Raw genomic sequence first — 144,179 nt, forward strand, 5'->3', positions numbered from 1 at the left:
GTACCAAATAGCAGCCTTTTCTCTAGCTGCAAATTTTTCCTCTCTGGAGAACGTTGCCCACAGTTCTGGATGCTGTTTTTCTATTATATGGGTTGTAACATGTTACCAGGAAACAAGAGTTGGTGCACAGGGGACAGCTCAGCTTGATCAAGCGTCTTTGCCCCTCCGTGGCTGATGATCTGTGTGTGCTAAAAGACTGCAGCCCTACACGGGTTATAGGGTAAGGTGTGCAGCACCTTTTTCCAAGCATGAACAGCATTCCTGGGTTATGTGTCACTGTGGTCCTCTGCACCTCTTAGACCAGGGTTGAGGTCATAAGAGGAACACAAAGCCACACACCGATATTCAAACTCAGGATTTGTTACTTTGGAGACCTTTACAAATGCCAAGCAGAAGCAAACACCAGTTATTTAATGCTAAAAGAGAGAATGAGGTGGGATGTTCTTTGGGAAAGAGAGAGCTGAGACCATTGAAGGAGTTTGCATTTAACACGCTTAGGAATGCCATCCCAGGGGGTTTGTGTTTCCAGAGCCATAGCTGGGAGTGTATCACCAACAATTCCCCCAAAACACTCAAAAGAGTCACAGAGAAGCTATGAAAGTCCACTGTTCAGGAAGCTTTTGCTAATCTTCCTCTCTCTGGTGCTAAAAGAGAAGATGTAACCTGTCTGTGTTATTACTTGCCCCTGAATTCCAGCCCTGAGGCTCAGTGTTGTGTAAGGGAAAGTCGCACCAGAACTGGCTGAAGATGTTTGCTTGTCAAAGTAGCCCCAGACTGTGACTCAGTTTCTCCCTCCACCCAGAGGGCCACAAGGAATCCCTTGTTATCTTTTCACATGACCATTTCTCATAATTTACATGCCCAGCACTCGAGTCATCAACATTGCCATCTCCAGCACTGGAATGGGACCCCGTGAAAGCCTTGACACTGAGCCCAAACTTTCAGAAGGGCCCTTCCTTTGTGAACCACCCAAAACACAGTTCTGAACAGCTGCTGCAATTGGTGGTGTCTGAAATCCATCTCTGGATCCGAGCATTGCAGCACGGCCTGGGAATCTGTGCGTTATTAACCTTCCAGATGGCGAGCTGAGGAGACATCCCTTGAAAGATGGATGTACAATGAAATTTTAATTAACGGTCAATGACCTTTAGGAGTGAGACATAGTGATCTGTGTGCTATGCAAGACATCATAGATATCTTAGGAAACTGCTGAAATGATGAAATCCTTTTTTTTTTTGAGGTGGGACATATTTCTAATTAGATTTCAGCAATCTACTTCAGATTGAAAATGTTATTTATTTGCTTTTCTCTCAAGGATCTTAACACCTTTTTGGACCTTCAGCAGACCACAACAGGATGATTGGATGGTTCCCCAATGTAGATTTATCAGTATCCAAATCCATCCTCTAGCTTTACTTGTCCCGGGACATCCATGAGGAGTTAATCAACTAAGTGTGTCTTCTTGAGTAGGTTCAGGGGGTGCTTTGTTTCATTCTATTCCCTCACTCTATTCAAACCTGCCTCGTACCCCATGTCTTCCAGATACCTCAACCACAGGGTCTGAAGTTTCTTGAGAAGTTTCAGTGATTCTTTTTCTTAGAGCTTTGCTTGTAGAAGTGTCCAGACCACCAGGAAAGCATTGGGAATATGTTGGTGTTACTCTCAGTGCTGGGCTGCATGCCAGGTCCGGGGATCATCATCGAAGGGAGAGGAGAGGATTCCTGCAAAGGAGCCTGATCCCACCTGCTGAACAGCCACAAGGAGGCACGAGCACTTCAAAGTGTTTGGTTTGCAGGGAACTGCTCTGCTGGCGTTATCTGCCCTGCCTGTTAGCCACACCTCCCCTGAAGAGCCAGCCACACTACATTGATAGTATTAAGTACATGATTCCTCTTGGCTGCAATTTTTGTGGATAAAGCAGGCATAATTTGCACAATGCCATCTAAAAAGGATACAGATTCATCTGTATCTTCAGATTACATCTGGCTGCTTTGAAATTGCAGGAGGCAATGTGAAAAACAGAGTTTGAGACTGTTACTTGATCCCTAGTGCAATAACTAGCTAGAAGGAGCTGAATGGATAAGATTTCCACTGTCATTTAGTCATACTCACCAACCTTTGCCCAGAGAGACTTGATCTGTGGTGAGGGTTGTGGGATAATTAGATTTCTGTCTGCTCAACTTCTGAATTGTTATGACTCAGCATGACCAGTTCAGCTGAACAGAGTTCCCCTGATGTTTAGGGATTCAACTAAAGAAAACTCAAGCTCATTTTATCAAGGCAAAGAAAAATACATTATCACTAGGTTTTTCCACAATGAAAAGGAATTAATAACATGCAAGCTCATCCACTTACCTTTCTATTGCAAAGGTTGCAGCAAACAATGCTCCTGTTATAAAAAGAAATCATACCACTGTGGCATTCCCTGTTTGCTCTATTTAAATATAAAAGATTTGGTTTGTGCCATATAACTCAGCCATACAGATTTTGAAAGTAAATAAATGGTCTGAGTATGGAGATATTCAAATTCCTACAAAACAGAAAACCATTTATGTACACAGTGAGTATCCTCATAGCAGTGGGAGCACCGATACACCCCCCATGAAACTGCGCACTTATCTCCCTGTCCAGCAGATCTGCAGGGTATTATCTAGAAGACCAAGATCTTGGCACTAGGGAGTATGAGAACTTCACCATCTACTGCAAACAAAACACTAAAGAGGGAAAATATTAAAATTTTTGATAATGCCTAACGACCCTCTCTGGATTTAAATTTTGAGTATCCTGTCCAAGATACTTAGAAAACACCTAATTCTCTTCAAGCCCAACTAGATGAGACTGTTGAAATGCATATGAAGTAACTTTTTTACTCTTTGTTCTGGGATTTGCAGTAGCATGTGGGGCAGTGTTTTCAGAAGTTATTTGAACAAGGCTCAGTGAACTGCACAGGGAGAGCATCATCCTTTTGTACCTGGATGTGAGTTATGATTGCTTTTTTATGTGTTTTCTGCTTTAGGCTTTTTAGTGTTGCTGGATATGAAGACTTGCAAGGTTTCAAACAAATGCTTATTTAAATAAAATGTAGAAATACATCCGTGTTTTGTTTAGTTCAGGGGCTTGGGTTGGGGTTTTTTGCTATTATGTGTTTTAGCCAGTGAAGAAATAGTAAAGTGAGAGAAGGAGCAGCTCGCTGGCTTCTCTCTCAAAATGAATGCATATCTGACTGCTTTGTAGAGGGTGATATATCCACTTTGCTCTCATAGATCAGCTTCCTCAGCAACTGCACCCTAAACAAAACATAAACCCAAATATTGCCGCAAAAGGAAGTTTTTTCCATAGCTTTTGAGTTTTCAGTATCAAACTTATAATTTCACAATTGAGTATGTTCATTTTTGTCTAAAAGACTAAAGAACTTTCAGATTTATCTCAAGACTTTGGTGTTTGTAGAAGTGTCATGGATTAGCATAGTTTGTTTTTTCGGTAAAAAGGGCTCCATCAGCCACGGAAGCGATTCTCTTGCAAAGAGGTGCTTACAGCTTCCTCTATGACTTTACAGAACCTATCAGCTGGCCAGTTTGAATATTGGCCACTTTTTAAGCCACTTAAGAAGCTTGACACGGCTCTGTGACCCACGTTTAAGAAGGAACAGAGCCCGGGAAAGCTCAGTCGCTTCCGGCCTTCGGGCAGGTCCCCGGGGCCCGCGCGGCGCAGCGGGGCCGGGCCGGGAGGCGGCCGCGCTGGAGCCGGGGGGCGCTGTTCCACCCGCGGCCCCTCAGCGCGGGCAGCCCGAGCCCCGCTCCGCGCGGCAGCGCGGCCCGGCCCGGCCCCGCAGCGGCCAAGGACTCATCTGAGGCCGCTGCCCGGCAAAGATGGGACCGACAGCGAGAGGCGAATGCCGGCTGCGGGGCCGGCTGAGATGAACCCTTCCAGTGCTGTGAGTTTCCTCCAGGACAGATGGAGCCTGCAGACATCAATCCTCTCCCGAGTCAGAGGAAGAGGAAAGGTGGAAGCAAGTGAAGAAAACACCACAGAGACACCAAAGTCAGTGAAGAAGGAAGAGCTGAAACCCTGAGGGAGGAGAAAGAGGAGGTGCTTCAAGCCTAGAAGCTGAAATTCTGTTGTAAAGCTATGGTGGTGATGGACTATGATACATCAGAGTGCCCACTGTAATTTCATGAGAGCATGGGGGGTGGAGCGTTCAAACTGCAATTGTGAGCAAAAGTATCTGTGCTGAAATAAGCAAATGACTGTAGCTGTAATTTGATGAGGACCCTTGCTCCCAAGGAAGGAGAAGACCTCTGTTCCTAGAGATGAAAGCGATGAGGACCCTTGTTCCCAGGGAAGGAGAAGGGCCTCTATTCCTAGAGATGAAGATGCCGGGTGCCTGTCTGGTTGTGATACTGAAGCCATGAGAGAACTGTTTCTTGTGGAGATGTCTCCATAGCATGAGCAAGAGAGACTCCTCTCCCTAAATGGACTGAACAAGGTTATTATAGAGGTGGTAAACTGACTGAACATCTCAAGGGCTGTCTTTTTACATTGTCAGTGGGAGAAGGGAGAAAGGTGGGGGGAGGAGAAGTGTTCTGAAGGTTTAGTCTGATTTTTTTTCTTTCTTTTAGGTCTGTTAATAAACTTCTTTATATTCTTTTAAGTTTTGTGCCTGCTTTGCTTTCTCCTAATTCTTATCTCACAGAAGGAAAATAAGTAAGTAATGGATATTTTGAACCTAACCACTACACTAAATTGGTGTTTCCGCCTGGTTATGAACTGAACCTGCTACAAGAAGAAAATGAGTGTAGCAACGTGATGTCAGAGCTGGTATCTTTCATGCAGGTTTTTCTGTTGTTTTCTTCAGAAATTGGTGGATCATTTCTATGAAAATAAGCACATAATCATTCCTAACACAGCTTTCCTTCTCATCAGAGTCAAACTTTATAGAGAGCAAGAAATTTATGCAAGACATAAGCATAAACATTATAATGTGATTGGTTTTAACAGATTTCCTCCTTTTGCAGTTAGAATGGTATTGCAGATTATTTCTCCTACAAATACTGCAGAGTGGTCAGGTATTTCTTCCATTGTGCATAAAAAACTTTTATTGTATTGGTGTCAATGCACAGCCTTTAACTTTCCAATCTGTAATTCTAGGCAATTGAGCATGGTGTGAAGCACTTTACATGGAAATGCTTGCTTGGGGATTCTCTGAGCAGGCAGCAGACTCTCAGACTTCCTTGGCGCCTGCAATGGCAATGCCCACTGTGGTTGTGCTTTTCACAGCTGGAGTCTTCCCTCAGATCCTTGAAAAGGTTAATCCATCATCACAGGAAAGTAATAGGAAATTAATTATTGCAGCCCCTGATAAGCAAAGCTGGCAGCAAACTTTTCAGTGGGGAGCTGGCAGGGCCAGTCTAAACACCAAGAGAATTCAGCCAGGGGAGACTCAGTCTCAGGGCACTAAGTAGTGTACCTTCTCAGAGTGCAGGAACTCTTCTATTTTAGAATTACTGACAACAATTGCACCTGAACACCAAGAAATAAGAGCTTAAAATGACTCCAGAATGATTATCATAGATGGATATGTAATGTAACAGCCAGAGGTGATGAAGACATTGCAGAGGCCAAAAAGAAAGTGGCTCAGATCAGAGGACCTAGGAAGCTGACTTGCTTTGCTACTAGAAAGAACAGAAGCCACTTTGCATTTCTCCTTTTCCAAAGCCATTCAAGATGTTGCTTCATCAGAGTTGAAGGAAGGCAGTGCCGGTACAAGTTAGAAGCACTTTGGATGATGATTAGGAAAAATGTTAGGGCTATGAATATCTTCTTTTCCTAAAAGAACTGAAGTAGAAGCCCAAGTCAGCAGCAGCTAAAACCTGGTGGTTGTACAGTTGGAGTTACAGATCTGTGGGCAATGTTAAATGAAGGTATCATTCCTCAATAGTTTTAACAGTATAGTGCAACCATGACAATGATGAGATAAGAGGCAGATATGAGTTACAGTCTAGGAACTAAATCTGCTCTAATCTACTTGAGTTTAAATCCACTTACTTCAGCTGCGTAGCTCCTGGGATTGATTCCAGGGTGAGAAAACAGAATTTCACCCCACTGTACTCTTTTGCTGTCGTGTCTTTTTCTTTACTATTTGTTACCTTATAGTCACAGCAGATAAGGTGAAGCTGTAAATTGTATATTCTCAGAATTGTATATTCCCAAGGACTTTCCTGCTTGTAATGCTGGAATGTGTATTTACCTGTGATCAAGCATAGGAAGTACAGTGAAGATAACCCGTGCTAGTGCAAACAGGAGCAAACAGAGTGCTGAAAGATTTCAATAACGATCCTCTAACTACTGGGGCCAAAGGCAAATCTCCGTGATTTACAAAGGACTTGTGACCTCGGTTTCCAGCAGGTGCCTAAAGCTGTTGTGGCAATCCTGCCTTTGCTTGGATAGCAATGAGAATAAACAGAATTGTGAAGGTACCAGGAAAGGAAAGTCTCTTTCTACCAGGATTATTAAACAGTTGTTCCTGCTTTTGTGCATGCTGGTTTTAGGTGTAGAATCAACCCACTGCAGGTTTTGTCTGGCCCCAGCAGCAATGGCTGGGATGTTTGCAGCTCTGCCCCAGCCACAGCCAGTGGCTGCTGAAGGAAGCAGAGTTGGGATGCCTGGAATGGGAAGAAGCTTGAAGGACATGGATGCAACATCAGGCCCCCTCCTCACAGAACAGTTCGTCAGATAATTGTAATCATGCTTTAGGATATATTCTGAATAGCCCATAAATTCCTATGAATCAAATTGCCTTAGTCAGCACTGCAGCTTGTTAGCATTAAATTACCATGGTATATAATCCAGAAGGTAAAACCTCTAAATCTTTTGAAAGGTTTGTTCTTCTGACTAGTAATTTAACAATCTTGTAAGAAGTTGAGATATAAGAGCTTTCTGGCAGAGAAAGCCAAGAGGCAATGAAAAAAGTGTCATGTACTCATCTGAATCAAATGTAGTGTCTAACTTACATTTCTAATGAATTATGGAAGGTGAGATGATTTCTCTCATTTTCCTTTAAGCTAAGCTGGGATCAGACATTTTGATTAAATCTGTATTGAGCCTTGTTCCCTTACATGCAATTCTTGTGTGTGTGTGAGATATCCATTTTCTTTTGGCAGGATAAAAAAATATATATATAAAATCAGGATTTTTATGTACTGCAGCTGCATGTCCTGTCCATGCTTATGGAGATGACTGAATGATTATCAGTATTTGATGAATGTCTTCATTTCAGCGCTCCCTTACATACCTCTTGGGCTTTGCTCTGTTTGGGTTTCCCACTGTTTTTGGAAATCATAACCTAAAAGCTTGACACAAAGCCCAAAGAGATAAATAAGTGTATTTGTCTAGCCTTGAATGAGTGAAGAAGTAGACAACATGCCAACTCAGTACAGGGGCTGGGTCAGGCAGCTTTTAGTTTTGCTTTTCCTATGCTGATATTTTTCCTCGGGGAATTCTCTAAATGTTGCCTAGAAACACCTGTGCCTCAGAAACATCTGAAGCACAGCAAAATAGCCACAAAATCAGGTACGTGAAAAAGCCCATCTGTTCCCACCAAACTAAATTTGAGGAGACAATTCCCACATATTTGTACTAATCAAAATGCTGTTTGACCATTTTTCTCCTCAAAGGTGTTTAACTATGTCTTGCATCACCCCTAAACCTACCAGTCAACCTTAAAAATTTAATAAGTGCAGTACACTAATATAATATTCTGCTCATTCCTGAATAGGTATAAGTAAAGGTTTTAATTACTAAAATTATGCAGTTACAAAAATGATTTAATGAAATTATTCTTCCCATTTGAATTCAGGGACTGTCTGTATGACGAGGCGTGGTAAATGGCCCTGAACTGTGGTGCAATAATTCCCAGTGCTGTAACTCTGCCAGAGGACTGAGCACCTCAGTGGCTTCAGCTCCCAGCAAAATCAAACCACGGGGAAGTGCTCTGAGTATATTGTAAGGAGAGCTAAACATAATGTATGGCTTTTGAAATCACTCTCCTTTCAGTTTTACTGATGGACTTCTGATCTTGGCATGGATAGAATGACTTCACAGTCATAGTCCAAAGGGAAATGTCTCTGCTTTCAGTGAAGTCCTGTCTGTAACGTCTTTAGCCATGGTTGGGGCAGAACGTGTGCCTTGCAGGAAAAGGGTTCTGGATGATGCCTTAATTAATGTGCATCCTCTCTAATCTGCAATGATGTCTGTTTATTTCAAAGCTAATTACTTCATTATGCTTTCCTCTGCTAAAAAATCTTCAGTGCCTGAATGAGACTGCAAACTCTTTGGGGCAAAGACCACATATAATGAGATAATGTTATGTTTGCTAAATAATGTAAAAGGAAGGAAGCTTGTGAATAAAATATATGCTGAAGCTTTGTAACTCTGGTTACAGGTAAAATTTTACAATTTATCCTGCATTTGCAGTCATAAATAATCCTTTTCCTCAGATTTATAAATAAATCATCAGCTGAAATACAACCTGCTACCCAAACAGTCTCCAATGTTAGAAAAATGATTCTTGACTTGACCGTGATGGACTGAACAAGAACTCCTGGATTCAAATCAGTTACAACTAAAATTTCACAGTCCCCCATTTCTTCATACTCTTTGTGTAAGGAAAGAGCTGCAATATCCTTCAAGACTACTCCAAAGGCACTATTTTTCTAGAAGTTACAAGGGTAACTTCCTAACCTCAAAGACCCACTCCAACTCTAGTCTGGGCCCTTCTGTTACAGGTAAATCTAAGTGGTCAACCATGGAATGGTAATCACTGCTTGCCAGTATTTACAGTGGGCAAAAAGAAAACAGACTTTTACACATTTTTAGTGTTTCAGAAGGACTAGTTTCCCAAAGATGAAGAGAGTGACAGTGAGGAAAAAAAAAACTCAGAAGGAGAAAATGTGATGGAGAACTGTGAGCTCTTTCAAGAAGAGCTCATTAAACAGCCAAAACGCCGTGATTCCAGTGCCAAGAAAGATGACAGCATTTCCTGAAAGCCAGATTCTGAAAAAAAAAAAAAAAAAAAATGAAAGCAGCAATTAGGAATAAGCAGTGATATACAATCAATAAGCAAGGACAACATATAACGATCAATTATAGATGAGAATTTATGAAGTGTGGGGAATGGAGGAGGGACAAAAAGACATGACAGCAAACATTTTCAGTTCCTTTCAGGCTGGGTACAAGGCAGTTTGGGCTTTTCTTTAGGGACTTTTTAGGGAGGAACCACTGGGCAGGACAGCTCAGCGTTGGGGCTGGTGGCTGCCATCACTCAGCATGGAGAAATCCCTTTGAAAAAGGGGCTGCTAGGAATATTCTCAATAGTGAAACCAAGCCTGAAGTTTATAGCTCCAAAGAAGAGAAGGAACCACCTCTTTAGAGAGAAATGTCCATTTTTTCCTGCCCTTTCCCATCAGGATGGAGCAAAGCCTTTTCCACCCTGGTACAGACTTCTGCCTCCCTGCACAGGAGTTCAGCAGAGCCAAGCTGGTGCCAGTGGCTAGCAAAGGTGGGGACTCAAAACCCCCCTCTTCTTGCTTCCCACGATGCAGGAGCAAGCTCAGCCAAGGCATTCTCTGCCCAGCAGTACTTTTCCTTTAGTGCCACAGTAGTGGTGAGCACAGAGGTGGCTGGAACAGGTCCAGATCACATGGGCCACCAGCTCAGGCTTGCCCCTGTCACAGAATCGAATCATAGAATCATAGAATGATCATCTAGACCATCTAGAGGTCCTGCCCCTGCTCAGCCTCCCCTGTGCCAGGTGGCCCTGGAGCTGCTCAAAAAAGCTCCCTCTTAACACTCTCAGTGTGAGAAATTTGAAGACCTCGCTCTTACCTTTAAGAATCTTGTGAAGTGCTTCAAATGTGCTACTGAAGTATTTTCGTGAGAAAAAGTACAGTTATGAAGGGACTCCAAATGAGGGCAAGGGGAAATCTAAGTGAAAAAAACTCTGAGAAATCATTGTTTGGGAGCTGAAGTTGACAAACTCATTTTGGATAGTTGAAGATCTTATTCTCACATGGAAAGTAACCGAGTATTTGAACAAACCAACACATGAAAACTGGATGTCCTGGAAACTTTGGTTTAACCAGACACTAATGTGCTCCAGCATACAGAATATACTGGGGCAACTGAGAAAAATAGAGAGGTCAGGGACACATGGAAGGTCTGAGCAGATGAAGATCTAATTAGCATTAGATTTTGAAAGCTTGTCATGTGAAGTTCTTACCGTCTCACCACCACACATAGTCCCACCCATGTATTTAATACCTGGTGTTTTATACACCAAAAATATGTTGGCATTGCCAGAAAAGTTAGTTTATGTTTCAGTTTGTGTTCTACACTTTAAACAAAACAATCACATATAAATAATATAACCTTAACACCTAAGTACAAAGAAGGGCAAAGCTTTAAATGGCACTAAACTTAATAAAAAGGAATAATTAATATTATGATAATTAGTCTGTTGAGGAAGACTAGACCTGGCTGGATTTGCTTTTCATTAGCAAGCATGAAGAATTAGATGACTCCCATGGGGAGCTAACTATCTGAAAGTCATCTTATGCATGACAAAAAAAGGCAGAATTCCTTTTTCTGTGCAGCTAGGCTGGGTTTCAGCCCTTGCTCTGGGGAGCTGTTGTCGCTCCCCAGAGGGTGCAGTAGACCTTGTGCAGAAAAGGCAGGGACATGAAGAAAAGAGGAAGGCAGCACCCTTTCCAATCCATGCTGTTGCCTCATGCAAAGTGTCCCTGGCAGGCTGCTGCCCTCTCCTTCTCCAGACCGTGGAGGGTTTACTCTCACTCCCATGTTTTCTGTTCCCAAACAGATTATCACAGGGTAACTCACCCCAATTCCAACAATTCCCTTTTTCCTCGCCCTCTTCTCCTGCCTTCAGTTGCTCTCCACCCACAGCTTTGCCTCTATGGATCAGAGAGGGCAGGGACAGCCACCAAATTCACAACCCTGATGCATAACCTTCAGGGCTGGCTGGACTTCTCCTGACCTACTTGCACCCCTCCTTTTAGGAACTGCTGATGTTATTTGTTATTTTTGGTTTTTTGGAGGGATTTTTGTTTTGTTTAGAGTTTCTTTTGCTAAAGGAGAATAGCTGATCGAACCTAATCTAGTTTAGTCTTCAATTCAAGCTAATCCTCTTGTTGCTATGAATTTCAGGGTGGCAACAGCAAGCAGTAATGGTGATCATGTATTTTCCAGACAGCTTTAGATTTGTTATTATTTCACCTGATAAGAGCGGACAGATATTTAACTACAAAAATGCATCAGCAGAAAGGAAGAAAAGGATCACATGCAGGGAGGAACCTGAACAAACCTGAACTGTTGCCTGTACTGAGAGCCAGATGAACAGCTGATACACTTGGCACAATTCAGTGGTAATGTGGCTACAGCAGGAAAGAGTTATTTTTGTGTCTGTGTGCAAAAGGTAGAAAATAATAATGGAAATTAAAGATGAGAACAGCTCAAATCCAAATCTCTGCTTCTTCAAGGTCTGCTCATATCGAGTTCTGTCTAGGATCTTTCTTTCTGCTCCCTTTCTTCTGTCTGCACTAGTCCACACTATATGGATGTTACTTCACATTGTGGAATTTTGGAAAAGTTTTGGAGCCTGATACTGTGGTTTTTAGTATATGCATCAGAACAGATGCCAAAGGAAGTTACAAAAATTCTACTGTAACACTGGTAGAACCACCCTCTTGCAGCTTTTCCATGGTTTTGCTATGAAATGAAGTTAATGCAAATTGCTGTATGCCTATCAAGAAACATAAAAATGTGTAGACATGGAATACATAAGATGCATGTAAATTAATTCTTAATTCTCTGAATTCGTATTTGACCATATGTTATGAAGCTAAGGTTTTGCATGGCATTTAGTTAGGACTCAATATGAAAAATCTCAACATCTTAGGAAGTCATTATGCAGTGCTATAAAATTGTGACATTTTAATTTTTTCTCTTATTCTACCTTTAGGATTGTAAAGGTACAGATATTTGCACTGGAAGGGTTCTCAACCAGCTGCTCTATTTTTGTCACAGCCTTTCAAAGAATATGTTTGAACACATCTGCTTCAGCTCTCTCATTCTCCTCTCTCATGGGGACTCTACTGCAATTCCTTTTTCTTCTTTCCTTGTGTCCTCAAGGAATACATAAAGCTGCTCTCCATGCAAGGAAAAAGGTAGTGCACAAATTTTTACATTTCTACATGGTTTAGTTAAATGCTTCTTGGCAAACACACTCTGTCTACACCAACTCTGCAGAGACATGAGATGCAAGGGCCAGAATCCAAGGGCCATGGAAGCCGATTTCTCCTGCACCTGAGTGGATTGCTCAGCTGCTCTGTTTGGACAAAGGAAGGCGCAACCCCTCTGGTTTGAAAGACATTTTTCTTATCAGAAGCATTGTGAAAGCTTCTGTGAAAGCCAGCACACAGAGGTACAACCCTACCTAGACAAGCCACAAGATCCCTGCAGCCAGGGCTGAGCCCACAGCCACGACTGCAAACTCCTGGGAATTTTTGCTAAGGAAGAGTGAAGTGCCTTTGACTTAAACTGCAGCTGAGTTCGGGTCTGGAGGTTGCAATTTTGAATGTGGATTTCTTTGGGGGGTATATATACCTTTGGGGCAAGTCGGGAGGACTTGCTTGTAGCTGTAAGTTCAGACAGTGGTGGGAAGGAATTTATGTCTTGCAGTCCCTGTGCAGTTCCCTGTGCCAGGGGCCGTGCTGCCCACCCCAAAGGCACTGTGGCAGTCAGGTGTGTGTCTCCTCAGTCTGCCTCTTCCAGACTGATGAAAAGATCAGAAAGTAGGATTTGGGGACTTTTCCAGGATGTAAATGGATGGGGCTGAGCGCTTTAATTTAAACAGACCAGCGAGTAATGAACTTGTGAGCTGGAGGTGAAAGACACTGGGGTCCCCTTATGCAGAACTTCAGGTATCATAATGCACAGGAAATCAACTGTGCCAAGTGTACTGTGGGCATAGGGAAATTCATCATGGGTTTGTACTTAGGGGTGATGAATACCATTCAGGGCTTAGAATGGTGTTTCAAATCAAACACTACATATTGCATTTTGTGTTTTCGAGCCTCTTCTGGTCTGAGGGGATGAAATGAAAAGCACTCATAACCGATTTAAATTGTTTCAGCTCCTGGCATTGTTTCATTTTATATTCTTCTGCTGGAAATTACTGTTTACTGGAAAGCAAGGGCCAAATGTAGTCACAGGACTAGTGGCAAGTTCAATTTGGCTGTAATCAGAAGAGTACAAAAACCCCCATGTGTTCAGCTGAAGAATTGGCCTCCCAGTAAATGTGATTTGGTCCAGTTCTCCAATTAGCCAGGTATCATTTATTTCTGTGATGTCCTCTAAACCGTGTTGATGGAAATAAAAATAAAGCATGGTTTTCTGTTAAATAAAACTTTTCATTAGTTATGTAGGTCAGTAGGAAACAAAAAAGTAGTTCAAACTCCACCCTCCCTATGCTGCCAGTTTTTCTAATGAAATGTAATTAGCACTAATTGGTAAAACTACACTGATGGCTGGTTATTAATGTTTGTGTATTGGTCCCAGATGTGAGTTTATGGCTGTCAGTACTAAAGGCTCAGTGAAGGAAAAAGAATTCTCCTTTCATATTCCTGTCATTTTCTTCAGGGTGCCCCCATCTCCCTTCAAACAAGAGTGATTATGTTTAGGGAAGAGAAAGGTTTTTCTTAAATCCTGACTTTGTGAGAAAATGAATGCCTTCAGCTCTCCTTTGAATTTGGCAGCAGTCGAAAGGAGCCAGCACTATTTAGCATCTGCAGAATCAGGACTCTACAATTTTAGGGCTGCTTTTCTTGAGCCATCATAACTGTTAGTGGTTGAGAATTCATCAAAATAATTATCCTCCTAATTGCTTACCTGTTTTTGAAAGCACACTTGTGAGGGGAAGCCTCTCTTATAAGCAATCACCTTAAAGTATCCTGTTCAGAATAATTGCTTTCCTGCGATCCCTGCAATTACTGCGTGTCCAGCAACCACCCTCTTCAGGCTGAGGTAGGTGAGAGAGCTGGCCTTTTTAGACATGGATGGAGGGAAATTATGAAATCAAGGTTTCCAGTGCAAATCTACCCAGAGACGTGTAGAGGGTCAGTCTCCTGCAGAATCAAGCAAAGGCAATGCCATGGTGAAGAAGAAGGTCTGCAGGAGTACCCTTCTGGGAACCAGAGCACACTTGGCAATAGATTGGAAAGCACTCAGGAACTCATTAATTCCTGAATATTAACAGTAAGACAACACCACTAACACCTAAGAAGACAAAACCTTTCTTTGCAAAGCATCTATTTATTGCCTACATGGTTTAATAATGTGTATCTGCCCAGGTCACCCATGCACACCCTATTTTTGTGAAATATCAGTTCATTAATATTTCTGAGTTCGAAGGGAAATACAGTGTACTCTGGGTGTGAAGGAAGTGACTGAATGCCTTATCTGATATATAAGGGAGTTCAACAAACAAGTTTTTACTTGAAAATGCTTGAAAGCTTGAGCCTGTTAAGAATACAAGTAATACAGCATATCTCAGGCTATTATCTTTCATAAGGACACAACAAGGTCATAATGAAATCTTAGCCCTGAATAGTTTTGTGCCTTCCGAGGCATTCAGAACTCCCTTTAGCAACTCCTGGCATTTTGTTAGATGATGCTTGAGTTCTTCTTTTTAATTTTGCATGCAGAATTTTGTTTACAGCATGATACCTGTGAGCTCGAGGCAACAGCTCTTCCTTGTGGCCGATGAAATGGGAAGCTGGTCTGTGGCCAGGAGGTCTGGAGGATGTTTTGCAACAATATGTACTTTCAGCCTGGAATGATGCTCTGCAGCCAACTCTCAATGCCAGTCATTGCCATTTTATATTTTAAAATTGTTACTTGCAGTCTTCTGTGTTAAGCTGTTCTTTTCCCCAAGGACTGACCACCCCTTTACTCATTTGACTGTCACTAACATGCCTTGGGGTCTTTTTTTTTTACAGTCTCACACTGCCACAGAAAAATTCTCTCATGACCCTCAGCTACAATCCTCACCACTTCATTTTCACCCTTTCTGGAGTCCAGTTTAAGGATGAAACTTGCCTACCCAGCAGCCACATCATCAGGACAATCCCTTCTGGCCTTGTTTTCGAGCAGATAAATCATGGAGAATGATTATCTTAATGTGATAATTAAAACCCCCAACCGATTAATCCAATACCCAATATTTTGGGTTACATTTTGCTAGAAAATTAAAGATGCCCATGACCACTCATGCACTGAGGCGGACCAGAATGTTAGGTAGCCCAAGAATTTGGACCTCAAAGCTTCCTTTCCAGCTGACTCTTACCACAGTGTCCTTGTTTTGGCTGGGATAGAGCTGATTTTCTTCTTAGTGGCTGGTAAGTGCAGTGTTCTGGGTTCAGTATGAGAACAGTGTTGACAACACACTGATGTTTTAGTTGTTGCTGAGTAGTGCTTACTCTAAATCAAGACTTTTCTGTCTCCCATACTTTGCCAGCGAGGAGCTGCACAAGAAGCCATGAGGGAGCACAGGCAGGACAGCTGACTTGAGCTGGCCAAAGGGATATTGCACACCACAGAGACTCATGCTCAGGACATAAACTGGGGGGAATTGGCCAGGAGGGACCAATTCTTACTGGGCATCAGTCAGAGTGTGGTGAGCAACTGTGTTGTGCATCACTTGTTTCTCTTGGGGCTTTTTCCTCTCTCTCTGTGTCCATCCTTTTAATTCTAATTACTATTATCATTAGTATTCTTGCTATATTTTACTTTGTTTCAATTATTAAACTGTTCTTATCTCAATTATTAAACTGTTCTGATCTCAACCCATGAACATCTTCTCTTTTCTCCCCAATTCTCCTCCCTTTCCTGTCAGGATGGTGGAGGACTGAGTGAGCTCATTCATTCCCTAGCTCTTTTTTGGAGTGAATGAATTTGTTCCCTTTTGAAACAATACCTGTTGGCAGTTCTGGAAATAATTTAGTCCACACACCTTCCCAGTGAGCAGTGTCAACGAGACTACAGCAGATTTGGCTGCTCCTGTCGTCCCACTTTTGTCCTGGTTTCTGAGCATTCTCAAGCACTTTCATGTGCCATGGCAGTAGCTGTGCAACACAGGTTCATGTTGCAAGGGCACCACTTGGACTGGTGATGCCATGGACTCTCACATTGCCTTGGATGTTTCAAAAGACACTTCCTCACCTTCACACTGAGAGAAAATTATTATTTTGTATTAAGGATTCAGGGTAAATGCTGTGTAGGGTGGGCATGGCCTTCATATTCCTAGTCCTGAGCAGAGTCAATGTTACTGCTCTTGGAGTGAGGGGCCACTTTTTGGGTTGGATGCATTTAACCGAATTTTTCAATCTAGCTTTTTACCCAGTACAGGCCTTGGAATAAGATTATCAAATAAAAGAGTGCACATGAGAAGATAAAAATAAGAGAATGAAGCAGATGAATGTGTATGGCAAGACTAAACTAAAATCCTGCAACTACAGGAGTTATACACACAATTGTTTATTCATGAAGGTGATTACAAAACCCCAGGAGAAGATAAGCTGTAAGCCCACAGCCAGCCAGAATCTGGCTGGGATGCCCACCCTGCACTTGCTACAAGCAGCCAGGAGCCGACTGTGTGCACCAGCTGGAGCAGAGCTGAAGCCTCTCCCTCCAAGGAGAGCGAAGCTGGCCAGGAACACCTCTCACCACATGGCAGCACCCACAACCTGCCATGAGGAAGACATGATCTCTCCCCGCTCCCAGCACCACCTCGATGTTCCTGGGCCCAAACAACAGGAACCTGAGTCTGGAGGGTGCAGATGAGCACTGGCACTTTTCATCCTCATTCTGAGGGGTGGCATTTTTAGCTGCAGAAGCAGTGCAGGGAGATGGAAGCAACTTTGTGAGTACATATGAAGCAAAACAATGTCACATAATCTCTCTGACTTGTTTCCAGCCCGCCTGCACCAGCACCAGGGAGGGTTTATCCCCACCAGATGCAATTCAGGGTTAGTCCCCACAGGTCTGAGGCTCATCTGGAACTTGCCTAAAAAAAGTAGTGGAGGGGCAGCCAAGTGTAGGAAGGCACAGAAATCATGACATCTGTGGCCTTGAAACACTGGTGGGATAACCAGGGGACAAATCCTCCCATATTTTGCAGCCTGTGCTATGTAGCAGCAGCTCAGAGCTTCAGGTCCAGCCCACTGATCACTGCTCTGGCCCCACTTCAGCTCAGGAGGATGCACTAAAATTGATTACAGATGTCAGATTTGGTCACAGAGCGGTTGTAGCCCTTCAGGCAATCCATCCATCCATCTCTTCCAGAAACAAAGCCCAAGCCAAAGCGAAGCAGCTCCTTCCCCTCTGCCACTCTGTGGTCGGGGTTGCCTCAGGCTTCATCCTTCTCCAGCTTTTGCTGCTCCTCACTCAGTTTAGCCCAGCTTTCCTGGGCTGCAGGAGCCCTTCCCTGCTCTTGGCTAATAGGAATCCCCGCTAAATTAATTCCTTCATCAAATGGGGGGGGGGGGGGGGCATCCCCCCAGCCCCTTCAGCCACTGCCACCTCCTTGCATCCTACATACATGCCCTGCTCAGTAAGAGGTGAATTGTTACAGTTCATTAAGATTTTGAAGAAGAGCTGCTGCACAAGCAAACCTTGATTTCCTGGTGCTGTTTGAAGTGGTGGTGCTCCTACTCACGTGAGGTGGCTGACAGGTGCCTGGAGTACTCACTTGTCCTTCCTCAGGCTGGATGGTGTCCGAGGTGCAGCTGCACACGTGGGGATAGGAGTAAATGGCAGAAACAAGGGATAAGTAGTTCCTATCAACACTGACAGACGTTAGTTCATTTGCCTCTTCCTCCTCAGAAGGGTGTATCTGGGTGCTCCATCCACACTGAAAGTAGACATTGCATCCAGCACTTTGCATTTTAATTGATGGAGAACAGGAATAATGTCAGATTGCTCAGGACATTATCTTTTGCTATTTTGATTTCAAAAATCAAAGCTACCAAACCAGTAACATAAACATCCTCTTACTACAGACAACAGGAATCGCTGCATTATTGCTCTGTCCTGCCACTTGTTAATAGTCAATGGCTTACTGCCTCTGAAGAACATCTCTATAATGTAACTGTGCCTGTGCTGTATTTGCACAGCTTAAGAGGGCTGTTACTGACCTGAACTCCCTCTTTGGGCTGGCTGGGGACGTGAAAACTTACCTGATCAGGAAATGATGCTCGGCGAAAAAGTTCTATAGTTTCCAAATTTCCCTGTTTAAAAGGAGCAGCAAAGGTATTTCAGAAATAATACATTCTCTTCGCTGAAAATTGGCCACATACTTCCCCATTCTTAGCAAAATACCTGCATTTCGCTGTGAGATGCCCATTTTCTCCAGGGTAGATAAAGAGCTATGCTTCTTACACTGGCCTTTGAACTGGTACATGATTTGAACTAAAATCCCTCCTGAAGAGCCTTAAGTTTTAACTTGGAGGAGACAGCATCAGGTAGCTGAGACACTTGAAAAGAACTCCAACTTTACCAGTGTTTACTATTAACTTCAAAGCATCGGAATGTGCTATTTCCACGTGATGTTAATAGGATCCCACGTACCTTTGGGTCTGTGTTTGCATTGAGCCTAGGTATGTTTCATTACAAATGTGTCATCCCTTGTCCCTGGTTTTGTTCCCCTTGCTGCGTCCCAGGAGTGCGCCAAATACCTTAATCTGCTTAACAGAGTCCTCTTCAGCTCGAGGGCACCCTCTGCTACCTCTGAGCAAGGGAAGAGCTGCAGTGCCTAGTTGTGGGCAAAGGGGCAATACCCCTAACAGCACACTGGAAATGGCACCAGGAAACACAGAGCTACCACAGCTGCGGGAGCCAGGAGACAGTGTCTCTGATTCAGTGATTCGTGGTAGTGAATTTCACAGATTCACTAAATAGAGCTGGATGCTGATTCCTAACAGCAAATTGCTCCAGTCGGCAGGCCCAGGCGTCCTGCCTTTCCCCAATGGCAGCTGACGGGAGCGAGTGCTCAGGAATACACCTTCCCACTCCCAAAAACTGTGAAAGATGTGGCACTGCCACCAGCGCTGCTGAACTGTGTCTCATGTCTAACGTTCTGCCTACGTGACGAAGCACAGGACATTCCAAAGATGCTCCGTCAGAGCTGCGCACCACGAAACCCCGTTTGAGGTGAAAACGAGCAGAAACTACCGGGAGCGAAGCCTTAACTTCGCCTTCCCCTGCCCTTGGCAGTGTTGGGGCGCCCCCCGGCGCGGGGCATCGGGTGCCCCTCCGGGCCGGGCTGCCGCGGGGTGCCCGGGCGGGACAGCGCGGAGCGGCGGCGCAGCCGTGCCCGCGGCTGCCATGCGTGCTCGGCGCGCCGGGGCTGCCCGCGCTCCCGCCGCGCACGGCTCCCCGCGCCTCCGCTCCGCGCCGGCCGGGCGGGCGGGCCGGGCAGGTGCGCGCTGCGGCTGCCGCTGCCCCGCTCCCAGGTAGGGCCGGCCGGCTGCGGTGTGCGCGTCCCTGTGTGCGCGTGTGGTGTGCGAGTGTGTGCGAGTGTGTGCGTGTGCGCTCCGCCCGGCCCCGGCAGGCTGCCGAGCCGCAGCGGCGGAGGCGGCGGCAGCAGCCGCGGAGGTACCGCCGGCTCTGGCGGGGGGGCCCCCGCAGGTAGCGGCGGCGGGGGGCACGGCCGGGGGAGCCGCGGGGTCGGGAGGGCGGCGGGGCGGGCGGGAGCGCGTCCCGGGGCTGGCGGGGGGCGGCGCGGGGGCAGCCGCGCCGCGGGTGGCGGGGGCGGCGGGGGCGACCCGCGGAGCCGGCGCGGAGCCCCGGGCAGCGGCGAGGCGGAGCGGCTCTCTCGTTGCAGGTGGCGGCGAACCGGATGCCTCTGGCGGGCAGAAGATGTGTCATGGGAAGCAGGCGAGCGGCGGCGGTGCCCTCCCGGCGGCGCGGCGGCGGGCGCTGGCCGCGGCGCTGTGGCTGCAGTTGGCGCTGAGCCTCGGCCCGGGGCTGGCGGCGGGCGGTGAGTGAGTGAGGGGCCCCGGCCCCGTCCCCGGTCCCCTCCTCCGCCCGGCCCGCGGCACCCCCTCCCCAGCCGCCCCCGCAGCCCCGACCCGGGGGGAGCGGGGAAAGTTCCCCCCCTGCGCTCCCCACCGCACCCCTGCGCGGGGGCGCGCAGCCTTTGGCACCCTGCGCGGGGACCCCCGGCAGGAGGGAGCCTCACCCCGGCCCCGGCTAGGGAGCACTGGCTCTCTCTAAGTACAGCTTCATTTTGAAACAGCGTGATTTTTAAAATTAGAAAACAAAAAAGCCTTGCCCCGCCGCGGTCCGCTCAGACATCTCTTGGATGACTCTTAGTGCGAAATCCCCATGCAGCTGGGAAAAGCAGGAATTTGGGGAGGAAGCTGGCGATTCGGGTCTGCAAATGCAACGTCCTTCAGCACTCTCCTAGTGGAGGAGCGACCCAGCCTCATTTGGCCTTTTTAATTTTAATTACATTTTTAACACTATCATTTAAATTACTGAGCCTGTGAGATATTTTCAGCAGGTACTTTTAATTACAAAATTGTTTTAAATTGATTCCGTAATTAGACTTGGATTACTGGAAAAGTCTTAAAGTAAACTGCTTTGCTGTAAAATGAACTTAGCTGTGATAATGAGAGCAGCTTCATGTTCCTACTCTGGCATGGTATTACATGTTTGTGTTGGGGGAATAAGCCATTTTATGATTGAATCGCATCACTAATGGCAGACAGAGCCCAATATAAAAATTGCTTGGGCTTCTTCTCATGCCAAAGACTTATGCCAAAATTTTCTGATTTGAATGCCTAAGCCCCAGCAGCTCCAATCCAGATGTGTTTTCTGTCACTGAATATGGATTTACAGGACTACGGCTGAAGAAGACTTCAAAAGGTCATCTTGTCCATCCTCCTCCTGATGTGATTCAGTCCTAGTTTTCCCTCTGGAGACAATAATGCCATTTTCCAATAGAAATCCTGTGACTGCAAATGTGATTCCAGCTAAACAAGCTTTTAAACTATTGCAGTCAGTACATATCCCTCTTTAGAAATTAATGGCTTTAAAAAAAAAAATTATTTTATTCCAACTGTGTAACCCTTGATTTCCTGGCCAGTTCATGTTTCAGTGTGGTGGTGCTATTCAGCCTGTCCTGTGCCTTTCTTGGGATTGGAGTTGTGTGTGCTCCTGTCCTTCTCTAACCTCCTTCTTATGGCTCCATTCATAAAAATGAAGCTGTTCCAAGGCCCCCTCCTCCCCGAGGCTCCGCATATCCCACGGTTTGATTGTCAGCATTTATTTAGCTGATTAGTGCAAGAGGTTTTTCAAAATATGGCTTATATCTCCCTCAAATGGAATAGTTTTCATCATAGCCTGCAATAAATTGTTGTGCGATGTTGATCATTATTAATGCTGCTGCCTTTCACCTTGGTAGTGTAACTAATTCTGTATCAAATTTCATTTGTAAGGCATTTTAATATCTTTCAATAATTTGGGGTTTTTTTTGGTCCAGTGTCTAGGAAAAGGCAATGCACTGAACGATTGTGCATGGGCATAATCAGCGGTGAAAAGCATTCATTGCTGTTCTGACTATTGCTATTATTTTCCAGTGTGGCTGTGCTCAGAAGGTAGGCACTGTGTAAATCCCAGCAAATGTACAGTCCTTTCATGTGGTAGAATATTGTGGTTATTGGGTTCCCTTCACCCTGAGTCATTCGAGTGGTAAAAATAATGAGCTTTGTAATTAGAACAGAGGACTGTGAATTAGCATCCCTATTTTAGGCTCTGTTGTATATGTGAGCAAGCTCACTGTGCTTACACAGCTTGCTGTGTTTGCTGTGAGGGCTCAGCTTTTGGCTCCCCAGCCTGTGACCCAGAGTCTGGGAACTTGTAAGCAGCTGTTGACCAAAGTTGTGATTTCTTAGGACTTTGAAAATATTGTTTCTGTAGGACTCTCATTTTATGGATTTGTGTATTTAGACACAAGGCACGCGGCATTACTGACTAGTTTGGAAAATGTAGCCCCAGCCTCTTTCTATCTTCTCATTATCTGTTAAATAAGGATAATCATACTTCTCTCAGAGATTTGAAAAGAGCTTTGATGACATTTAATGAAAATACTATGGAGGTGGAAAGAATTTGTTTCAAAAGCTTTAGAAAAACAACACTGACAATATGCAGAAATAAAAACTACCTCCCATATTAAAACATTAAAATAAATAGTTTAGGGTTATTTTTCTATAAAGTAATCCACAGTTTACATTTTGGATCCCATTTACAGCTTCTTCCCTTCCTTGGCTGATACCAGGATTTGTCTCCTGTAATAATCCTGTCATGACTTGTGTGACTCCTTCTATTTTATATCTGACTAAGCTCTATTGATTGTCACGTTCTACCATTTCACCCCAAATCAATACTACTTATAACTCTTTTTTTTCCTGTCAATAACTCTACAGAGAGTAACTTTGTTTATTACACTTTGACTTTCGCAAAAGTGGATCTAGCGAAAAAATGTGCTGTAGAAGTCAACTCAAATGAGCAGACCTTTCAGCTATCAATATCCCTCAGTCCTCCCTGATGTATTTAAAACTGTGCTGATAGGGAGGATAAAGTGTATCTCTCATACTTCAGCTTGTGGCTTTCATCTAAACATTTTTGTTTTCAGAATCACAGAATCATTTAGGTTGGAAAAGACCTTTAAGATCATCAAGCTGAAGTGTTAACCCAGCACTGCCAAGCCCACCACTGAACCGTGGGCCCAAGTGCCACATCTACATGTCTTTTAAATACCCCAAGGGTGGTTGACTCATCCACCTCCCTGGGCAGCCTGTTCCAGTGCTTGACCTCCCTTCTGGTGAAGAAATTTTTTCTGCTATCCAATCGAAACCTCCTCTGGTGCAACTTGAGGCCATTTCCTCCTGTCCTATTGGTTGTTACCAGGGGAAGGAGACCATCCCCTACCTGGCTACATCCTCCTTTCAGGTGGTTGTAATGAATGATAAGGTCCTTCCTCAGCCTCCTTTTCTCCAGGCTGAGCCTCCCCAGCTCCCTCAGCTGGTCCTCATAAGAGGGGACAGAAAAAAGAGATGAAGTAGGAGCATGCTGGGAAGGCTGGTGTGAGGAGAAATGAAATGCATAGTGGATGGAGCTGATGACAACTTCCTTTGGAGTTTTAAGGTGTTCTACAGCATTCACTGTGAAATCAGTAGTATGGAGATAATAGCTGTAACAATAAATTTTTAAATCTATTTCAAATACTTGAAACTATATTAAAATAGTGGAGGATGATGAAATCTAGAAGGAGAGGCAGAAAAAGAGTTCAGTAAGCTTCTGATTTTGAGGTTTGTTATGTGGTCTTCTATTCAGACATGACTTGGGTGTGTGTCTGCTTTGTTGTCATGGGTCAGTTGGGTGAACTGTGTTCTTCTGCTGGGCCCATTGGGGAATCTCAGGGCTGCAGCACACATCACCACAGGCTTGGAGGGGGCCATGACGTTGTCTTGCCTCCTGGCCTCGAGCAGGGTCAGCTTTCTGGCTGGTTTTCTTGTTCTGTTCCATCTCTTTGATCTTCCTCTGCAGAAATGCACACTCCAGTTCCTCCAAAGCCTGGATGGCTCCAGTTTCTCTGAACTTTTCCCAAGATTTTGTCGTGCTTTCTGGATTGCTGGTTATTCAGACCATGAGCTTGCTCTCATGGAACCACTTTCCTGTGGAATGCACCTCACTGGCACTGAAACAGAGCTGAGGAATATTTGCCTGTGCCTTAGAGCTCTGCTCCTGCTCAGACATCCAGGGTATCTGTGTTGTCATGTGGGATGCTGCTGGGTTATATTCAGCTTCTGGTTCCCTGTAGCTCCCAGGCGTGGTCCTGCAGGGTTGTTACCTGGCCAGATCTTCCTATTCCGTGTTGCTGCTTTTTTTGGCATTGCAGTCAATTTGTGGTGTTTCCCTGGCTGCGTGTTCTGCAGGCAACATCCCTGCACATTGCTGGTGCTTTTAAACTGGGAAGTACATCGTGTATGATGGTAAGGAAATCTGGCATGTTGTGAAACCTTCAAATATATTGAATTTTAGTGATTCCATGGAGATTAGTGGTGGGCTTCTTTTTCTGTACCAAGGCTGAATTGTTACTGCTCTGTGATTGTATTGCATTTGATTGAAATTTTGGTTATGCCTTGGTTATGGTAACCACTGACTTTGGATGCAGTGACCATTAAAAACACATTCCTCAGGGTTCTGAGGATGGTGGACTTGTTTCCCTGGAGTAATACAAGTTTTTGTGTGTGCTGATGATGCAGGCCTACGATAGGGCTGACTTTTTGGTAACCTGCAGTTGTTTCTGGCAAGAAAAGCCAGCCAAAGATTTGCCATAACTGCCTTACATGTGATTTTGGGATTATAAAGAAGGCTTTCTGAAAACTCAGAATGTTTTCTGATACCCTCTCACTAAGTCTGTAGTTAATGTATGTTACTGTCTCCATCTCAGTGCGTCTGCTTCGCTTGTCAAGCAAAATAGACATTTCAGCCTCGAGTTCCCTGTACATTTGATGAAACCATCAGTTATTTTGCAGGATTGTTTCTAACCTCCAGTTTATTGGAGAAGCTCAGTGTTTTGGAAGGAAGAGATTCTTCCCACTGTGACAGGATCTCAGTGCCAGATGTACCTCGTGCAACCTCTGTTCTCAGGAGTTAAGTACCGTTCCGGTGCTGTTCTGATTGCAAAGTGGCAAGGCCGGTGACATCAGAGGATGGCAGTTCATAATTTGTCTTAGTGGCACATCCACTTGAGAGAGGTGGGCATATTTGATAGATTAATATTAAACCAGTTTCTTAGCACTCTGCAAGAAGGAGCTTTATCACTGATGTGCTGTGCCATTTGGAGACTGAGGTTAACTTTGCGTCTCTGCTTTGCTCCCTTACTCCCAGGATTGCAATAGAGTATCTTTGATCTCTATATTAGGGATGATTACAACTTTAGGAGAATTAATTAATTAATTATGCTTTGCTTGATTTTCTCATCTGTAAAGTAGATGAGCGATGTATTTTGTGGGCGTGTTATGAGGGAGTTTGAGAACCTCCCAAAGAAAATGTTACCGGAATGAGAAATAGGAGTTTTAGCAAAGTATAAACTGAGCTTTACCAAAGTAGAAGGTTCTTTAATATTCATGATTTTTGTTGTTGGTATTTGTGGGGTTTAATAATTAAATATTCTTACCAGAACAAGAAGGATGCTATCTTTTTTAACTTTTACAGATTCTTATAGATTTTTTTCTACAGCATTGATCATGTACTCAATTTTTTTCCCAAATATTGTCTACCTATGATTGCAGTTCATTTATTTTTATAACAAAATACACATTATTAGAAGTAGGAAACCTTGCACTTGTGCTGTGCATTTTCATGAGGTTTTAGGCAGGAGAAGGACAACAAAGTGTGGCCTGAATTCGTATTTGCTGTGTGCCGGTGCAAATGTGAATGAAGCCTGGGCTACACTTACTGGTGAGCATTGCTTAGAATGAGAAAATGAGCTCGAGGGATAAAGCGGTGTAGTGTGTACAATTTGATTCACTAAGTGGAAAATTTTGCTTTGCTAACATATGAAGAGGACTGAAGGTACAAGTATCTTACCAAATTCAGCAATTTAACTGTGAAACGGGCATCTCCTCACTTGGTTTTTGTATCTCCACAGCCACTTCCTTCGAGGTGGCACGAGCAGAGCATTATGAAGCCAATTATGGGCGTTACATCTATTAATTCTCACAGTGGTGTGGTTTATAACACCAGTTTTTGGTGTCCACATTCACCTTCTATCTGACTGTGTTACCCCATTGCTTCTGTTGACACCAAGTTTGGCCTCCTGCTTCTGAGAAGGGGTTCCCAATGGCTTTTCCTGAACAGCTGGGCTGCTGATAGGATTTATCCGAGTCGGGATGTTTCTTTCTCCATGTACTGTAAACAGTGGAAGGGTTTGGTGGTGCCATCTGTGCTCCCTGAGATCCTGTGGGGGAAATGTGTTTCCACATTTGTTACCCTAGAATCTTTTATGAGTAGTGTCCATCCTGGGCTGCTCTTGTGCTTGTTCTTAAGAGATTGTACCAACCTTTTTTTAGCTAGGGTGGTTCCAGAATTTATCAGGAACATTTCTGTATTAATTTATTTTGTCAGTTTGACCAACTTTAGAAAGGAGTATAGGAGCTTTTCTGCCAGCGTCCCTACTTACTTTTGATAAACATATCTCATTAAACTCACAATTTTGACAAATATTCTTGCTTGTGGTAGCTTAATAGTAATAAAAATGTCACTTTTTTTTCATTTAGCTCTTCTCATCCATGGTGTTTAAAGCACTTTATAAAGGAACATAAGTTTTATTATGTCCCTTTGTAGATGGAGAAATGACTTTAGAAAGATTAAATGTCTTGAAGACACATTTCACGTAAGAAACAAATGTTGCCATAGACAGGGAAGAGATCCTTTGGATCTTCATCCGGCACTTTCTTCTGTAAATAGAATTTAGGGAAATTCCTAACCCACATTTTTATAATAATGGCCTCTATAATAGGATTTTTTGGCTGTGACTGTCATCTAATTGAGATGAGCAGCTGATTTCCTATTCACTTAAATTGCTACTTAAGCAAATCACAGAGAGAGTTTTTCCAGTGTAGTTTATTTGCCTGACTCCTTTATGTCTGAGATAGCACATGGCATTTTTCCAGACACCAAAAACATCTTCAGAATAACAACAAAAAAAAGTGTTATGAGTTAGGGTAGAGCCCCCAAAAATGGTATTATGCAGGTTTCTCATGGTGTAAAGCCCATATTAACAGGAAGGGTATTTCTGCCTTGCTCAGTCGTTTGGTTCATCATCACAGTTTGCACGAAAGGGCAACATTAGAGAAATATTGTGTGTGATTTTAAATTAATTCTAGCATACTTGAACAGTTAGAGAGGAGAAGATCATTGCATGATCAGGCAGCTCCGTGCAGGCTGTGGCACGAGTGCCGTTGCCTTATACTCCCATCCCACTTTAGGAATCAGTGGATGTGTAATGTGCTCCCATAAAAATATGGGTTCATCTTGCAAATGTTTGCTCATGAAAACCTAAGATGTAATGCAGAGGACACAGAAGGATGAAACAGGTCTGGTCGCTTGATCCTTTCTGCGCATGGTGAAGCAGGGCTAAGGATGCAGCAGAGTTTCTGTGTAAAGCCAAATTCTGCAACTAGTAGAAATTTACAAAATCTGGAAACTGAAAAGAGGAAACAGAGCTTACAACAGCCTGAGGAAGAATACAGGTTATGTTACTAAGGGTTAGATTATGTAGAAGTTGGGTTATTGAGGATATAATGAGATAATAGCCTAAAAATAAACTGTCTTGTACATTGTTAAAGAAAAAATGGGATATGGCATGCACATGAACCAGAGGAATCGTTATATCACTGGACTCCCATTCTGGAGACCAAGAGAACATGCTAAAAAGAGGAGGTTGTCTTGAAAATGCAAAGCCTTCAGATCTTTTTTGGTACTGCAGAAAGGCAGCAGAACTCATAGCTGTTTAGCTGTCAAGAGGCTGGAGAACACCATACAGATTCAAGGGAAAAGCTGCCATACCTGCTGGGAGGGAGAAGATGCTCAGAAAAAGAAGCCTGTAAGCACAGGGTCCTGCTCTCACTTCTGTCATTAGCACCAGTGAGTGTGTACAGTAAAAAAAACTATGGAACAGAAATTTCATTTCCATCTTTCAAAGCACGGGACAGCACACTTGAGAGCAGGGTCACAGAAATAGGAGTGAAAAAGCTCAGAAGCACCTCTAGTTTATCCTCCTGCCCAGAACACAGGAGTCACACATTTACCTCAGGCATGTTACCATCTGAGACTTTAGGTTGGAAACTCTACAGTCTATCCCAGTGCTTCGTTGTCTTAACCATTAAAAATGTTTTTGTCAAGTCCAACTCAAATCATCATTTCTGTAACACAGGACTCAGAGCATTTCTGTCTCTGGTGTCGGATTCCCAAGCATTACTTCCTCCACTGTGCTGCCTGTCAGTGCAAATCAACCAGTGCTGTGTCTTGGGCCATCCTGGCTGCTCCTGTCACTTTCCTAGGTCAGGCTGGAAGAATCCAGACTGCCCCAGTCCGGCAAAGTGTCTTTGAAAAGTTTTGGATGAATTAACAGGCAGGGAGCTGAGGTTTAGCTGTAATGGCCTGATGTTCATGTGTCGCTGCCAGCGCAGAAGGAGCTGTTGTGATTCTTGATGGTGGAACTTCCATTTTTCTGGTTTAGTGTAGCTAAGTTTGTATTTAACACGAGATCTGATATCTTACCAGCAGCTATCAGAAAGGTCAGGTTTGCTTTGCTAGTTCAGGAGGGCTTGCAAGGATTTTCCAAAGTCACAATTGGAGAGCATCAGGAATAAATCTGAGAGCCCTCCCATAAAAGATGCTTATTTACACAGTCTGTTCTCCTTGGGGATATTAGACCAACTCTTTGTACTTGATCATGATGTAAACAGTATGGTTATTGCCGCAGTAAATTGCACCCAAGTGAATTTGTATTTTACTTCTGTAGACTGAGTGAAGTTGTATATACTGAGCAGCCCCGTGGTAATAGATTAGATCCACACAAAAGCCAGTCAATAGCTTAAGACTTCCATGTGTGTTTGCAAACAAACAATTTTAACTGGAATTTTTATAAGCAGCTGCTTAACAGCTGTCACCCCCAGTGCCTGAATTCCCATTTCCAGTGAAATGGTTGCTAATTGTGGGTATCCAGAAAGATTGTGTCATTCAGGAATGGCAGGGGGAGAGGTGGGGGATATTAGAGAGAGTGTGGGGCAGAGTTGCTTGGTTAAACTAGAATGGAAGTTAGATTTGGAGCAGCACTAAGAGCTGAATTAGTAAGAGGAGGTCTGTGATGGTGTGGGAACTGAAGTCAACAGCACTACTTGGCTTGGGTAAATCTTTTAGCTGTAAGAACTTAATGGCATGCAGTGTGGTTTTTTTATGTATTTCTAATACTCTGTGGAAGCCTACCATGCTATTGCTGTGTTTGTGTAAGAATGATTTGTATTCTGAAAGCCATGGGTACTTATGAGACAGAGAGGCATTTTTTCTGTATCTCTCCACTTAGTTGACATTTTTAGGGATATTTTGTACACATCATCTTACTCAGAGAAAACACAAATGATCCACTTAGAACTGCAAATAAATAATAAATAATTTGGTCTCCTATAAATTGGACTTATAAAATAGCTTGATTGCAATTACCAGCTTTGCAGTAATCTTGAAGGAATTAAGATAAAATGGTGTTATCATGAGCAATAGTAAAAATGAAAATACACAGACATTTGTCTTGATCTTGTAAAGTGCAGAACACTCTTCTCCCCTCTGAAGGGGCAACATACGCCCAAAAAGTACAGTCGCAGCCGTTCTGAGGGAGCACCACACTGCTGCATCCACAATCCTGCCCTACCTCTCCTTGGGTTCACAAATGATCATCCTGGGCAGTTCTTCCCATTGCTGACTCATACAATCACATGCTCTCTTCTCTGCACTCCTTTCTGTTCTCCAAGGCCTGAGGTTCTTCTCTGGGGACAGTGAAGAAGTATGGGGGCTGCAGCCTCTCTTTTCATTAGACATAATTCCAAATTAATACCATCTGGAGTTGCACGGGTGAGCTGGAGGGGTGACATGGTTGTGACAGCACAGTACTCACATTTTAAACCTCCCCCTCTCTCTGTGCTATGGGATTCATGTCCCTGAAAGCAAGGCTGTTGTTTCAGGCCTTGCCCCCTTCTCTTTTGACGCTCAGAAATGTTTGCCCAGATGGAAGAATCCAGCTTTCAAGTCTAGCAGAGTCCTTCCCTGCTGGTAGCTTGTGCATCATCTGTCACTGCTGCCCTTCTCCACTGTGTCTGTCTTGGAGACCAGCACAAGAAAGGTACAGTCTAGACTGATTTTTTTGAAGACTAGGCTGGTCGTTTTAGTACAAAGGGAAAATCCCAGTGAAAATATTCACCAGATAAAATATATGAATGATTGCACAATGTGCATTTATGAAGCCCAACTCCATTATACCCATGATCTCTTGGAAATTAGGTCATGATGGGACACACCTCTGCACAGTGACCATAAGAGGTGCCAGTGGAAGAAATTGTAGGAAGGGGCATCTGGTTATAAAGGAGGGATGAAGGAAGGGGTACGTAGCTGTCTTTGCATGCAGCCATGCACTGATGCACTTAGCATGCCCCTTATTAATCTTAAGGATAGCTGCATGGGTAGGGAGGAAGATAAGTAGATGTATGCATATATGCTGAATAAGAGTAAGAAACTAAAAAAACCCAACCACCCAGCAGTGAAACGGCGAAAAATATGCTCCTCTCATTGACAGACATTCCAAGGTTCTTACGCTTGCTCTTAACATTTACAAGGTTGCCTTTTACACTGAGAAATGGATGAGTGCTGCCTCTAATGCTTTGTTTAGGCACAAGAGTGATACTGGAGTCATGTGAGGGATGGAGAGCGGGATAGAGTTGGGTATATTTAGATTCTATTTCATTTTTATTTCATATTCAGTAACGTTACAGAGACGGACTTCATTCCTCATTTCAAAGAAGTCCGTCAGATAAATTGCGTTCGCTGTGGAGAGAGGAATTTTGTCAAAACCAAGATGAAAGATGCCTTTCTGCAGTAGCCTTGATGTACTAGGAGGCGTGTTCTTGGATGCTGCTAATAGGTGTGCTTTTTAACCCTGGGTTCTGCATGTGGAAGAGTTTTCTTGGTTCTTCCAATAGGCTGTCTGAGAAACCTCTGAGCAGGTAGATCTGTGCAGCTCAAGAAGTCAGTATGTGAGCAGGCCAAGGTTACAGGGCTGAAAAAAAGAGTACTTTAAACTTTTTTTTAGAATGCCAGTGTTATTAGAATATTAATAAATGTAAGGGGGCTCTCATTTAGAATAGCTCAGAAGTATGTCAACTGGAGGTTTTGCTGCAGTGCATTAGTATCACAGGTAAATGATTCATGACATTTGCCATCCTGGCCTGTTTAAAGCTGTGATTTAAAAATGCAGACTTTCAGGGAAAACAGTTATAAATCTGAGTTTTTATATATTTTATAAATCTGATCTGAAAATTATTTTTTTTCCAGAGGAACAATGTGGCAGCTCCCAGTTGTGACTCTGTAGTCATCTTAGCATTTGCTGTTTAGGACCCCTTTTTGCCATACTTAATCTCAGTTTAATTCTTTGGTTTTATTGGAGAGGAAAAAGTCCTTTGGTAGTGCGTATATAGATACATTGTTAGAAAAAATATTTTCCATATGCTGATATTTTCTGTCCTTGCTTTCAAGTGGTTCTGTTATCGTAAAATCTCCTCTGAAGTACAAACCCAAGGCAGTGCAGGGAGCTGCAGCAGGGTTTCAGGAGCCAATGGGACTGGCAGCTTACTGTGAATGTTAACATGAGACTGCTGTTTGTTAGCTTGGAAATCCATTTGCTGGTTTTTCCCTGATCTGAACGTGTTTGGAAATAGGATGATGTAGGGATTTTCCTATTCATCAGCTTTCCATTTCTCCTCTGAATTTCCTATCTTGCTCAAGGCAGTCATTCAGGCCGTGGGGACTCTGGTCACCAGGAGCACTGCCAAATTTCCTACAAGAGCAAATCTGGATCCTCTGTATTACCTCCTACACTTGACCTTGGGAATGGAGGACATAGGGGTGAGAAGAGTTTTTATGTGATGAAGAGATTTGGCCTCATGAAACAGTTCTAAAACAATGCCCCCCTCAATTTACATGCAGGGATGAGGAAAATCTGCTTTTTCTGGAACACAAGATGATGCTGATCCTTCTGGTTTGATGTGCAGCCTCTCCTCTCAGCGTCTGAAGACCACTCATTCTTTCTCCTTTACATCCTTGCCAGTCCATACTTATCTCTTCCTCTGACCTATTTTTAAAAGTACTTACCTGAAAATAAAATGAACAGGTGGACTAGTGCCTTTTCTGGGAGATTCTCTGGGAAGTTACAAGGCAATTTAAAAATGTTTAATATGTCTCTTTTTATAATTTGGCTCCCATTCAGCCTTCTCCAGATCATCTGGTCTCTCTGCTGTCTAGATCAGCTAGCTTTTAAAAAATGTCTTCACGCACACTTTTTAACCATTTGCCTTGATCAGAAATACAAAAAAATAAGAGACAGAAAAATGAGACAGGGATGTGCTGGATGGGGAAAAAGGTAGTCGAGGGATGTATTATTCAGAGCTTTATTTAAAGCTTCCCTTTTCTTCCTAGTTGTAATGGTAGTTTCAGTCTTGACTCTCTTATTGAACTGGACTGTATTCATTTGGTTTGTTCTATGCTATTTTTGTGGGTTTTGAAAGCAAGGGCTGGTCAGTGCTCAGTCCTGAGTGTTCCTTACTATCAGTTCATATGATCTGTGGTTGGAAGGGAGTGATTCTGTACATCCAAGCCTAATGACCTGAATTTGTAAAGCTAAATAGCAACACTGCTACTGGCATGACTCACTATTATTTTTAGCTCTGAAGGGGAGACAGTGGAGCAAAGGTTCATCTTTCCATACCAGCTGTGCCTTTTGTTGAACAATCTGATATTGCTGAGAGGTTTAGTGTTCATCTTTCTGTTTTTAACCAGACTTCTCCAAGATGCCATGCATCTGTTTGGTTTCTATTCATGATAGGTTCATTCCTTGAGAGAATGGCTCTCTGCTCTTCTGGTTCTGTACAAGCCCTGGCATAGGACAGAGACTTTGCAACTTGAATTTTTGCTGGAAATAGCCAAAGTAGAAAATGTGACTGATTTAACTGAAACAGCAACACAGAAGTCTGTGAATTTGGTTTGTGCTATTCAAAGTATAAATATTTCCTCCATTTTCCTTTAGAGTGCTAATTATTGTATGTTAATAATTTTTGGAGGTGAGACATTTGGTAGTACTGGTATAATAAAGGAAAAATCACATTTTCCCATGGAATAACTGATCCAGATTCAGTTTGCAAAAGTGCTCTGATTTCTGAAAGCTTTTGTTCCTAATCTCATGGAGTGCTGCAAAGCCTACCAGGCTGCATGGCCTCTGTGCTCCTGCCAGGGTTACCTGGGGAATACCTGGTCATTAAAATCCTCTGTTGCACCCAAGCAGTTCCAGTTTCTAGCATTGAATTTCTAACTAAAGCTGAGTGGTGATACTGTCAGATTTGAGGGAAAAAATGTTTACACCTTAAAAAAGCAGTGAAGTGACTTTGGAGTTTAAGAACTGCTTTAGAAATAGCTTAAGCATTGAAATAATCTTAAAGTCCATAAACTTTTGGTGAAACAAAGGGCCTGACCTACTGTTAAGGTACAGGGTAAACAGAGAGGTGCTACTGCCTTTGGGACACTTGCTAAGACTGTGACCAAAGCAAAATCCTGCATTCAGGTTACTGAATAGTGGGGTTTGGGTCCTAATCTGTTGCTCATAATGATGATGGAGCATACTTGACAAGGAGATTACTGGTTTTCTGGTAAGTTTAAGAAAAAAGAATGTACTTTGGGAAACTGCACATACAGCAACCTTTTAATGGAAATAAACCACGTTATCAGGATTTAAATCTAATTTGAATTATGTCTTAAGGAGGACATATGGTGAATATCAACTGAGTGACGTTTGTACGTTCTCTGTAGTGAAGTCTCGGTCTGCTACGTGCGGAAGACTTATCTGAGCCAAAAAGGGAAGTTAGGGCAGAGAATAAGGAGTACAGGGGAAGAATGTGCCTTGCATTATCAGGGGATTGCAAATTCAGATAAAGTAAGACACAGACATTTTGTCAAAGAAGTTGGGTATGTAAGTTTAAAGCTTGCTCTAGGCAGTTTAACTTAGCCAGCACTTCCAACAGCTGATAACCTAAAGTGACACTGACCTTGGCAGACTTACAAGGGTAAGATTTGCACAGGGATGAATTATTTCTTGATCAGTTGCTCAAGTATATGAGGCACAGTCCAGCATTCCTTCAGTATTGATTGTGGATGTTTGTTTTATCCCAGAACAAACATACTGATTGCAGATAGTGGAAGTAGAACAGTCTCTGTATATTTGAGCTCTTCTCTATCCATTTTATTGTGTCCTGGGGCACAGTGATGCTACTGAGTTTGTGCTGTCCTGCTCTCTCCACTTGCCTTCTTGACTCATTTGTTTTTAAAGCTGTAATGCATAGAGTAGGAAGTAGTGGTTTTGTTCAGTAACTATCTGTACAATCAGGTTTTTTGGCCAGATTTTTCTTTTTTCTGGCCTCATTGCCTCCCCTGTCCAGGAGATGCTTCATGACCTTGGTGTGTGGACACACAATTCCAATAGCACAGGTCGTTTTCAAGTGTCAAAAGTGGCTGCTTTGGGGCTGTCAGTGTTTAGAGACACAGTGGAGGCAACTTAGCCACAACGTCACTATTTTTAATCCACCCTCTGTGTACTGAATCACTGTATCTCTTGCTAAATCTGTCAGGGTCTGTGGGTGGTAAATGCTGCTGGGATGTAAATCCTTTTTCTTGTGAGGAGCTACCCAGACTCAGGAAGTAAAATGCCATGGTGGGAACAGAACTCAGCTGTACCCTCCCCGTGCTCATTGTAGTGATTTCTGTGTAGCAGAATTGGGCAGCTCTGGAGTCCTAGCCCTTTCCTGGAAGGTCTTAATTTGCAGCCCAGTGGATAGAGCCTTTTGGTTGCTTAGACTAACTGAATGCTGTCAGTACCAAAAGTCCCACAGATATTCTCATTTTCAGCTTAATATATTAAAATGCCTGTGATTAAAAAAAAAACAAAAACAAAAAAAACAAAACAAAAGCCCAGCCTCAAAAATGTTGTGTGATACCTCTGGGAAAGTGACAGCTGAAGGGTCCCTTCTAGATCTTCTGTTGAGTGACTTGCTGGGTTCAGAGATGATTTTGCACGTGGTACTTTGCCCATCTGTTCTCCCTGCTTCCTCAGATCCCCTGAGCAGAGAAGCACAACTCAGAAGACTTCTGTTCTCTCTGCTCTTCAGAGAGAAGAAATTGTGTCAACTGCAATACACTGTTTGGATGCAAAAAACCCTGAGCTCGCAGGTAAAAAAAACCCAGATAGTATCCCTGACGTGTGTAAGGCGAGTTGCCCAAAGAATCCCAGTCCCCTTGGTTTTAGCAGTGGTCACTGAATTACAGACCTGACATTTTTGGACAGCTGTGTTTTTTGTTTGCTTGTTCCTCTGTTAGACATTTAAATAAAGGATGTAATACTGTGGTGAGAAACGGCTTAATTTATACCATTTTCTTTATCAGCATGGCCTTTAAGTCAATAACATGTTGTAAGACTCAAGCTTTTGTGAGCTAAATCTCTGCTGACAGCACATGATTGACTCAATTTTGCAGATGGGACAGATTTCCGTGTTGTGTCTCAACCTGTCTTATGATTACTTGCACACAGACCTATCCACTGACAACCCAAAAGTGTTAATGTGGGTGAATGCTCACACATATGCCCTACACATATGTGAACACCCACTCCTTTATGCGTTGCTGGAGGAAAAAATATACTTGTACACAAGAATCCTGTTCTTTATACATGGGGAACACAGGATGCAAAGTTATGCAGCCAGAAATAGGAGCAGGGGGTTGAAATGTCAGCTTGTAAAAAAAGGGCAAATTAATATTGAATGGTTGTATATTCAAGGAGGCTGAGTACGACAGAGATTTGTACTTGATCATCGATCCTTCTTCCTTCAGTAGGTCAGCACTTGTTAGCTCCAAATCTGAGGCTCCTTTCACCTGGAGGTTCTCTTAACCATGCTCTTGTGGGATACCTGTCTGTCTCACAGCCCTAGGCCACTTGACACTAATTCCCAGTAATTGCTGTCAGTATTGAAGGAAAAGCTGGTGCTGAATCAGCAAGGAGAGGGAATTGTTCTGCTGTCCCTGGAAGTTTTACATTTAGCACCGGTTGTCACACAAGGCTGCTGTGGCCTCCCTGTGTATTTTATGAATGTTACCTGGTTCAGTGAGGACCACAGGAGTTCTGCATCAGAAGTAAAATGTCACAATTAAGTAGAGAAATTCAGTTTCTAAACTTTCAGGGAACAATTTCTTATTGTAGAATATCCTGAGTTGGAAGGGGCCCACAAGGATTGTGGAAGTCCAACTCCAAGCTCTGCACAGACTGTCCCATGGATGAACCATTTAGGATCATACTTCTAGAGATATATTGAAAGCATTTGAAAATACAAAATCTAGCTGACTTTCCAATTTTCTTTACCTTAATGCCAGTTTAGAAATTGTTACTTCTGTTCAAGAGACTTCAGCTGTAGCAGGCTGATGCCTCCACAAAAAAAAATTTCTGCCCTACTTGATGCTGTAACTTATAAAACTGAACAGGGGAGACCCTAGGTCTCTCTGAAGGCTTGATTATGACTCCAGTTGATTTGCACAGCTGATGGCTTGAATTTCTTTTAGGTTCCAGAGTTTGTCCTCTAAGCATTTATTTTCCCATTTAATGAGAAATCTTTGCTTGGGGCTGAGCCCTGACACATGAGGTGGCATTTCAAGATCAAATGTTATTAATGTAAAAATAAAAGGCACTGGAGACCACTGATTTAATTGAAGGACTTCATTTTCAGAGGTGATTTATCCCAAATTTCTAGTAAGAGTCCATGGAAGTTGTGATTTTGTACCATTTTTTGAAACTGGACCCTGGCCTAAGACACCTCAGTCACATGGCACCATTAGTGGGGACTTCTGGCCGCTGTACTGAAATCTCTTTAAAACATGACCATCTGCCCAGTGTTCTGCAAAGGCAGGAAATACTAATTATAGAATATTCTGACAGCTCTGGACGTAGGACACAGCTGAATCTGACCCAGTATATTCAAAAATTGAAGTTGATGTATATTGAAAACTGCACAGCTCAATAATACTTTGTTTTCTGAACTCTTTTACCTTTGTGTAAGTATATTAGACAAAAGGAGTATTTTTAAAAGGCATTCAGTACAAATTTGTATGAAAATGGTAGTGTTGCTACAGGATTTATTATGAACTGTTACATAAATAATCTGCTTTTAAACAGCCTCTAAATACCTATTTATGCAATGGAGCAGTTGAAGAGTTAGTATGTATTTTAAGACTGACAGTAGCTTACTGTGTGCAGCATCTTTGGCTTGTACAGCAGAACATTTTTCTCTTAACAACATTTTTAAAAAACCAAAGCAAATACCAAGAGACATACTGTACACACACACACTGGATTTAAATATAAAGTTCAAGTCACATAGTGAATCAGCTGCAAGCAGGAAAAATATTAAATCTGATGGGTTTTTAGTAGATGTTCTCCTGTGCTTAGATGTTGTAAAGGTTATTTGTCAGTAGATAATGCTGTATACGCTACGAGTTGAATGACCTAAGCTGAAGAGGTTTCTAACTGGATATATGTTAAGAACTGGAACTACAGAGCCTGATGCCCTTAGCTGAGCCCATGAGAGGACTCCTCTTCAGCCACACTGTTCAGTTCTGCTTTACTCTGTCTGCAGCCCTGCTCACAGACCTGGGGCCTGCTCAACAAGGGCAGCGCCTGCATCCTCTTGCCCTTTGAACAGCAGTGGCCCTTAGTGTTGTCTCCCTGCTTTTGAATCTGGCTTCTGACTCTGAATTGAGAACCTCTCCCACGGCCTCTGGGTAAGGTCATGTGTCCCTTGCTACCAAAACCAACTGTGTTCTGTGAGTGGTTTCACCTCTTGTTAGACCATTAATGAATCTTGCTCCAGACATCAAGCTTAACAGCAAAATTGCAGGTTTTTAGTAGGCAGTGAAATAATCTTGACATTGCTCCAGGCTTGTATTTGTGGGATTTTTATGCAACGTGCTTCTGGAATTGAGTGAAATATTGTATTCTGCCTACTCATTCTTCTGTTCTTCAAGTAAATATATACTTAAGTGTTTGCTGGAGGCAGTGGTTTTTTAAATCAAACAGGTTATATTTATTTAAGCATGGATCTTCTATCCACTCCACCCAAGCAGGTGACAGTTCCTACGACTGATTATCCAGGATGAGCACCTCTCCCTTATTCATGAATATGTCTTCTGTATGTGCAGGAGGGCACTCGTCCCATTCTGAAGTGGTCACCACTTCTGCTCACAGATGCGTCCCTGCTCTGGCCTTGCCATGGTTCTCCAGGGGAATCAGTTGCCATGGGGTTGGATTTGTCTTGTTCTCAGGTTTGTATGGCCACACCAAACAGCTGCTGTGTGGAATGAAGGCAGTGCCTGTCCCTGGTCTGCCTCAAATGGGCTGATCCACTGAGATTCCACCGCCTGTGGGACTTGTCGTGCAAGACCAGCGGAGATGTCCTTGTGCACCTTGGTTCACTGGGACACAGTGGTGAGAATCCCACCCATATCCTGCCTGCAGGGTGAGTTTGTTTCAGGGGTGCAGAGCTGTGGCTTTATGTTTGAAATCTGGAGGAGTAAGTAGTTGAAGTAATTGCTAGCAAATTGTGTTTCTATTCAATTTTGAAAGGAATATATGATTTTTTCAGGGTTGTTTTAGCCATGTGGGAAGACTCCTTAGGCAAACGATCTGACTGTTTAGAAATTAAAAAAAAAAAACAAAAAAAAAACCAGAATACATACAATATCTAGAAGATGATAGTTTTATCCTTTGGGCATATGTCTGTGTAGGCTGAAGAAATTAGTGGAGCTGGTCTCCCACCTCAGTTTCCTTAGTGCCCTGTATGTGTTTTATACAACATTTTGGTTTTATAAGCAATCATGCACACATGCTTTCTGATTGCTCTGTTTCAGACTCTGGAAAGTTCTGCCTTATATAATGGGTCTGGAGTCATAAAGATTTAAATTGTGAAGTATGTTAAATAAATCACATATTTCTTTAGCATCAACCTCAAAACAGAAGACTCAAGATATTCTTTGTTTTGAATGCCTCTTGAAGACTAACAGTTACTAAATCACTGTCTTCTCAATCTCCTGGAAGGAGGATATGATCACTTGTGGCTTACAGTCTGTCCTTGTATTAGGTACAGTCCTTTGAGATGCAGGGACCATAGGTGATCAACCCTGCATTCATTTTTCAACAAAAGAATTAATCTGACTGATAACTCAGTAGAATTTTGCATTGAGAGAGAACTGCAGAAATACTGTGAACCATGCACTTACACTTTAAATTTTTTAACCTGTTAGCCTTTGTGCATCTGTCTAATCTGTAAAGATGTCTAAGACTAGAGCTGTCTGGGAAAAAAAGAGGTCAGAAAAGGAACCACTGACCATATATATTCCCCCTTTCCTCTGCAGTGCAGTAAGCAAGAGTGCAACGTAGCTAAATTTTTATTGATGCTTTTTCCATTTATTCTCATTGAGAAAATTCCCATAGGATCGTGAGCTATTGTGACATGAGCCTTTTGTTACATTCTGGTAATAGGAAGTTTTGAGATCACAGTCATATTCCGTATGTGAGATCTCAGCAGAAGAGGTGGAATTCTGACAGCCTTTGTCACCTGCATCTGTTGTATCGCTGGTCTTGTCTTTGGAATCTTGGTCCTAAGAACACTGCTAGGGCCACGAAGGGGCAGTTGCAGGACAGGATGCAACCTTCTCACTACTTGATTTGGAAGATCAGATTTTGGCTCCTGGCATACTGGGTCATTGGGAATGTGTTCTTTTTTCCTTTAGTTGTGAACTCTGTGGCTTCCCTGTTCGCCTTTGTGTACAGTGTGGTAGGGTAGTCGATCCAGAAGATCCAGAGTTGATCCAGAGAAAGATGTGGTGGGCTTTGGCTTCAAGTCATGGAAGAAGCCTTTAACAGTGGAAGGAGTCTTTATAGTTACAGAAGCCATGTGGCTATTGGATTAAGAATCTAGAGGACACTTCAGACTGCAACAGGCTACTGACCACTTGCCTTTGATTGGAAGCAATCTTCACGATGTAGCAAATTCTGTAGACTATTTTCCTTTTCAAGGATTCTCTTTTTCCTTGGATAGACCTGGGAATTGACATAGCCCAGTGAAAGTTTCATCTCTTGTGTTTGAAGTGACGGATATATAAAGTTGCAGATGAGTTGTGTTTCATAGGAGGCATTAAACTGGTATTCATGCGTATTTATGTTCTTTTGTTGTATGGGGAGAGTTGAATCTTATCAAACTACACCAGGGAGATGTTTTCAAAGCAGAAGACTGTAGCTGTTCTGGTCCTATGTGAATGTCTGAGAGGAATATTTTAAGTCAGGGTAGCTGCAAGCTGAGCACTCCACTTTAAGCCTCATGTTTGACTCATCAACACTTCACAGTTGGCTGTAACAAATTGCACTGCCTGGTCTAGTCTAAAGGATGTCTTTTTTCTTTGCCATTTATGCATCAACATCCAAGTCTGGTGTTATGCAGGCACTCATTTTAAAGGGGATTTCATTTTCAGACACTTACAAATCATATTAGTCAGTCTGGGGCTGAGCAGATAGAAAGCAGCTCGGGAGAGAGGGAGCTTGGGGTCCTGGTCGACAAGAAGGTGACCATGAGCCAGCAGTGTGCCCTTGCAGCAAAGGCAGCCAACAGCATCCTGGGCGGCACTGGGAAGAGAGAGGCACTGGGGCTTGTTTCCGGTGAGAAGAGGTCAAGAGAGCTGGGACTGCTCAGCCTGGAAGAGAGAAAGCTCAGGGAAGCTCTTACTGATGTGTAAAAATAACCTGAATTCGGGAGGACAAAGAGGACAGAGCCAGGTTTTCGTGGTGTCCAGTGGCGGCACAGGAGGTAACAGGCACAAACTGAAACACAGGAGGTTTCCTCTGAGCATCAGGAAACAGTGTTCCCATTGTGAGGGTGACCAAGCACTGGTTAAGGATCTGTAGTGCAATGTAAGTGAAGGGAATGACAGAAAATTAAAACTATTAAGACATTAGGCACAGCAGTGCTATTGTGGTTTGCTGTTGCTGTTACCATCCTTGTTATTGCTGTTATGAGTGGCATAGTTGTTTTTAGCTTAGCCTGGCTACCATCCTCAGCTGAAATTAGGAAGTTTGTTGCATTGGTGTCTTGATGAACACGCAACATGACCGTATGGTGCCTTGGCTCAAGTAGGACCAAACTGCTAAGGCACAGCTCATCTTCCTCAGTGTCCTTGTGTTGCTGCTTCCGTGATAGGAACAGATGGCATAGCAGGAGTGTTCTCGGCTGGGTTAAAACAAGATGCAGAAGGTCAAATGAGCTGGCTTTCATTGGAATATACTGGCTGTTACAGCTAGGTGTTGTCTGGCAGTCAGTCCTAGATGTAATTCTCCATTGCACAGATAAAATCAAACATCTCTCAAATATGGCAAGAACATACCACACAGAAATGAAGATTTCCTGAAGTTGCAAGGTGACTGATTTCATAGACATACGTTCATTTTGAGACATTCTTCCCATATCTGGTTCTGAACGTGTGGATACATTTTCGCTGTGTAGCAGTGAAATGGTTGCTCTGTTGGCAGCATCTCGTAGTGGGTTGCATAAAAGCTATGATGGCCTTGAAACCTTGAATCTGGACAGAGGGTTGAAGAATACTATATTTTAAGCTCATGATTCAGTGACCTTAGTTCAACAGTGACAAGAGATTCCTGCCATCTGAGTAGATAATTAAATGAACTCACACGTGTAAAATGCATTTTCTGGTTGCTCAGATGTCTTTATCCCACATGGTCTCCTCATGACCTCCATGGTCTCATCGGAGGTGCCAGTTTTGTCTGAGATTGTGGAAGTTGAACTGTGCTTGGTTGTAGAATTTTAACTCCTTGGGATTGGAGAGTGCTGCTGGGGTGATGGGAGAAATTTTCAATCACCTTCTACTAAGTGTTCTGTTATTTTACTTCATAGCAGTTTACACCCATGCCAAAAGGAAAACATTTTTTATGCTTTTTAGACTATATTCAGTGATGTTTGCTCACTGTATTTTGGTTTTCTGTGTATGCTGTTAGAGGTAGGCTAATTTATGATGGCATGTGATTGCTTGTTGTACTTGTTCTTCCTGAAACTGGGGATGGAAAATGCTAGGAACAGAGCTGCAAAGTGATTTTACCTCATTTTCTCCTTGATTGCTTTAGCATTAGGTTGATCTACATTCTCTTCTTTGTCTGGCTTGCATTTCTTGGCCTCTTAATTTTCAGCATAAAATGTAAATAGTTACTCACTGATCCGCATGTATATGAAAAGGTGGAAGAGGTCAGTGAAGAGTCTAATGATGAGAGGCAGAGGAAAAGTGCTTTTGAAAATATGTTTCTAGTTTGATTAGATTTTGCCCCGGTTCTAAATATAAAATCTTTGCAAACTTACAACTCCTGTAACGAGGTTAGGTTATATTCCCAGTCAATTCTGGCCAGCACACCATTAAGCAGGCATTTTCTAGTTCATAACTGCAGGAGAGACAATACAGCAGACTTTGTGAGGAAGGCTTTGTGTGACTGCGAGATGGTCTGGTTTTTGTAATTATCTTAATTGATCTAGTAAAATATATTTCTTTTCCTGACAAGTGTTGCCTTGGTGTATCCTGGAGGCAATCACAGCTACATCAGTATTACTGCTGCTCTGAAAGTCACAGCTGAATATGTCAGTGGGAGTCAAAGTAAAAGGTGCAATAGAAATGTTATGAATTATTATTAAGATACATGAGAAAGCTCTGCAGGGAAGAACTGGAACATCTTGGGAAATGGTCTGCAGTCAGCCAGCTGGGAAGGCTGAAGACAGAATGTTAATAGAAATGTTGTTTTTAAAAATCACCATGACATCAACATTTATATCAAGTGCCGTGTGCTGGAGCTGCTTATATAACTGGGATTATATTAGGTGTGATGAGCAGATGTGTAGGTGAGAGGGGTTGTGCTGTGTTGGGGAAGGTGGAGTTGGCAGTGAGGTTTGTAGCTAAAGCTGCTTCAGTAGGAATCCTTGTTTTCAGTGCCCTGTAACTTTGTACTGAAGCATTTAACTGAAATTTTCCATTCTTGTTTTATCTCTGGCTTAATAGCTACAGATTTCAAGAGATATTAGGACAAGATGTTTTAAATACCTAATTGTGCTCAATGTGTTACTTCTTGGGTTGCCTGTGCAGAGTTATTTTGGATATGAGAAAGAAAGATAGCATCAACTGACCAGTGTAACTGGTGTGGGTTCCAGTAGCATGTTTGTGTCAGTTATGGGAAAGAAAAATCCAGAACTGAGTCGCCTAGCGTGCATGAGAAGCATCTTGAGGGAGTGTGGTAAGTACCATACATCATAGAAATCAGTCTGGTATTTCCCTGGCAGTATTTTCCTCCAATTGTAGGAAGAAAAAGGGGAAGTGTCACAGTTCAGACCAAGGAAACTGAAACATAAGTTTTTGTAATTGTGAAGTAAAGCCCCTCTGGCAAAATTTCTTGGTTAGAAGGATGATAGTTAAGAAATATCAACATAAAAAGTCTTTTTGTGGTGAGTATCTTCTAAAAAATGACATAAGCAATTCAGAAGTAGTTCAGGGACTAGAACAAGTGATGAATATTTCACTAAATGTACTGTTGGAGATACTAGTTGCAAACATACTGTATCCTTTTTTTATCCTCTAAGCAAAATATGCTTTAAGGCAGATTTCTTCTGAAGAGCCACGGCAGGAATAGGATATAACGTGCAGATGCTACTCTGTAGAAGTGTACTTTTAATACTGCCTATTTTTATGGCATTTTGAAGGTCAGCTGTCTAGGGAACATGATAGGGTTATGCAAGATTTTGAGAGGTCTGAGAAAGCTCTGCTGTCTTTTTTGGAGAACTCTGGTTTCATCCCCCTTCTTGCTAAGGCTGCCGTGACATATGTAAAACCTGTGTTCACACAGACTTCCCACACAGGAAAGAAGCTGCATGTTTTCTTTTGCAAAATCCCCAAAAAAGTTTATGTCTAGATAAGGAAAATTTGGTACTATTCTACTACCCTCCCGCATTTATGTATTAATATCTACTTGCAAAGGGCTGGCTCTCTTGTAGTAACTTGAATTGCTTTTGCTGCTCACCGGGGCTGAAGAGTTGCTGCATTTTTAGATTAAGTTAATCGAAGTTGTTCTCATCCTAGTCAGATTTTTGTCCTTCCTCTGAATACTTTCCATACTGAAAGGAGGCAGTTATGCCATAAATTACATCTTTTCACAAAACCTGACACTGAAATAGAGTTTGGTCTTCAGGCAAAGACACTACTTCTTGGAATTCAATTTCTCAACTATAATTATTTTCATTAATTTCTCTGTCACTGTCAATAGCTTTTTCTTCTCTACAAAGACATCAGTGGCTCCCTCTCGTGGCTGCATTAATTTCATTTGGATTTGTTGGTATTTTTTTTTTTTTAAAGCAGAAAAAAGCAGAGCACCCTCTAAGATTGAAAGCCCAAACCAAAAGAAAAAGTAGTAGTAGTAATAATAAGAATAATAGCTGTTGTTGTACAGAAGCAGCAATGTAAATTCATAGTGAAGAGGGAAAAGGGAATTTCTTGCAGGCAGAGCTGAAGAATTTGCAACACAACATGAGCTTTACTTTAACACATTTGTACACCATTGCTAATGAACAGGGTGCTTAGATAGGAAAAGGATTCAGGATTTCTACTGAGTGAAAAATAGACCTGTTACCTCACTTAGAGTGGGAAACTACTTTGGTTTTTGACCTTTTTTTTTAGTAGAATTGTAACACACAAGAGGTTTTTTGAAATAATGATGGGGTCTGTTGTGCTCAAAAATGCATCACTCAATTCCTGTTAGTTATTTATTTTGTGTTTATTTTCCTCCGAGGCTTTCCAAGCATATGTAAAATAATTCAGCAGTTGGGTTCTGCTGTTTGTAAAGAATCCATCTGGCAAATGGTGTGGCTGCAGGAAGTTGAAGCTAATGCATTTCATCTCACGGGCAAAGAGTGTACACAGGCTGTTGCTGCAGCTCAGCTGTCACACGCTACCTGTGCAAGGGGGATGGGACAGACACCAGCTCCAGGCAGCGTCTGCCAGCCCTGGAAGTGGCACTGACTCCCCCATTTCCCAAAGCAAGGACTGGTTTTAAGTACTGCCGTCGCCGTTTGCACACTGGGAGCTTGTGCTGTCCAGTTCATTCATTTTCTGAAGGTCATGCACAAGCTGCGCTCCCCCATCATCGTGTTCTGCCTCTCTCCTTCCACTCTGAAAGCTGCCCACAAACATAGCAGCCATAATTTACAGCAAAAGCCCTTTAAATGGCCCAGTGGGTTATAAAACTGGCAAATTTTCCATGGAAGTTTGATGGAGCCTAGAATCTACAACAAAAAACCACAACCAAAATGCTGAGAAACTTGTGGGTTATTACTGGATTTTTATACAGTCGTGGTTCTCGTGAGGATTTCACAGTTTCGCTGGAGTCTGTAGCAGTAGATGAGACAGATTAAAACACTTCAGAAGCTTTCTCCCCAAAGAGAAAATGTATCACACAATGTCATTACCAAAAAGAATATAATTCTTCATCGCCGTTATAAATCACTCTAAAGCAATTTCCTCCCTCATTTGGGTATGCTGGATTTCAAAAGTAAGTGTAACCATGTGGGTTTTTTGGCATCAGATTAAGTTTACCTGATTGCTTATTAAATGAACTGTAAAAAAAAATGCTGAACTCATCCCAATTTGGAGTATCTGTTCTGGTATTTTCTCCATACCATGTAGAACAGCTGATAACGCTGAGAGAGCATCCCTTGCCTCCTGAGGGAAAGCTGAGATGTTTCAGCCAGAATTGCATACAGGGACTTTGAGAAGTAGCAGTTTCCTCAGTTTTTCCATGGGATACAGTTATTTTACCTCAGTCTTCACTCAATTTCCTGTTGGACTTGTGCATGTGGTGTGCTGTGTACATAATTGTATCTATGACACAGGAAATGTGCTGAGCTTTAAGATGCACAAGGACATATAGCTATACAGTTTTTTCACTGAGATAGTGGAAAATTGAAAACAATACAGAGTTATCATTCCCATATCCATGCCTAGTTTCAGCAGGTTGCTGATAAGGCACAAGACGTTGCATTTTACAAGAGCAGTAGGTCTAAATGCTTGGAGGACAGGCCTGCTTTGTGAGTGGGAAAGATCTTTAGGGCAAGCCATGTGTGATATCTCAGTGAGGGAACTTGTAACTACCTGTGGAGATCACTCCTGCCTGATGTGTGATGATTGATATGTCTTTGGTGAGCAGCATGTGGGCTACCAAGTGGCTTGAGTCAGAACTCAGGAGCAGAGAGACTTCTTTTCATCCCAGGAAAGAGTATTTCTTAACAGTAAGCCAGGTCAGATCAATGGGAGTCTCTCTGTTTATAGGTACAGCAACATATTCACAGAAAATTAATCAAGTGTTAAGAAAGGTGGCTTTTTCCCAGGAATGAATCGTTAAAAGATGAACATTTTCAGTCCAACGTTAGGGCAGACTATGTCAGAGACCACCAAGTGAGGCAAGATGCTTTCTTGTCTGTGGATTTTATTGCCTAAACTCAAAGACCTGATGGAGAACAATCCTCAAAGGGGAAAGCAGCTTGGTCTGGCAAAGGATAGATGAATTAGGTGTGGTTTTGAGATGGGGTTTAAAAGACAGCTAGACTTGAAGGGGGGAAAATGGGGATATAGGAAGGTGTCGTAAAAAGATAAATTCAAGCTTGAGAAAAAACAAAGCTGCCAAAATGATATCCTGGGGAGAATGTGGAAGAAGATTAGGACACAGAAAAAATGGAGAATGTGTTGAGGAAGAACAGGCTAATGGGCTTGAACTTCACAAAGAAAAGAAAGGAAAGCAGAGCCACAGAAAAAAGCTGGGTGAGGATAGAGGAGATATGGAAACAAAGGGGCATATTGCTCTCAGGAGGACAGTAAGACAGGTAATGATGAAGAGAAAAGGGTCAACATAATGTGGTGGTCAGGGAACTGGTTCAGGGACCATATCAATATTTTTCGTTCACTGGCATTATCAACAACCAAGCTCAGAGTTTTATGTGAAACTGGTTTTGAGTTATTGGAGGCAAAAAAATACCCATGTATTTCATGTGTAGCAAAGATAAGTAGTCTTGCCTAATCCAGCAAGACCTCCAAGAATTTTGCAAGAATTGGGTGGTGAGACACTGACACAGTTGCCCAGAGAAGCTGTGGATGCCCCATCCCTGGAAGTGTTCAAGGCCAGGAGCAACCTGGGCTAGTGGAACAGTGTCCCTGCCCGTGGTTCCATGGGGCTGGAACTAGATTGTCTTTAAAATTCCTTCCAACCCAAACCATTGTATGATTCGATAATTTCTGACCTTCCTAAAACTCTGGTCTCAAACAAGGTGTCAGATGATGGAAAAAAAAAAATCTCTAAGGTGGTCAGAAACTGGAAGTGGGAGTATATTTAGGCATGTTCAGCTTGCTTTTAGCCATTCTGTCGTGTGACACATTGGACTAGGCACTGACTTACTGGGGTTTGGCTTTCTGCTCACCACTGTCCCATTAGCCCCTGCCACTTACGACCTCTGTTTGTCTCAGTGCCCCTCATGGAAACTGGTAGTCTATAAGCCTGTCTTCAAGGTAATCTGCAGCCTGGTTATAGGAATTAAAAAATTGGTATGTAACCATTAGATGAGGGCTAGCATGCTGTAGTCACAATAGCTGCTGAAAGGCCATGCCTACTTACTAAGCTGCTCAACTATCTCAGTTATTCAGGATAAATTTGTAGAAAGAGGTTGTAAATGTAAAGTGTAGATATAATAATTAAGAAGAACGAGATTGTCTAAATAACCCAACTGCTCTTGCAAGTCAGGAATCTTGATGTGCTGCTCCTATCAGGGAGACTGCAATTCACCAAACGCTGGAAGGCGGGCTCGGAAAGCTGTGCATGGAAAGAAACGGCTGAGACAAATACTTTGTAAAAACAAAGTAAGATTTGAAGAGAGAGACCCTGAATTAAATCAGGCAACCTATTATGTGTGTGGCTGGAGTTTGATGTAAGGAAGGAGCCAGACTCCTGCATTTATTTAAGCCTGCTTACTATATAATTCAGGGTAGTGAGGTGAACTAAGGATGAAGCATTAGCTTCAGCATAGAATTTTTATTCTGATCACTGGAGCCTAAAGTTATTAAAAGAACAAACACAATTACAATATCCTAGGGGACTGGCACACATATAAATCTGGACATGCTGCCTGTTTCTCGCAAAGCATATGTATGGATCTGTGTGCTGCCTGCTCTTTATTTTAACTAGGTTTGCTGCAGCTGTTCCTCTGAAAAGAGCCATCTAACACTCTGGGGGAAGAGAGGCTGCAGAAATCCTCAAATGAATATCTATTAAGAAAAATAAGTTTTAAATAAATTGCTTATGTATGTGGTTAAAACTCCTGTCCCTTGAATAAGAACAAAGAACTATCACTTTACTATCTCTAGACCTTTCCTAGTTCCCAGTTAATCAACTTACAGTACCATAAAGATTTAATAACAGCTTGTTCTTCCTCTATAGCCTCAAAATGGTGAGAACCTATTTTCGTGAAAGGTATGGATGTGAATGCTTTCTGAAGAACAAAAGCCCATAATCTTTAAATTTAACTAGCATATGTGATTTTCAGATTGGCTCTGATGAAAATATTTTGAGCATCAGGTAGCTCAGCAATACCTATTATCTGTGCAGGAGAATACTCTTAACTCTCACTCTTTCAGCTGACTAATAGTGATGTGTGTATGTTACATAAATTGTATTAGACTTGATCTGACAGTCTTGACTTTAGTGTTGTCAATGCCGAGTACATTATGGAGTCTGTAGTTTTTAGAGGTGTCATCAAAAAAAAAATCAGGTTTTTCTGGTTCTCTCACTTCAGTAATTTGAGATTTTGGAGCTTTAAGGTAGTGAGGTTAAAAATCTTGGAGGCATGATATAAAATAAAACATAGTTGTATTAAAAGAAAGGTTGTTTGAGACTAATCTGTTAATCTCCTGAGAAAACAGCTCATTTCCAAGGATAGAAAATATAGCAGATATTGTCCACCTTGACTTTTGTAAACTGTCACCAGGGAATGTATTTGTGAAGATTTGGATTTGTAGAAGAATTGGAGAATTGATAGAAAACTGACTAGAAAACTAGAAATCACATTGCACTGAAATAGGAAATATTGGACCAGAGGGGACTTTGTGCACTAAGGACTTTTGGCTGATGCCACAGAAATGAAGTGTGCCAGTGGTATTTGTCATTGACATTTTTCTGGATTTTTTTTTTTAGGGGGTTAAGCATGATGGCTGTGTAGTTGCACAGTGTTTTAATTATAAATGTTTCCATCTTGCTCACTGGCTCTTCTGGGACTTTGCTCTGAGTTGCTTGTTCCGATGCTGTGAGCAGCCTCCCATCGCTTTCTATCCATTGGGAATTCCTTGGAAGGACTTTACGAAGAAAATGGTAACATGAGGATTAAGTTGAATGCAATTATGAATCAAAAAGAAAGGGGAAAAAAAGCCTCTGCATCATCTTAGCCTCCCACTAATTTTTCCAGTCTTCTCAGTATGGGCAGAATAACTCACAGGACAGAGCACTTTAAATGAGTAATTTAAGTTAAAAGTGTTTGGATATGATAGCAATACGTCATTATTGTGCCCGACTGGACTCCTGCTGCCTTTCTATACAATTTTGGGGTTTATCACATACTTGGAAAATAGCAACATGATTATGTGTCATTTTTCTTCAGAAAATGCGTTCTCATGAAGGGAGACAACAAACTAAAATCTGTGCTTGATGCTGACAGTACAAGCAGAGCACAGAAACATACAGGCACTTTTCAATATAGAAGGTCCAATCCTTAGGTCCAGATTATGACCAAAGTCAATAAGGGTATTGTTTTTTCCCAGTGGATATTACCTGCTTGCTTTCTAAAAGCTTTACTTGAGTAGAAATGCTTTGCAGGGTGATCTGAAGCAAATGTGGAAGGTGCAATGTCAGTCCTCATGTCGGAAATACCCGGTGAACCCACAAAGCCACCTCGTCTTCCTTTACACCTTCTACACCTGTAGGTAAGTAATGTCCCAGCTGTGCAAGGCTAAGCAAATAAGTACCTGCAAGTAAAACACACAGAGAGGAAAAGGTGAATAAGAAATGGCTGGCTGTGACGAGGTCCCCATTTAAGAGGAAAGGCCGTGGGTAGGTGCATATAGGGAAAAATCACTGTAGGGCATAAGAGCTATCAGAGTATCCAGAAGCATGAGAGGATCTGTGATAAGGAATCAGTGCAAAAGCTGGAAACAGAGTCTGTCTGCTCTCCTGTTTTAGTATGTACCAGCTTTTTAAATCCCTTGTCTCTCAGTCTTCTCTAGTGTGCACTCCATTTAAAAGTTTAATATTACAATATTCTTGCATTAATCGTGATTGTCCCCATATCCAGTTCTGCCTGGTCTTGGGAAAGTATAAAATCAATTTATACAGCACAGCTGAAAAGCAAAAAATTGTTGGATTACCATACTGTGGCATACAATAAAAATATAGTGTTATCTAGGGAAGTCTGTAGCTGATGAGAGCATAAATATCAACCCCCCAACTCTTACCCCTGAGTATTTGATTCCTGCATCTTACAGAAACAAGGATCTCTGCTGAACAGTGTGACATTTCATCACTTTGGATTTGCTGTGGTGAATAATATTATATGCTATTGGCCTAGAAGAAGTATTACTATAGTAACTAGCTCATGATTCATTTTTTACGGGTTTTTTTTTTGCTATATTTCCGAAGGGTTGCCTGTCTAGACTAAGATTGTTTAAACTAACTCATGGTAATGAATTTTTTCCAGAGTGCTAAAAATATGGGACAGATAAACAACAGTACTTAGATACTGCTTTTTGAAAAACACAGCAGGCCCATAACATTCTTGAAATTATGGGAATATTGTTTTATTTTATTTGTCACATTTTTATTAGTAGCTTTCTATGTTGTTATTAATCCAGTTTAGTGACCTAAGGCTGGATTCCCACACTGACAGTATTGCAACTCTAATGAAATCCTTAGACACCTAATATATAAAATGTTACGTCTGAGGATGAAAACAGAAATGGGGTTGGTTGATTTAAATCCAAGTAATGAGCTCACTTATTCATTTAAATCAGTAAAAAGGAACTCTTGGCATAAGTGATGTATTAATATTTTATATTCTGGATTTTTACAGATTTAATTCCTTATGATGATGCTTAATGGGTGACCAGTCCACAAGCACACATTGGCAAATATCATCTTTATTACAGTGCCTTATCAGCAAAATGAATAGGAGGACGTGTTAGGTATTTGCCCATTTTCTGAAGCATATAGGGAACTTAGTGTGCATTTACTGCATTCTTGTTTTTATTATAGTAAAAGGTGGTGTTTGGTTATTTTTTAAAACTGGATTGTTTCAAAAATTAGTCATCCTTGTCAAACCATGTTTAGAATTTATAGATATAAATTAGAATAAGTAAATTAAATAGAAATTAGAATAAACAAAATAGAAATTAGAATTCGTAGATGTTCAAGGCTCAAGTAAGAAATGTGGACCTACCATTTCCAAGAAGAATCATTTTGAAGTATAAATTACCTTAAGGACAATAAATATGCACACAGATAAGCTTATTTAAGCACATTTTTTATTTTAAATTAGCTTAGAAACATGAAATATTATTGGAAATTGAAGAAGTAATTTATTCTCACATACTTCTTTTTCACAGAATGGGAAAAAGCCTCTCTGGTTTTATACTTTTTAAAATTTCTGGTGGAGTTTGCAGCTTGAATAGAACTAATCATTAAACTGAACCAGCTGAATAAATGGAGATTCAGAAAATATTCACCTTATATTTGCAGAAAGCTGACCAAACTTTGTCTTCAGGTTTTTAATTATTTCTGCCTACTACTTGATTTGAACTCACCCCAGTCTAGGCCTCAGAGTACCAGTTTTATCATTTTCAATGGCTGTGTTAGAAAAATAAATATCCAGTTTAAAAGTTTAGGAGCTGGGAGGAGGTTGAGGGATTTATTGTGTGGTAAATTGGCTTTTATTCACCCTGAATCATATCCCAAGATGGCCATGGTAACTTTCTGTAACAACAACACGGAAGAAGTGAGCTCTGTCAGCAAATTTGCTTTCTGCCTTTTGTTTTTCATTTAAGTGATGGCAAGTTCAGAGGATCACAGAGCAGCATATGACATTTCATAAGGGTTCATAAATTATGCAGTCAGACTTGCTGGATTACAAAAGCCTGGGAGTAACAAATGCTTCTTGCATTATAAATGAAATGGCTTATTTACAAAGATGACATAGCTGTATTAATTGTGAGAAGTTACGATTAACGGGATAGGCCTGTACTGTTTAAGATGTTAATTAGAAGAAACTTCTTTTCCAGAAGAAACAAATGCATCTTTTTAGTTTGCTGTGGGTTTACTGAAGTGCTTTGTGATTGTATTCTGAACTGCCTTCCTTTTCCACCAATTTCAAGTGGTTTTTCCTCATGCATTAGCCTAATGTCAAGGCAATAAAAGAATCCTGGATCAAGGTTCACGTTCAAAATTAAAACTGGTGATGGTTTCTGTGGGTAGGAAATTCAGCTTGTTCCCTGCTGCATGACGCTGGTCAGGCACTAGCTGGGGTGTGCTGTCAGCCGTGAGTGTTGAGTGGTAATTGGAGTAACTAATTGGAGGCGTGACCCCTGAAATAGACATGCTGTTATTACATCTGCAGTCATCTATGCAGGGCCCAGGAACCTGCCCTGCTGATGCTGCAGCTTGTGCCCCTTTCTCCCTGGTGGTATTCCCAGGCAAAAGCAGTCCCTGGGTGGTTCCTAGAAGACCCATTTTGTTCTCTGAGGACCCTTTGTGCTGCTTACGGCTTCTCACATTGCTTCCCCTGCGCCTGCTCTGGAGAGAGCAGTGATTCTCAGGCTTTCTAGGGGAGATGTTGGTTTGTTTTAGCACAAAAATGCCCAGGGACTTGTCATACCTGAGTAGGGATTTTAAGGTTGAGCTGATTGTCACCCTTAGGAGCATCTGAGTGACTGCCCCTTTCTGAGTGCCCATTGAGAAGAGGAGAAAGGGAGGTGGTGAGCATGGCGGTGGGCAAGATTTAGGAGCATGGCAGTCTTAGAGGAGAGTGCAAGGGCAGGTGGTGGGTTGGCTTAGGGTGGGTTGTGGTGAAGGATGATAGAGAACACAGGTGGGAGGCCAGGGTTGTGGGAGAAGATGAAAGATCAGAAAAATTAGGAGTTGCAAGTGAGTCAACCTTTCAACCTTTTGAATGACCGATTTCCTCTCTTGGAGTCTGTTGCCCTTCATGCAGGGCTTGCATGTTCATTTTTTCCTGCGGATGGGTCAGTTTGGTGCTCATAAGCTGCATTACACACTGATTTTCTTTTTTCTGCTATGATGCTCTTGTGTTATTTGAAGGATAAAGAAGCTTAATGGTATTCTTGATTTGATAGATCAGCTTGTGACTTAAGGAAAATACCTGTCCCTGGAGGTCTTTTTTGCTGTTCCATTTCTCCTACAAAGTAATTTGAACTTCTCTGTTTCTTCCAAAGGCTTGTTGGGCTGCCCTGGGTAAGGCTTAGCCAAATGAGGAGGGATATCCAGCCGTGCTGGGAGTTGGGAGCATGTTCTGGAAGGATAGCAAGGGTGATTCACATCTTAAACAGGGCAGGGTTTTACAAAGCTGCTGAAGTCTCAGGGAAGCTTAAGCGTTAGTGACCCTTCAGGGATTAAGGAGAGTTTAGATTTTAGCGGGCATTTCACTAATGAAATCATAGCCTTATAATTGAATTACACTTCCAAGTCTAGATACTAATCGAAGCACATCCTTCCTTTTCTTGTTCCTGGGGTACATGGATAGTTCAATTAACAGCAGCAGCAGCAAGGAAGCATAAACAGCCAGAGGCACACAGCGCTGTGCCTGCCTGGCTTCCACAGAAATGGGGCAGAAACTCCTAAAGGGACAAAAACGACTTTTCGTTTGTACAAGCAAGCCCTTGGCATGTTTGCACTTGTGGCCCTTCTGTTTTAGTCCCAGAATGGTTTTTTACTGAGAGCTGGCCTAAGATAACCTGCTCCTGCAGTGCTTACAGACTCTTTATAAGGTGTGCGTGCAGGCAGTCTGGTCCTGCCACAGTCTGTGAAGCCTCTGCCTCCCTCTGCTTCTGACTGAGACAGATTTAGTGAACTCAAATGCAGGGGTTGATGTACAAGAAGCCCATTCTCCATCCTACTGAAGACAAACACTGAAAATACTCTGTATCTTGAATATTATTGCACATTGTATGTCACTTCTCATTCACTGGCTGTATGTAACAAACTGAAATGAGAGTGATGCTTCTATTCAAGAATGAGTGCAGCCAGTTCTGAGCTCACATGCATCATCAGCGTGTCAGTGAAATGTTTTACAGCAGCTTTAGAGGCAAAGAAGTCCATCAAATCTAGATTAGAAATCATCTTGCCAGCACCATGAATTTGTAAGGAGTGGTAAGATACGGAGGCAAGGGAAGAGGGAAACAAGGAAAACAAAACATGAAATTGAGAAAAAGAAGCAGAGAAAAACAGGTTTATAGGATGAACTGAGGGATTCTTCCTCCTGCCTTTTTAGGCATATCTGAAGCTCAGTTGTGGCTATCATGATTTCTTGTCATCATACATACGTAATTTTTCCCTTGGCTTTCAGCATTTCAGACTTTTCATTGGGGAGGAGGTGAATCATTTTATGTTTGAGAATGTGAAATGCAGAATTCTAGGAACAATCTGATCAAGATATTTGCAGTGGTTCATTTTACACCCCAAGGAGGGCATTGCTTATTTTCAATCTTCTCATTAATTTTACATTATGTTACCTGACTGACAGTACTGAGTAATTTAGGTAAAACAGGCACCCATATAATCTGCTTGAGGGTTATCCAAATTAAGAGCATTGCTATCTTCTGGTTGGTTCAACAGTAGAAATATGGGAAATTGGTAAATACCAAACCCAAAATATATTCTGTATCAACTGCATGCTTTGCTGGTGATGACCTTATGTGCTCATTACCCTTGCCAAGAAGGCATTAGTGTCCATGATATTTTACACAATATCCCTTAAAGGTGCCATGATACAGAAAGTCTGCAACTTGGACCAAATATTAACCTGTTTTGATTACTGAAATAGTCAGTTCCAGCAGTAATTGTGTTGTCTTCACTTTAGGGATTTAAAGCCATGCAATAGCATCCCATAAAGTTGCTGCTAATGATGTAGTATTGATTATGATGGCTGTATAGGTAACATAGTAAACATGAAAGTTTACTACTTTATTTAACAAGTGTGTTGTATAGTTTTTACTGGTAGGTGGTGATGATGATTTCCCCTTCCTTCCTTTTAACCAAGAGAAAAAGTCCAGTAATCTTCTTTTCCCCAAAGACTTGCTGAAGGGTTTGTAAAGAAACAGAATCCATTGTATTTCTAAGTTACTTTTTATCTTATTTGATATACTTTTCCTGAAGGATAGCACCTTTTTATTAGAACCAAAAGATTGGCTTTCCCTTCCAAAGACTTATATTGTGGCTGTGGCTGAGAAGTTTTTTGGCTGTTTTCATCAGGTTCTGAAGGGATTAAAGCATAAGATGTCTGTCTGTGGCATCTCATCTGTAATGTAGGATTACTCCTACCATTAGAAAGTTACTGTATCACAACTTGGAGTAGCTGCTCTTAAATGCATAGCTTTGAAAAGTAAAATAAACCAAGGATTGTGAGAAAAAAATAAATTACCAAGCTGTTTCTCATTGAAGATGTATAGTTACAGATTTTTGACAGAGTGGGGCTTAATTAGATGAGATTATATGGAAAGGATTATTGTGTAAAGGGTCCAAGTCTGCTATCATTAAGAACAACTGGAAGATGGCAATTCTCAGGAATGTCTCAGCACTATTGTTCTTGAATATTGTAGCAGAAATTTCATCCTTAAACTGGAAAACACTGATGCACTTAGCTGTCAGCTAAATAAGCTGTTGAAACTTCAGCACAGCTCTCGTGCAAGAGAGGAGCAGCCCTGCTGAAAATCAGAGCAGCTCCTGGCTTCTGTGGATGGTGGCAATTGCCCCTTTGGAACACCTGCAGTGCCTGTTGTGCCTGGAGATCCTCAGCACAGGGGCAGCCTCTCCACACCTCCCTCATACATGTCCTTCCTCCTTCCCAGCCAGAGCACAGCCCTGGCTTCACTGCTTTGTGCCCGGGTCATCTACCCCTTCATGAAGAAGCTTGACTTACGTGTGTCTTCCACTGATTCCAGTAGGACTTGGGTTTGGGCCAAGTCTACTGTTGGTATCTATGGAGCAAAGATGGGGTTAGGGTTTTGTTTGCTTTGCCTTCTTGGCTTTACTATGAGATGTTACCATATTGCATGTGTAATCTGCCTGACTGGCTCTTCCCTAAGGCTTTTTCCTTCTTCCTTGCTTCAGGAACAAGCAAGGAAGCAGTGATCCTGTGCCGAGTCCGTGTTTCATCTCTTATGCAGTAGCTAAATAACAGCTGGCTACTGGCTCTATAGAAACTACAGGGTGCATAATTCAATTTTCCCATTCGTGTTCCAGTTTCTACTTGGAAATTCCCCTTGGGGATAGATTTGTCTGCTCACTAACTGCACTCGAGAAGAAGAGAGACCAACACACTGCAAAAGTATCCCTAGGAGGAATGGAAATCTTTGCTTGTGAAAGGTCACCAGAAAAGTGGCAGTAGGGTCACAGAATTAGCCTGCACCAGGGAGGAAAACATTCTTGCCTCCCATGTCGGGTTTTGTGCTGACAGGCACAAAATCTCTAACTTTGCATATTTGACTTAATAAAAACTGAGAAATGAGCTTGGCTCATTTTTTTTTTTTTTACCAGGCAAATTGTGTGTGACCTCAGCACCTTTCCTTTTTTTATGTTGTTGCAGAGGCAAAGTAGTAGGCAGTAGTATACTTTTTCCCTGATGCAGCTAGTGAGAAAGGACACATATCTCAAGGTGGGTTACAATATTCCTCGCCTGACTGCAAATTCCGAGATTACTGAAGTAACAAAATTGATCTAAATGTCATGTTATCCCTTGGTTTAATGGGAAATAATTAAGATCTTCACTGACATTATTAAAGAACACGGGTTTGCTGTCTGAAGCATAAGAAACTTCTTTTTAATCTCCAGTAAAAATGGACAGCCCTTCTCTGTTAATAAGTATTGCCTACTGCATGTGATCCCATGATCATAATGACTGTGCTTCTCCTTGTTCATCCCACTGGCAAATGACAGAGAGTCCGGGGTGATTTGCACTGGAGGACTTGAGCTGTGTGGCAGATGAGCGGGCGTGGAGGTCAGGGATGTGTTTGACTTGGGCACTGCACTGACCCTTCAGTTCCCAGGATAAACTGCACTGGATGGAGGAGTGAAGCTGCCCAGGAGCAGATGCTCTGCTGCTCTTGTGCTGTTTCAGCCAAGAGAGGGGATGCTGGTGGAGAGGGAGGTCCATGGATATTGGAGCACTGCAGAGGGGCAGAGACTGGCTGTTGGTCATGGAATTCGGGTTGGGTTCTGTCCATCATGTCACCTGCTGGGAATTGTAGCCTGGTTGGGGAGTTCAGTGCAGGATCTGGAAATCAGAAATGTGTAATCCACCCTGATGACCCCACAGTGTGTCCTGCCCCTGCTCGCAGGAGCAGGTAATGGGACATAGGACACAGTGGCTTGGTGTGGGCCTCCTGTATTCCTCACTAGCAGCTGTCAGCCAGGGGACTGAGCAGAGACATTCAGTGCTCAAATGCAAGAGCCCTTCATCACCTTCAGAGCTCTCCATTTGGCTGCCACAGCATCACAACGAGCCCTTGGCGGAGGGAATGATTTAGCCTCGGGAAATGGAGATTTATTTCAAAAAGTCCTTTACTGTAATATCTTCCTTCTCTCTGACTGCACCATGGAGGCATCTCATTCTTATCATGCAGGAAGTAGCTGAGGCTCCCTGATACTATTCTTTTTAAATCAAAACATTAAAACTACCATGCAATGATTTTCACATTTTCCAGGCATCCCTCCTGCTGGCATTAATTGCCCCCCTGCTGTTCCTGTTCCAAGGCTATTTGCTCTTTCTGTATGCAGCGCTTGTTCAGTGCTGCACGAAACCTTTGCTGCTTTGCAGTAAAAAAAAAGCTTCCGCTTATGCAAATGGCATTGAAATGAGTTTGATAAAGTGATAAACAGTCACATTTAATGATTGAAACTGTTGGGGTTTAGTTTGTTATTTTACAGTTAATTTTGTGAAGGTAAAGGGCTTTTCAAACTCTCTTCTGGTGTCAGTGCAGTAATACAGCATTCCTAGAACAGTGTTTGCAAAGTGTGGTAGGGCCACCAAGCCAAAGTGATAAGGGGGCCACATTCATCCAACGTCACAGTGTCCCTTTCCCCTGTGGCAGATCTCCCTTCCATCTTGAAATCTCCCTATACTTAGCAGTTCTCCTATTTCAATTACTGTGTCTTTGGATGGCAGTTAAGTTTCATGCCCCTTTATTTCCTCTTTCCCTCTGCTTCTGACACATTATTATTCTTACTAGTGACTGCACGAGACCTCCAAAATCCCACAGTCCCCAAAAGTAATTACAGATACATTACTGAACAATCCCCACTGGTAGGCTGGGTCAAGTGCTTTATTTTTATCCAGGGCAGCTGCCAAGGAGTGTGGTCGACTTTTGCTTCCCCAGTAGCTGCATGAAAGGACAGGAGTATTTCTGTCTCCTGAGCATTTCAGCTGTAGCTGGGGGTGGGTCCTCTCCCAAGTCTGGAGTACCTGGTACACAAGCAAGGTTGCTCGTGGTCAATATGGAAGATATAGGTCCCCATGAAGATAATGGATAAAGATAGAAAAAACATGAGGAGTAAATGAGCACAGTTTGATTGTGTCCTTGTCTGATGCAGGGTTTGATGACCTGCAAGCGTGTGCTGATCCTGGAGCTCCTGAACATGGCTACAAGACACCCAGCGCAGGTGTTTTCTTTGAAAGCGTGGTAGTCCGGTTCCATTGCCAAGAAGGATACAGGCTCAATGGTACTTCCAAAAAACTTTGTGTGAGACACTTTAATGGCTCCCTGAGCTGGAAACCCAGTGATAAACCTGTGTGCCTACAAGAAGGTAAGTCAGTTTTCTTCAAGCTGTTCGCCATGTCAGTTCTTCTCACTTGTCCACGTACCATGTCTGTGTATCTCTGGACAAAACACAAAAGGCTGGAGTTCATTTCATTGTGTCTTATTGGATACATACTTTAATTTTCCATCCATAATCCTTGTTTGTCAGTTAAATTTGTACCGTGAGAGGCTGTGTGTGTTGAAAGGGACATAAAGAAATGTGAAAACAGAAGATAACGTCCCCTTTTAACTAGTCACAAATTGATGCAGAGAGGAAAACAACCTCTACTGTAAGTTAACTGTTTATTAAAGCTGCCCACTTAATATTCCTTTCTGCAATATTATACTAGGAAAATCAAATTCCAGTGCTACTGCTCCTGCTAATCAGGAATTTTAAACAATTGTATTTTATGACATGTGCATGAGTCAGTAGGAAAATCAAATACACATAGACTGCAGGAGTTTAAAGCCAGGGTAGAAGTTTACTCTGAGATAATTCAGACTATTATGGCATAAACCAATTTATTTTCATTGTATATTTGACATTGTATTTGGTTTTAAATAATTAGGATGTTACATTGCTTTCTTCTTCTAGGTCTTAGAGGCAGGATTAATTTGAATTTCATAACTGTAAATTTTGGCCAAAGTACACCCAAGCAGCACAAGTTATTTATTTCACCAGGTATATTAAAGATATAACCTGTCCTTGTTGTTGATTTATTTTTGGTCAACAGAGCTATTAAAGTCAACAGACATGAAAAGTGTTAGTTAAATAAAGTGTTTACATTTTAGTGTTGTAACTTCTCCACTGAAGACATTAGCCATTGGCCTCATTGTCTTCATGGTGGAGCAAGATAAATTCTATTTTGGGTTGCCTTTCAGCATTTAAAATTTGATAAATACATGCACTTTATTCAGAGGTAGTTGGAGACTTACGTGGCTCACAAACACACTGCATAGGATCATGCATCACTCAGTGTGTACGAAAACTGCAGGAACTTGTTTGTGCTCCTGGGGGCTGGGTGTGAGAACCCTGTGAGAAGCCAGGACAGGGATGAGCCACAATAGGGACAAGCACGGCCTGGGACGACCGTGCTCAGGAGGTGCATCTGAAGGGAACCACCCTAAACAGTGGCCAGTGTGAATGTGGTGGGTGAGGTATTGGAGAGGGTAGCCAGAGGCAGCTGCTAAGGAGTCCATGGCTTTCAGGCAGCTGGCTTGTTGGCAGGAGAAATTTAGGTAAAATATGTTCTCCTGGACATGTATGAGGCCACGGGCTACAGAGCTGTGAGGGGCACAGTTGTGAGCTGTCCCATGAGGTGATAGCTGATGTCTAGAAATAAAGGCAAGGGGGTGCCAGTACCACCTCATCATATGGGCCATGTGGGTCAGGTTCAAGGGAACAACCTGATGCCTTTAAAAATAACTGTGTATGAACGTCGTGCCCTCTCCTGTGGCAGCCACTTTTCATAAATTACTTTGTCTCTCATCTCATGGTTATTTAAGAAAAAATACATGTAGAGTGACAGCGGCCTGTGTCTAAACTGGCTATTGGAAGTACCAGAAAAAGCTTTAATGCTTGGAAATTCTGTTTCCTTAAGCACAGCAGGGAGCTGCTAGGAATCTTGATGTGCATCTTTGAAATGTTGCCTGTATCATCCACTGCAGTTGTTAAAATAAACGTTAGTATGTTTTTTTAAATATTCAAACCTCTTCCCAGGCCCTCCAGCCCAGTGGAAATCTGTGGAGGAAGTTTCTGATCACAATGCCATCAGCAACAAAACTGCCACCAATGTCAGTGTGATCAACACTTGAGCCAGGTGGTTTCAAAAAAGAAAGAAATTGGAAGATGAGGATGTGATGGATGATGTGACAACAGTTGCTTTAGAGATAATAATTACTTTCCAGCACAGAATGCTTAAAAAGGATTGCTAGCCAATGCTCTGATCAAGCAAAGCACTTAAGCTGGAGCACAACTGTAATTATGTGATTAGTCTTGTTAAAGTTCTGTGCTCAAAATTAGGCAGATGCAAAAATGCTTCTTATTATTTGGACCAAAGAGTAGGACCCTGGTTTAGGATTTAGTGAAGCAAGTGCTTAAGTACTTTCCTGATTAACATTATAATAATACCTCAGGTATTAGATTACAGCATTAATTCTTAGTTCCAATTCACAATAACACCACTGATTCAGAAGAAATACTAAGCGAAGGCTCAGTGGCAGTCCATGAGGCTTAAGCATTGGCTTAAGTGATTTTTAGACTGATCCTTTTGCATACTGGGAGCAGAGTTGTGAGAGAGGGCCATGGTAGGGAGGTGGACAGTATAGGAGCATGGCACATCTGGAGACCAGTTAAGGGAGAATTACAACAGGGTTTGTGATTCTCAGCTGCCTAATGACATACGTAAAACTCTTCATTGCAGAAGTTCTGTAATGATATAAAGAAAGAAATTTGAAATTTCTACCAACTGCTGGAGAAGGGAGAATTTAATGTTTCCCATTCATCATTACCTATCACAAGGTGGAATAAACTTTATGCTGCATTTACCATTTACGGCGGGGGCTGGCTGCTCTGTGGGCTATGGTATGCTCTACACGCCTCTCATCCCAGCATATATAAATGTCAGGCAGTGCCAGCTGAGCTTGAACAGTAAAAACACTCCATAGTTTGGAGTTCATTTATTCTCAGGAGTTTGGATTTGGCGAAGGATAATTTTATGTCTATATGTTATGTACGTTTAATTGTTGTTATGTGTTTACTAGCACAATCTCTAATCACAAATGGATGCTATTTACCAAAGGAAGCAGAGCAACCTGTTTCAGAATGTAATTGATTTTAGAACTAATACATTTGCCTGGAGCTCTTCACCCAATCAATTTGATTTTATAGGTCTGTCATTTCTCATTAAGGGGTAGGAGATTTTAAGTGTCAGGACGAGAATGAAGTTGCATGACTCAGTGTCCAATAAATGCCCTGTCAAAAATCTGTGTGCTTAGAGTTATGTTCTTATGTTGATGTACAGCATGTTGTGACTGTACCTTTCATCAGCTCTAATACGGTTATGCACATAAATACCAAACCTCTGAGGTAGGAATTTTGTATTTACTGTTTAAGAGCAGTATGTCATGTTGTTCACACTTTAATCTAATCTTCTCCCACTGTGATAATGTGGCTGCTGAGGCTGTTGCCCTACTTGGAACAAATGCTAGCTCTTTCCTATGAGATTGAATCTAAATTTACAGTCTGCATGGAGATGGCAATGAAGCGAAGAGCTGTGCCCACCTCTCCCTGTGCTTCTGCAGGCAGACACCTTGGAGATGTTCTCAGTGCCTCATTCTCCCACTGATAGGGATGATAAACCTGCAGTGAAAGTAGTGGACTAGTACATGGTTTGGCTACAGCTCTCCTGTAGGACATTTAGCCCTCCATTTGCTTTGCCTTTGTCCCTGAGTCTGTGAGATGACAGAATTATTTTTATTTCCCCATCTCTTATCTGTCTTGCCCAGTGTTTTCTGATTCTTAAGCCTGGTTACAAGCACTCTATGATACTTGTAACCCGGCCACAGGTCAATGGCCGCAGGTCTTAGGTTAAGTCTCTCTGCACTGTTTTAATACAAGCAAAGACAGTAAAGAGAAAGTGTTATTCAATATGCACTAAAATACTGTGTTTTCCATCCATGGAACAATCCTAATAACACAGTACTGTGGATTTAGCACTAGTAAAAAAAAAACCAAGAGACAATATTGCTCTTAAATGTTTAATTTCAGGAGCACAGGGTGTAGATGAGCTGTCCCTGCATTAACCCAATTCTTCATTATATTCCTTTCATCCTTCCTCCCTGTTTCTCTCTGTTCCAGCCTGTCAGTGGTGTGATTCGATGTAGTCAAGACTAATTCAAAGACCTGTCCACAGTGAGATACACAGGAGCACCAGGCCTCTGCATTTGAATTTACATACAGATCGTAAACAAAACAGTGCCAGAGCAGAGATTGGGACACTGTTCTTCAATTGTACACACTCTTACAGTGTTGGAAAGGTCCTTGACGTGGTTTTGGGCAACATCCAGTAGTACTCCCAAGTAAATCCTACAAGCACTTTCTTGCGTTAGTGTGGAACCAGGAACAATTTTTGGATGGTAAGGGCTCACCTGCAATAGACACAAGCTATCCCAAGCCAGCTGGTACCCGTGGATAGTGTGGCTGTCTCCATGGTGTCTAGGTCATGCCTTCTTTCTGAGTAGCCATTGTGGTCCAAGTGCTCTTGGGAGGAGGTAGGGTGGTCCTCCTTCCCCATGGGCTGCAAGAAACCATTCTGAGAGGTTCTGCACTTGAGCAAAACACTCTAACTGTACTGTTTAATGAATTTTGTTCTTCAGACCAATCTTCCTGTGATGGGGCACACACTTGGTTTGCTAAAGCCAAGAGCTTCTAATGTACAAATCTTCATGAAAGTTAGGTCAAGGTGAGCCCTCGTGCCTGTCAGGCTGTTGAGCCTGCTGGCTGTACCCCACCTCTTTATGCTGCTGCAAGATGAGAAATATGTCCTTTTGCCTGGCCGATGTTAATACTCACGCAGTAGATATAAGCAGATCATGTAAAACTGCCAGAAAGGAGTGTAAGTCATAGCTTTTGCTGTTCGATGCTGGTTAAAGACCGTGTATTCCCTTAAATGGTTTAGCAGCTTCCACTGATTTGCTGAGAAGGACTTAGAATAAAGTAGTTTATTTTCTAGGACAGGACATTTTAAAATTCAGTCACCTCCTTCCAGCTTTTCCAAGCAGAATTGGTGCCAGCTAATCCAGTTGTTTGTGGAGAAGCGGCTACTGCAGTTTATGCCCGACTGAGTGATAAACAATATGAATTCAGCCAGTGGGAAAGCATTTACTTGCAAGGCATCAGGCAAAAGAGCTGTAATATTGTGGCCCATTGGTCTGGCATTTAGCTGGGGGTTGTAATAAGCCTGTTATCAAAGTCAGCCAGGATGCGGCAGGTGGAGGACGGTGCAGTGAGCAACTTATCGCTGCTCTCTGCCAGCATCTACCCGATTAAAATGATCCCATCTACAGCTGCTCCTTGGAATAATGGGGATGGAGTCGCTGTGATAGATCATTGTTACAGAATCAATTTCCCCCACTTTGAAAGTGAGATCTCATGTTTTACTGTGCTGTGTGTATACACACCTCCTCTATTTGTATAGCAACAGAAAGATGTTGTATCAAGAGAGGGAGCTGTTTGTTCATTGACGTTATCTTCTGGCATCCATCTCCAGCCTCCTGCTGCATGGCTGCCAAGCAGGTTCTCCATCTATCTCATCCCATCCTCATGGGGAGCCCAGGACAGCCTCTTCATGACAGCATTTATGGCTTGGTGTAAGGCATTACTTAGGGGCATCCTCTGCTGTCTTCTCTGCTGATTAACTTGCTAGAGAGGAAACTGTTCCATCTTTGGAAGTGATGTCTGCACCCTCGCCAGTGTATTTTACAACCTCCTGTTAGGGTATGGATCCTCCCAGACTTGTGCATTTATAAATGAATAAGAAAACTTGCAAATTCTAAGAAAACTTCTTGCTGCAGTTTCTCAGCCCACCTGGCAGGCTGCCAGACCTTCCCACTACCAGCAGCAGAAGGCACCTGCAGCAGCTGCCAAGAAGCTAAAAAGTAACAAGAGAAATAGGAGAATTTTTAACTAATGCAATGCTGAGGCCCCATACCAAAAAGTTAGCTAAGTACAAAGTATTTTAGAAAATATCTCTAGGTACAAAGTATGTTTTAACTGGGGGAGCAACACTGTCCCCGTTTACGTTAGTAAAATTTATTGATGAAGTCTCAGAGTAATAGATCCCCCCTAGTTTGCCTAACTAAATAAAAACATAATGAAATACATTAGCTCTTAGTAGTTTGTGAGTGCTGTGCTAAATGACAGTTTATCTTCCTTCTACTTGTGCTTCTAAACAAACAAGCTGTCACTACCACTTTACTTAGTGCATACTAGCAATTAATTGCTAAATACAAATTTAGCTTTGCCTCTTCCTCTTTAGCAAGAATTACTCATGGAAATGGCAGAAACTTTCTCTTCTATGCAAGTCTCAAGGGATCTCTTTTTTTTTTTCCTTAATAAATACAGTATTCCTAAATGAAGATAATTGTTTCTCATGGTAGAAGTGTTGGGAGAATAAAACAGCATAACACAGGGTTGTAATACTTTTTCTGTCTTTCTTTTGTTTGAAATGTCTTGGGTTTTGATGCCTGGAAACTTTTATTACCATCTCTGTCATGGATTGACTGCTGGCAGACAAACAAAATTTTTCCCCCAGTATTTAATCTTTCCCTCTCTTCTGTTTCATCTCACGTTGCCTTTATGATGAGAATGAACTTGGAGTCACCCGGCCTATTCCCTCATACCCTCATGGCTTGTTCCTCAATTGTTCGGTATTACTAGGGGATTTTTCCCCTGCTTCACCCTTCCACTTTGCACATCTTTCAGTGTTCTGAGTAGTATTCTGTATTTTGGTGTCTTTAAAGGGCAGTGGTACATAGAGTGAGATACGTGACTGACTGATGCATGTGTCGCAGACAGGTACTAGAGCCCATTCCTGTATATCACTACAGGTTTGCAGTCCCTTCTTCAGAGTCTTCTACAATCACTTGGGATACTGCTCAGGACCCTAAAAATCATGTCCACTAAAGGCATATGAATGCAGGCACATAAAACTATCTGGTTTATGACATAATCAAGGAGTTTAAAGTGAAGGCATTCTTGTAATGAACTCTGTGGAATGGAGCTGGATAAACCCTTATAAATGTACCAGATTTTCATCTGTCTCTCTGCTAAAACTGCAGTTTTTCTGTGTTCCTTGTGCCATATCTGTATTTTATCTTTTCTTTTGTCCTGTCCTTAGTGCTGTCAGAGTCTGCCTTCACATGGAACCTTGGGATAGTCAGACTTTGTGGTCTGATTTGCAAAGATGATGCATGGATGGCCAAAATTAACCACAGTCTTCCTAACAGCTCCTAATTTTGTTGGTTTAAAAAAGGCTGGGGGAGCAATCCATTATTGTAGCACCTCAGCTTCTCCTGCAGTGCTATAGACTTTGTAAATGGTGGTTTACTAGGGAAAGGGCACCTTTACTGAAATGCATGTATTTTCCAAACAGTTTAAGCAGAGCACTTACATTAAATGCTAACTTTTGTTTAAGAGCTTGATTACTGAATAGCCAGCCATGCTTTTTTAATTAAGTTACTATTTCTTTTTCTCGTGAAGTCACAGATTGCCTTGTTCCACATGTTGAAGATGCAGAGGTTCATAACAAGACATACAGGACTGGCGATAAGTTAATAATCAGCTGTCATGAAGGATTCCAGATCCGTTACCCTGACTTAGACAACATGGTTTCCATATGTCAAGACGATGGAACATGGGATAATCTACCCATATGTCAAGGTTTAGTACTCCAGCACGTCCTGTTTTATAGCTCATGCATCTTATGATAGTTTGCCAATATTTTTTCCTACAGTTGTAAGAATGTCAGTGATCTGATAAGCTCCACAATGCAGTGTTTGAATAGTGCTGCTGCTAAGATTCTTTTGATTTCTCTCCCCCTTTGCTCACTGCAGGAAACGTGTCGCTTCCTAAACATTCCCATGCTTATACTACTACTGTAAATACTGCTTTTTTGTTTGCAGAGCTAAAATCTGACACAGATACACTGCATTAAAAAGTAAAAAACAACCAAGGTAATCAGTCAGAAGTTCTGATGGGCATCTCACATTTTTTCACCAATTAATTTTTGAAAAGATTAACTGCACTTTATCTTTCTTTGCCTTGTGCACAAGGCAGGGGTAGAGGAGAGAAGCTGGAACCTGTTATTCTGTCAGAGTTTTCAGCAAGAGCTGTTGATTAGATTCACAGTCCATTAAACCTTTACGTATTGACTGAAAATTCAAGGTGTGCACAGGAATGATTTTGGCCAGAAAAGCCATTAGCTGTAGAACTAGAAATATCAACAGCGTGGGATCCCAGCTCAGCTTGGACTGGGGGTAAGCCAGCTTTAGTGAATGGAAATTCAATAACCCTGGGCTCCTTTTCCACATTTCTAATAAGCACATCTGAGTACCACTGACTCTGTTTTAACCAAGTCACATCTTGGTAACAAGCTTGGCCAACTGAACAGCAGCGAGAGATTTTAACTGAGGAGCAGACAGGATTAGTCCCAACTTTCCTCAAACCCATCTGTCGCCTCCTAGAGCTAACACTGCTCTGTAGGCACTTAATTACACCGTCACACCAATTTGCAGAGTCGGGGCAGGCAGACAGAGGAGCTGGGACACTTCTCAGGAGCAATAGCACGTCAGACTGTCCCCCAAGATCTTGCCTTAGACTATGGCAGAAACTTAGCCATGTTACCAGGCTAGCTCAGCATTTTAGATGCACTCATTGTCTCTGAACAGGCCTAACAGCAAAGGGGAGGTTTTGCAAAACCATAGCAAAGTGGATGGCAGTTTTGGAGTGTCTTATGAGCGATGGCATCACGTGTGGCAGTATGAAGTGTACAGCCCCTTTCTGTGGGGGTGCACCTCACATCAAATTAAGGTGGATTAAGACTGTTGCAGTAGGGGGAGATTAATGCTCAAAAGATGGATTTGCAGATGCTGTATTTGCCAAAGATCCAGGTGAATACATTAGGACCAACAATATTTACTGGGTAAGCAGAAGTAACCCAAGTACCCCTTGGCTTGTTACTTCTGTTGCTGTGTTTATACTGTAAAACACAATCAATTGCTCCTACTCAATAGTCAGTATTAACTGCTTTTCAAAATAAAAGCAGTGCTAATAAAAGTTAAGAAATCAATTGCACAAGACCCACGTGCTGTGATTACCAGACAGGCAGAGAATAGGCAATTCAGATTCAAGACTGCCATATTTTGCCAAATTCTTTAAAGTTACTACAGAATTGTCTCCAGAATTTTCTTTTTGCCTTGTCAAGCACTTGTAAGACCAAAGCCACTTGTCTACTTGCTCTAGGTAGGCTGTCAGTTACATTTCTACAGCCCTTTCATTACAACAGGCAGGGGAGTCTTATGACACTAAGATGCCTTTTTTTCCCTGCCAGAGCAGTGGGAAATGATTGTAGAGTGTATAAGAATCTAACCTCAATTTTTGCCATGAGCTAATAATATTAATTACTGATCTGGAATGATGTGAGTTACTTAGCAAAAAAATGTCAAAATGAAGTTTTTCAAGCAGCTTGAGTTGTTTGGAGACCTAGGAATTTTCACGAACACTTGGCTGTCATACAGATTCAAATAAATCTCTCTCCTGCATGACCAGGAACATAATGAGCATTAAAATTCTGAGGCAGCAGGACCAAATTTTCCCTGATACAGTTCAGAGACGAGTAAGCTTGGTCTCGCTTGGGCAGTCTGTGCTCTTTCTGTCCCACTGGGGGCTGCTTATGTTGTCTTGCTTGATGGGCTGCTCAGTTTGCAGGAGTTAGTGTGTTGTGTGTGGGGCATTCTTGATCAGGGTACAAGCAGCAGCCAGCAGATAGGATGCTTGAAGCTTTATTTGAGCAGGGACATAACCAGCTGCTTAAACAGCTATCAGAATCATTGCTCTGGTGGTACAGCATGTTGCAAAAATCATTCAGGCTTTTTCTCATGTTTTCTTTTGGTTTTGTTCCTCTCCCTCAAAAGACCTTTGCAAGGAAATGGCCACTTGAAATGCTGCTGAGGCTTTTATTTTAAATGCCAGTACCTTACAAGAAGTTCTCAGACTGATTTTTGTTTCCTCCTCAGGTTTAAAATTATGGGAGTCCTATGAACATCCTTTACAAATTCCTAGTAGTGGCAAGAAACCTATTTATGGACTGCCATAATTCAGCTTCCATTAGTCACATAATTCTAAAATATTATTTTTCGTTCCCTGATTACTAGTCATCTTTTCTCCACATTATTGCAAATTAAAAAATTAAACAGTATCAAGTATTACCCAGAGGGTCATTTATAGGGCCATGAGGAATGACATGTTACAAAGACATGCCATCTTTTAAATTCACTGCTCTCTGTTGCCCCAAATTTGGTTGGCAACCATTTAGCTGTCACTGCTCAGTACCATCCATGATACAAATCCCTCAGGAGTAATTCCAGAAGTAGAACTGGAACATAGTTTCTGATTCTGACTACATTTACAATTTCTGGTGATAAGAGGTACCTTAACTTTTTGATAACCTAGTCTGAGACCTCGCTTAATGTTTATCATGGGGCTCTCCTAGGAAGTCATGTCCCTTTAGACTTTCTCAAACTGGAATTTCAAAGTCATTAATTCTGCCTGCAAAGCTTTTACAATTGCATGCACTTTGTCACAGGAATGGTTTTAATATTTTAGAGGGTTTACATGCTTGTCATTTTTAAGAGGAGAAATAAAACTCACCGTTTCTATAAATGACAGTCTTTCTTTATTAAAGATTCTACCTCAAAAAGAAATTGCCATCTGCTGAACCGGTGAATGTTTGTTAAACAAAATACTGTCAGTTTCAGAAAACCTTTCTTGTATTTGTTGGGAGTGAAGCCCATGCTAGCAAAGCGTGTGGGCTAAACCACAAAAGGGTTTGAAACAGAATAATGAGGCAGATATATCTGAGGGAGATCATGCAGACATGCCATTCATAGTGGAGAGGATGAAAAATATCACACTCTTCAGTTTAGAAACTGTAACTGCGATGTGTGAAGATGACTGAGATAAGCACTTGATAATAAAAGAAACCTCCCTCTTCTTAATTTGCAGGTTGCCTGAGGCCATTGGTTCTTCCTCATAGTTACATTAACATATCTGAGTTCGGGGCCTCCTTCCCCGTAGGAACAGTGGTGTATTATCAGTGCTTTCCTGGATATAAACTAGAAGGGGCAGAGATCCTTGAGTGCATGTATAACCTTATCTGGTCAGATAGCCCACCTAGGTGCCTTGATGTGGAAGGTAAATGTCTTACTGTTTGTTTATCTTTCCATTTTGCAAGATCTGCATGCTCTCTGTGATTTTAACTCAGGGCAGTGGCTATGGTTCCACTCTGTGATGTTTCCAGTGGCTGTGCAGAGCCTGTCAGGGCTCTGCTGTGTGCAGCCTGCTGTGCTTCACTGAACCCTCAGCTCTTGGTGTTCCCTGAGTAATGTTTGCTCTCGCAGTGTCCCGAGTGCAAGAGGCAAAGCTCCTAATGATTGCTTTGCCCTTAAAATGCAAACTCTCTGCTGCCTTTTCGATCCGAACACTGAAGTTACATAACTCAGCTCCCTGTGCACCTGGTCAGAGCTCCTACACATATGTACAGATTTCTGTGATAAGCTAAAAAATACTCCACAGAAGATCTTAGTTAGGGCTGTGCCAGCTGCAGTCATTATTTAGCACCACATGGTGCTGCACACCTGAGTATTTGCTCTCTCATGGTAGTTAACCTTAAAGAAGGATTGACAGCTAAAACGACTGAGCTAATTTATTGATGAGGAACATAAAAACAATTCAGTGTGAAACAGAGGTAAATCCTACTGAGCCAAAAGGCTCAGTGACTAGAGCCTGTGACTAGAGCTGGGATGGAGGGTGTTGTAGTGCATTTATATTTGCATCCCAGATATTTAAAACAGAGATACTGGATAGATTGCTCCATACTTTGCCAGAACTGCATAAACTACCCTCCTCCATCTTGACATCTTGAATGAAACATCCTAGGGAGTCAATGAGAATCCAGGTAACATCCTCTGCATTTCATTCCCCTAAAAGAACTACATTTTTGTTCTATTTCAAGCCTGTAAGGAAGCTATCTCTGTGTAGAATTTAGCTAAAAGCAGTTATAGGAATTCATATGTGATGCTTATGTCACTGAACTAAGTGCTAAGCATTCTGGAAGTGCAAAAATTTGCCAAAAGCATCAACAAAGTGATAAACTACACAAAAATAATTAAATGAGCCTTATTTTTAGCTGGCAATTCAAGTTCCAAAATTCAAAAATGCCTTTTCAATTTTGGAATGACAAAACAAGATGATTTTTTTGTTTGTTTATTTAGCTCACCATGAAAGATTAATCCTCATTCAGCTAAGCCATTTTTGGAAGGCTTATTTGTTGTTGTTTATAGCTTGGAAAACACATTAAAAAATCAGAAGGGCCCTGTTAGGCTTAATCCAAACAATATAACTGATTTCACAAAAATGACAATTCTTCATTTAGAAAGATAAGAGCATGAAACTCAAGCGTGTGAAGCAGAAAAAGTTGTCTTACTGTCACTTAACACAGGTGAGCATTCCAGCTGCTATCAAAATACCTGGGAAAGCTCATGTGCTCGTTTCTTGCTTGTATTATAAAGTCATAGAGAGGCTCTTTTTCTTGATAGTTTAAAACATGAGCCAAGAACTTCTGCCCTGACAGTTCTACACTTTAAATAACATGTCAAAAGTTATCATCCCCACTCAGCTATGATGATCTGTGATGGGGGCATCAGTGTGTGCCAGACGCTGGGCCAAGGCCATCGGGGAGGCCTCCTGAGTTTGGATTTTGCTTCGGCCTCCCTTTGAATCACTTTCTTACTGCTCTCTTTAAATGCCAGACCTCTCCATGGTGATTTCACGTGGGCATCCCATCAATGCATGCGTTGAGTGAACCACAGGAGACCGAAGTCTGGAGCACAACACTAGCAAGAGCTGGTTTGGCTCAGTTTTGGGGCAGAAGAGAGAGCTTCCAGCAGCACTGAAAGGTCACCCCTGACAGCTCCCCTTGTGAACTCGGCCACAGGGCTGCTTCAGCAGGTGTGCAGTGATGTTCAAAATGAATCCAGATAGGGTAAATCAACTCAAGATGCCCTTGTTTGAAGGTGCTTGTTCAAGTGATTTATGCAAGGAGTGCCAGTCTCCAGGAATCTTGTTACAATTCACTACTCTTAATTAGTGGACGAAACTCTTTCCCCTGTGTATTTTTTTATTCTCCACCTTGCATTCCAATGTCAAGCTCATTTTTCAGCGTTCCTTTTATGTGTGCGGTGTAATCTCGCCAAGCAGTATTTTTCACAGAGGAAGTCGGCAAATAACAAATTAATTCCATTTATTTCTTTCCATGTTCAATTAAAAATGTATTGTAATGACATTTCCTGCTCAGTATTTTAATATGGTAATGATTAAAAGCAAATGACTGCTAGGAAGCTATAGCAAACCATTTGAGAGCTTTTATTCTCCTATAAACAATGCTGCTTACAGCATCCTCATTTAGATGTATGTTCTTGTTGAAGCCTCCACAGAAGGGATTTCCTAAATTTGTTTGTAGTCACAGAAATACTACATGTCAATCTGGTGAATTTTCCCCTCTTTGTTAGGGCAAAATAAATTCTGAATGAAGGGTTTGTAGCTCTATTTAAATAGAAGGTCACACCAGGGACCACTCAGCTCCTATTGCACATCAGGCTTTTTAGTGCTTCCCAGCCTTACCCTCAATATTGCTGAGCGCAGAGCTTCCACCAGCTCGGGTGAGAGACTCATTTTTGCTGTTAGGGAAGGAGTTTTTTTTCTGATAAGTGAAATCAGTGCTGCTTTAGTCAGAGCAGTGCATAGAAACTGTGTCACCTGGCACTGAAGGGCAGCCAGCAGTGCAGAGCTGAGCAGTGACTGCTCAGAAACAGCTGTTTGCATCTGGCCAGGGCAGTGGTTATGGCTCCGGCAAAAAAGGACGCCTCTAGCTCCGATTGCCAAGTGTTAGCTGGTGCGGGACCCTCTTCTTAAATGGTTGTACTTTGCCAGATTTAAAACATTTGGATTAATTTTTGAGTGCCTGCCTCAAGCTGAATCATTTGGGAGGCTTCAGTTGAAATGGTTGAGCAATATCAGAGAAGGACAGTAAAAGAAACAGTGGTGTTTTACCAGTGCTGGAAGATTTTACAGTCATTTAGAGGATAAGATGAAGCATCTTCACACTGAATTTTCTTCTTTAACTTTCTTAATTTCCTTTTTTTCTAGTGGACTTCTACAATTATGCAGAAACTTTTTAAACCTTCTTTTGTACTGAAACTCAATAGACACTTCCAAGAAAATTGAAGGAAAATGGGCTTTGGGTTTTTTTATATGATTTTTAAATTACCTATTTGGGGTTAATTATCCATCTGTAGAAACTGATGTTAGTGATTGCCTTCTGTAAAATCTGGTATGTAAAACATGGGTGCAGAATTAATGAGAGTGAAGAATATCACATGGGTTATAAACATCAATTGTAAAATAAATCAAATGGCTTCCAAAAACATTGGAGGAGAGCAAACACTTGAAAACATACCTGTATGGAGCTCTGTGAAATGAAACACTTAAAACCAGGATATGTTCATAATATGGTACTTTAAGGTCAATAAAGATATTACACAGGATTTGGAGAAACAAGAAAAAAACAACAAAAAACCCCAAACCAAACTGAAAAAAACCCCTTGGCCATGAGTACTTTGGGATTGTGACCTGTGTATGATTACACTCCTTGCCATCTGGACTCTGTATTTTAATTTTTCATGCCCTCTGGAAGTCTTCCAGGAAGATGTAAGGAATAGTTCTTATGAAGAACTGGGTGGAGAGTGGCAAGGGAGGCAGATGAGGAGAGGACAGGCTGGGAGAATTTGATTATAATGCTAAAAAATAAGGCACTTTTAGGGATAGGGTCATTGGGAATTCCCAGCTTTGTATTTAAGAGTAAAAGGGAAAACAGGTTGATTCAATTTGCAAACAATAGACATGATCCTGTTACTTAGAATTTCTTGTTTCAGCATCATCCCAGCTGAACAGAAAAGCTGGTCTTGCAAGGAATCAAATATATTGCAATATCAAAAACTTCATTCTGCTTTCTGGGACCAGCAGATCCTCTAGCTGAGGTTAAGCTTGCAAGAATGTAAAACAAAAAATATTTCAAATTTGTGTCAGTAGATTCGAAATTAAAATGAAATAAACATGAGAAATAGACTTCAAAGGGGAGATTCAATAAGCAGAAGAGACTAAAAACACAGAAAAAAAAAAAAGGTATTTCCGAACTCTGGACTATAAAGCCACCTGATTGTGAGGGTAGATGAAAAGATACAAAGCTAAGCAACCATAAAGGTGCCGAAAGGATTCTGAAAATCATAGAAACTATGGAAGAAAGGTAGGAGAAGGAAGGAGTTAAGAAATTTGTACAACAAAGGCAGAAGTGCAAGGGAACCCAAACCCCCCTTACCTGGGCACCAGGAGATTTCTGGAGAATAAAAAGGGGTTAGTCAGATGAGAATCAAAGCCAACAAAGTATGCTGCAGAGAAAAAAATACTGCAGAAAGACAGGTAAGAATACAGAACAGAGCTTTAAAATTTTTCTGCTCATAAGCCTGGGGACAGACACATAGGGGCTGATAATTCTGATTTAGAACCTAGAAAGTAAAGAGTATGAAAGAGGAGGGTGATATTACAGATGAAACTCTGTACAGTTCAAATAGTTCAAAACAAAATAGCTGAAACTTTGTAATCAGTTATGTGCGAAATACTTTGAAGGAAAACTTCGCAAATCTGCATTCTTCTATAACAGTTCCTAATGCCACGAACAGTGATTGACACCGAGCTATCTATTTGATAAACTAGGCACTTAAAGTCTTTTAAGTTCTTGAAGGAACATAGAGCAGCACTCTGAGAAAAAAGGATAGAAGTCAGCCTGTAATCAGTTATGCTCAGGAGATGGGATGAAGTAAGCAATCCTAAGCCTGAGGTGTTGTACATCGGTACAAACGCATTTTTCTCTGTGTTTCTTTGCTGACGTTGAGAAGGCTTTAGATAAATTCCAACATGACAGACTGATGTGTATCCTCAGGGAAGATAATGTTGATGCAGCACATCTGCAACAGATAGAAGTCCTGTAGAGGGAGCAGAGGGCAGCAATACAAGCAAGTCATGAAACACTGTGGTATTGAGAAATTAAGTGAGGTAGATATCAGGATTCTGTTTTAGGTTTGCACCTACTCAGCTTGCAGGCAGGAGGGAGAATAAATTAAATACTGCTCAGCTGCTGAAGAGGTCATCCAGGTTAACTGAGTTAATGTTAACATGGGACGTATTGATAGCCTGGTTTCTAATAGCTGTGACTACAGTGGTATTTCACTGCCTACAGCAATACTTGTGACTCAGAAACTACAACCATAGCACCAGACAACCATATATCTAAGGACCTTTATTAGGGCAACACCCTTCTGTCAGTGACACCTTTAGTCTGATACCCAAAGCATTAAATAGGCAGACAGTGTCTCACCCTGGGGGTGCTTGTAGCAGAAAGCAAGTCTGATGAAGAAGTTTAAGAGGATAGTTTTCTTTAGAAAAAGTCATTCAGTAATTCTCCTTGCTTCTGCCCTGTCAACAGTTCATTCATTCATCACCCAGGAGTGCAGAAATTATATGCATCCATGTATGAATGTGGAAGGTGAGCACTTTAACTTGGAGTATCTGGATTTTTGTGCTGTTGGAAAATGCTGAACTTGATCTGTCCACTTTTACCCACAGCTGAACAGGTGTAGAAAAGAATTGAATTCAAAAGGAGCACGGAGAGACATGAAATGCTAGACAGATAAGTCATGTTCTTCTGTGGACATGCTGCTAAATAGTCATCCAATCTCTTAACTCCAGCAGCTGTGTTGCAAAGTGAAACACAAACAGACCAAATTCAAGGCAGAACGGATACGCACCAAAGTGGGCTTTTTGCAGCTCTTGTTGTAAGGGATGGAGGGTTTAGAGAACACGCTTCAAGTTGAAGACATTGTCCAAAGAACATAAATAGCATTATATTTCTACGTGACTGCGCCTTTTTTGCATTGCAGAAATCTTCCTTCATCTTGGCTGGGATTGAAACAGATGCCTTCTGTACTGTTCATACTTCTTCAAGAAAGCAACAGAATAACATCTTGTAATCTGTTTCTTTCATGTCTTTGGTATTGGTTGTTGCACAGGACTGCCGCAGTAAATCACTGTTTTACACCTGCTCTATCACCTCTGTACCTTTCAGAAATTCCTTAGCATTTCCAGAATCAGCCAGACATCCCAACGTTTTCATGGAGCCATAATTTCTGCCCTGAAGTTGCACATGAGCAGCTAGATGCATGTAGTGTTTTATCCACACTGCTTTAAATATACTGTAGATTAGGTGGGGGACAGCAGGCAAAAATTCTTCCTGAGGGCTGTTTTATAATACTAATCTCTAACTGTATCTGACAAGGCTGCTTGGAAGGGAAAGTAACACATTGCCTGCCTTTATGGACATGTTCATTAAATTTGGCCACATAGTGCACTCACAGAACATCTTCCACAAATGGAGGGAACTGTAGCTACGGACTCTGTGCATCAGGAACTCTACTCGCTTGTTCGTTTCCAGAGATAAAAACCAATATTTAAAGGGTGGCACTTTCACCCATCAGTGTAGGCAGGCACTTGGGAACTGAACATAAATAACAGAAAACAGCACTCCTCCATGCCTTCCTGGTCTTGTAAGATGGCTTGTGAAATTACAGTGGTAAGATCACCTGCTGGTTTTCCTCTCCATTTTTTTTTAACTTGTAGCTCTCCAATGGGCTCTTGTGCTTTTTCTTACCTAATGTGGTCTACCTTGATTTCCTCAGCCTTCAGCTAAGCCCTGGAATACAGCTTGTCTATTCCAGCCTTCTTGTCTCCATCAATTCCTGATGACTGGTGTAGGTAACTCCACACAAGCTCAAGGGATTCTTGCTTATAACAAAGAAGAAAAAGCTATTCAAAACAGAGGGATTAAAGTAACATAAAAACCCACCGATACAGCCAGCTCACAGTGAGCACTAGCTTCTGCAGACATCCCTCACTGGAGCCTTTGGCTGTATGGCTTTCTTAGGCAGCTTCCAGACTGCTCTCTCTCTCCCCTCTACCTCCATTATACTTGTAAGCATTTTGGTCTTTTCCAGTCCTGAGGTTATCCTGGGATGCCTGTCAAATACCCAAGCCTTGACTTCCATCGGAATTTTCTAATTCCTTCCTGCAAAGTGTCTGTGTAGTCCCCAGCATCTGCTTCTCAAAGTCCTAAAAAGACCATTACTGGTCATAAAGTCAACCACTCATTAGGGAAGGAAGAAACAAAACTGGAAGCAAGTGATTGAAGAAAGCCAAAATGATCTGCTGTAAATGAGACCACAGTGCTCAAAGCACTCACATGTGAATAATGAATATAAATATTTCCTTAAAATTGTGGGCCTCTTGCTGAAAGAAGTCCTAACTCTCTAGCTGCAAACTTGTCATCAATGTTTTGTAGTTTAAATGGAACTTTCACTGTTTAACTTAACAATTTATAGGAAAAAGATCACTTGGGGTGTGGTTCATCCTGTGTTTGTTGTGAAATGCATTTGAAACTAAAGACTTCAGCATTGATATCAGTGTTTCACAGGACACTGTGCTGGGAAGGGCAGACTTGTTGAGGTTGAGTGTGAATTTGGCATGATGCTCCTGTAGGAGCTCAACTGACTGGAACTGCAAAAGCTGCTCTGTAATTTGGAATTCCAGGAAGGAATAAGTGATTGTAAATCACTGTCTGTTTCCATTTTGGAATCAGCTATTACTAAATTATTTTTAAAATATGTTTGAAACTAGTTTTATGCTGTTTCATTCAGGCTCATACAGCTGCTTTCAGTGACTGCAGTTCTCAGCAAGATGCTGTTTGTCAAAGCTAGACCAGAGAAGCAGCTTTTCTTTAAAAACTTAATTATTCAATTCATTTCACACTCTGTAGAAGGTGAGAAGTTCTTCTCACTGTGTGCACATTGAAAGGCTTACCTCACAGTCATAGCTGGTTCAGAATTACCCAGGGGTGATTGCCTAGGGGTACAGCCAGCAGCCTGGAGCCAGGAGACCTGGGGTGTGTTCCTGGCTGCTTGAGCATTGACTTGCTGAGTGGTTGAGAAGAAATTGCTTATCTGTCACGTGTCTTTTCAGAAGAAAACATGTAAGTGGCATTGTGATGGTTAAGTAATCAAGAAAGGTTAAGACTGAAAAGAATTTGGATACTATTGGCTAAGAATACAATATTAATAATAACTCTTGCTCTAGGCTTTCAAGAAATAAATTCTCTGGCAACTTGAGAGTTCAAGTAAGCATCTTGTATCTTTATTACATATTCAGTCAGGCTTAAATAGGATTTACTCTATATATGAGTGCTCAGTTATTTCCATCAAACTTTCTATTCTGTTATTACTCTTGGTGCTGCTGTTTTGCTGTGGGAATGAGTAATCAGAAAAGTTCCTCGAAGCATGGCATCACTTTCAGAACACAAATTCAACGGCCTCCAAGTTTGTTCCACTACAGCTGTAACATGCACCAAGTCTCCCTTCACAGTGCAAGCAGCATTTGTTGTAGGAATGTTTCATTAGGATATTGTTAGGCTAATGTTCACAATAAATGAAAAGTTGCTCCAGTAATGCTTCCTGTTCTGCTTACATTCCTGAAGAGTCTAATTTTAAAAAATCTCATTAAGTAGGTGTTCTTAGAATGAGGTGTTTTGACAGGGCTTATTTTAAAGCAGCTGTTTTTTGTATTTCCCTCCTTTTACAAACCTCTAAATTTCTTCTTCAAGCTTTTGATTGGATATGAGCAGTTGAGTCCAGTAGTTTTTCTTCCATCCTACTTAGAATACTTGAAATTTTAACGAGAATTTTTGTTTTGCTATTTTAGAATTAAAATAGTTTGGGTTTCGTACACCTCTGTAAATTGAAATCTAAATATAGAATAGAAAAATCCCTTTTTTAGTATTCAAAGTGCAGAATTAATTTCCTCAGGCTCTGTACTGTGCAGTGCAGGTGTGATTCACTTGCTGGTAATACCTGTGGAAATGGACTGGTCTGTCAGGTGAACTGGACAGGAATTCTTATGAATGTGAAAGATAAACTTCTTGGTTGATGATTTGTTTTATTCTGAAGGTATGAAGGGTGATGACACTGAGGGAACCAAGAAACAAGTTTTGTTAGCACAGTGTTCATAAAGAAGCAGGAAAAGGAACAAACATAATCTTCATCTTCTATGTTCCTGTAAAAAATATAATTTTCAGATCTTGCATCCCCAAGCATGTGTTTGTACAAAGGCAGTATATGGAAGAGCATCCCTCCTTCAGGCCTCAGAAACCAGCCAGTAAAGCTTCAGATGGGGACCTGGCCACCCTGGATGGGAGGGGTCAGACCTGCTGGGACATGCACAGCTGTGGGCTCATGGAGCTTGGGTTAAACATTGGTTGGGATGCAGTAGCCAGATGATAGGTGTCCAGATTTCTGGTGATCATTAGCGTCCTGATGTGTACAAGAATGTCAAGTGAGGGTCAGGAGAAGCTCTTGTTGTTTCCTAGTTTGTGAGCAAAGCAGACAGTGTGTCCCCTTCTGAGCGAGACACACCAGCGTTTTCCCGCACAGTGGAATTTATAGGTTTTTATTTGTGTCTTTCTCATCTGGAAGTTTCATCTTAATATGTTCTCACTCCTTGCATAATGAGCAGGCATTCACGATGTGTTTGGAAGAATTTATTCTTTATTTTTTATTTTATTAAGAGTTTATTCTTTATTAGGTGCTGATGTCTCTAATCCTGTCAATCCCTGTGTCAAACAGGAATGGCTGGCCTTACACTGGGTTTTCTACTAACTGAGCAATTAATGTCCTACACAAAAGGTGGACTACTAGCTTGAGAGAAATAAACACAGGTGAAAAATAAATTTGCTTGTTCCTACCCCTTATTTTGTTTTATAAGTGAGTGTCCTGTACTGCAAGGCATTTTTGCTTTTATTTTTTGGCCCACATAAAAAACACTGGGCAAAACCTGAATGATTACCATCTGTCTGCTTTGACCACAGACTAAACCCACTAGCCTTTGAACACTGACTGAAAAACAGGTTTTGAGCAGTGTAAATATCTGTAACTCCACTGTTATCTCTCTACCAATGGCTTTTAAAAAGTCAGGCAATGTCTTTATTCTGTGCCATCGATGTTAATTGAGAATATGCTAATGCCAAAAAATTTTCCCTCCCTCCTCCAGTTCCAGTGCCAACATTGCAGAACTACTGCAGCATCCTCCGGGCAGAGTTTAAAAAGCTTCTTGACCATAATGGGTAGGAAAAATCACTGGGTGAACCACATTAATTCCTCAAGTGCCCGCAGCCTGTGCCACCCTTCCCTGGCCCTACTCCAAGGGATGCAGCTCTTGCACTGCCAGGCTGTGATGGAGAGGGCACTCTGTGGGGCAGACCAGCCCTTGCCTCTGCTCCAGGCCACAGTGTCACACTGCTGGTAACACAAAGCTCAACTCCCCAGGTTTTAAGCTCTTCTTGATAGTGCTAGTCCTTCATTAAAATCAGCCAGAGCAGAAAGCTGGTCTCAGTGGAGAGCCCTCAGCTCCAGCAGCTCCTAGGAGCAGGCAGGGAAGTCCACCAAATCAAATCAGGAATTCTTCCCTTCAACTTCCTTGAGTAACAGGACTCTTGAGCATCCAGAAAGGGATTTGTTTGCCATATAAACACAATTGCTCTTTCTTTTTGATGAACGATTCAACTTTTCAGCTGAGAATGCTGAGCTATAAAGTTCCTGTAAATCCCCATACAGTCTGTGGGCAATTGCTGTACAAAGACAGATCCAGAGACCTGGGATCACCTGCTGCAGAACCACCAGCAGACTCTGTTTGAATTATGTCCGTCCCTCTGCCAAGCTCCAAAGTTAAGGACACAGGCATGTGGTCTTTTAATGCTGGTTGTCAGAAAATACTACTGGATTATCCATGCTGGATGTTGTAATTAGAGCATTAAAGTCTCCAAAGCCTTATAAAGTGAAGATGCTGAAAGCTATTGGTAGTAAAAATTTAGTGTCATTTTTAAGAAAAACACTTAGGACTTTTTTTTTGAGCTGTGAAAACTTCCTGAAGTAGAATTCCCTTATTTCTACGATTAGTGTGCATACTGCTATTTGGCAGTGAAAATGTACTTGTCAGATACACTTCCATTGTAATCAGTGGCTGTTTTCATTCTGCGAGTTTGATGCATTTGCCTGAAGTCCATGGCCTGTAATTTCCAAACACAATTAGGGTTCATCACTGGGAATGCTAGAATTTTAATTTTCCTAAAAAACTTCAGTGGCCTTAGGTTTGGCACCTGAGTTTTCCTCCATATTTGATCTGGCACATTCCTTTAATCCGTGTAACCAGTGTCATACACTGGCATCAGACCCTATAAGGTGACCGGCTCTGCACTAAAAATTTTCTGTTACTGGGAGCCAAGAGAGTTCAGCAGCCTTCCAGACTTTCATAATCTTTATTTTCTATGATCAAAACTAAGGCCCACTTGCTGCCTGTCCTTCCACTGGCTTTAAAGGATTTTGGATCAGGATGACCATGGGAATGAAGTGAGTTGAGAAAGGGACTGAGTGTACGACTGACTGCCCAGAGCTCAAAGTGAGTTCTTTTGGAGTTGTTTGTGATGTATCTTTCACGTGATTTGTGAAAAGAGGCTTTGAACCTGAGTGCTGCAGACGGTGCATGGGGGCCAGTTTTCCCGTGGAAGTGTTAAAGGGATCCTGAAACTGGTTGAACGTAAAGTTCACAGGAGGCGGTGAGTGATACCCTAAGAGAGTTAGAATCCCTGACCCTTGCAGTCCAGTTGACATAAGAATGAAGCACTGTTTCAGCTGAGCTAAAAGCCCTCATTTTCAAACCTGTTCCATTACATCTGCTGGTTGCATTTTCCTGCAGGAGCTGTTGGCAGGTATGACCCCTTAAACCTCGACTCTAATTCATGACTAATACTTGGCAGGGCAATAAAAAATTGTTTGCAGAAGTTTCCAGGCAGCACCAATAGACAAGCATTTCCCTTGAAATATAGATGTGTCTGTGGAAGGGGTGGCACTCTTTTTAGTACTGGGGATATATCCTACACAAGGAGTGATACTCTTGGTTTTGGGTGTTATAAAATACACCTCCATTTGTAAACAGACTGACAGCTCCGTATCTGGGTTGTCCCCACAGTGTATTGCTTTAAATCTGCCTAGAAACGTGTCATTCTTGAGCTGACCCACATTGCTGGGACGCCAGCTTTGAGGGATTTTTTATTCAGCAGGCTGCTTTGGTTCTCAATGACTTTAAGAGGTTAGGGATGATGTAGAGGCTACATTGCTGGAGGGGAAAATTAGTTTCTCTGAGTGTTGCTCTTTGTGAAAAGGTGTGCTCTACTTGCTCATTGCTAGAAAGGTTGTGGGCATCTACACATCTCTTGCACACTGCCAGAGCCTGGAAAAACTCAGTTCCAGAGGAGCTTAAATTGTTCTCTTCCTTTGTTCTCATGCTCTAAGCAGAGGTAATAAAAATACACCAGGTTTCCTTATGGTAGGCCAGGATAATGGCTTTCACTGATCATTTTCTTTTTAACACAAGAATGATCTTTTTAACACAAGATGAAGGTGCTTTCCTACTATTTCAGTCTGACAACCTCACCCTAATCTCAAGAAAATTGTTTTCAGTATTGAGTTGACTTCCCAGTAAAGTATTCCTCTTTGTTGTGGGCCCAGAGACTTTGGAAAGTGTGCAGAGCATTGAGGATGTGAATTTTTATGTGATTACTCTGATTTCAAGTTATTATTAAGCCTTGCCAGTGAAAATGCAAACAAAACCGTGTCTCCGGAGGATGGGGAATAGACATTGCTGCACATTGTAATCAGCCTCTCTTGAAGATTCATTTAATATCTTGTGTATTTTTTTATGAAATGCATTATTCATGTAACAAGATTCACAGGAAGAAGCAGCTGAATTGTAATTTCTGGGAAGATTCTTCTTCCAAGAGATGTCATTTTCATTATTTAAATCAATGCAGTAGGTCTTGCCTGCATGAGAGAGGCGTGAAGTGAAGAGCCTGTAGATGAGGCACTGAGCCAGCTGGGAACTGCCTCTGAAGGGAAATAAAAGCAGCCATCCAGTAACTGAAGCCCCCTTTTGGGTCAGTATGTAGTCATTTGAAACATCATTACACTTCGTAGAGTTTTTTTGCTCTGTGCTAGAAGCACTTAAGAAAACAGTAATCAACTAACACTTAGACAGTGGAAAAGTTTCCTCTCTTGTAAAAATACTGCTTGCGAGCTGCTTTCCCCACTGCTGTTTTCTAGAGAGTGCTCCCTCAGTTCTCCATGGAGTTCATCTGCCTGGGATGTTGTTCCGGGGCCTACAGGAAAAGTCCCACATGTTTATATTGCAATTCTCTCTTATTTACCTAACCCTAAGTAAACCACTCTACTTAATTAACGCAGGCTCAGCCTCTGCTATATTTAAGACCTCACTCCACCAGTGGTCCCACTGAGATCAGTCAGGCTGTTCAGAAATAACAAATCACAAACACCACCAGTAGAGTTTAAGCTCAATTTAATAAAATTACAGTGATACAGACTGCACATGCTTAAGCAACACTAGGTGCTTTGCATCTCTTGCAGCACTGCTGATGGCAAACTTATTTTTAAAAGGTATTTAATTAATGCATATAACCATTTAATTATGTTAATGTAACAGAAACCAGCATGTTACAGCCCAATTATAAATGCTTCGTGAGGAGCGTGAGTCTCCTTGTTTGGACTGCCCCGCTCCATACCCAAGCAGCCACCTGATGGGCATGTGTCCCTTTTTGTCTTCCTCTCACCCTCCTCTTCCCACAGAGGATTGGAAGCTTCCCAGATCCCACCTCAGTGACCGCCTGGCATGTGCATCCCTCCACTGGTGTGGATGGGCACCTGGCCTCCCCGGGCAGTGGCCTGGTACCGCTGAGACAAACCCAGAACCACAGGGAGCTGAGAGGGAGCCTGAAGTGTGCCTGCTGCATTTTGACACTCTGAAGCTTCACTGAAGCTGCCCAGTGGTGGGTTGCTGGCATTAATGTCTTTCTCCTTTTCCCTTTGTTTGTTTGCCCAAGTTTGTCCACTACCTCCAATGGTGAGTCATGGAGACTACATCTGCCACCCGCGGCCTTGCGAGCGCTACAACCACGGGACGGTGGTGGAGTTCTACTGTGACCCTGGTTACACCCTCACCAACGACTACAAGTACATCACCTGCCAGTATGGAGAGTGGTTCCCCTCCTACCAAGTGTACTGTGTCAAAACAGGTAAGGGATAGTCCTATGCTAGTAGTCCTGTCTTCCTACAGTCCCTCATTTTGGAGCAGATTTGTAGGTCGGTAATGCCTGCTGAACTTCATCTATTTCATGGTTAAATGATGAGCATTGATTTTAAGATGCTACTAAATATAATGTGTTCCCAAGATCCTGAATGATTCTAAACCATTTTGATCATTTCCTCTTGAAATGTGTTTTTTAACATCTGGGTATTTTTATGTGTATGCAAGTTAGGGTCATGATTGCATGTATAAAAAAACCAGTCAAGGGGAAAAAGCAAGATCTAGCCTCTCTCTCAGCTTAATGTTAAGGCTGCTTTTGGTACATGGCATTGGGTTTATGTGTGGTTTTTACAAGTTGCCTATAAAAAATGTCTGGTCCTAACTGGCACTTCTAAGTAGTGTTGAAGTATTCATATAAAATAACAACAGGAATATACAAGCACAACTCTTGTATTGTCTTTCTGTTACAGAACAAACCTGGCCAAATACACAGGAGACCCTCCTGACCACATGGAAAATAGTGGCATTTACTGCTACCAGTGTTCTGTTAGTACTGCTACTGGTTATTTTAGCCAGGATGTTCCAGACCAAATTTAAGACACATTTCCTTCCACGGTTTGTACTGCTTTCTTTTTTATTTTAAAGAGGGTCTTGGTTCAGTTTTCACACTCAGCACTCCTTGCTGGAGAGATGGAGCAGCTCACAAGCCTTGCAGATACTTTGTTCTGCTCTGAGCAGAAGTCCCTGAACCACTGGTGTGGAAGGGCACCCGCAAAAACCTGCAGTAGTCCTTCATGAAGCTAAGATAAAAGGCAAAGTTTGCCAGATTCACTCTGGGAGTAATTACTGACCTTCTACTGAGAATTGCTGCTTCTGCCTGTAAAAATAGCTGACAGTGTTTTTAAATACTTGTTTGCAGGTGCTGGGGGAATTAATTTTTTAACTACTGTAGACTTAGTAATGGAAGTTTTAAGAAAGAATTTCTTTTTTCTCTATGGACAATTTTATATTAAAGGTTTGCTTTACCTTCATTAGTGTTATTTTCATCACAATTCATAAACATCTCCTGCATCCTTGTTTATTTCCATAAAATACCATGCAGCTGTGAGCATTTGTCATTAATTCACACAGTGCTCTTCATGAGGGAGCCCTACAGCCTGGACTTGTCTAGCTTACTGAAATGGCTTTCAGCCCTCCCCTTTTCAGATGCTTTCATGTCTTAAAGGTACCTGAGACCAATTCCCTCCTGCCAGGACTATACTGTGTTTAGTAGGCTACTAAACACATACTTTTAGGGTTTAACAGACCTTCCCAATTAATTGCTTAAAAAAGAAACCAGCTTAATACTGATTAAGGAAGCCTCCATCCTTTGAAAAAAAGGCCTGAAGGAGGCCACAAATCTTGCCACCAAAGCCTTGTCATCCAGCAGTAGTGATCTCAGTGCCTGTTTACTTGGGCTGTAAACACTTTTGTGCTCTAGCACACGTTATTCCAGGGGTTCAGACACTTTTGGCTGGTGAAGTATGTCTGTGATCTTATATATGATACCTACTGTGCACAGCACAGAAAGTGGGGCTCCTTATCTTTTCCACATACCTGTTGACCTTCCCTTGTTGGAATTGTTCTTCACATTACTGGTTTCATTTTTTCCGATTGTAACAGATTCCACCTGCCAACCCAAGCAGAGTTTGGCAGACATTTCTGTGAATGTTAATGACCCTGTAGCTCCATTGGGCATGACTAGAAAGTGCTGTGTTTACTGAAGTTCAGCAGTTGCTCCGAGGTGCTGCTGACATGCTCTTGCTCTCTGTGATAACCCATCTGTGTTTGACATAGAGGCAACCAGGAGGGCTCCATGGGTGACCCCGACTTCGTGGTGGTGGATGGTGTTCCTGTCATGCTGCCTTCCTACGATGAAGCTGTCAGCAGTGGCTTGAATGCCCTGGCACCCGGATACTCAGCTGCCGCAGACCAGGGGCATATTTTGCAGACAGAAGATCAGAATCCTCCCGCTTACCCCGGTCCCAGGATTCCAGACACGCTGCCCAGCGAATTCGAGACCTGTGGCAGTAGGTCGGGTTCCTCTGAACTGCTCCAAAGTTTGTACCCATCCCTGACGTGCCAAGGGGCAGCGCTTCCCGGCTCAGATCAAACTGATATATCCCAGAGCACTGACGGGGACGCTGCATCCACGAGTCCCCGGATCGATATCACAGATGGTGAGTCTTGCGTAGGTGCAATAGGTGAGTCCGTGAACAGGGAACATCATTTGTTTGTACTGGCAGAGCAGGAGTTCACCCAGACAACTTGCTTGTACTTTCTCCATGGTTTTGTCCACACCTTAATTTGGAATTTTTTTTTAATCTGACAACTCCATGGTTATAGAGTTTCATGTCTGCCATATATCCTTGCTAGCTGTGGTGCATGTGATTTGAATGCCAGGCCAGAAGGCTCCTGTCCAGACCCCAGTCTCATCAACAGGGATGTCAGCAAGCACCTGTATACAGCAGCAAAGCCAACCCTCATCTTGCCTGTGCTGGTCTGTTCATCTGCTCCTCAACTCCTACGCTCACAACTCCCTCACATACCCTGGCTTTCACAGCCAATAACAGGATTTTCTCCTTAAAAGAGAAAAGAAATCATATTTTCATACTGGGCCAAAATTAGCAGCCTTTATGAACAAACTCATCATGTCTGTGCATCCAGCAAAGTGTTCCTTCCATCTAAGGCAAATGAGCCTTAAGCCATGGACATGGAAGTCACAGCATAAGGGGAATGTACCCACAGGTCCAGGTGCCAGAAGGAAGCTTGCCCTGTATTACTGCCTGCCTTTAAGTCAAACATGGGCATGTACTGACGAGATTTCATGGAGTTCTGAGTGGTGCTGCTCAGCCTATTAAGGAAACTAGATGGCTTTCCTTGAGACATTTAGAGGGAGAGGCTCATATCCCACTCTCCACAGTCACTGAGCTGAAGCGCAGTGTCCTAAATTCAGTGTGGGTGGAGGTCTGGGTGGAGGAAGTCTTCCTGCTTCAGAGGGGTTTGGATAGTTTTACTGGTATCACAAGGGGGACAGGACATCCAGGAGGAGAGGAAGAAATTACGGTAGTGCCAGTAAAAGTGCCTGCCACTTCTGAATGCTGTTTCAGTGATTAATGTAGTAGCAAGGATGTTTGCATTTAGGTTTTTGTGGCCCTAATTTGTTGGAGAAAATCTGTGTAGTTTTAGTTATCTAATTTTCATAGAAGTGTTAGAGCCTGAGTGGGTCTAGAATTGTCAATACCCCACGTCTTGTTCAGATATTTGCAATGTCCATTTCTGGTTTTGTAGAATTGCTAACCATAATACTCTGCAACAGCATAAAGGGAAATTGCAATCAGCAGTCAATGCTATTTCTTTGTTTCTCCTAGAGATTCCTTTGATGGAAGAAGACCCTTAGCCTGCACTGAGTTGTGTCTTCGTCACATTGCACTGTGGGGTGACATGAATCATGAGGATTCAGAGATAGAGAAGACTCTCTGTGGAATTGGGGAGGGTGTTTTCCTACTTATCAATCTTCCACGCAGTGATGTCACCAGGTTGGGTGTATGTCTTAATCCACAGCGGGGATAACAGCATCAGCATTTGGAACAGCAGCAGTTTTATGAATGAATCCTGGGGATTTGATGAGAGCAGATGTAGAAAAAGAACTGTGGCTTTTTAGAAATGAAATGTGTATCTGCATCGCAGAAAGTCATATGGCTCTGTAAGAAATGCTATTGGATTTTGATACTAACTGCCTCACGAAAGCATGTCAAAATATGTAAATTTGCTTATAAAGACTGCTTTAAGTGATCTATGGACCTCTAGTTTATGAAGAATCCTTTCAAGTTTAAAAAAATACCAGTACTGAAACACACACAGAAAATAGGAAAGATCCTCTTTGGCTTTCCTATGATAACCAGGAAGTTTTTGATTTAGTTGTTGGTGATTTTGCTTCAGACCATGTCTGCAGAAAATATAACAGAAATGATGGGATTCATATATACTTTGATGTATGATAGCAAATATATATAAATATATATATATATATTTAAAAACTCTTAAAGAGAAAGGAAAGGAAAGACTCCCAGGTCACATAATGATCTGGAGATTTTTTTTTAAAGGTAAGGCAGAATTTATATCATAGACAATATTCAAAATAAAGTATCAATATTTGTATTTATGCAAGACTTCTGTGACTACATTGCATTTGATAAATCCTGCTGTAATATGAGAGATCTAGAAGATGTTAAAATTATGAAATACATGCTTAAGAAATGTTGAACTGCCGTGCTTCAACCTTTCTTAAGCTCTTAAATATATATATATATGAGAGTAATCTACAGTCATAGCCCAGAGCACTGCCTTGTCCCTGTACATTGTGGTAGTATTCTGAGCCATTATTGTAGATACTTTTTAAAAAAAAGAACAATAAAGCTGAGTTTCAGTTCTTTTGACTATTGTGTAGTTGGCCTTTTTTTCCCCTTCCTCACTTCTTTCACCAGCTCGTACCTGAAGGCTGAGAAGGCAGCAGAACACCTGCCCTGTGGCATTTTCAGCTTTACATCCATTATACAGCTGGAAATGAGAGAGTGGTTTTGGTTAAGCAGGGCACACGGAATGGCTGCAGCTTCTGCAGATGCAGTGTGGGTTTTGTTGAGGGCTTTCTCTGCTCTGCAGGCTGTGCCAGAGCATTGTGCTAAAACCTGTATGAGGGGTTCACTCTGTGGTGTTACAGGCTATTTGTTTTTTGTCAGGAAAATTCCTGGCTGTTTCATGTACTTACTGAAATCCAAGCAGGTTTTCTTGTGTTATTTTTCATATTGTGCAGATGAAACATGTTAAACTGGCAGTGTTTGAAGGAATAACTCACTGTGTGTTAATGACAGAGACTGCCATCGTGTGGGCTAATCCAAACCGAAGGGAAAAATATGACTGAATTCTGATTTTATGTACAAAGTAGATTAATAATATCTCTATTGCCCTAAGTAGAGGATCAGTGAAAGCTGCTCTGTTATTTTTTCATGATTGTTTAATGATTTATTTGTATTGTGGTAGCATTTAGTGGCCCCACTCATGAATCAGGCTAATGGAATAATAGATGTGCTGCAGCCATTCAAGGAAAGTGTTTATTTGCATCCTGTCAGCAACTGTACATGACAGCAAGAAGCAATAGCAGACCAAAAACTGTTTCAAGCAGAAGTAATTATGTCAATTATCCTATGGTAAGATTGATGAGAACACAGCGATTGGTATTGAAAGATAAGACATATTCCATATTATCCTCCATTCTTGCTTACACAGTATTTGCGTTATTTTTTTCTGCTGAATTGTCCCAGTTGCAGCTGTATCTTCAGGTTTATCCCAGAGATGTATCTATCAGGTGTTAGTACTTTCTTGGCTACTTCTTCCTCTTTAGATACCAAGCTTTCCAGAGGTGTTTGCACGACCAACTGATGTTTGGAATTATCGCTCCATCAAACAAGACAGGAGTGCTGTAAAACCAACCCTGAACTGAAGCACATCCCAAGGCCCCAGTCAGTTACGTGATTTCTGTTTCATAATGCCATTGAAAAGTATTGAATTTACTTTAAATGCCTTATAAAAATGTTATGAAATCCATCTTTGCTAGTCTTTTAGCGGATTGTGAAATTTCATTCCTTATTACATTTTTTTGGTTCCAATTATTAATTCCTGTTATGAAAGCTTCTTGATTAATATTTGGAGCTCTGAGGTTTTATGGATTTACACTGTTGTGTGTACTGTATTGCAGTCATTTCATTAAGGGAGCCAGACGGGGTAACTTAAGAAATGTAAATTTATGACTTATTAGACCATTTTTTTTAAGAAGTGCAGAACTGCAAATACACCAGAAAATGGAATGTATTAATTTTGCTTGGTAGCCTTTTGATAACACTGTGCTAAATACAGTTTGTAAAGGGAAAAGAGTTTTACCATTTTTTGCTTATGTTGGATAAGACTTCCTGAAAGGTTGTTTTGGAGGGATGATTTGTGTGGTTGAGTTTGGGGGTTTTGCATGCTTGAATATTTGGGGAGAAAGAGAGGATTTTTCTCATGCTATTTTTTTTCCACATAGGGCTTGAATTCTCATGAGAAGACTGCCTCCCCCTGGATCCACACCTGTGTCCCGACCCACAAGGTGACACCCTGGGCTGGGGGCTGCCCCCAGGTGCCCCCAGCCTGCCCAGCAACCTGGACATCCCGGAGAACTCCACAGCTCCCTGGCCTAAGACCTCAGGATGTTTTTAGGGCCTCAAGAGACAAGAGGGGTGCTATGATCATGGCAGGATGTTCACTGTGTAAATGAGACCAGATGGGAGGATGAGCACATCTTACACAGATCATAAGCTATTTTCCCTTGAGCTAACTGGATGTGAATTAAAACTGATCCAGGAAAACCCTTGTTGGTGAGGGGAGAAGCAGCATGTTAGTGAAGATGGACAACCCTTGTGCCTTCAGCAGAGAGAAGAAGGGTGTGTACTGAGAACTCCAGGAAAGAAAAACAATAACTGGCTTCACCCTGACAGTACTTCTAAAAATGAGAAAGAAGAGCAGAAGTGAGCAACATGTCAGCATTCAACACTGACTGATGAATGGGGGCTCGACCTGCAGAGTGCTGGGTGAAGGGTGGGGATCCAAGGTCTGCCGATCCAAGGAGCTCTGCAGGGAGTGAATCACAACCTGAGCATGAGTCAACAGGACCTGACTGTTGTGAAAATGTTAAATGTCAACACAGGGGTGTTTACACAGAACTGTAACTTATTAAATGCATGAAGCAATCCTTCAGCTGCACTCAGCACTAGTAAGGCCTCAGCTAGAGCAGTGTGTCAAATGTTGAGCAATTTTTTTCGTCTTCAAGGGAAAAGTGGTGTAGCTGGAGGGCAGCCAAGCAGAGAGAATCAAGCAAAGAGAATGGGAAAAACTTGTCCTGTCCCCACAGGTCACAGATTATGTAGCGTTCAGTGTGAACAACAGAAGACCAAAGGGAACACAGAAATTCAGTTTTCTGTAAGAAGCATATTTTGCAAAAAAGAAGGAATTTATCCATATAAGTAGGACAAGAATAATAGACTTAATTGAAGCTTGAGAGAATTAGGTTAGATATTAGGAAAAACATTCTAGTCACAGGGATGGTTACAAGGAGAAGGATAGTCTGAAGATGCTGTAAAAGCCACTGAGAGATTTTTTAAGACTGTTTTAAATAAACAGAGGCCAGTAAAACATTGGGGGGAGATGCACAATGTGAGCTTTGGGGCCCTTTCTCGTTCTGTTTCTACGTGATTCCCGGCTTGTAAAAACTAAACTTGGCTGATGCCCAGTTTTGCCCATAGACTAATTCCAAACTGATGGTACTGGGCACACTGGTCAGCGCTCATCGAAAGCACAGCCAGAAATACTCTCTATTCCACCAACAGAAGCTTTCATGTAGCGTGGGATGAACTCCAGTAAAATCCTGTGAATTAAACCCTGTTGCATTAAAGTGACATTGATTTCAGAATTTTGTTCTGTGACAAATCCAAACTTGGGATTTTCTGGTCTTCATGTCTATCTTAGGCAGCTAAATGAATGCAGCCCTTCTAATACTCCCTGTGCATTAGGTGAAGTAAATCCTCTCTTGGCAATTATCTGAAGACACCTATTGAGTTCAATGAGAAACAGCAGCTCAGGCAGTTGGAGCGCAGAGTCCATTGTTGTGTTTATGCAAAACTTGCTTCCCATACCCAAAAGCTGTTTGTTCTCCCTGCTCTGTGCTGCGGATGGCAGCACAGCTTAGCACATCAGCTGTCAGAGGGGGAGTAGCACAGATGAGAGAAGCACGTCTCAAGCTCCTGTTCTTGATCTCCTGTGGGTGCCCAGGCAGGACTTGGGGGGCAGAAAGAATCAGAAGGCAAGTAAACACCTTCCCCAAACCCAGGGGGATCTCCTGTAGTCAAGGACACATCCAGTCTCTTCGACACAGTTCCCAAAGGAATTCTGGAGGGGAAGCCCTGTGGTGGAGGGGAGATGGGCCCTGCTTTGCCTATCGCTCCCAGGCCAGGGTGTGCAATCAGAATAGGCAGACTAATCCTTCTCTCCCCATATAATGTATATGACCTACTTCATGCATGAGAGATTTCTCTCCTCACTACTATTATATAGCGGCACACAGCCTGTTCTTCCAGCCCTACATTTTCTAGGACGGGAAGATAGTTTATTTAACAGCAACAGAAAGGGCTGAGATTGACTTATCTTCTGTCCAGGTGTCAGAGCAGACTTTCAATAATTCACAGAGACCCCATAAAGAAGTTGGATGAATGAGGCTGTCTGGGATTCTTGAGGCACCTTTCCTCAGCAAGGCAAAGGGGCTGCCCTGCAGGGCAGGGGCAGCTGCTATGTGAGGACATTTTATAACCCAGGAAAATTGCATTCACCTCCTAAAATATATTAAGCAGAAACTTGGAGAAGGACGAAAAGATTTAAATTTTAATAAAGTCCAGGGGACATGGATGAATTCCCCATGTTCTCCAGTAAGAACAGAGGGGGCTGTTCATTTAATACAGCTGGTTCAAAAGAAAGTCAAGAGGTAAGGACAAGCTTCCTGGTTTTGGGGCTCTAGCAGCTCTTTTCCTTCCCCTCTGCATTTCTGTCATCAGACTGATTCTGCTTAAAATAAGGGCCTTGGTTTTGGTTTGGATCCACTTTTTCCATTTTACTGTGTTTGCCTTCATTTCTCTTCTGCTTATCCTTCTACTCTCTCAGGGTTTTTTGGTAACTAAGTGTAGTGGTTTGGTTCAAAATATCCATTACTTACTTATTTTCCTTCTATGAGATAAGAATTAAGAGAAAGCAAAGCAGGCACAAAACTTAAAAGAATATAATGAAGTTTATTAATAGACCTAAAAGAAAGAAAAAGTCAGACTAAACCTTCAGAACACTTCTCCCTCTCCCACCTTTCTCCCTTCTTCCACTGACAACATAAAAAGACAACCCTTGAGATTTCCAGTCAGTTTACTACTTCTATAATAATCTTTTTCAGTTCACTTAGGGAGAGGAGTCTCCCTTGCTCATGCTATGGAGGCATCTCCACAAGAAACAGTTCTCTCATGGCTTCAGTGTCACAGCAAGCCAGATCCCGGGTTGGTTCTCTGCTCGCATGTCAGAGTCCCTTCCCCCGACTTACAGCTTTCCCCACAACTGCTTTCGAGGGTCCAATCTTGAGCTACTGGGGTACCATGTTAAGGATGAGCTGTTCAGAAGCAAAGGTTCTCTTCACCTATCTCTGGGAGCATCTTCACCTCTAGGAACAGAGGTCTTCTCCTTCCCTGGGAGCAAGGGTCCTCCTCTCTTTCATCTCTCTCTGTTCATGCTTCTCATCAAATCACAGCTACTTCAACATTGGCTTATTTCAGCACAGGTACTTTTGCTCACAATTGCAGTTTGAACGCTCCACCCCCCATGCTCTCATGAAATTACAGTGGGCACTCTGATGTATCATAGTCCATCACCACCATAGCTTTACAACAGAATTTCAGCTTCTAAGCTTGAAGCACCTCCTCTTTCTCCTCCCTCAGGGTTTCAGCTCTTCCTTCTTCACTGACTTTGGTGTCTTTATGGTGTTTTCTTCACTTGCTTCCACCTTTCCTCTTCCTCTGACTCGGGAGAGGATTGATGTCTGCAGGCTCCATCTGTCCTGGAGGAAACTCACAGCACTGGAAGGGTTCATCTCAGCCGGCCCCGCAGCCGGCATTCGCCTCTCGCTGTCGGTCCCATCTTTGCCGGGCAGCGGCCTCAGATGAGTCCTTGGCCGCTGCGGGGCCGGGCCGGGCCGCGCTGCCGCGCGGAGCGGGGCTCGGGCTGCCCGCGCTGAGGGGCCGCGGGTGGAACAGCGCCCCCCGGCTCCAGCGCGGCCGCCTCCCGGCCCGGCCCCGCTGCGCCGCGCGGGCCCCGGGGACCTGCCCGAAGGCCGGAAGCGACTGAGCTTTCCCGGGCTCTGTTCCTTCTTAAACGTGGGTCACAGAGCCGTGTCAAGCTTCTTAAGGGGCTTAAAAAGTGGCCAATATTCAAACCGGCCAGTTGATTGGTTCTGTCAGCTCATAGAGGAAGCTGTAAGCACCTCTTTGCAATAGAATCACTTCCGTGGCTGATGGAGCCTTCTTTACCTATACTAAACCATGACACTAATACTGTTGTTCCAGTTTCATTCTGCCACCCCAGTCATGCTGGGAAGCAAAACAAGTTGCTTAATTGCAGTGCAGTACCCAGCAGGACACTTTCCCTCCCTCGTAAGAGGTTGCTCTTATTTGCCTTGCTCATTTAAGTTCTCAGCAGAGAGGATAAGAAGGGATATGGAGCTCCTCACTCTGCTGGCAAATGGTCCATGAAAATGGTTGGAGAGGGGCAGTGAGGGGAGTCCACACTGCTCCATGAGTGCTATGTCTATGCCTTGGTCCCAGGACTGTCAGCTCACCAGCTTTCACAGTCCCTGTATTCGCAGGTGCATGAGAACGCTCCTATACAAACACACTAGCCAAGGGTTTTAAGGATCTGCTAATATTTTAGGGTGTTTCAAGGTAAGACCTTTATAAAGACCGCCTCCTTTCTGAAACTGGTGAGCTCACAGCTTCAGAAAATTGGCACTGATACGGTCCAGTTCGGGAGCACAGGCTGCACAGCAGGTCACTTCATCTGTCTGCTTCCTGGTGCTCCAGTATGAATTTCTTGTCCCCTGGATAACTGCTTGAACTAAAGAGTTACCAGTTGCTGAGCTGTCAGGTTCAGATACTTTCTTTTTTCCTTTTTTTTTTTTAACTTAATGAGGCTGGATTTATTTTTAACGTTCCTTATTACCGTAGTCTTCTGACTTCCATCCATCTACTGCTGAGTACATGCTGCTCTTGCCAAAGCAAGTATCTTTGAGCAGCTCTGTGAACCCCTGGAACTGTACTGCCCTGCAGGGGATCACATTTGCCACCATTGTCCCTTCTATTAATTCCATGGCAGCACATGCTGCTTGCCTGCCTTGTTCAGTGCTCTCGTGCTAATAACTGTGCAACCAGTTGTTATTTCTTTCATAACCATTACCATAGCTGCCTGTTGTTAATAATTCAGGGTTAATTACTTACTGAAAAGTTTAGCAGAACAATTTAGCTTCACTTAGCCTGTTCATTGATGAAGACTATAAGTGTCTGCAGTCTATCACTGATAGAGCCGTTACTGGAGTTCGGTATAATTGGCTTTTACTGAAGTGCTGCAGCAAAAATGAGGGTTAGTCCAACTGGCAAAGGGAGCTGTCTGCTTGTACACCTCCTGCTTGGTTTTCCATTGGATTTTGGGCAACCACTTGGGAAGAGAACTGCCACAATAACTTAGCAGGTTTTCTTACTTATCCATTCCCATTGTAGCAGCATGCAAGTGTAGACAGAGCTACAGAAGTGCTGAAGCCTGGCATTAAAAAAGACATCGTAACAGCTATAAAGAGTCCAGCTTTTCAATTAGGCTTAGGGTGCTGGACTGATCTATCACAAATACATCTTACTGGGGATAGGCATACCTACAATAAGGCTTAGATGATAGCCTTCTCTCTGGTTTATGGAAAAAGTGGGGGGAAAAAATTTCCAAGAAGCATCATTAAAGGTAATGATGCCTCTTTAGTCAGTTTTCTCTGGTCTGGGAGGCTCCTGTTCCCTGAATTTTTGAATCTAGGAGCTGTTCAGACAGAAGGCTCTGAATATACACACTGCTCTCAGTTTCCAGTGAAGTGGATGAGAACTGGGGCCCCTTTTAGCAATGAGCTCTTTCTGACTGTGCAGTCAGGAGTCCCCATCTCATTCCCAGAAGAAGAAGAAAGGCCATGTGCTGCCTTCCAAGTGAAGGTGGGGTTTATCATTACACTTCTTTAGAGCAAAACTGGACTCTGGAAAATCTACCCAGACTTCTGATTTTACTTTCATTACAGTATTTGCAGTGACTCGAGGCTGACTGGGTGCACTGTGGTAGTGTGGATTCACTTGAGTCTTCACAACACAGGGCTGTGCAACAGATCATCGACAGCCTTTGGCTGCACTAGGCAAACACAAGCAAGTGAAACTAAGACAGTTTCCCTCTGAGATACTTATAAATCCAGTATGGCACTGCCTTCACTTTTGGGTGCCTAAGTGTCCTAGATATGCCTACATATCTTCATATTAAATTATAGGCAAGAATGTGATTAATTGTCCCCTGACCTTCAGTTTCTTCATTGAAGCTGTGTCACCAAACCATATTTTATGTCACTAGGAGACAGTAGACATAAATCAAATATCTGCCTCCTCTAGAATATATAAAAAGGGAGGAAATGAAATGAGAATTCAAGGAATGAAGTGAAATGAAAAGACAGGAGATGAAATAGAACAAAATGAAATTAAATACATATTAAAAAAAATGAAAATACTGAATTGAAGAGGAAATCATGGAATGGAATAAACTGTAGTGAAATGAATTAAAACATAATGAAGTGATACTCATTCAAATCTTGAGATTTCATTTCATGAAAGGAAATGAAATGAGAAATCAAGAAATGAAGTGAAATGAAAAGATGGGAAAGGAAATATAATTAATGTAATGAAATGCAAAAAAAAGAAAATTGTGAAATTACGTGAAAACAATGAAAGGGAATGGAATGAACAGAAGTGCAGTGAAATGTACTGAAATGATACTCATTGAAATCTTGATATTTCATTTCCTTGCATGAAATGAAGAATTTTCATTTCACTAAAGGAAATGAAATGAGAAATCAAGAAACGAAGCATAATGGATAGAAAGGGAAGGAAATAGAATTAAATGAAATTAAATGTAATTGATAAAATATAACATTCTGAAATTAATTGAAAACAATGAAATGAATTGGAATGGAATGAAATGAAGTGCAATGTAATTGTATTGGTTTAGTATTGCCTGGTTTTGGTAGCTGGTGGGACTACAGGAATGGCTTCTGTGAGAAGTTGCTAGAAGCTTTTTCCATGAATAGCAGAGCCAATTCCTGGTGACTCCAAAGATGGACATACTGCTGGCCAAGGCTGGACCTATTAGAAATAGTTGCAAGTCCTCTTAGTTTTTGCCTCAGCAGCATTCAGCGCTGTCAGATCTTTGCATCAGGATGTACTTCAGGCCCAGCTCTGTGAAGTAGTGAATATTTTCAACTCCTATCAGCTCCAAAGTGAGTGCCATTGAAAACTAAACAAAAGTTTTAATAAATAAATAAGTAAGTAAATCAAGCTTAGGAGTAGCCTTGTTGTTGTGTTGTCTCCATGCATTCATTTTTCTCTTCAGATTAGTCATGCACTTGAGGAACAGGAAGTTCACAATAGGGAAGCCAAATCTCATGCTCATAATTAAGACCCTGGAAAGAAATCCAGCCTGTAAACCAGAAAAATGTTAGCCCGTGATTGCACTGAAATCTCAACATTTAGTGCAAGATGTGTTCATAAGTGCTTTTCTTAGAAAGCAACAGCCTCTGCCCTGCAATTACATATTTGAGCTCTGTGGAAATGATTTGTTTACTGAGTGAGAAAGGCACAAATCCCAAGCTGCTGGTCAGAAAGAGTCCTCTGTAATCATCAGGATTACACCAACACAACAGTTCAAATACCTTTGACATTTGATAAGTATTTGTCTCTTTTACAGAGTGAAGAGAGTTTGGAACTTAAAAGGAAAGTGAGCTGAGCTTTGATTAGCAGAGCCACAGAAAAAGAAATAAAGAATGGCTGTGGAGAGCTGTAAGTATGTGCTGAAAGCTTACAGGGAAACTGGTGCCAAGCAGGTCGTGATACATTTTAAATTCCAAATCTAGATGGACTCACATGTGCAGATGCCAAACACAACTATTTCTATATAACTTGAAGAAGGTAGGAAATGCAAGAAACCCTGAAATGCACAAATTTGTGATAACTGGGAAATGCTCCAGTTAAGCAGCTGCTTTACCCCTTGGCGTGGTCATAGAGAATTGATTCTGGTCTCTTAAAAACAACAGCTGTTCACCGCTGAAGGCTATTTCCCGATTTGAGCCATTTGCATTAGGGCAAAAGAGACACAAGTTTATCTGTTGTAGCCCATCTGTACTGGGCCTTGACCCACACAGCTCCATCAGTACTGGTGCACTGGCCAGGAAAGCCAGGGGCAAAGGTGACCAGACACCAAATTCTCTCAAATGTACAAAGAAAACAGTATCAGCAATGTTACTGAAAATGGCAAGCATGCTGTTTTCAGGCAAAAAAGATTTGTGAGGTGATGTTTGCTTCACAGGCAATGAGTCACAGAAGCTTCTTGGCATCTGCAGCATCTCTCTTTTCTTTAGGCAGCAACATTCCATGGCAGGAACAGGTGTAGATAAGAGCAGTGTTTTAGGGCTTGTGCTGATAGCACAAAATGAGCAGCAACTGCTGTCACATCAAAACAGGCAGAAAAAACACAGGAAGAGGCCATACAAAAGTGAAACACATTTCATGCCTGAAAGGTTGGACTTTCAGGTGTGGACGAAACCAGAAGTGATGTGGCATCCTGCTCCAAGCACTTTTTTCAGTTACTCCTGACTGGCAGGTGCTGTTGGCACAAGAGCAGGAGGGCAAAGCACCACTTAGTGGAGTTTGGCTAAACCGAGCACTGGGTGAGGTGGAAGGCACTGCAGCACAATTGCTGTATTTTTCTATTCTGTATTCACCCCATCAATGTGATTCCCTGCTGTGGGGCAGGAGCTGGAGTGGATGGGCTCTGGAGAGGGCTATGGTGGCCATGGGAAGCACAGCCTCCGGCACAGCTCTCTGGTGAGCCAGAGGCAGCAGCAGCAAAGGGGCTGTGTGTTAGTTTAACACAACCTGGACTAGTAGTGGGGGCAGAGGAAGACACGGAGGCTACTTCGGAGAGAGAAGCTCCTCGAAACTTCCACTATGTCCAGCAGAGCCAATCCCTGAAAGCTCTAACGATGGACATATTGGCTGGCCCAATTAGAGAAGCTGGTAACGCCTCTGTGATGACAAATTTAAGAAAGGAAAAAGTGTAGGAAGTTCTCTGTCTTGCTACCCTCCGAGGGGTGGCGAGGGGGCCGCTGGGCCATCGAGCGCCGCAAGCAGCCACACGGCCGAGACCAGTGCCGGGGCGGCGTGGCCGCTGCCATCTCAGCAAGGCTCTCAATGAACTGTACTCAGCTGTTTTTAACCAGCTGTGCTGCAGGCAGAAGAGCAGGGGCAGCAGCAGCTTTTCCTTTTCAGCACCCCGCATGAGAAGAGGCACTGAGTGGAGCCAGTGGCCAGTGCAGCCTGTGCGGTGCCAGTAGGGACCACATGGCCAGCAACGAAAACATGGTGAACAATTGCCCGACACAGAACACAGACGAGATCAACCTTTTCAGCGCAGTGAAGCTCTATTAGGACTTTTCAATTAACAGAACTTGAGAACAATAATACCTACGGACAACAATTTTCTTCCGAGTCAGAGAAATGGAAAAAAAGGGAGGACACGTGAGGAGAACCAACATAGCAGCACTGAGGTCAGAAAAGAAGGAGAGGGAGGAGGTGCTCCAAGCATCGGAGTGGAGATCTCTCTGCAAGCTGTGGTGAGGACTATAACACAACGAATTCTTTCCCTGTAATTCATGAGGTGCGTGGGGGGATGCAGAGATCACTCACAGCCCATGAGAAAGAGTGCTCACGCTGGAGCAGGTGGATGCTGAAAAGCTGAAATCTAGTGAGGAACTCAGAGAGAGAAGAGCCTTGCTTCCAGAGACAGAGAAAGAGAACCCTTGCTTCCAAGCTAGAACAGCTTATCCTTAAGAGACTAAGCCTCATGAACTAAAATGACCCAGGCTAGGCAGTTTTGGGAAGACTGCACCGTTCATGGGAGGAACTCACGTTACAGCAGGTCGGGTGGGCTGCTGTTTGTGAAAGTTAAAATCACTCCAGAAAAGTTTGCAGAGAACTATCTCCTGTGGGAAGGATCCCACAGAATAGCAGAAAAAATAAACTCTTTTCCCTAAGTGAACTGAAGAAAGATTTTTAGAAGTGACAAACTTGACTAAAAACTCCATGGTTTGTCTCCTTGTGTGGTTGGTGGAAAAAGAGACAGGGGCTGGGAAGAAAATAGGTGTTCTAAAGTTTTATTTTAGTTCTCATTACCCTTTTTACTTTTAATTTTGTTAATAATAAATTTTCTTTATACTGTTTAAATTTTGAGCCTGTTTTTCCCTTAAAATGTTTTTCCTCCAATCCTTATCTCAACTCATGAAGCTTTCATTTTAATTTCCCCTCCTCTGCTTAGCTATAGCAGAGGAAAATGAGTGAATAGCATCAAACCCTGACAGGTTGCCTCCCAGCTTGGGAATTCACGTGGCCACCCAGCAGTCCTTCCTCTTGAACAGAAGATTACTTCCACCTGCTTCTTGGCAAAAATGTGATCTGGTGTTGAGACTTCAGGTTATTATTCTAATGCCTGCAGGAGTCTTTCCATGTGAAAAAATGTTAAGGACTTTTTCTCTAGGATGTTACGTGCTTTGCTACTGAAGCACTCTGAAGATCCTTAAAAGAATAATGTTCTGGGAGTGCAAGAAGTGATGTGCTGGTTTTGCGCTCCCCTCATCTGTTGTGTTTTTGAGTGGCACAACATGACATGTCGCAATTCATGTGTCATTTTTACATTTGGAGAAGTGGCCAGGATGGAGCAAGGCCGCTATCCTGGGTGAGTATGCAATTAACTGACAGATGTCTCGAGTGCCACTGGAGTCACAAGGACACAAGGCTGTCATGGATGTGCTAGCTTTTATATCCCACCTGCATGCACAATTCTGGCATATTGTCAGCATGTACAGTTTTCAATTTCATGGGACATTCCTTACAGTGTTACCAGTGGATTTTGTTTTGCCTTTATCTCCCCTTTTTGTTAACACTGCACAAACTTATGTCTTGAGGCTCTCTCCTGTCTTTCCCGATCCCACATGCACTGTGTGGTTCCCAGGGGGTTTCCATGGCAGAACCTGAGCTTGCAAAAATGCTTCATGTGTACACTCACATCCCGATGCCAGACAACTCAGTAACACAAAAGCTGTCACAGGTCATTTTGCTACAGCCCCAACATTTGAAAGGTATTTATGTTAGAGTAAAACCAGGTTTCAGCTCCAGTCAGCCTTTTTTTGCAGAATATAGGGAACAGCTGGCTGGTGGACGCTGCCTGAACAAAGGTCTCCTTCTACTCCAAGTGGCCTCGGGGAGAAGCTGCTGCTGCATCTGGCTAGCTTGATAGCAAGGCCCAAAACAGGGATTTGTCCTGTACAGCTGTGGAGGTCAGACAACCCAGGGCTGTATTTTATCCATATTAAACTGTGGGAGTACATTTTTCTCCTACAGCCTACTCAGATCTGAGAGAGAAGCAGAGCAAGCTGAATCAGTTCTCCATCACAATCCTTTTGCTTATTTTTACTTTGGGTTTAAGAATCTAAAGCAGGGTAAGCACAGCTCTGAGGGTTTCTTTTTGCCAAGATCTGACTGTGTTAATTTCAACAGAGAAACTTCGGTTTCAGTGTGTGCTAAAATGAAAGTATCATAATTTTCAAGCTAAAATGTAATATGTAGAATTATTCTTATGTTGAGATGGATAGAGCACTTTATTCAGTTGATCAAGCTTTTCTCAGTTAGCCTTTACTGATCTTGCTTTTCTATCCTTTGCTCAAATTAACACAGTCGTATTTGTAACTGAGCTCAGTGGTAGCCAAGGCTATAAAGGCAGATGAATGCAAAAACCTGCCTCTCCAAAGTCTTTAGTCTCACTAAGAAAAAAGCTCACAGAAGCAGATTGAGATCAAAATCAATGCTACCTAACCCAGGAAAAAATTCATTTGCAGAGGCTCATTTTGGATTCTTCTATGGTCATAAAGAGAGAATAATTAACTTTGTACATGTAGAATTTTATCCTTTCTTATTCTCTCCATTATATGGACAAACTGCTGAGTTCACTGCTTTGATAAAAATCTTTCTCTAGAACACTTTAATTATTCCCAAAATACTGGGGTTTTTTTCCCCCTGTCCTTTTTTTTTTTAAGTTAGAGGTTTATTAAAGAGATCATAGATTTTCCTATGTTAGTTGTGAAATCCATAGGGGAAAAAAAATCAAATCATTCTTGGCATTTATTATGATAATTTTAACTGGGACTCATAAGGTAAAGGAACTTAATGGCATTACCTATGCAAGATCTGAGAATGTGTGTCTCCAGAAATAATGACCTTATTACAGAGTTGATCTTGTGTGGGTGGAAGTCTGGTTTAGAAGGAGCCTGGGGGAAATGCTCATGTATTTCACCTGCCTATTGTACATTATAGGTGATCTCAGAGGTACAATAAGATGCACATTTGGTAAGTGTCGTACATATAAGAAATGGGTAATTTAATGCATTAATCACTGGAGTGCAATTACAGGCCTTAATTTAGAAGGTATTAGTCACTCGCCATAGATAACCTTCTGTGGCTATTAGAATTTCACAGGCTGAGTACATTACAACTGGCAAATGTCATTTGCACAAGCAGCACACACAGGGGGCTGGTTTTGGCTGGAAGCATAATTTTTTCTGTATTAAATCCACTCCATTAAATACAAGAGAGAGCACCTATTTGGGTCTTATTTCAATAAAGACTATATCCTGGCTGCATTTTTTGAGGGGGCTTATAAAGATTGCATGTTATTAATGTATTTTATTAACATGCTTAAAATGGTGTGGGATACACTGGAAATGTTACAAGTATGTCAGTAGAAGACATCATAGCTGGTGATAAACCATGGCAATAAACAGCCTATTAACCTGTTGCAGTCTTTATCAAAATGTGAGACAAATGACTATAAAACCTGTTAGAGCATTTAGTGATCTTTTATAAATGAACCTTCGTATATGATATTTTCTTGAAATTAGTAACATGCTTAAAATTAGGTCTCTCAGTTCTTAATTTCAAGAAGCTGCATAAATCTAGGAGACAGTAAAATTCTGTAAGTAATTGTTCCTAATTTTTGGTGTTTTCCTGTGCATATTAGAGAGGACATATTTTCTTTTCCCCCTCCATCCTAATCCCTTTTGGTGCCTGCTAGGTGTCTAGCTCACCGTGTGTATGTGACTTGCATAAGACAAGGGAGGAGCAAGAAACATGGCTGTGCTTACACACAGACACCTTGGCAGGAAGACAACTTTTGTTTTAGTTTCCATCGTTTCTTTCAAGTGACAGAACAGCATGAGAGGGCTGTGTAGGTGTGCCTTTTGTCATCAAAATGTAACATGCAGGACATGCTCATCTGCATCATTTGGAATTGCATTACTTCCTCTGTGCTAGAAGGCACTGATAGGTGTCAGCACACTGCTAGAGAAAATACAGCTGCATTAACAAACAACTTGGCTGTTTCTTTTCTCTCTGAGAGAGAGAACAACCACAGTGGCTGAATACTTTGGCATCTTTATTATGGACTCCTGTGATTTATGCATGTGAAGCCTGGAGGTTTTTAATAACTGGGTCAAAGAGATTTAATCCAGAAGTAAGTCTTCAGTTGTAATAATGGTGTGCAAGCCTTGTTCAGTGACAAATCAGCCAAAGCACCAACCCCCAAAAAGTTACAGGTTGGATTTGCAACTGTAACTTAGCAAGAGATTTTGCAAAGAAACATTCCTGTAAATTCATGACCACTTGTTAGCAGCAGGTGAGTGTAGAGCAAGCAGCAGTGAATACATTGCTTCCATGCTGAAATGTACCTTATGTATTAAACAAAAAGATTCTCAAAAAACTGTAGCCATGAAAGGATAAAAGTCCTGCTTATCTGCTGCTTCAGCCACATCTGAAGTTTTTTATTCACAAACTGAAGCTGGCTTAGCTGGCACCTAAGCAGTCACAGCATTCCAGACCTTGTTTTAGTAACTTCAATATAAAATATATCAGCCTTTTAGGTATATGGGCAAACAGTTGAAGGCCCAAGGTGACAGGATCCACAAAAACTGAGGTGCTTCCCACCTGCATCAACAAGCTGCAACAACAGGATTATAAATATCTACATCAAACAGATGTTTGTGGCGTGTGAACTGGGGGCAAACACGGTTAAATGTTGATGCTGGTTCTTACTGTCAGCACAGAAAAAGAGGTGCTGTGGTGGTAGACTCAGAGACTTACTCTTAGAAAAGGGACTTACTACAGGCTTACTGTCTTTTCCTATTATTTACAGCTACGAGTAATCCTGAAAATATTCAGAACTTAAAGTATCCAGTTCCATCTATTCAACTATAAAAGGGAGAACCAGGACCAAAAAGAAAATAAGTTATATTTTTGAGCACAAGTACCACAACCACTTCCTCACACTGTAAATTTGCACAAAACAATGGATGCTTCCAGATACTTCTCTTAATATCCCATGTGTCCTCAAAGAATTGTATAGGACTTTTCCTATATTTGGCTCTCTTCAGTTCCCTGTGTTTTGTTTAAACATACTATTCCAAATTTAGCAAAATTACTTGTCTTCAAGGTCCCATTTTCTGTGGCCTTAGAACTGTTTCAGTGCTAGATCTCTCACCTCATTTAATCTAAGTATAATATTTCCCAGACAACCAGAGAGGTGCATTAACACATTTTCATTTCCTCAATTACTACTCCTGTCTCTTCACTTCATTCCTTGATTTCAATGAGTATAACTTTTGCAAAGTTCTATGCTTTTCACTGCACCTCATTTCATCCCAATCCATGCCATCAGAGGTGTTTTCAAAAGGGACTGAGCAGGCGGTTCTCATCCTCTTGTTAGCCACTCAGGCACAGGGAGGTGCTTTAAAGAAGGCTCTGGGGAGTGCAGTGACCAGGAGTGGGCATATAGGGTTGTGGCATGGCAGTTTACACAGCCAGGGTAAGCAGGCTGGGTTACAGTCATTCTCCTGGTTGTGAGGTTTTTATTTTGTGATGGGGGTTTGTTTGTTTGTTTTTGGGGTTTTTTTCAGCAGTGGTCTCCAAGTGATCAAAAGCTATAGCTAGTAAAACAGAACCCCCCAAGAAGGTGTGTCTGTCTGGATCCCTGCCTGTAAGGAGTGTTTGAGGCTGTCAGTAGTACCAGGGGATGGTGCAAAAGATGCCTGCGTGTGGTGCGGACAGGTGAATGATCTCCTCTGTCTGGTGGAAAGCTTAAGGAGAAAGTAGAAAGACTAAGGAATATTAGGGAAAGTGAAAGGGAAATAGACTGGTGGAGTTTCACCTTTCCATCCCTGAGAGAAGCCCACCAGGAGTCAGAGGACTCCCATGCCTCCTACCATCAGGCAGAAGGATGAGACCTTCCTACCATCCAGTAGATGAAGGGGGGGGGGGGGGGGCCGGGAAGGGGTACCTACTTGGGGAGTTAATAAAAAATTTCTCCTGACCCCCATCACCTACCTTCAGAATAGGTGTGAGGCCCTGGATCCAGAGGGTCAGCCAGATGACATAGAAGAAAACAATCTGCCCATAGAGCCTCCCAATTACACTTTGTCAGACAGGTCACAACCTCTAGCATTAAAAAGAAAAGGAGGGTAGTTGTAGTAGGTGACTCCCTTCTGAGGGAAACAGAGGGGCCCATATGTCAACTAAACCCATCCCATAGGGAAGTCTACTGCCTCCCTGGAGCCTGGGTATGGGATATCACCAGGAGACTCCCTGAGCTGATTCAGCCCTCTGATGATTACCCACTGCTGATACACCAGGCTGGCAGTGATGGGATTGAAAAGAAGAGTACCAGGGCAATTAAAAGGGATTTCAGAGCTCTGGGTTGATTGGTTGATGGGACAGGAGCACAGGTGCTGTTCTGCTCAGTCTCTTCAGTAGCAGGGATAAATGATGAAAGGAACAGGAGAACCCACATTATTGACAAGTGGATTATGGGCTGGTGCCATTGGCAGAACTTTGGGTTCTTTGATGATGGGGCAATTTTCGTGGCACCTGGCTTGCTGGAGCCAGACAGGCTCCATCTAACTAATAAAGGCATAAAGGATTCTAGCCCATGTGTGAGCTGATTGAGAGGGCTTTAAACTAGGTTTGAAGGGGGTGCAGGTAGGCTCTCCAGAAACAAGCCCAAGGGGGTTAAGCCAGAGTCAGGGGTGAAATCTGTAGCCCTGCTGAAGTGCATGTACACTAATGCACACAGCATGGGTAACAAACAAGAGCTGGAAGCTATGGTACAGCAAGAAAGCAATGATGTTGCCATCGTGGAAAGGAGGTGGGATAACTCGCAGAACTGGATGGCTACAAACTCTTCAGAAGAGACAGGTGAGGGAGAAAAGGTGGAGGGGTGGCTGTGTATGTTAGGGAGGCTGTTGATGCCATGGAAATTGAGATTAATGATGATAAGGTCGATTGCCTAGGGGTAAGAATCAGGGGGAAGGCCAACAAGGCTGACACCCTGATGGAAGTCTGTTATAGACCACCCAACCAGGATAAAGAGGTGGATGACTTATTCTACAAGCAGCTGGAGGATGTTTCAAGATCAACAGCCCTTGTTCTTGTAGGTAACTTTAACCTGCCAGATACCCTCTGGGTACCCTCAGCACAGCAGAGAAGAGGTGGTCTAGGAGGTTCTTAGAGAGTATGGAGGACAGCTTCTTGTCACAGCTGGTGAGTGAGCCTACCAGGGGAGGGACTACGCTAGACCTGCTGTTTGCAAACAGAGAAGGGCTGGTGGGAGATGTGGTGGTTGGAGGCTGGCTGGGGCACAGTGATCATGAAATTACAGAGTTTTCAATATTTGATGAAACAAGGAGGAGCATCAATAAAACTTCCACACTGGATTTCTGGAGGGCAGACTCTGGCCTATTCAAGAGACTAATTCGGAGACTACCTTGGGAAGCAGGCCTTAAAAACAAAGGAGTCCAGGAAGGATGGGCTTGCTTCAAAACAGAAATCTTGAAGGCACAGACACAGACTGTCCCTATGTGCTGAAAGATGAGCTGAGGAGGAAAATGACCGGGTAGGCAAGGAACTTTTGAAGCAACTAAGGAAAAATAAAGAGGGTGTATTACCTTTGGAAGCAGGGTCAGGTATCTCAGGAAATGTTTAAGGGAGTTACTAGGGCACGTAGGAAAAAAAATAGAGACGAAAAAGCCCAATTAGAACTCAATCTGGACACTTCTGTGAAGGATAATAAATATTTTTATAAATACGTTAATGGCATTCTCTATTAGATGCAGGAGGGAATTCAGTAACTGAAGATGAGGAAAAGGCAGAGGTACTTAACACCTTCTTTGCCTCAATTTTCAACAGAAAGACAGGTTGTCCTCAGGACAACGGGCCTCCTGGGCTGGTAGATGGTGCCATGGAGCAGAATAGCCCCCTGTTATCCAGGAGGAAGCAGTCAGAGACCTGCTGAGCCACTTAGATGCTCACAAGTCTATGGTACCAGATGGAGTCCATCCTAGGGTGATGAGGGAGCTGGCAGATGAGCTTGCAAATCTGCTGTACCTCATTTCATCAGTCTTGGCTCACTGGGGAGGTCCAAGATGACTGGAAGCTGGCCAATGTGACACCCGTCCACAAGAAGGGCCGGAAAGAGGATCTGGGAAGCTACAGGCCTGTCAGCCTGACCTCAGTGCCCGGTAAGATTATGGAACAGATCATATTGAGTGCCATCACACGGCACCTACAGGATGGCCAGGGGATCAGACCCAGGCAGCATGGGTTTAGGAGAGGCAGGTCATGCCTGACCAACCTGATCTCCTTTTATGACTAAGTGACCCACCTGGTGACTTCAGGGAAGGCTGTGGATATTGGCTACCTGAACTTCAGCAAGGCCTTTGACATGGTCTCCCACAGCATCCTCCTGGAAGAGCTGGCAGCCCACAGCTTGGACAGGGGCACTCTTTGCTGGGTTAAGAACTGGCTGGATGACTGGGCCCAGGGAGTGGTGGCGAATGGTGCTGCATCCAGTTGGTGGCCAGTCACTAGTGGTGTCCCCCAGGGATCTGTGCTGGGGCCAGTCCTGTTTAACATCTTTATTGATGATCTGGATAAGGGGACTGAGTCCCCCATCAGTAAATTTGCAGATAACACCAAGCTGGGAGCGTGTGTCCATCTGCTGGAGGGTAGGAGGCCTCTGCACAGGGACCTGGACAGGCTAGGTGGGCCGAGTCCAACAATATGAGGTTCAACAAATTCAAGTGTGGAGTCCTACACTTCAGCCACAACAACCCCCTGCAGTGCAACAGGCTGGGGACAGAGTGGCTGGACAGTGGCCAGGCAGAAAGGGAGGCACTTGGGGGCACTGGTTGACAGCTGACTGAACATGAGCCAGCAGTGTGCCCAGGTGACCAAGAAGGCCAATGGCATGCTGGCCTGTATCAGAAATAGTGTGACCAGCAGGACCAGGCAAATCATTCTTCCCCTGTGCTCAGCACTGGTGAGGAAGCACCACAAGTACTGTGTCCAGTTCTGAGCCCCTCAATTTAGGAAGGACGTTGAGATGCTTGAACACATCCAGAGGACGGCAACAAGACTGGTGAAGGGCCTGGAAGACAAGCCCTATGAAGAACAGTTGAGGGAACTGGGGTTGTTTAGCCTGGAAAAAAGGAGGCTCAGGGGAGACCTCATCATTCACTGCAACTACCTGAAATGAGGTTGTGGTCAGGTGGGGGTCCATTTCTTCTCCCAGGCAACCACTGACAGAAGAAGAGGACACAGTCTTAAGCTGTGCCAGGGGAAGTTTAGGTTAGACATCAGGAAAAAATTGTTCACTGAAAGAGTGATTGGTCACTGGAATCGTCTGCCTGATAGCCAATAGTATAATTGTTAATAAGCTTGCTACCAATAATATTTATGATCAATTCTCTAAACAGCAATATCAGACTTTCCTCTCATAGATAAATGCTTATATAATAGTTTTTTCTACAAACTAGTGTGCACCTGCTACTTGTTACATTTTTAAAAACTTTGTTGCATCTCTCCTGCCCCAACTAAAAAGTCTTTTCTAACTAAATACTCCTTGTTCTATCAATTACAAGATCCCTTTGTTTTCTTTCCCTACATCTCCCCCTTTCTTTTTTACTAAGCATTGCAAAGCGAGTACAGTGTGTGTCTGTGCAAGCATTACCTGCTTTATATTCAGATTGATAAGCCGTTGAATACAAGAAAATACACATAGTAGATATAATCATTAAAAGTGCTATGAATCCTACTACAGCGAAACCAACTATGTGTTTGACCCAACGTCCAAAATTAAATCTTCCCAGCCAGGAGAATAGGCCGAAAGGATCCCATCCCTGGTTTTGCTGCAGTTTTCCAAACAGCTCCTTCAGTTCCTGGATGCTTTTGTGAATGGATTTGGAGTGGTCACTCAGGTTCATATAGCATATTCCGTCAAAGTCTTCACATCCATGTCCTTGGGCTAACAGTAAAAAGTCTATTGCTGCTCTATTTTGCAGTGTTGCATGACGTACTGAGTTGACATCTGTTAACAATCCTGTTAACACATTACTAGTAGCATTACTTTCTTTTGCAAGCCAACAACCTAGTTCATTAATTGTGTTCAAGGAGTGTGCAGTACCAGTAGAGGCAACTAAGGAACTAAAAAATCTTTGCAGGATTCCAGAAATCAACCTCTGAATTGCAGTCAGGACCAAATGACTTAGCATCACGTTTATTTTGCCTATGACATAATGTCATTAGTTAAAGTTTCGAGACTGGGATGAAACACAGTTAAACAACCAAAACTACATGGACGTCCCACTGCATTACTTGGAATGCCTTTCCATGCTCTGTTGCCACATATTAAAAATATGTTATCAGGCAGGCTTATTGCATTGATCTCTGTTGTGATTTGTGAGGGAGTAGTAAAATTGCGTCAGGCAGAAGCATTACAATAAATGCCAGTGCCACTTACATCAACTCCTGTGTTGACTGCCTTGGGATCATTAGCATAACTAAAGTAAAAACACACAGAAGCTTTTATAGAGCCTAAAATGTCCAACTCTTGAGGCTGCAGTGAGAGAGCAGGGAAGTTACTTACTTTTTTCGTGCTTCCATCAGTATTGCCCATATACCATCCCACAGATTGGCCAGCATTAGATTGCTGTGATCCCAAACATGACCACGGCGATCTACACTTACCTAAAATTGTACAATCTTGTACAACAGTATTGTATAATTTGTTCCATTCATCCTCCGACAAAGGAATGCTGACCAGACGTCTGAAATGGATCACTGGGACTGGTCATGGATAGACAAAGGGTAGATTGGTTAATTGCTTTGGCCAATGTGAGCCAAGCATTGATCTTTGGTCGTGGGACCCATACTTTGTTCATATTCATCGAGAATATGCTGAGGATGACAAAAAGTTGTGCCCGAACCCATTGCAACTGATTACCAAACTAAAATTGTGATGCCTTCAAGTCTTCATCCCTTCTGTGGTGGGCTTGATGTTCTTCGCAGGTAACCAATAGGGTCCTGTGGATAGAGAAACACAGCCATAACCATGTCCCCATGTTAGCAAAGGCATAGGGCCTAGCCATTGTCCACTCTGCAAGTCTTTATAATAGACAGGTGGCTGAGAATCTGTTAAGATATAATGAGAAAGCCTTTTTCTCTTGCTGTTTTGTTATCAAATCTGGGAATATTTAAAAAATTTAAAACAAATGTTGCCTTGTCCAATTGTTCTGGAGGTGTTATAGCAAGGGGATTCCCCCTCTTTTGTTTAAGATGCATATTCTTTAAAAGGGCATGTGTTTGTTCCACAACAGCTTGAGCTGTTGAGGAATGAGGTATACCAGTTAAGTGACGTATACCCCAAGAATGAAAAAAGGTTTCATTGGTTGTGAAACATACGCTGGACCATTATCAGTTTTCACTACTTTTGGGACACCTAAGATAGCGATAGCTCGCAACATGTGTTTAATGACATGTATTGTCTTTTCCCCTTTATGAGCAGAGGCAACAAAAAAATTGGAATATGTGTCAACTGATACATGCACATATTTTAAAGTGCCAAAAGAGAAAATGTGTGTAACATCCATCTGCCAGACTTCATTGACACCCAAACCTCTTGGGTTTGTACCTACTGTAGTAGGTAAGGGAGTTAAACGAGCACAAAAGGGTGTTAATCTTGCATAAGGGCAAGAATGAACAATTTTTCTGGCTTGAGAAAGGGTAAGATCAAATTGTTTACTCAAAGCTTTTGCATTCTGGTGATAAAAATAGTGTGACAATTTTGCTTGTGTAATTTGATTTGGAACTGTTGACATCACTGTCAGAGCATCAGCATTGCCTTCCACCAGAGGTCCAGGCAAAGATGACTGAGACCTGAGATGCATAACATAAAAACAGTGAGATCGGCATTGACCATAATCATAGAGAGTAGATAACAGCATAAACAAATCCTTGTTGTGTACTTGCTTTAAAAATGAATGTTCTATATGATTTAAAATAACTACTACATACAAAGAATCTGATATTAAGTTGAAATGTGTCTCCCTTAAGTAAATTAAACAAGGATGACAATTCCTCAGTGGAAATACCAAGGGTAGGTCTGAGCCAATTAATAGTTCCTAATAATTTTTGCAAATCATTTAGTGTTTTAATGGAAGTCTTCAGCACAATGGGCTGAGGAATAATTTCAAATAATAGAAACCCTAGGTATTTCCACGGTGGGACAGTTTGAACCTTGTCTGCTGCAATACAAAGACCAAATCTGTCAAGAGAAAGGCACAAAAAGGCAAACCAGTTTTGCAATACAACAGGATCATCTGCTGCTAGCAGTATCTCATCCATGTAATGATAGAACAAAACCTTTGAAAATTGTGGCCACACCGGTTGTAAAGCACATGCTACCACAAATTGGCATATTGTAGGACTGTTTTTCATCCCTTGTGGTAACACAACCCAGTGATACCTTTGCATGGGTTCACTGTTGCTCAAGTATGGTAATGAAAAAGCAAAATGAGGTTCATCATCAGGGTGTAATGCAATTGTGAGAAAAAACAATCTTTTAAGTCAATGATTAACAATTCCCGTGTTTCAGGAATCATTGCTGGATTAGGAATTCTGGGTTGCTGAGCGCCCATCGGGGCTATTAGTGCATTGATGGCTCTCAGATCTTGTGAGAGTCTTCATTTTGGCAATCTTTTTTGGAATCACAAATATTGGGGTGTTCCACGGGCTTGTAGAAGGAACTACATTTCTCAGATCTAATTGTTCTTTGAGCTGCTTTTGTGCTTGTTACAGCTGTCCCCCTCTGAGGGGCAACTGATCCACCCACACAGGAGTATTTGTGTTCCATGTGGGTTTAAGTCTCAGCTGCACATCAGTGACCCCTTTTAAAAATTTGTTGTCAGTGTCAGTCCCCACTGTGATAACAGATCTCTTCCCCTCAGTGTGAATGCAGTAGAAAGTACATATGGTTTAAGACATGTTTGTTTCCCTTCTGGCCTGTATACCGTGAGTTCTTTAGCTGACTGCTGTGGCATCTGCTGACCTCCGATGCCTGTGACAATCGCTGATAGAGTTGTCAAGAGCCAAGTAGATGGCCATTCACATTCACTGATGATGGTCAGCTCTGGTACCTGTCAATCCTCTAAAAGACTTGCCATCTATAACACAAGTTAGAAAGGGTGCCGTACGGAAATAAGTTTAGACCAATAAATGTTAGGAGTGCCTGTGATCCCAAAACCTCCAATTTCTCTGTCAGCACTGACAGATGGTATCAACTGCGTGTCCAGTAATATAGGGAGTGGTATTAGTTGAGCAATGCATGATCGTGCTGGAATAGTACAAGGTGGATTAGGAGTCCAAGACATGATTTTTATTTCACCCCTAGAATCAGAGTCAATGATTCCTGGTAAAATAAAAACTCCGCTTTTAGATGATGATGATCACCAGAGGAACAATACATGACATTTAAAAGGAAGGGATCCATTTAAACCTGTAGAGATTAGATGAGCCGATGTGTCATTTATTGTTGTTGTGGTGGAAACTGCCAAATCCATCCCGGCACTGCCTGGGGTCCCCCGATGCACCTTGAGCTTGAGCTGTGTGAGTTTGCTGTGGCTGGATCCTGTTTTGTTGTGGGGCACAGGATCCAGAGCCCCTCTTCGAGTTTCCCTGCTGTGGCAGAGGTTTACCATCTTTGTCATATTTAGAATGACATTCATTACTCCAATGGTACCCTTTCTGGCATCTGGGATACGGTTTACTAGTTTTTTTCTTCCCTTGTTTATTCTTTGAGCATTGCTTTCTCATATGACCTTCCTCTCCTGTCCAAATTTGACTGTTGCCTTAGCAACCTGTAGCTGTTGAGCTAAGGCAGTTGCTAATAAATCGGCTTTGTACTGTTCTGTACCAACATGTGCACAAGCTTTGATAAAATCATTTAAGGAAACAACAGGTTTGTTTCTGTCTTGATCAAGTGCCTTACAACAGTCAGGATGAGCATTTTCATAAGCTAAGGATTTCAGTAAAACTTCTGTTGCAGCTGATAAATCAATTTGCCTTGTCACAGCTTTTGCAGACAATCAATAGAAGTAATGTAGGGCCCTTGAGGTCCCTGCTTTATAGCAGAGAAGCCAGGTTAAGTTTTATTAACATCGGGTACTCTTTTCAGAGCTCTTATGGCCAGCTCCCTTGCTTGGTTAAAAGCTTCTGGGGGCATCCTTAACTGTTCTCTTATCATTGTCTGAGCTCTGTCAAATGATCCCTTGTTATCACAGCATTAGCAGTATTTATGTTAGCCTGTGCTTGATTTTCACAAAGCCCACCATACTCTATCCACCATATAGAATATTGTGCTGCTGTCATATTTGATTTACATAAAGCTTTCCAGTCAGCAGGTAACATAACATAGCTTTCCGAGATAGCTTCTATGAGTCTCAATGTATAGGAAGATTTCAAACCATTCTCTTTCATAGATTTTCTTAATTCTTTAGCCATTTCATAAGAAATTTGCTCATGATGAGGCTGATTGCCTTGATAGATCACAGGCAAAGCACAGAGCAATTCAACATCCCCTTGAAGCAAAGCTGTTTTTCTACATGTATCTAAAAAGTCTCTTGGCTCAGGGAGCAGCGAAAATTCACCGTCAGTCACGAAGGGCTGCTTTAGCACCTTTGTGTCAGTAGATGGTGCTGCAGCCATAATTTTTAGCGGTTGCGGCGCTATTTTAGAATCTGAGTCACAGACTTTTTCTGTAAGTTCACCTTCTTTTTCCTCTCCGTGGGTCCCCTCCTCCACACATAAAGCAAGTGAATTGGAACAAGAAAGTGGTGCTGTGAGTGCGGGGGAAGTGACTGCAGGAGAATTTACAGCTGGGAGTACTATGTCTTCTGAATCGTGAAAAGCTTGTAATGCAGAATATATAATTTTCCATGTTAAAAATTCATCTGAGTTAATCTCAGGCATCTCTGTTTGATGTACTTTTAAAGCATCCCCCACTCCCAGTGATCGAGGTCATAGGAGCTGTCAGGGGGGTACCAGGGACAATAGGTTTTCAACCATATAAGGAGTTGTATTAGTTTCTTTTCCTGAATTTTATGATTTTGCTCTTTTTGCTGTATGTAATAAGCAGTCTTTATGGAAAGCTTCTAATTTAGATATATTGTTGTTCATTTTATGTGGGGATTGCCAAACCATGTCACAAGCTAACGTGTTTCTTGGCCAGCGATTAAAAGGACATCCTCGGCGATCCTTGAAGCTCACCGTTGCTACAGTCGAGATATGCTGCAGGTCCAGGATTGCCCAGGAGATTGTTTGTCCCTGTTCAGGGAGCCATTTGCACGTGCATAAAAGAAACACGGTCCCCAGTCGTGGTATAACCAGAGACGTTTATTAAAAGTGTACATAGCTTTTGTAGTATTTTTGCCATTGGGTTAGAATAGCATGAGCCTGGATAGCGAATAGTAGAATTGTTAACAAGCTTGCTAACCACAAATACTCATGATCAATTCCCTGAACAGCAACATCAGACTTTTCTCTCATAGATAAATGCTTATATAATGATTCTTGCTACAAACTAGTGTGCACCTGCTACTTGTTACATTTTTTAAAACTTTGTTGCATCTCTCCTGCCCCAACTAAAAAGTCTTTTCTTTCTAACTAAATACTCTTTGTTCTATAAATTACAATTGTTTTCTTTCCCTACACCCCAGTTCCTTGATGTCAGTTTGGAGGTGATGTTTGGCATTCCAAGGGCAGCCAGAGTCGAGTTGCTGGCAGCTTTGGTCTGGGAGAAATCCTATGCCATTTGCAATTTCAGGAGGTGGGACGCCACTCCCCACCACAGGCATCTGGAGGCAAACGCTGGCCCTTTTCCATGGGAGAAAAAACCTCATCCCCCCACTTTCTTGATGTCAGTTCGGAGATGGCATCCGGCACTCCAAGGGCAGCCAGAGTCCTAGTTGCTGGCAGCTTTGGTCTAGGAGAAATCCTGCGCCATTCATATATTTAGGAGGTGGCACCCCATTCCCAGCCACAGGCACCTGGACCGGCCAAAGGCACCTGGAGGCAAGTGCTGGCCCTTTTCCATGGGAAACCAAACTCAGATCCCAAGTTTGTTGATGTCATTTTGGATGTGGTGTCTGGCACTCCAAGGGCAGCCAGAGTCCTAGTTGCTGGTAGCTTTGGTCTGGGAGAAATCCTGTGCCATTTGCAATTTTGGGAGGCAGCAGATCACTCCCGGCCACAGGCACCTGGACTTGCTGCTCTCTGCTGGTGAATGCCTCAACCAGCATGGGTTGATTTTAAAGGTATCAGTTCACCTTGTTCACTTCTTCCCTTTTACCTGATCTATAACTTCTGATTCCCTATCAATCAGGAACTCAGAGGAAGAAGTCAAGTGGTTCATGGAGTGCAACAGGCTCTGTGCACTCTCTACAGCTTCTTCGGAGTCTGCATCAATGACCCAGAGAAAGAAGGCAAAGGCTTCATGAAGGGCACCAAGCTCTGGGCAGCCTCTGAGTCCATACCAACATTGATTTTGTCCGGAGACTTGGTGATACGCACAAGAAAGTGAAGCAGAAGGCGCTGGACGTGCTGGCTGAAATCATAGGCGTCCTGAAAGATGGCTTAAACCCGGTGATCATCTGTCTGGTTGAAGGAATAACAAACAACCTAAACTCAAAGGACCCCGGGGTTTATGCCGCAGCTGTGAAAGCGCTGGAAGAATCCATGGCTCACTTAGGTAAGGCTGAGCCCTGGCATGGACTCTCCTCAAGTGTGTCTCTGCCTCTGCGAGTCAAGAGAACGCTGAGGGCCTTGACAGCTGTTGTTGTCTGTGGAAACCTCCAGCTGACATCCACCAGAAGCTGTGCAGGTGCAGTCCTTACGCACCAGTCCCCCACCAGGCTTGAATGTGCATCAGCATTTCCCAAAAGTCCCAGGAGCCCTTGGCTCTGTGCTGCTTGTCTGAAGAGGAAGTGCTGGACTACAGCTTTGCTGGAATTCAGGACCAAAGGGATTTTTGGAGTTTGCCTGGGCCCCATTTGACTTCCCAAATGAATAGCTTTGCTGTTGGCATGAAGGGACAGCGGCGCATCAGAACCTCTGCAGAGCAGCCTCCTGGAAGGCTCCACATCATAGGCATTAGCTTCATTAGGACAGCAGGATCAGTTCTTTACTGCATGCTTGCATGAAGATCATTTGGGACCTCCTTTTTGTATCTCATGCAGGAAAGGAGCTCTTAATAATACCCTGCTACTGAAACCCACACTGGGGTGTAGCTCTGTAGTGGTTCCCAATGAAGCAGATTGCCTGCTTTGTCACTGCCAGCCCTGGTGACCCTGTGAGGGACCATACTTCATCCCACACATGTTCTATCTCCAGGAAAAGCTTGGCTTGGCTTTTTAATGTGGAATAAATACAAGAATAGTAAAATGGACAATTAATCTGATCACTTTGGAGGACATGCTCATGCTTTTGCCTGTCAGCCTTGTACCTCATGCTCCCAAGGCTTGTAAGTCATCCTGAAACAAATCAATAGAATAGATCATATGCTACATCTGAATGAAATTGCTTCAGATCATTAAGAATTCTCCTGTCAGAACCAGGACAAAACCCTTCCCACACTCACTTGTAGCTGTCCTGGATTTCTGCAGCTCTTTGTGGAAACCTGCTGTAGGCAGAGTGTCTGGAGTTGGTTTGGGCCTTTAGGAAAGATTTGTGGAACAGCAGCAGGGCTCTCCTAGGAGAAAAATGCTGGCCAGCGATCATATTTTAGTAGTCCCCTGTGATGGCTTCCCACAGCAACAGCCCCAAGGCTGCTGAGAGGAAGGCACAGAGGAAGATAACCCTCCCATTTCTGAGGGAAATTCTCTGACAACAAACCAACCTGAGTTGTCAAACAGCTGTGAGAAATATTCACTCAGCCATAAGGCTGAAAGAGGAGAAAGTCATCTAAGCAAAACTCTTTATGAGTATAAACAAGTCAGCTGAGTTGAGTGCATCTCCCTGATGAGGCACAGCTCTGCCTCAAATGCACAAACCTTTATGCCTTTCCCTGGCCCGTGGGGCTGCCTGTCCCCTTTCCCATGTGCTGGCTGCTCAGGAACTTACATTCTTTCCGACTGCCCACCAGGCTCCAAGCAACAGCTCCTTTCCCCTCCCCTTTCCCTGCCGGTAACAAGCGTGGGTTCCCTCCCCTTTTCCTCCCGCCCACACTCAGCAGGCCTGGCCTCCTGCTCGTTACATCTTTGCCTGTGTGACACCAGCACTCCTTCTCATGGCTACCTGCAATGCCTGAACGAAAACATCATTTTATCCCTCACACAGCTGGCCTGATGTTTCGAGACATGGGCCAAAGGGGAAACCTTTCAGTGTGTTTGGTCCCATACTTTGGACTGATCAGATCCAGAATAATTAAACTTAACACAAAGGTCCATTCTCACGGATCCTAAAAGCTCTATTTCTTGCGGCTCAAGAGTTGTATGGGGAAGGTATGAAACGCATTGATCCCAAGCATCAGCGTGATTGCGTGATTGTAAAAGCTTGCTAACTGTCTTAGGCTTTGGCCGGTCATCTAATGGCAAGCCAACAAGGCAGGTAGAAAAAGGACTGTCAGGAGTAGCAGTGGCTAAGCAGAGAGTATCTTGCCCTGTCGCATTGGCCAGGGTAACCCACATTTGGGCTGACTAACAGGCCAAGCAGAAATAGCAGGCACAAGGCTCAGCAAAATGACAAGTACCATATTGGCACCTGCATTTTTCTGTTATTCATTGCCGTTTGCACTCTAGTACATCCCAATGCAAGCCAATACCCCTTGATCACAGGGATATACAGTGCAATAGAGTCCTCCTTGGTCACGGGTGCTCGATGCTTTCTCTGGTCAGAGGTAGCTCAAACTATGCTGCCAATGTCATCAGCCTGTGTTGCTGTTATCCTCAAGATCTGGCCGAACAGGTGGTGGGATATTCTGCCGCAAATCAGGACGCACACACCTTGCTGGCACTCACCAAGGTCCAGTATCTGTGGAAACACAAGCGTATCCACGCCCCTAAGTGACAAGGTCCCAGGGCCCTTCCCACTGGCTGGTAAGCAAATTCCTTACCCATACTTTAGCTCGAGGCAATTGTGTTTCACTGGTGGACTGCAAGGAATAAAAATGATTTAAAATTGAGGGATTGTTTGAATGAGCCGGGATGGTCAAGTGATTTATGGTATATACAGCTTTCAAAAGTGGGGTTTCCCCTTTCATTCTCCCTTTTTGTTTTTTCTAAAACAGTTTTAAGTGTGTGATGAGCACATTCCACGACAGCCTGACCAGTGGGAGAATGGGGAATACCAAATTTGTGAGAGACACCCCACAAGCATAAAAAATTCCTAACTTTCTGAGAGGCGTAGGCTGGCCCATTGTCAGTTTTCACAAAGGCAGGTATGCCCAAAGCAGGAAAGGCTTGCTGCCAGTGCAAAATTGCATCACGGGCCTTTTCTCCAACATGAGCAGAAGCCCATATAACAGAGGCAAAGGTGTCAATAGATACATGTACATATTTAAAACGACCAAATTCTGAAATGTGTGTAACATCAGTCTGCCAAAGCTGTAGGGCCAAAAGACCACGGGGATTTACTCCTAAGGGTAAAGGTCCACTAAAGTTATGACAATCTGGGCAAGCACTAACGATAGCACGAGCTTCTGTAGGCGTTAGTGAAAACTGTTTACACAATGTGCACGCATTTTGATGAAAAAAGGTATGAGATGCTTTAGCCTGGGCTAGTTTATCTGGCTGAGGAACTGCCCAAACAGGATCAGCTAATGCATCAGCATGGGCATTACCTTCTGCAAGAAATCCTGGTAGGTTTGTATGGCTTCTAATATGCAAAACATAAAAGGGATACATGCGTTCCAAAACAGCTGTCCATAAAGCCTTTAGCAAAAGAAACAAATCAGCATTATTAACTTCTTTTAAAAGGGAACAATCTACTTGTTGTACAACATCTGCAAAATAAGCTGAGTCAACAATTAGGTTAAAAGGTTCATTAAAATGATGAAAGGTCTTAGTTACTGCTTTTAATTTGACCAATTGTGCGGATCCAGTACCCTGACCCTGCAAAGCCTGCCATCCGTCCTTATTTTTCCAGGTGACAATTGCTGTTTTTGTTTTTCTTGACCTGTCTGTAAATACTGTAGGTCCATCTACAGGAGTAAGACTTAATTTAGGTTTTGCTGATAATGGGGTGGTATTCAGTGATTGTAATAATCTATGACTAGGAAAATGGTAATCAATTTGTCCTGTGTAGCTCTGCAGGCCAAGGACGACTCAAAGTAATCTTGCTGAATAGGAATAGCAGGATCTTTGGCAGCAATTTGCAGGCATCAGTGTCTACACTTAATAATTAACTGAGCAATCAATTCAAAAATTGTAGTGACTGTTTTTTAGGTTTGTGAGGTAAAAACATCCATTCGAGAATATGCAATGGATCAGGGGACCAATGATCAGACCACTGTGCAATAATACCTGTTGGATGAAATTCTGGAGTTACAACAAAAACAACGATATCAATGCCAGGGTCCACATGGTGGTACACATGATGATTGGAAATAGTTTGTTGCACCTTATTTAAGGCTTGTTGAGCTTCAGGGGTAATCTGTCTTTGTGAGTTTAAATTTGAATCTCCTGCTAATATATTAAACAGAGGAGAAAGTTGTGCAGTAGTGAGTCCTAAATAGGGACGCAGCCAATTAATGGTTCCTAACAATTTCTGTGCATCATTTAGAGTGTGCACTGTAGTGTCAAGTTGAACAGTTTGAGGGCATATGGTATGTTCAAATATTTTTGATCCCAAATATTTCCAGGGTGCTTCTGTTTGGATTTTTTCAGGTGAAATCTGTAATCCATATTTGCACAGAGCCTTTAAAAGCTCTGCCTGTATGTATTGCAAATCCTGTTTGCAAGGAGATGTTATCAATATGTCATTCATATAGTGATAGCAATAACTGTTAGGGAATTGTTCTCTGATAGGCGATCGAGCTTGGGCCACATACATTTGACAGATAGTTGGACTGGTTTTCATACCTTGTAGTAAAACTTTCCATTGATATCATTTTACAGGTTCAGCATTGTTAACAGCTGGTACTGAAAATGCAAATTTTGGTCTATCATCAGGATGTAAGGGAATTGTAAAGAAGCAGTCTTTCAAATCAACAACTAAAATGTCCCATGTTGCAGGAATCATAGTAGGAGATGGCACGCCTGGTTGCAGTGCACCCATACTTTCCATGACTGCATTAATGTGTCTCAGATCGTGCACCAATCTCCATTTGCCTGATTTCTTTTGAATCACAAATATTACCACAGCCCTAGGCCCTAGGGTATATCACCGTGTCCTGCAGCCATAGGGAGGAGGAGGAGAGAAGATCCAGCAGGCAGGAGTTGTGCAGCAAGATTGATTTATTTAATTATTTTACAAATTCTTTTATAGACTTTTTTCTTCATAGTCTAATTGGACAAAGGATCAGCCACCCCTTGGGGTGATTGGCTAAAATCCTAAAACATCCATTGTCAAAATATTTTTCTACTATACCATAAACAAGACTCTTCAAGGTTGCAGGTGGCTTGGGTGTTTACATAACTCTGCTACCTCTTCTGTGAGAGAGAAAAGTCTCTCACAGACTTAGAAAATAGCAAGAAAATCCTTGCTAGCAGCATTTTTGTATCTACAATTCCCCCTTTTTGTTTTATAAGATAACAACTCTACTATTAATCCTAAATAGAAATCTACATCAGTTATTAATTCTAAATATGTCCTTAAGGCTTTAACTATCTGACTCCATAATAAGAAATTTAAAGTTCAGTCTCTGCTTGTGGAAGGACCATCCCAGTCTCTGCTTGTAGAAGGACCATCTGCCTGATGGTCGACATCTTGGTCATCATCAGAAGAGTCATTAGGCTGATGATCTACATTCTGGTCGCCATTTGGATGGTTGGCGTTCTGGTCATCATTTGGAGGTTGCCTGTTCTGCCTCTGGTGCCGTAGGTCAGGGCGAACGCATTTTGAAGGTAGCCACCGTACTCCAGTATCTGTGGAAATGCAAGCATACCCACGACCCCAAACGATAAGCTCATGAGGGCCTTCCCACTGGTTAGTGAGTAAATTCCATACCCAGACTTTTGCCCGGGACAGTTGTGTCTCACCTGCAGACTGCAATGAGAGAAAATGATTCAGAATAACAGGATTATTTGAATTTTGTGGTACTGTAAGGTGATTAATTGTATACAAAGCTTTTGCTAGTCGGCTTCAGTAACCAAATTCAAAGGTTCCTGTGAGAATCGTTGAAAAGCCATGATAACAGCCCTTAATTCAACTAACTGAGCAGAGTCTGACTCGGATTGGTGTGTTAATGAACTACCTCAAAGGCAGTGTAGGATACTGTGCGCCCTTACACACAGTGACCCCTGCTAAAAATTTGTCCCAATCCGTACGCCCCAAGCTGCCAACACATCCCGCCCCCAAAGGTTAAGGGAAGTGGTAGCAACATTAAGACCTAATTGTAGCTGTGTGCCCCTCTGAATCCTTCACCACCACAGGCCGTTCGCTTAAATAGCTCTGTGTGGTTCCTCCTACTCCTGCGATGGCCGATCCCACCGGGGCTAAGGCCATGAGGGGGGTCACGCAGAGAAGGAGATGATAGTTACATCAGCACCCGTATCAATCAAACCTCGAAGCTGAATCCGGGATGCATGGGTGTTCGGCAGGATCAGGGTACATGTCATCTGTGGCCTTTGGTCAGAGATGTCTGCAGTCCAGAAGGCCTGCGGAAGTCCCGTAGATCCACTGCCGTTATCTTTGTGAGTTTGTTGTTCTATCCTGGGGACACAAGACTTAAAAGACACCAATTTAGCAAGGCAGGTCTTTTCAGGAATAGTTACAGGGGGTTTTTGCGTGGAGACCATAGCGCAAATCTGACCTTTAAAGTCAGCATCAGTAACTCCTGAGTGCACTAAGATTCCTTGATGGGCAATGTCAGGTTTTCCCATCAGCATTGCACTGGATCCCTGGGCTAAGGGTCCATATGCGTCCAAGGGAACCTTATAAATAAGATGACTGCGGCTGAGGTTTGGACGTCAAAACCATCTGATCCCTGGGTGCTGTCTCTAGGGTGGCTGGGTAGGCTTGTGCCTGTACCTGTGCCACTGTCGGGGAGAGAGACTGCATTGGAGAGCAATTCCCCCTCCTTGCACCCCGGCGGAAGTTTCCCGACAACGGCTGACCATCGGCATGAGTCCGGGATCTACAATAGTCCGAGCAATGCCCTGGCCTGCCACACCTCTTGCACTGGGGGATCGGTGTGTTTTCTTTTTGGCTTGGCTTAGGCCACTTCCGTTTTTTCGCCTGTTTTGGTTGCTTTGGTTCACGACCAGAAGAAGCATGAACAGGCTGCAGGAACGCAGCCAAAGCAGACCTTCTCTGGTTCCCAGATCCCACCTTAGCGCAGGCCTTGACCATGTCTGTTACCTCAGGTTCCCCTGGCAACGCATCTATGATTTTTCTGCACTCCTCGTTTGCATTATCTCTCGCTAACTGCCTTAACAACATCTGTCTTGCCTTAACAACATCTGTCTTAACCCATCATCCTCAACCTGCTTCTCGAGAGAAGTGGTGACTTTCTCTACAAGAGAGGAATGACTCTGATTTCCCCTGAACTACTTCAGTATATCGCTTTCTGGGCGCAGACAACTCTATGGTTTTCAACAGGGCAGCCATGCTGCCCTGTTGAGCTTGCTGCAGGACACTAGAGGACAAGGTACCCTGTAGACTGGGATCAGAGAAGGGACCAGTCCCCATCAAAGCATCCATTCCTGCTGTCCGTCTAGGATCAGTAGCAGGGAGCTGCAAATTTGCTAATGCAGTCTTGCCTGCCAGCTTTCTCCCGGTTTTCTCAAAAACTGCAAATTGTACAGGTTGAAATAGAATTTGGCCTAGGTGTCTGATATCAAATGGAGAAAGCAAATCTGTATTTATCACCCTTATTATCTGCATAACCTCAGCAGAACCTAGTCCATATTGTGCCACCTTGGATTGCAGGTCCTGGGCAACTTTCCAAGCAATCACCTCATGCTTATCACGCTCGCCTGAATTTGGGAGAGCCTTATACACTGGGAAAGCTTGGATCTCCCCTTTTGGGGAATCACTACCATCCTGAACTTCTGGCATAGCCTGTGGATGAAGTGTAACAGCTTCCCGGTTACGCCCAGAATCCTCAAATCTATTTGGCATTCCAAGTGTTTCCAACAACCTCCAATCACCCTCCTCCAATGCGCGCATCTTAACTGACTCTAAGAAGTGCCTGTAGTGGGTCGGATGCACTGTTACCGTGCAGTCCTGAAAGGTCCAAGGGTGAGACCGGCGCAGCCTTTTTCTTCGCCACGTGGCTACAGCCGCCTGACGACCTGGGGCCAGAACCTCATCTGCCTCACTGCCTGACAGTGAGTCATCAGGCAAAGGCAACTCTGAGACGCTGAGAGCGAACAGAGGTGGACAGGGAGGGGCACTTTGGCTAAGTTCGCTAGAGCCAGAACAGACAACACAGACTGCAGTTGGCTGCGCTGCAGTTTGAACAGCAGCTTCTTTACGGGATGCTGTCTCGGCCAGTCCCGACCGCACCGGTACTGGAGCTGCTGCCGCCGTCTCTAGGGCAACAGCCGCGCTTGGCGCTGCTGCTGGCCCTTGCTCCGCGGCCGCGTTCGGCACAGTCGCTGCCGAAACCGCTGCTGTTTCTCGCTCCCCGGCCGCGTTCGGCGCCGCTGCCCCCGGCCGCCGCTCCGCAGCCGCTGCCGCTTTTGGGTTTTCCTGTGGCAGCGCTACTTCTGGGTTTGCCGCCGGCCGCGTGGCTTCCTGGTTTGGAGCCGCGTCTCCCGCGGGTGGCGCGGGCGGTGCTGGTGGCGCAGGCTCGGTGTGCCCTGCACGGCAGGGTGCCTCTGGCATCTGCAGCAGCTGCCCTAGCAAGCTAAACAGGTCCTCCGACCTTCGGGATATGTTTGGTAACTGTCAGCAAAGGTAGATGCTGTATTAAAAGGTTGGTGGCTTGGTTCTGCGACTGCGCAGAATAGTCCAGCACCAAGGAGGGCAGCGGACCACACCCAGGCAGTCTCGGTGCACTCATACCTGGCGCTACGCCGGCTAAGAAGGGACATCTGGGTGATTTTTGCTCCATTGGTGCATATGCAGACGGGCTAGGAGCCGCTCTGGGGGTCCAATTCGCTAAGCCGCTAATTTGCAGCCCTGGATAAGCTGTGGCAGCCGCCAAGCTGAGCGGTAAGGCAGGCTGTGCACCCTCCCACTGCCCCGACCCCCCCCGCCTCTGCCGACACGGGGTCCTTGGGGGCCGCGGAGTCCTGCGATTGTGCAGGGTGAGGCGGCGCAGGCTCTGCCTGTGGAGCTGGGGGGGGTTTTCCAAATCCACCATCATTTGCCCTGGAAGCCCGGTCAGCGGGGTCCTCCTCAGACATTCCTCTGTCACTTACCACCGAAATAGGCGAGCCAGCTCTGCTGCTACAGTCGAGGTCTGCCAGCAGCATATATAATGAACGCCGGGTCTGGTATAATTCTAACGCTGCTGGGTTCCCAGACAGGAGCTCGTGTTGGACAGCACAGCCAAGTTCCTGCCATAAGGCAAAGTCCAGGGCAGTATCTCTGTCCACAGAAATCCCTTTTAAGGTAGCCCAATCTAATAATTCCCGAACTGAGTTTTCAGGAATGGAGGTGTGCATTATACTAAACACACCTTTCCTGACCATTACCACAGCGTTGGTTTGTGAGCCGCTGTTCGCCGTTTCTCAGTCCTGTTGGACCTCCCGGTCCCAGGGGGGGGAAGGGGAACAGCATACCTCTAGAGGAATTTGGGTTGGCTCACAGCAGCAGGACACTTTGCAGTGTGCAGATCACATCGGGCAGCACCAAATATTACCGTAGGCCTGGGCCCTAGGGTATATCACTGTGTCCCGCAGCCATAGGGAGGAGGAGGAGAGAAGATCCAGCAGGCAGGAATTGTGCAGCAAGATTGATTTATTTAATTATTTTACAGACTCTTTTATAGACTTTTTTCTTCATAGTCTAATTGGACAAAGGATCAGCCACCCCTTGGGGTGATTGGCTAAAATCCTAAAACATCCATTGTCAAAATATTTTTCTACTATACCATAAACAAGACTCTTCAAGGTTGCAGGCAGCTTGAGTGTTTACATAACTCTGCTACCTCTTCTGTGAGAGAGAAAAGTCTCTCACAGACTTAGAAAATAGCAAGAAAATCCTTGCTAGCAGCATTTTTGTATCTACACACAAATACAGAAGTATTCCAAGGGCTGACAGATGGCTCTGTGTACCCTTGTGATAACTGCTCATCAACTAAATCGTTCAGGACGGCAAGTTTCTGTTGTGTTAAAGGCCATTGTGCCTGCCACAGAGATCGGTCAGTTAACCATTGTAGAGGTGTTACTGGGTGGCAACCGCCCTGCACAATGACCCCTATTAAAAATTTGTCCAGTTGTAACTTCCCAAGTGGCCAAAACATCACGTCCCCATACATGGCGAACTGTAGCAACCTGATTGTCTGGACTTTTTATAAGCACAAAATGTGTACTTAAATAACTTTGTGTCATTCCCCCAAGACCTGCAATTGAATTTCCCACTGCAGTGACAGGCCATGAGTTTGGCCAGTTGTGAAATGAGATCACTGTGGCATCTGGTCCTGTATCAAGCAACCCCTTGATCTTAACAGTCTGTGGCTGTGCCCCTTTCAGTGTTAGCTCACAAATCAGTTGCGGTCTCTGCTCGGAAAGTTGTTGAGTCCAGAAAACCTGAGGCGCGCCAGTAGAACCGAAGCCTTGGGTCTCCTCTCTCTGTAAGTCCAGTCCTGGGAACACAAGACTTGAAAGGCACAAGTTGAGCAATACGAGTATGAGCAGACCTGACTGCAGGAGGAGTGGGTGTAGAAACCATTGCACATATTTGTCCTGTAAAGTCTGCATCAGTTACTCCCGGATGCACAAAAATCCCTTGCAAAGTAGCACTGGATCTTCCTATTAGTAAAGCACTTAAGTTTTGCCCTATAGGTCCATGTGCATCCAAAGGCACTTTTTGAACTGCAGGAGCGTCTATAATCATTGTGCTGGCGGTGCAAACATCCATCCCTGCTGAGCCTTTTGTTCCGCTGGCAGGCCTGTCACATAAACCTGTGCTGGGCACAGCGGTTCCTGGGGAAGCATTTTTGTCTGCACGCGCTGTCCCCTTGTGTTCCGTTGGCAGTTTCCCTGATTTTTGAGAGGCTGCCCATTGGCTTGGAAATGAGATTTACGTTGTTTCGCATAATGTCCTGGTTTACCACACCGGTTACACAGAACTGCTCCCGGAGCTACTTTGTTGTTGTTAGTTGCAGTTGCTCTGGAGGATGGAGTTCTGTGTGGACACTGAGATTTAAAATGGCCCAGCTGTCCACAGCTATAACAGTTATGTGACATTTTAATAGCTGCTGTGACAGCTGTAGTAACAGACTCGGTTAGCATAGCCGTTTGATGTGGTGTAGTCCCAAGTTTTGCACGTGCATTAATCGTATCATTCAATGAGGACTTTTTCATAGGATGAGGACTTTCCTGCATTCCTCATTTGCATTGTCTTGTACCATTTGCAAAATTAAAGCTTCTTTTACATCTGCATCTACAATTTGTTTTTCTATCGCATCCTGAAGGCGGTCTAAAAAGGCTATAAAAGTCTCATTAGGGCTCTGTTTAATAGTTGTGTAGCTTTTCCCAGAAGCTGACATACTCACTACTTTAAACAAAGCTTGCAAAGCATGATCACGGGATTGCGCTAGGATCAAAGGGTGCAGGCGAGCCTGCAGCTGAGGCTCCTCCACAGGGTGCAACTCCATTAATTGAGGCAAACCTGCGCCAAACTGAGGATCAGCCATTGGCAATCGCTTATTATTTAGAGCACTCTTCACAAGAAGCCCTCCACTCAGTCTCAAACACCATATACTGAACTGGCATGCAAACCAATCTAGCAATCTGCTTTAAATCAAAGGGAGTTAACTCTTCACTTGTCATGAATTTCAGCATTTTCGTCACAGCAGGGGATCCCAAACTGTAGTTAGTAGCAAGTTGGCGTAGCTCAGATAATACCTGCCAGTTAAATGGAACATGCTGATCGGGCACTTGACCCCTGCCTCTGATAACCGGGAAAGCAGAAATTACAGAGTCTTATGGCTCTTTTGACTCTGGCAACTGCCGAATGATCTTTTCTGCTGCTTCAAAATCTCTATCAGATAACACTTGGAGTCTGATATCTCTTCAAACAGTGGCAGAATATCGCATACCCCGAGCTACAGATAAGGGTGGCAAAGTTAAAGTATCTCTATAAAGCAAGCTATCATTTGGATTTTCTGGCACGGATTCTTTTGTTCCTTGTACAAAAGGATTAGTAGCAGCAAACAGCGGGGATGCAGCAGCGGGCAGTGGGGATGCAGCAGCGGGCAGCGGGGGTGCTGATGGCACACTCTCATTTTCACCTTTTCCATCAATGTCACCCCTCCTGGCGGGTGGTAAAGATAGATCAAAGGGTTTTGTAGGGACGGGGGGGGAGAAGCGGAGCGAGAAGCAGAATCTGCAAAGGGAGGAGGCAAAGCCCTCCACAGCTTGGGTATTGGAAACAATACAGGTCTGTCCTTGCCAGCCTGTGCCCTGCCACCCCCTCCCGCTGCAATGTTACCAGTCTCACCAGCACTATCTGTGTCTGTTCTCTCTGCCGGGCCAGCTGCTGCAGCGTCTTGCTCTTTTTTCAGTTCTTTCAAAGTGTCTAAAACTAACCTCCTTGTCATCATAAATTCTTTAACAGTATCATCCCCCTGAGAAGCAAGGTCCAAAATATTCCATACTACTGCTTCCCATGTCTGTCTACTAAAAGCGTTGACACATGTGGTCTCAATTCCTTGATTTTGCTCCAAAGTAACAGTCTTCGCAATATCAGCTCATCATAATTTATGCCACGTCATTTTAACATTGATGTCCATATATTAACTATTGAATTTTCCTCTTGGGATGTAGTTGCTCCCATTCTGTCATCAACAGGCTCACCTTTAAAAGGTTGCAGTCCGATCTGAATCTTGGTAGCTCTCCTTGCTACTCTCCTTCCCGTTGAATCCGCCTCCCCTGTTCTCCATGGAGGCTTCTTGCTCTCCAGGCAGGCTCTTTGGATCACGTCTTGGGGTCACCATATGTGGCTGTTGTCGAGGTGGACATAAAAGGACACGCTAGTCGTAATCCATAGTTGAGAGAAGTAGAAAGATTTTTTATTTTTTCTATTGCTATTCTTAAACGTCCTCACAAATGCTGTGGCCTAACTAAGATTGGCTGCTTAGCAAACAACAAGGCTGTCTAACAAACAATGACCATTCAGGCAGTAAAACAATTAGCTATACAAGCAAAGGTAGAGTTGCTACATATTATCCACAAGTTCTTCCTTGTACACTCTTAATGTCCCATAACAAGAACATCCTCCGCTTGTGTCCAGAACATCGTCTCTCATTGATGATCTTCTTGGCCTTCTCTGTGGGTTTCACTAAAGCTGCAAAATTTCACTGTAATATTCTCACGGGTAAATTCTGACTGGTTTCGGGTCTGACTTTGTGAGATTGTCAGTCTGGCTGTAAATCTCAGGGAAACCTTTCAGTGTGTTTGGTCAAGGCCGGGCTATGCTCGAGGCAAAGGTGTGTCAGTGTACTCGGCTCCTTCTCTCCTCATGGTGTCCGGCAGGCACAGGAGCCCAGAGCTCCTGCAGAAACCATCACAGCACTCGGTGGGAGCAAACTTGTGTCCAGTCCTCACCCAGAGCTCTGGTGTCCAGCACTGCACCTCCTTGGAATGAGGAATTGTTGCAGTGCTCTTGGAAGGAGCTAAGGAGGTTTGGCCTTCAGATCAGCTCCTTGCTAGCTCCTGATTTGCTGCCCTGGGTAAGCTGCTGCCTGTGGCAACACTTGGTTCACAGCTGACAGCCCTGCTCTGCTGGCGGGCAGCCATTGCAGGAGCTTTGCTGGGGACATTGAACCTTTCAGATCTTCCCAAGGAGAGCTAAGGAGGGAACTTGTCAAAAGAGCATTGCCTGGGCAAAGCTTTTAACATTAAATCTTTCCTCTGTGCTCATTACCATGCACAGGAAATATTTGAGGAAGCAAGCTTCCTGCTCCAGAAATTCCCCAAATCTATCAGTTTTCCAGAAAGAAAGCACAGATTTGGGATGTGTAATCTCACTTTAATTCATTGTATAGAGAAATACAGGAGCACTTCTTGGGAGCTGTGTATCTAACCTAAGTGACCTTGCCACCAAGAACTGAGAAAGGTGGGGAGAGATGGAATCAGTGGCACAAGGATCTGCAGTGGGATTCTCCCGCAGGCCTGAGGAAACTGCCCCGGGCTTCCACTGGGCCATGGCTTTTTACTCCACATCAAAACTTCATGCAGCGGCTTTTTACTCCACATCAAAACTTCATGCTTCACACTGTGGTGGTGAATCTTCCCTGGCCTTGTCAGGCCACACTGTGATCTCAGAAATGCTTGTTAGGCCCCAGCCTTGATGAACAGCCCCTGGACTCAGCTCCTCTTGAGCTTGCCCAAAACACTGAGTGCTCCCAGGAACTTGTGCTGTCTAACCAGCTCCTGGGGTTTTCTATGAACAGTCTTGGAAACTACTTTTCTTGCCTGAAGGCCATAACATCCTTCTTCTCGCACTTCCAAAGACAGGGTGCTGACCCAAAGTGCGGCCATGATGAAGCATTTTATGACTGAAGCCCACTGTCTTGTGGCCCATAAACAGCGGTCCAAAAGGAAGCCCTGGAAGCTCTCCTGGACCACAGCGGCTGCCACTGGCAACCTCCAGTGGGGCCTCTCAGAGCCAGCGAGCTCAAGTTTCCTGTACTCACAGGATCGTCGATCAACAATGGATCCTGGGCCAATACCCCCACTCCTCACGGCTCCAGTTTAACTACTGTTAAGCTTGAGTGCTGTTAAGCTTTTAGGCCACATTCCTTTTCATCCTTGTCCTTTCTCTCCCTTTGTCAAACCCGTCTAAACACACAGAGAGAGAGAGAGAGTTCTCAGTTCATGTCTAGTTTGATTGACTGCATTTTGTTTGTTGCTTTTTTTCCTTGTTGTGCCTTAAAGGACTAGTAAGTAATAGTGTGAATGTTGCCAACAAATTTTGTTGAGCTGTTACTTAATATTCTGTACTAGTTTGAAAACAAACCAGTGAGAGATCACAAGACAGAACTGTAATTTAATAGGAAAACTAAAATAATTGCAATAGTACAAGAACACTGACAGAGTCAGGATACAACCTGACACCCTGTTAGTCAGGGTGGTGGTAGCAGCCCAGATGAAGTGGTCCTATTGAAGCAGTGATCCTGTAGAAGGGTCTGGTCTTCAGCTGAAGGTCCAGTAGTAGCTCTTATCCTCTGGGAATCCAGTAGGGAAGAGCTGCTTGTGCTTCAATCCTACCTGATTATATCCAGGTGGGAATGCTTGGCTCCTCCCCCTGGGTGGAGCATCTCCCAATGGGCTGATGTAATTCTGTGAGTCATGCGGTGGGTCATTGATTGTCCATTAAACAGAGATAGCCCCCAGAGGGATTTATCCAGGATGAGTCATGGTAGGAGATAACAAACACAGCCCCATCTGTTTTAACAGCTTGTGAAGGTGACAATAGAATACATACTCTTGGTTGCATCTTACACTGTAACCTAGGACATATTCAATCTGGTTTTACTGATAACCTTGACAGTGAATTTTTAAGCAATCTCAAACACTCGTTCGTAACAAGCCTTGGGAGCATGAGGTACAGGGCTGACATTGGAAAGCAGGAGAATCACTCTAAAGTGACGAGTTTAAATGTCCATTTCACTGCTCTTCTATTTATTTCACTCGATTAAGCCAAGCCAAGCTTTTCTTGGAGGCAGAATGTGTGTGGGATGTACTACGCCATTACCCCATAACTCTGGGCTGAATGGCACCCAGGCTAGGGTACAGATTTGAGGAACCCTTGTCACCTGTTCAATAACCTCACAGTCCGCTCATCCTTCTGCAAACAAGTTGCAAACAACGCCGTTGGACTGCTGTCCTGGGTAAATATACATACAGATGCCTTTTCCAAAGCAGTGCCTCTTTTCCCAGTGAAATACACGTCCTCTTCTTACCTATGGAATTGTGATTGAAGACACCTCTGAGCCAGATCTGTCTGACATTGCAAAGGAGCAAAGCTTTGGGATTTGGGCACATTCTCTTTGTTGCTTTGCTCAGGCCTTTTGTGAGCACAGAATAGATCGAGGCAGAAAACTGGAGACTACACAGGATCTTCTGGGTCCATTGTCCCCCAAACATGGTAATAGGTGGCCCCATTGTAATGCTAAATAACAAACAGCAGCACAAATGACATGAAGAAAACATGGCAAAAGAGGAAGAGGAGAGGCGCTGTGAGGAAAGAATACCGTGAGACAGTGGCACGTTGAGTCAGCTGCACTCTGACAACCTCTAGGCTAGCAGGTCTCACATTCTCGGCTTGTTTTTCTTAAAAATTATTTTATTTAAAACAAACAAAAACAATCAAAATAAAATATATACTGTTGAAAATCTATTTTCAAAATTTAAAAGATAAAATGATAACACATTTATTCAAACCTACATCTACATGTCAGAACATATGTACATCTGTAACTACAAAGCCTAAAGTATAAATCCAAATCTTCAAACATTCTTCGGACAGGCAGAACCCTCTTCCTGAGCTCGAGGAAAGAGAGCTCTTCTGGACAGGAGGCAAGGGCTTTGTCGGTTAGGGAACATAGGAAATGTCCAAGGAAAACTTCTTGATAAGACTGTAGCCAGTCACGCCTGCAAAGTGGAGACACAAAATATAACAGAGGCCGCAATGCAAACCTAAAGCATCTGAAGCTACGTATTTAATGGGACAGACCACCTGGAAACTTCTAAAGAGCTGCACAGGGAAACATGCTCCTGCCAGCAGCCACTTGAGGCAGACCAGGGAGACACCCTGACCCACTTGCACAGAGCCAGCACAGGAACAGCCTGGCCTCTGGGCTGCCCTGGGACAGCAGGGAGCCCAGAGGCCTGTGCTTTCCAGGAATGGCTCAGCTGCACACGCACCCTCCTGCTCCTCTCCCGGCCCCACAGCTGAGCAGCCCTACAGCTCCACGGGGCACTGGGAGCAGCACAGCTCAGTGCAGGGGGCACATGCAGGGCAGAACTGTTCCCTGGCAATGTGCCCAGGCTCTCTAGGCTGGCACAAGAGCCTTCCTCCCGCCAGAGAGCGGCCCAGCTCCCGCCTTACCTCTTTGTGAGGCTGAGCCATGCTCAGCCTTCACCTTGTCCTCAATTGGAAGTTGCTTCAGGCACCCCATGCCACGACTAGGAAGGGGGGTGGAGAGAGCGGGGGCAGGTGCACACCCTTCCTTTGCATTCTGTCCTTTTTGGCACAGCTAAGAAGTCACGTCCGGAGGTGTCCAACTCAGCACTTTGTCATCTCTCTGCAGGTCATCGAGCCTTCACCAGCCCAAAATGTCGGAGAGGTTTTCCCGCACATGCGGAGGCTGGCTGGCAGCATGCTTCCTCAGCTTGGCGCCCATCACCTTGTAGAGGGCGCAGGCAAGCTTGGTGACCACAGTGCGGACATTGGCGCTTCGGACAGGCAGCGCCTTGTTCCCCAGGAAGGACCAGAGCACGGGCAGGGCGTAGCGCTGGACGACTTCGGGGCTCCTGGGATAAACCCATGCCACAAGCGCTGCCGGAAGAGAGACACAAACTTCTTAACCACCAGCCTTAATGCAAACAAGGATCTACCTCTAGTTGTGATTTTGGGAGTCTCTCTGGCTAAGATCAGTGAAATAACAGTGAGAGCCCCATGATCCAGAAATGGGCAAAGCAGCTGAACATCCCCAAAACAGAACCACCAAGCCCTCAGGACTAATTTCTCCAGATCCGAGCCTTGTATCTGTGGCAGACTTCACACCTTTACTAAATCATTCCACAATCTGTTTCCGGCATGATGAATGACCAAAATGTCAAATTGCTGTTTATTTCCATTTAGAAGTTGTCTAAACCCACTGCTGAAGGTTTGAAAGGCACTTTAGAGAGGGAAATTGAGAGATTTCTAATAAAAAGGATGACTCCGTTTTTGTGACCTGGCTTAATTAGCAGTGGATTTAGCCCCAGCTAAAGCAAGGCTATAAATAAAGCAAGGCTATACACTGTCTTCTCTAGTATATATTGAGGTTATCAGTTTTCTATCCCTTGGCTATTGCTGACATAGCAAGCTCCTCTGAGCAATCAATTATCAGCTGCATTTGGAGCATTTTGGGCAGCGCTGACATAGGAAGACCCTGACTGCACACCCTGAAATGCTCAGTCCAATGGCACTTCCACAGCACAGGCAGGGAGCCTCAGCACTCTGCTTCTGCCCCTCTGCCCCCAAAGGCTGCCTTGCACAAAATCCGTGCCTCTAACATGTGTGCTGAGTTTGGACCTAAGCTGTGACCCCCAGGCACTGCAGGCTTCCGCCTCAAAACTTTCCAAGAGCAAAGCAAGAATTCTGTGAGGACAAAACAAACCGATCCCCTGAAACAGCATTTGCCACCATTTTCCCTAAAGGATCAGAGCTGTCCCTGAGCTTCCAAGAGAGGAGCCAGCTTGGGAATTTTTAGCCCCTCCCTTTCCTGGAGGCAGCTTCTGAGATGCCCCAGTGAGAGCTCAGCCCCGAGGCCGAGTGCCGCCCCCATCTCAGATGCTGCACACCTCTGCAGCAGCCAGGGAAAACCTGCCCAATACACCTTCCATGGGTATTGGGCAGGAGGGACAAGCTCAGCACCTCCTGATTTGGAGGAGCCACTCTAGTGTCTATTCACTGGCATTCCCTGTAAATTCTGCCTCGGAAGACCTCTTGCCTTAGAAGGGGAGGCCATACCTGAGAGATGCTCTGTGACATCCAGCAGAGCTTGGCCCTTCAGTTCACTCCTGCGGTGGCTGAACTCTTTCATCAGGGATACTTTATCTACAAGGGAAACACACGTTTCTGCTCTCTCTTCTGAGGTCATAAGAGAAAGGACAGTGGGGAGGGAAAGGGCAGGGGCAACTACATTTTGTAAAAGAAAGGAAATTCCTGCCGATTTTTGAATCCTTTTCTTCTTTCCTTCCAGCCTACTTGGGAGGATTTTAAATTCCAAAAGAAAAGCTCTCCTTTCACATTTTAAATCCAAAGTTGTCTGCTGTACCAGGAGCTATGTTAAACATTTCACATCAGGGACCTCAAGACTTCAATCACACGTAAGCAGTGAAAAGGTTTTGCATCCCAGAGCTTTGCAGAAGTGATCTTCTCTCTCCCCTATGGAAAAGGGTGAGAAGGCTCCAAAATGCACACCTCCATTCCCACCTGAAGGATAAGCTGTTTTTAAATTGTCAGGTTACCTGTGTGGATCTAGGGACAAGACTCCAAGTTACTCATACAAGAGCTATTACTGCTCAGTGCCTCAGTAGCCTGTGGGTTTCTGTAACATCTGTGAAATCAGATCTTGGCAGAGAGACTGGAAAATGAACTGATTTCCCAATACTTGACCGGCGTATGTATTTTGGTTTTCCTTGTGCCTATCTGTTGCGGTTTTGGGGGTCTTGTTTGAATTTGCTGTTGCCTGCATTGGCCTGCAAGCCTCCAGTCCTACCACTCTAATAAGCCAAGGCAAGCTTTTCCTGGAGACAGAACGTGTGTGGGATGAAGTTTGGTCCCTCACAGGGTCACCAGGGCTGGCAGTGACAAAGCAGGCAATCTGCTTCATTGGGAACCACTACAGAGCTACACCCCAGTGTGGGTTTCAGTAGCAGGGTATTATTAAGAGCTCCTTTCCTGCATGAGATACAAAAAGGAGGTCCCAAATGATCTTCATGCAAGCATGCAGTAAAGAACTGATCCTGCTGTCCTAATGAAGCTAATGCCTATGATGTGGAGCCTTCCAGGAGGCTGCTCTGCAGAGGTTCTGATGCGCCAGTGTCCCTTCATGCCAACAGCAAAGCTATTCATTTGGGAAGTCAAATGGGGCCCAGGCAAACTCCAAAAATCCCTTTGGCCCTGAATTCCAGCAAAGCTGTAGTCCAGCACTTCCTCTTCAGACAAGCAGCACAGAGCCAAGGGCTCCTGGGACTTTTGGGAAATGCTGATGCACATTCAAGCCTGGTGGGGGACTGGTGCGTAAGGACTGCACCTGCACAGCTTCTGGTGGATGTCAGCTGGAGGTTTCCACAGACAACAACAGCTGTCAAGGCACTCAGCGTTCTCTTGACTCGCAGAGGCAGAGACACACTTGAGGAGAGTCCATGCCAGGGCTCAGCCTTACCTAAGTGAGCCATGGATTCTTCCAGCGCTTTCACAGCTGCGGCATAAACCCCGGGGTCCTTTGAGTTTAGGTTGTTTGTTATTCCTTCAACCAGACAGATGATCACCGGGTTTAAGCCATCTTTCAGGATGCTTATGATTTCAGCCAGCACGTCCAGCGCCTTCTGCTTCACTTTCTTGTGCGTATCACCAAGTCTCGGGACAAAATAATCAAAAATCTGTGAAGAGAACAAACAACATGAAAGCTGGATTAAAATGTCCTTGTTTGAGGAAGGGACGCAGAAGTGAGCACTCAGCAATGTAAAAGATGAAAGTGATCCTTCCTGTCAGGTCAGCACTTGCTTGCACAATTTCCCTGTTTTCCTGTGGGCCACTCTCTGGAATGGTTGCGCAACCTCATGCTGGTTGAAAGATTTTCATATATTTTGAAGAGCTTTGGGTGGGGACAGGATAGTTCCTATGGTGTTTCTCTCCACATTTCAGTCATTAAATTCATCCCATTTATTGATGCAAAACGGTATCTTTGCTTTCGAAGTATGGAACCAGATATTTACAATGCCCCTTTTTCTACACAGTTGCCTCAGGTTCTGAGGGCAGTTACGATTTTGCCAAAACTATGGCTGGAGGAGATCCAGGTTTTGTTCCATCTGTCTCAGAACCTGTGTCTGGAGAAGTGCAGGGCTCTGATCAACTCTTCCAGGATCCAGACCAATTGTCTACCCAGCAGGTAGACTTCTGAAATTTAATGTGCTGGACCGCTCTCATTAGAGCAGGTTCAGTCCCTTGACAGCCACATTATCAGGCACCATTTTCTGGACAAAGGGAAAAAGCAGCTGCTGGGAGGAGAAGGAAGAGATCTGTCCCTAGCCATTTCCCTCCATTTCCAAAGAGAAAAAAAGACCCCCCAAGAAGGGTGAGCACCGTCTTTACCAAGAGGACTAGGGATGCCGATGGAAACGAGTAACCAGAGTTGTGCCTGTGCAAGACAAGTCGGAGTTTACAGAAGTATCCTTTAAAAAAACTTGGTTTAAACCAGCCCAGCCTGATACTTCTCTTCCCCATCCAAACCCATTTTTTTGTCTAGAGAATAATTGCCACGCTTTCAGTGGCTGGATTCCCTTCACTTAACCCAAGTGGGAGTAGGAGACAGCAGAAGTTACACCAGCAGAAAACTCTGTCCTCATCTGATGAACAGCATCAATAGGCACCTGCCAGACAAATACATCTGGACCGAAAGAACTTGTCCTGAAGCGTGGACCTGAATTAAATATTTCAGGGTAAGAGGCACCAGCCTGTCCCACACAGCCAGGATGTAGTGCCAAGACACACTGAATTAACTTTCCTGCTACAGGCTTGGGAAAGGAGCTAAAGGAAAGGAACAATGAAGACACCCTACATACTTGGACAGTGTTAGTGGAGACGAGCTGGGGGCTGCTTTTGCACAGGTCTAGGAGGAGTGCCACTCCTTCCATCCGTGTCTTAAACTCCTTGGCTTCCAGGAGATTGTACAGCTTCTGGAGCGACTCCGTTTCTTCCACAGCCGGAGGTAACGTGACCTGGGCTTTTGGGCGGCGTAGGAGGCGTCCATCAGAGGTAGACTTCACCCTGGAGAATAAAACCAAATGCGGACCTGTTGGTGATCATACCTTCAGTTAATTGTGAGCAGAACATCTTGGGGAGGTTTCCTAATGATGTGATTTCAAGCTAGAAAATCCTGATCTGAAAAACAACGGGAGACCTCATGACAATCTGTCATGGGTTAGCAAGCATAGTCCCGGAAGTGATGTTCTTGCAAAGGAGTGCTTACAGCTCCTTCTGTGACCTGACAGAACCTATCAGCTGGCCACTTTGAATATGGACAATTCTTTAAGCCACTTAAAGTTGTGACCGCCTCTGTGATCCACACTTAAGAACAGGAAACCCCGAGGCAGACTCTCTCTGTCTTGTTTCCGGTGCTGGGACAGGTGGCTGCGGGCCCCGTGTGGGGGCCAGCGGGCCCGGCCCAGGCCCTGCTCAGGCCAGGCCGGGTCGGGCCACGGCCATCCTGGAGCCGACGGGCCCTGTTCCACCCGCGGAACCCCCCCCACAGCAGGGCTGTGGGCAGCCGGAGCGGCTCGGCTCCCCCTCTCCAGAGCTGCCAAGATTCAGCTAAAGCTGCACGGCTGTCTGGCAGAGGTCATGTGACCAACAGCGATAAGCCACATTCCAGCTGCAAGGCCTAGGTGAGATTAACCCTTTTAGTGCTATGAAGAGCTGAAAACCGGAGGGAAGTGAAAGAGGAGATGCTTAAAGCTGAAATTCTGTTGTGAAGCTATGATAGATCAGAGTACCTGCTGTAATTTCATGAAGGCATGGGGGGTGGAGCATTCAACTTGTGAGCAAAAGCACCTGCGCTGAGATAAGCAGATGCTGACGCAGCTGTAATTTCATGAGAAGTTTGAACAGGGAGAGATGGAAGTGATGAGGACTTTTGCTCCAAATGGAAAAAGAGAAAACCTCAGGTCCTAGAGATGCTCCCAGAGATAGTTCTGAAGAGGAAGATGAGGAAGACCCTTTGCTTCCAGGGAAGGAGAAGGGCCTCTATTCTTAGAAATGAAATGCTCCCAGAGATGGGTGAAGAGAACTTTTGTTTCTGAACGGCTCAACCTTAAAATTTTACCCCAGCAATTCAAGAGTGGACCCTCGAAAGCAGTTGTGGGAAAAGCTGCAAGACGGGGGAAGGGACTCACATGCGAGCAGAGAACCAAGCCGGGCGGCTGGCTCCTTGTGATAATGTTTTCATAGCATGGGCAAGAGAGGCTCCTCTTCCTAAATGGACTGAACAAGGTTATTATGGAAGTGGTAAACAGACTGAACATCTCAAGGGCTGTCTTTTTACATTATCACTGCGAGAAGGGAGAAAGGCGGGGGGAGGAGAAGTGTTCTGAAGGCGTGGTATGACTTTTTTTTCTTCTTTTAGGTCTGTTAATAAACTTCTTTCTATTCTTTCAAGTTTGGTGCCTGCTTTGCATTTCTCCTAATTCTTATCTCACAGAAGGTAAATAGTAATGAGTATTTTGGACCAAACCACTACACTAAATTGGTGTTTCTGCCTGGTTACAAACCAAACCCGCTACACAATCATTACAGGAGACAATCTGCAAGCAACATTCTCACCAGTGCTTACTCAGGAAAACCAAGGATGAGATGCATCTCACTTATCTCCAGACGGCTTCCCAGGTACACATGTCGCACTGCTTTGTGAGGAAGGAGAGACGCTACTTCCATGTTTAAATGCCTCATCATGAGGGAGGTGTGTGTCTCATAATAAGGAAACTCATCCCTCTGGAGAAGTGTCTCTACAGCAGGCATGACAATCTGGAAAAGCAGCTCAGATGCATCTGAACAGATGGATAGGGGCATATCTGAAGGATCCAGAAAATCCGTAACAGGGATAAAAACAGAAGCCAGACATCCCAGCACTACGCTCACATGATTGCTTCCCTAGAGACTAGATCCACAGCTTAACAAACCCACTGGGAACAACTCTCTTGGATCAGCCTGTCTCTTCCATGGGCATGGGAAGATCCTGACTACGCTACTGAGGCATGTGGTCACTCTCCTGCCAGCGCTGAGCATGACAGAGCTAAATAAATCCCCTCTGTTATCAGAGGACAACAGGTACAAGTAGCTCTCCCACTGGCAGGAAGAGACAGCAAGGACCAAATTCCTGTCTCAAATGCTGATTGCAGCACAGGGGGAAATAAACCAAACATGCTGTCCATCAAGCAAACAGTATGAAGGACAGGAATGTCAAGACAAAACGTCCACATTGAGACACCTGTTGACCAAAGTTGCTCAGGAACTGGCTTGCTACTTACTACTCATCTTGGTACTGTCTGAGGGTAAGAAAACCATGACTCAGGGAAGGCCAAACCACATGCATGGGAAGTGCTATTTTGGGGAACGGCATCTTGCTTCTAGACTGGGACTTCTCATCAAAACACCCATCTGAAAAAGACTGCTCTCAGAGGAGAAAAACCCTGCTTGAATTTACTTGTCCCAAGTGAGGCAGCGGAGACATGGCCCTCTCACAGCCTCCACAGCACTGTCCTTGCCACTGCACTGGATCTTCTGAGCTGCAACCAATGGGTGTCTTTTTGTCGCCCATTTTTTGTGGAAACCCTTCCAGAGAAGTTGTGTTCAGCGTAATGCAGAAGGAGACATTTTTTATGATAGAGCATTTGTAGGGAAAGGAAACAATCTCTGGCACAGGTCATCTCCACCAGAAAGATTTTCCTGAGGAAGAGACATGTAAAGCTTGCCACGTGCTTTGTCACATCTAACTAAAGTGCTCAGTACCGTTTACTAGAAGGCAATGTGGCCTGGGGCTTCTTCGAGCCATCGCTCCTCTTCTTCACAGGCTTCTCGACAGATGGGTGTTCATCCTTCTGCGTTTCCATCCCCTACAAAGGCATAAAGAAACCCCATGGATCTTTAGAATGTAAAATAGGAAATTACCTGTTTAAAACACAACTTATAACCAGGATCACTGCTACCAAGGCTTGGGCAAACCTTTCCGAACTTACAGAAGGAAACAGGCCAGAGGTTCAGTGATGCCAACTCTTTGTTTTCAATAGCCCAAGGCAGGTTATGGCTGCTACCATACTGAGCAGCAGTCTAAAATCCCCAATTCATTCCTCTTGAGCATAAATGGGAATAATGCAAACTGGTAGGGAACTAATGCTCTTAAAGGAAGCTGCAGAAAAATTTGGACTCTTTGGAGGTTGGCCCATTGTGTTGGAAGTTGATTTGGTTCCACACTCACTCTCCCTGTTGCTGCACAAAGGCACACTCCCTTCTATAACGTAGGTAAAAAGAATAAAAAAATAACCCAGGCAAACAAATGATTTTCCACTGGATGCTGCTGAATTCACCAAGCTTCTTCCAGCTGCACAGGGCATGACAGCAGGGCAGTATTCCCAGAAGACAGACAGTAATTGTAGGAATTGGGATTGACTGGGACATCTTTTGAATATTTGGAAATTTTCTTGGCACTACTGCTTCCTGTGTCTTTTGCAAAGACTCTGTTATCTCCAGAAGCACTGTTCTCACTTAATTGCGTCACTGGGGGCAGAGTAGGGATAGTGGGGTGGGGGGTTATGCTTAAATGTAAACCCATTTTCTCCTCTTTCCCTTCCCTGTTTGTGGCCAATATTCAAAATATCCAATACCCCACTTTTCCTCTAATATTATCAATTCCTTTGTGCTCTGCAGATGAACAGGCTACGGATCAACAGTTCATTCCCAGGAGCAAAATGATTTGGCAGAAAAGGAATGAGATAAGATTAGGTATGTTTGATCTCATATCAGCAGTGGCAATACTTGCACAAAGGAGACATTTCTCCTACCAAGCACTTACTTTCTTCTTCATTCTTGTCAGAATATCTTCCAGGTCACGGGTGGAAAGAGATTGTTCCAAAAGCCTTTTAAAGTTTTGGTGATTCAGCATCATTTTCACCATCTCCTGTCCATAATGCCTAAAACAAGAAAGAAAGAAAGAAAGAAAGAATAGAAGGTGAACAAACAAAGGAGGAGCGTTAACAGAATAAGCTGATACCTTAAACTCAGCAGCTGCCATACCTGCATGAGAAGGCATTACCTACTCAGCAAAGAGAGAGATTTACCTCCACTTGTCACTGCACAGTGCTGTCAGCTGAACACAAGAGGCAAGAGGAGAACATGGGGCAACAGAAAAATACAATCTCACTCTGAAACTGTGGGTGCGCTTCTGTGGCATCGAAGGATCCCAGGGAACAAGCGAAACACCTCTGCTTTGAGTCAGAGCTTATTAGCAGTGTCTTGCTGCCATTGCACAGTAATTTGCCTTTCTTTAACTGGCAGGGAAGCCAGGACCAAATGCCTCATGCTTGCTTTTGATTATTCTATACCATATGTATGCACAGGGACAGCTAGTTGCTCATGCGTTCTTGGCAGCTATTAATGGGAATTGAATCCTCAAAGTGAGGGGATTTGGGTGGTTTGGGTTGATTTTGCCACTAGGAAACCACAGTTTTCTTCAGGAAGCAATTTGGAGGTCATTCAGCCACAGATAAGAGCATTATAGAAATCTGCAGAAGAGGTTTAGAAAGACTGAATACATTGGCTAAAGACCCCTGGAATATTTCTAGGAAAGTCTTAAGTTAATGAGAAATAGATGTATGCGATCCTTCAGTGATGAACATTAGCCAACATTTTGGCTTTGTCTTGTGCACCTAAGGCCAAGCAAAACTGTTTGACTGGCTCATCTGATGGCTCTTTTGATCTCAGGAAGGAATCATTCAAGTCCCAGGAAGTTGGCAATGCTCCCTCTTGCGGGACAACCTCACGTTCCCCAGCACAGTCATTTCCCCAGACAAGCCAGGGCAGTGGTCACAGCACCAAGCCTGACAGAGCTCAAGAAGCCTTTGGACAATGCTCTCGGGCACATGGAGTGACTCTTGGGGGGCCCTGCACACGGGCAGGAGCTGGACTCGATGACCCTGATGGGTCCCTTCCAACTCAGCGTATTCCGTGACTCTGTGAACCTCATCCACACAGTGAGGGAACTTAATATTTCCTTTAGCTTCCACTCTTTTGTGGTTTTGCCCTTTACAGCCAGACACCCAACAGTTTTCCTGTTTTAGGAGGTGAAATGAAGATCATTACCTTGTGTCCTTGTGACAGTCCTGAGCAAGCGTCCCTGCCGCGTGCGCCAGCCTCTCAGCCCTGGGCGTTCCTGCGAGCTTCGTGACTCCAGTTTTCTCCATCAAGGACAGGAGGAGTTGGGCCGCGCACTTCCGCACCTGGACGTGGCGGCTCCTGGGAAGAAGAGAGCGGACACTGGGGCACAGGGAGCAGAGGGACACAGCGCAGGCCTTGGCCAGAGCATGCTCCCTGTCATTGCTGGGGGAAGGAGGCCTGGGTTCTCCCTGACACTTGGGACACCTGTAGAAGGTTCTGTCCGCAGAGAAACACAAAGTTAGCACTGTACAGAAGGACTGCCTGCAAGCAAGAGTGAGGAATTCAGTCTCCCTGCACTATCTGATACTCAATGTCTTTCCCCAAATTCACTCTGCGAAAGAGGGAAATTAAAGACAACCCAGGCTGACCCATCAGGGGCCAGCCACTACACAGACAGCCGCAGCAGGATTGAGGATATTTGCACCCATTTACCCCCAAATCTGCAGACCTTGGGAAAGAAACAAATGCAGGGAAAACACGCTGTGGGACATGAAGTTGCAGAATATTCTGCAATGCAGCCAGTTTCTTCTGTGAGGCTTGGCAAGAGATACATCTGAATGTTTCCCCCTTTTCCAAAGCTGAGGAAAGGGTGGCAGTCAGTTTAGCCAGCTTGTCCTGTTCTAGACAGTGTCTCTTGGGGACTATCAGGCCCAGCACCAACACTTAAGGCAGCACCTGCTTCAGCTGTCCCATGGCAGTCGGCCTGTGAAGGTGCCTGTACAGTGATTCATCATCTCAAGGCTAACATGAGACATCAGTTTGAATAGCAAGTGGGCCTCTAAGGCCAGGACAGTCCTACAAGACTCCTCTTGGCAGGAGCTGCACCTGCTGTGCAGGCTGTGCCACACCCAGCACGTTCTCCCCCATGTGCTCCATGCCCCAGCAAGAACCCTCCTTACTTCTCAAGTGAATGGCATAAGGAGGATGCATGGTTTTTCCCAAGGCCTCTGTGGTTAGGGCTGTGAAATATCAAAGAGCGCTCACAGCTGCAGTTGCAATTGTCCCTCTTCCCACAAAACCACAGGGCTCTATCCTTAGCCTTTGCAGGCACTTTCACTTGCCCACCATTCACCACATCTAGGCAACTCGGACAGACTGGGAGAACTCCAGGAAGCAGCAGCAAGCTGAGTCAGGGGAGGTTGAGGTTGGATATCAGGAAAAAGTTTTTCACCCAGACGGTGGCTGGGCACTGGAACAGGCTCCCCAGGGCACTGGTCACAGCACCAAGC

At 43.4% G+C, this 144,179-nt stretch overlaps 2 protein-coding genes and 1 long non-coding RNA gene across 6 annotated transcripts in view; 2 read left to right on the forward strand and 1 right to left on the reverse strand.

Moving 5' to 3' along the window:
* Positions 1–19,518: 19,518 nt before the first annotated feature.
* SUSD4 (sushi domain containing 4) lies at positions 19,519–91,841 on the forward strand. Of its 4 annotated transcripts, XR_004239088.1 has the most exons (10): positions 19,644–19,758; positions 19,955–20,110; positions 58,988–59,200; positions 66,455–66,634; positions 69,977–70,165; positions 84,132–84,323; positions 84,805–84,949; positions 86,171–86,553; positions 87,747–89,896; positions 90,453–91,841. XR_004239088.1 is itself a non-coding variant. In XM_032103408.1 (9 exons), the coding sequence occupies exons 2-9, from the start codon at positions 19,990–19,992 to the stop codon at positions 87,944–87,946; spliced, it is 1,623 nt and encodes a 540-aa protein (XP_031959299.1). In that variant the 5' UTR covers positions 19,519–19,583; positions 19,955–19,989; the 3' UTR covers positions 87,947–91,841. The 4 variants fall into 4 exon arrangements, 3 of the variants coding, with proteins under 3 accessions (XP_031959299.1, XP_031959301.1, XP_031959300.1); XM_032103408.1 differs by lacking the exon at positions 19,644–19,758 and adding an exon at positions 19,519–19,583 and having other exon boundaries at positions 87,747–91,841; XM_032103410.1 differs by having other exon boundaries at positions 87,745–91,841.
* Positions 91,842–108,341: 16,500 nt separating this feature from the next.
* LOC116442113 lies at positions 108,342–111,624 on the forward strand. The gene is made up of 3 exons (XR_004239403.1): positions 108,342–108,464; positions 109,448–109,458; positions 111,612–111,624. It is a non-coding gene; the product is annotated as an uncharacterized LOC116442113 (long non-coding RNA).
* A 20,785-nt stretch (positions 111,625–132,409) lies between these two features.
* The window catches only part of LOC116441705 (TOG array regulator of axonemal microtubules protein 2-like), a 13,577-nt gene continuing 1,807 nt past the window's right edge, over positions 132,410–144,179 (reverse strand). The window contains exons 4-11 of the mRNA XM_032103926.1: positions 142,876–143,028; positions 141,590–141,707; positions 140,530–140,633; positions 137,589–137,793; positions 136,190–136,406; positions 134,770–134,856; positions 133,141–133,590; positions 132,410–132,683 (exon numbers count right to left, since the gene is read on the reverse strand). Of these exons, the coding sequence (XP_031959817.1) occupies positions 133,355–133,590; positions 134,770–134,856; positions 136,190–136,406; positions 137,589–137,793; positions 140,530–140,633; positions 141,590–141,707; positions 142,876–143,028 (1,120 nt within the window). The 3' untranslated portion in view covers positions 132,410–132,683; positions 133,141–133,354. The remainder of the gene's footprint in view (positions 132,684–133,140; positions 133,591–134,769; positions 134,857–136,189; positions 136,407–137,588; positions 137,794–140,529; positions 140,634–141,589; positions 141,708–142,875; positions 143,029–144,179) is intronic.

This window comes from Corvus moneduloides, chromosome 3 (assembly GCF_009650955.1).
Source record: "Corvus moneduloides isolate bCorMon1 chromosome 3, bCorMon1.pri, whole genome shotgun sequence".
NCBI lineage: Eukaryota > Metazoa > Chordata > Aves > Passeriformes > Corvidae > Corvus > Corvus moneduloides.

Excerpts from the sequence above, each read along its gene's own strand:
- SUSD4 (XM_032103408.1), top strand. The coding sequence starts at position 19,990 with ATGTGTCATGGGAAGCAGGCGAGCGGCGGCGGTGCCCTCCCGGCGGCG. Across the intron at positions 70,166-84,131 it reads TAGGTGCCTTGATGTGGAAG|TTTGTCCACTACCTCCAATG; the intron begins GTAAATGTCTTA and ends TGTTTGCCCAAG. Across the intron at positions 86,554-87,746 it reads CCGGATCGATATCACAGATG|ATTCCTTTGATGGAAGAAGA; the intron begins GTGAGTCTTGCG and ends TTTCTCCTAGAG.